Source organism: Haematobia irritans, chromosome 1, assembly GCF_050003625.1.
Source record: "Haematobia irritans isolate KBUSLIRL chromosome 1, ASM5000362v1, whole genome shotgun sequence".
Lineage (NCBI taxonomy): Eukaryota > Metazoa > Arthropoda > Insecta > Diptera > Muscidae > Haematobia > Haematobia irritans.
In genome coordinates this window covers 403,386-526,182 of record NC_134397.1, presented here as the reverse complement: position 1 = coordinate 526,182, position 122,797 = coordinate 403,386, and the positions used below count along the sequence as shown (strand labels likewise).

General features: G+C 33.6%; 10 protein-coding genes and 7 long non-coding RNA genes across 26 annotated transcripts; 9 read left to right on the top strand and 8 right to left on the bottom strand.

Moving 5' to 3' along the window:
* Nucleotides 1–16,219: 16,219 nt before the first annotated feature.
* LOC142219921 (glucose dehydrogenase [FAD, quinone]) lies at nucleotides 16,220–31,510 on the bottom strand. 2 transcript variants are annotated; one of them, XM_075288694.1, is made up of 4 exons: nucleotides 31,397–31,510; nucleotides 18,564–19,917; nucleotides 16,822–16,974; nucleotides 16,220–16,754 (listed from the first exon to the last, which is right to left on the bottom strand). In XM_075288694.1, exons 2-4 carry the CDS (start codon nucleotides 19,896–19,898, stop codon nucleotides 16,398–16,400), a joined length of 1,845 nt encoding a protein of 614 aa, XP_075144809.1. In that variant the 5' UTR covers nucleotides 19,899–19,917; nucleotides 31,397–31,510; the 3' UTR covers nucleotides 16,220–16,397. The 2 variants fall into 2 exon arrangements, with proteins under 2 accessions (XP_075144809.1, XP_075144808.1); XM_075288693.1 differs by having other exon boundaries at nucleotides 31,302–31,495.
* A 5,110-nt stretch (nucleotides 31,511–36,620) lies between these two features.
* Nucleotides 36,621–37,121, bottom strand: LOC142236975 (uncharacterized). Its single transcript, XR_012722286.1, has 2 exons — nucleotides 36,892–37,121; nucleotides 36,621–36,834 (listed from the first exon to the last, which is right to left on the bottom strand). It is a non-coding gene; the product is annotated as an uncharacterized LOC142236975 (long non-coding RNA).
* Nucleotides 37,122–37,541: 420 nt separating this feature from the next.
* Nucleotides 37,542–38,046, top strand: LOC142236972 (uncharacterized). Its single transcript, XR_012722285.1, has 2 exons — nucleotides 37,542–37,780; nucleotides 37,833–38,046. It is a non-coding gene; the product is annotated as an uncharacterized LOC142236972 (long non-coding RNA).
* Nucleotides 38,047–43,114: 5,068 nt separating this feature from the next.
* LOC142236966 (uncharacterized) lies at nucleotides 43,115–43,615 on the bottom strand. Its single transcript, XR_012722283.1, has 2 exons — nucleotides 43,362–43,615; nucleotides 43,115–43,294 (listed from the first exon to the last, which is right to left on the bottom strand). It is a non-coding gene; the product is annotated as an uncharacterized LOC142236966 (long non-coding RNA).
* A 1,839-nt stretch (nucleotides 43,616–45,454) lies between these two features.
* On the top strand, nucleotides 45,455–47,383 carry Ras85D (GTPase ras-like protein 1). The gene is made up of 3 exons (XM_075288692.1): nucleotides 45,455–45,935; nucleotides 46,000–46,256; nucleotides 46,315–47,383. The coding sequence occupies exons 1-3, from the start codon at nucleotides 45,797–45,799 to the stop codon at nucleotides 46,489–46,491; spliced, it is 573 nt and encodes a 190-aa protein (XP_075144807.1). The 5' UTR covers nucleotides 45,455–45,796; the 3' UTR covers nucleotides 46,492–47,383.
* A 1,954-nt stretch (nucleotides 47,384–49,337) lies between these two features.
* Nucleotides 49,338–50,408, top strand: LOC142236964 (uncharacterized). Its single transcript, XR_012722282.1, has 3 exons — nucleotides 49,338–49,627; nucleotides 49,692–49,797; nucleotides 49,863–50,408. It is a non-coding gene; the product is annotated as an uncharacterized LOC142236964 (long non-coding RNA).
* A 930-nt stretch (nucleotides 50,409–51,338) lies between these two features.
* Nucleotides 51,339–52,705, bottom strand: LOC142219919 (uncharacterized). Its single transcript, XR_012717824.1, has 2 exons — nucleotides 51,582–52,705; nucleotides 51,339–51,511 (listed from the first exon to the last, which is right to left on the bottom strand). It is a non-coding gene; the product is annotated as an uncharacterized LOC142219919 (long non-coding RNA).
* A 472-nt stretch (nucleotides 52,706–53,177) lies between these two features.
* Nucleotides 53,178–67,166, top strand: LOC142219915 (F-BAR domain only protein 2). 6 transcript variants are annotated; one of them, XM_075288686.1, is made up of 16 exons: nucleotides 53,178–53,318; nucleotides 59,997–60,130; nucleotides 60,219–60,785; nucleotides 60,852–60,950; nucleotides 61,015–61,111; nucleotides 61,174–61,581; nucleotides 62,536–62,766; nucleotides 63,180–63,285; nucleotides 63,346–63,665; nucleotides 63,724–63,893; nucleotides 63,956–64,101; nucleotides 64,814–65,176; nucleotides 65,235–65,408; nucleotides 65,475–65,810; nucleotides 66,151–66,380; nucleotides 66,435–67,166. In XM_075288686.1, exons 2-16 carry the CDS (start codon nucleotides 60,101–60,103, stop codon nucleotides 66,530–66,532), a joined length of 3,375 nt encoding a protein of 1,124 aa, XP_075144801.1. In that variant the 5' UTR covers nucleotides 53,178–53,318; nucleotides 59,997–60,100; the 3' UTR covers nucleotides 66,533–67,166. The 6 variants fall into 6 exon arrangements, with proteins under 6 accessions (XP_075144801.1, XP_075144799.1, XP_075144800.1 ...); XM_075288684.1 differs by having other exon boundaries at nucleotides 61,174–61,695; nucleotides 63,727–63,893; XM_075288685.1 differs by having other exon boundaries at nucleotides 61,174–61,695; nucleotides 63,959–64,101.
* Nucleotides 53,180–58,934, top strand: Kdm3 (Lysine demethylase 3). Its single transcript, XM_075288690.1, has 2 exons — nucleotides 53,180–53,318; nucleotides 55,658–58,934. Exon 2 carries the CDS (start codon nucleotides 55,719–55,721, stop codon nucleotides 58,797–58,799), a length of 3,081 nt encoding a protein of 1,026 aa, XP_075144805.1. The 5' UTR covers nucleotides 53,180–53,318; nucleotides 55,658–55,718; the 3' UTR covers nucleotides 58,800–58,934.
* A 127-nt stretch (nucleotides 67,167–67,293) lies between the features above and the next one.
* LOC142219918 (uncharacterized) lies at nucleotides 67,294–68,937 on the bottom strand. The gene is made up of 2 exons (XM_075288691.1): nucleotides 68,761–68,937; nucleotides 67,294–68,699 (listed from the first exon to the last, which is right to left on the bottom strand). The coding sequence occupies exon 2, from the start codon at nucleotides 68,642–68,644 to the stop codon at nucleotides 67,421–67,423; it is 1,224 nt and encodes a 407-aa protein (XP_075144806.1). The 5' UTR covers nucleotides 68,645–68,699; nucleotides 68,761–68,937; the 3' UTR covers nucleotides 67,294–67,420.
* Nucleotides 68,938–69,758: 821 nt separating this feature from the next.
* LOC142219913 (uncharacterized) lies at nucleotides 69,759–71,093 on the top strand. The gene is made up of 2 exons (XM_075288682.1): nucleotides 69,759–70,817; nucleotides 70,869–71,093. Exons 1-2 carry the CDS (start codon nucleotides 69,841–69,843, stop codon nucleotides 70,993–70,995), a joined length of 1,104 nt encoding a protein of 367 aa, XP_075144797.1. The 5' UTR covers nucleotides 69,759–69,840; the 3' UTR covers nucleotides 70,996–71,093.
* A 2-nt stretch (nucleotides 71,094–71,095) lies between these two features.
* Nucleotides 71,096–76,789, bottom strand: LOC142219912 (uncharacterized). Of its 2 annotated transcripts, none has more exons than XM_075288680.1 (8): nucleotides 76,320–76,789; nucleotides 74,666–74,930; nucleotides 74,330–74,600; nucleotides 74,155–74,257; nucleotides 73,933–73,989; nucleotides 72,685–72,791; nucleotides 72,328–72,631; nucleotides 71,096–72,149 (listed from the first exon to the last, which is right to left on the bottom strand). In XM_075288680.1, the coding sequence occupies exons 1-8, from the start codon at nucleotides 76,585–76,587 to the stop codon at nucleotides 71,455–71,457; spliced, it is 2,070 nt and encodes a 689-aa protein (XP_075144795.1). In that variant the 5' UTR covers nucleotides 76,588–76,789; the 3' UTR covers nucleotides 71,096–71,454. The 2 variants fall into 2 exon arrangements, with proteins under 2 accessions (XP_075144795.1, XP_075144796.1); XM_075288681.1 differs by having other exon boundaries at nucleotides 71,096–72,146.
* Nucleotides 76,790–76,898: 109 nt separating this feature from the next.
* Nucleotides 76,899–77,846, top strand: LOC142219914 (uncharacterized). Its single transcript, XR_012717823.1, has 3 exons — nucleotides 76,899–77,231; nucleotides 77,296–77,401; nucleotides 77,467–77,846. It is a non-coding gene; the product is annotated as an uncharacterized LOC142219914 (long non-coding RNA).
* Nucleotides 77,847–79,483: 1,637 nt separating this feature from the next.
* Nucleotides 79,484–80,445, top strand: LOC142236956 (uncharacterized). The gene is made up of 3 exons (XR_012722279.1): nucleotides 79,484–79,711; nucleotides 79,776–79,882; nucleotides 79,948–80,445. It is a non-coding gene; the product is annotated as an uncharacterized LOC142236956 (long non-coding RNA).
* A 1,251-nt stretch (nucleotides 80,446–81,696) lies between these two features.
* Fur1 (Furin-like protease 1) lies at nucleotides 81,697–98,577 on the top strand. Of its 2 annotated transcripts, XM_075288676.1 has the most exons (11): nucleotides 81,697–82,150; nucleotides 84,066–84,746; nucleotides 87,829–88,077; nucleotides 88,131–88,259; nucleotides 88,323–89,197; nucleotides 89,266–89,439; nucleotides 89,756–89,874; nucleotides 90,129–91,283; nucleotides 91,972–92,135; nucleotides 93,941–94,019; nucleotides 97,732–98,577. In XM_075288676.1, the coding sequence occupies exons 2-11, from the start codon at nucleotides 84,159–84,161 to the stop codon at nucleotides 98,319–98,321; spliced, it is 4,122 nt and encodes a 1,373-aa protein (XP_075144791.1). In that variant the 5' UTR covers nucleotides 81,697–82,150; nucleotides 84,066–84,158; the 3' UTR covers nucleotides 98,322–98,577. The 2 variants fall into 2 exon arrangements, with proteins under 2 accessions (XP_075144791.1, XP_075144793.1); XM_075288678.1 differs by lacking the exon at nucleotides 90,129–91,283 and having other exon boundaries at nucleotides 81,702–82,150.
* Nucleotides 98,578–98,681: 104 nt separating this feature from the next.
* Nucleotides 98,682–102,423, bottom strand: LOC142219911 (uncharacterized). Of its 2 annotated transcripts, none has more exons than XR_012717822.1 (5): nucleotides 102,270–102,409; nucleotides 101,892–102,214; nucleotides 101,629–101,828; nucleotides 98,946–101,575; nucleotides 98,682–98,886 (listed from the first exon to the last, which is right to left on the bottom strand). XR_012717822.1 is itself a non-coding variant. In XM_075288679.1 (5 exons), the coding sequence occupies exons 2-5, from the start codon at nucleotides 102,329–102,331 to the stop codon at nucleotides 99,023–99,025; spliced, it is 3,138 nt and encodes a 1,045-aa protein (XP_075144794.1). In that variant the 5' UTR covers nucleotides 102,332–102,333; nucleotides 102,405–102,423; the 3' UTR covers nucleotides 98,682–99,022. The 2 variants fall into 2 exon arrangements, 1 of the variants encoding a protein (XP_075144794.1); XM_075288679.1 differs by having other exon boundaries at nucleotides 98,682–101,575; nucleotides 102,270–102,333; nucleotides 102,405–102,423.
* A 5,794-nt stretch (nucleotides 102,424–108,217) lies between these two features.
* Nucleotides 108,218–118,183, bottom strand: tx (Helix-loop-helix protein delilah taxi). Its single transcript, XM_075288675.1, has 2 exons — nucleotides 117,401–118,183; nucleotides 108,218–110,406 (listed from the first exon to the last, which is right to left on the bottom strand). Exon 2 carries the CDS (start codon nucleotides 110,391–110,393, stop codon nucleotides 109,275–109,277), a length of 1,119 nt encoding a protein of 372 aa, XP_075144790.1. The 5' UTR covers nucleotides 110,394–110,406; nucleotides 117,401–118,183; the 3' UTR covers nucleotides 108,218–109,274.
* Between the last annotated feature and the right edge of the window lie 4,614 nt (nucleotides 118,184–122,797).

Genomic DNA, 122,797 nt, shown 5'->3' with positions numbered 1-122,797 from the left:
ATGAACATTGTTGCGAATATTTTCTAACCACAATTTGTGTGAATGTCAATAATACAATACTAATCAAAACATAGTTATCTTATTAAACGCAACTTTAAATAGATTAAACATGTTTACATGTATAATTCGATTTCCTCCATAATGTTGGTGTCACATAACTATTAATTAATTAAGTATTTATTAATATGCTGGCAATTTTAAATAATTACTATCGAGGAACTTGCTGGCCTGCGTGTTAGAATATATTCCAGCAAGAGGAATTCACAAAATAACAAACTGTTGAAATTCTTGATATAAAAATTGTTGCACTTTGTTTTAATTGGTTGCACTTTCAAAGTTCTCTGGAAACTTTTCTTTGTTGTTTCCTTCATCATATTTGTATCTGCCAACATCTTCCAAGAATATATCATCCAATTATTTTAGTTTTCTGCAAAACAATCGAGTTTAGTGATTTCCATTACGTTTTCATTTCACTTTTTATTTTGATTTACCTTATAGTTAACTTTTTGGATTAACTTCCGACAATTGCCAAAAATATTTCATATTTTTGTATTTCTTCCAACTGACCACGTACTTCGTGGCACAAAATGTATTGAAAACCACAAAATTTGATTTCCTCAAGAACGTTGGTGTCACAAAATTTTTATAAAACTCATTAAAATTCAGGCAATTTGCAAGGAACGTGCTGGCCAGAGAGTTAGAATAAATTTCCAGCAATATGAATTCACAAAATAACAAATTAAACCGATGATGCGATGTAAATTAAATTATCGATGTGATGCGAATTATCATACAGTAGTTGTTGATATGGGAGAGCATAAATACCAATTTTAATTGGTTGCACTTTGATTTATGGAAACTTTCTCTTTTCGATAACCCACTATCATTTTTCATCGGTCAGCCTCTTATGGAGTTTTCTTTTCTTGTAAAAAATGCTCACTTTTTGCATTTTGCCCGGAAAATGTACTTTTTAGGTTCTTTTCTAAAAAAACAGGCAAAATTTCGAAAAGGCTTCGAATTCTGTTGTGAAAATAGCGCCACGCATAGAGGCAAATTGCGGACATTTTCAGCACTGCCAATAAACGAGAGTACTGCGATTGCCCTGTTTCCTTCTTTGAATTCTTTTCTGCCCGCTGAAATGATAGCATTTTTAGGTTGCTGGTAACATGTTAAAAATGCGCATTCTGTACAGACAAAATGAAGGCAAAACACTTTCTTTCAGAAAAGAAAACACCATTAATATTTCCAAGAATGCAGCATCCAAAGATTTTAGTTGTCTGCAAAGAGATTTGAGTTTAGTGACTTACTTACTGTTTTCTTTTCGTGTTTTATTTTTACTTACCAATTATAGGGTAGTACTATGTTCGCTTTTCGACTTGAAATTTTCGCGGTTACTTTATTAAAACAGTTCAATATAAAGCAGATAAATTAACTCAATTGATGCACAGTTTCTTGTTCCTCTAGATTTCGGCAAGACTTTACAGGAATATGTTTGTTTTCATTTATAATTTTGATTATTTCAGGAAAAGTAATCGCGAAAATAAAGTGATTTTCGATTTATTCAAAGTTTTCCTCAACATTTTGGCGGTTTGGAAGTAATTCACAAACAATTTGAAAATGTATTGAAGATTACCTGTTTGAAGTCAAGTTGAATTTATGTTGAAAATGATATTTACCCTCAAACTGAAAAGGTGTTGCATCCTGTGTTTATTGGGAATACCAATAAACACAAACGTTTGAAAACAATTAGGGATTATTTGTGTTGAGAAATTATTGAGAAAATCGCGTTCTCAAAAAAAAAAAACAGACATTACACTAAAGACCGGCAAAAATTTATTTAATTCTACAACAAAAAACAGGGCTGTGTACACAAATTTTAAACCAGCTAATCGCTTTCAAAAATTGTTAATATATGTTCCAAATATTCCTCAAATAAATTGTTTATTATTTACAGACCTTTTAAAACTTTTACACACACAGTGATTGTAATAAATTAAATGTTTGCTGCCAAAATATGCTTTTGACAACCCTGTTATTTTCATTAGAGGTGCGTACCACCTTCATAAGCGTAGGAAGGCCTCTGGGGAGGGGGCTTAGACCCCCCCAGAAAAATTTTAGCCCCCCCAGAATTTGAAACTCTATTTATGATTTTCCATTTTTCAATAAATGTCAATAGTTTTTTTTTTAATTTTTATAAAAATTAAACAAGTATATACAATCGCACAAAGTTCCGCTAAAGACTTTCATGAACAATCGAATTACTTGGGTTGTGATAGCAGTTGCCGATGGCAATGTTTGAAGTCAGATATTTATGAAATAAAGCTGTGGTTGAACTTATGATTGATTTAGTTTAGTCAATTAAAAAATAGTAATTGATATTAAACTCTTCTTTCATAAATAAATATCTTAATAATGCTGCGAAAAAGCGGCGCCAAAAAAGTAGTGAAAATGTTCTTTTTGGGTCTAGAAGTAGTGCAAAATTGGCGGCCGTTCAACAGCCGTTGTAATGAATTTGCATCACTTCTTAACGTGAGATCCGAATTCAGTGTTTTGAATGTGAATTAAAAAATTTTGTGATATTTTCCCAAATAAATAATTTTTATACTAGTAGTGTAGTTAAAATAATTGAGGACATTTTTGGAAGTACTTTTAAAGTTGTGCCTTTAGAACAACTCACAATTTTTTTGCTGGGAAAAGTGTGGAACTACTTTTAGTTGCTTTATTATAAATTAATTGTCGAGTTATTTTGATGTCTAATTTTTTATTCAATTTTATGAAATAAAACATTAATTGAACCTATAAGTTCAGTCTATAAATTTTTAGCTAGGGGGGCTATAGCCCCCCCTAGGAAAATTGTCTAGCTACGCTAATGAAATTGAACGCTACCGAAAATTTCGTTAGCATAAATAGCAATGCATTTCTTATGGGAATGAAATTTTTCGCTAGAGGTGCATACCGGCCTTAAACAGTAAAATTCCAATGGTTTCTCGAATGTAACGCTCATTCGCCGTTGTTACATTTTTAGGTGCATAACCAGGCCTCTAGGCTATTCAGTCTATCGTGATTAGGGCTGTCATTCGAGATCGACTTTTATAAATCCCGGGATTCGGGATTTCAAAATATACAATATCCGGATTTTCCGGGATTGTTTTCGGGATCCAGAAATTTTCGGGATACTTTAAATATTTTAAGTAATAACAATCTAAAGCACCAAAAAATTATTGTACATTAAACTAATTTAGTTTAATTCAATTTTATTAACAAAAAACAAAAGAACATAAGAGTAAATTAAAAAAAAAAAAAAACAATTTCCAATTGTTATTAATTGTTATTAACGAACACTTAGTCCCACTCAACATTATGGAGAAAGAAAAACAAAAATATTATGACAAAATAAATTAAAAAGCAATTTCATATCGTTATCTCATTCAGCAAACCATCCTTAAAATGGTTTGATTAAATTGTCAAAAAATTTTCACCAATATACCTTTCACAATTTTAAGCGAAATAACTATGTTTTCAGCACTTCATTTTCGTTTCAGACTTTCATGTACATTTCATACTTTTTGATACGCTTCCCCCATCACAGTTGGCGATTGTTGTAGTGTCACTTACGAGTCTGTGGTAGCCAAGGCCGTAGCCAGGATTTTAATTCGGGGGGGGGGGGGTTCAACTTAAAAAAAATATTCATATAATCTCATGTGTAGAAAATTTTATTTATGCATATGTATACAATATTTTTATAATATTAAATTGATCCGACGGGCTTTTTGGGCAGCAAACAAATCAATTACTTCTTCAGTCGGCACATTTATTCGGCGATGAACGGACATTAATGCCAATCCATTGAGTGTACTCTCGCTAGTCGAATTTCTAAGATACGTCTTTAATCTCTTCATTGTTGAAAATGAAAGTTCGGATGAGTACCTAGTAACTGCAGGGATGGAAAATGCAGTACTATAGTACTTTTTTCAATACTTTTTCACCCCGGTCAGTTCCGTAGTACCCCCGCGAATGATTTAGTACCTTTTGTGTAGACATTTTTGAGTCGATATCAGATTTATGATACAATAGCTTTGACAAAATATTTTAATATTTTGAGAAAGTCTATATCAACCTTATTTGCTAATAGTCTTTTACCAATATGGCAAAACAGACATGTTCATGTGGGAAGAAAATCTCGATTTTGTAAAAGACATAGTCAAAAACAGGATTTTATTGAACTTCAAGAATGCGATTCTATATTATCGATTTTTTATTTCGGTAGAAAATGTTGTCAAAATTTTATTTCTATATAGAATTTTTGCAAAATTTTATTTTTATAGAAAATTTTGTCAAAATTTTATTTCAATTGAAAATTTTGTACTAATTTTATTTCTATAGGAAATTTTTGCAAAATTTTATTTCTATAGAAAAAATTTTGCAACATTTTTTTTTCACAGATTTTTTTTGCAAAATTTTATTTCTATAGAAAATTTTTGCAAAATTTTATTTATATAGAAAATTTTGTCAAAATTTTATTTTCTTTAAAATTTAGTCTCTTGACAATAATTTTCCAGTGAAATTTTTGTTGAAATTTAGTAAAAAGTACCTTTCCGCTCAAAAAATACCTTTTTTGTACTTTCTTAAAAATTGTATTTTCCACCCCTGAGTAACTGGCAAAGTGACCAAAATTTTTAAAAGAATATGCACGTTTGGAAATATCTCTTTATTGCACTCTCCAAGTGCTTCCATCGCTGAATTAGGCAGGTTCTTTTCGCAGGTTTTGCGCCATTTCATTTACACATGTGTGTTTGGCTGCTTCGTTGTTGTTGCTATAGCCAAACAAAGCGAGTCATGTTCACAAAAAGAACAACAAACACAAATAAAAAGCAGAAAGACATTTTCCAAAAATGAAATTTGTGGTGCGAGAACAAAAACAATTTGTTTTTTTTTCGACCGTCGTTTGACGGGCTTTTCAACTAGTATTCTATGATTTGTGCAAGTTTTATAGGTAAGCATTTTTCAAAATAAAACCTCCAGCTTTTCTTCAACATCTTCGATAAGATTTTTCTATGCAGCTAAAAATATATATTTATATAAAAATATTCATTCATTTCGGGGGGGGGGGTTTGATCCCCCTCACCCCCCCCCCCCCCCCCTGAATACGGCCTTGGTGGTAGCGATGAGGATGAAATGGAACTTTGAAATGCTGGCAGGGTTGTTGCTTTTTTTCAAATTAAAGGCTTTGATAAAAAAAAAATGCTGTAAAACGTCCGCTTTTGGACAGTACATTATGTAATAAACAAATGTTTGTTGCTTATTTTTCAAATTAAAGGCCATGTGCAAGTGTATTTGGTGTGAGGGATATAATATGATAATGCTCGTAAATATAAACTTGGCCAAATTTAGTTCGTTTTCACTCGACAAAATGAACCGAATACTAGCATTTTGGCTATTGTACTAAATTTTGTTGTAGTGGTTCCTTAAATTTTAAGATATCGGAACATTGAGTATTGAAATACCTAAATATTTGGAATATACTTGAAAGAATACGTATCCACAAACAGTAGCCAATATTTGAATGAAATATTTAAGGTTTATAAGTGACCTACAATTGAATCAAGGCTTCTTGACAGAAAAATAACCTATGTTTCAAATATCCGCAAGTCATGTTGTATGTCGTCGAGTATACAGTACTTACTTATCATCTATATAAATAAATACATTGACGTCACGGTCATCACAGCGTGTTGATCTACAATCAATTTGTTTGATCCCGATGGGAGACTCGGACAATAATCATGACTTCACAAAATTGTATCTTTTTTCGCGCCAAACACACAGCATCCCAGAGCTATAGATACTTTAGGTGTATGAATACATCAAACACATGGCATTATCAAAGAACTTGAAAGCAATTTAATAATTACTTCTGTGAATGGCACTGGTCAAGATAGGCAAGCGGGGCGTTGTAATCAATAATGAACTCGCAAATAAAATCTGTCGACACCATACCGCAGGTTTTAATCGAAGCCTTGTCGATCACAAGAATAAGACACGTCCAGAAATCGGTGCACTCCTTGTCACCTCACATTAGGCTTCTACACAAAAAAAGGTGAATTCCGGTGAAATCTCAAGGCAATGTTATTTCAATTGCTCCACACTGCCTCTTATGACTGCACTACAAACACAGTCGAAGAAGGCAGTGTATGAATTAATGTGAATGAATTAATTTCACCACAATTTGTTTTTATAAAATATGTTTGTTTTGTTTTCTACTTCTATACGATAGCTATCAATTTCATATTCCATCAATCAAATATATCTGGACTATATCTTATACCTCATTCACATTACACTTTAAAAATCCACGTTAACTAGATGTTTGCACTAATTCCGAAGTTGTTCTACAAAAGCGACTATCACCCTAGTTATGTAATGTAAATCATAGAACTATTGAGTTTATATAAGTTTAATTTCTTTGTTTAATTATTTGACTGGCAAAAATTAGTATTACTCGAATAACCTTATTTTTTATCGACGCTGCCATTTTTAAAACAACCCTTTGTTAGAAGCTTTCTGACTTTCTTTAGAACATATTCTGAATATAACCAATTGCAAAAGTTATCTATATGCGATGGATATGATTATTTTATTACTTTTTATTAAAATGGTCTAGTTAAGTAATGGAGTAATTTGATTTTGCGTATAAATTCCACAGATTTTTAATTATGTTGTTTTAATTAGTTGACCTTTAAACTTTTAATTATATTTGCTTAGTTCGGCTTGAGGTCATGTGAATAAAAACAGATGTTGTTGTTTTTTGAGTTGTATTTTTATATTTAAAATTTTCCAATATTTCGAGACATCTCCGATGCTCGTCTTCAGGGAAATTACTTTAAACAAAAAGAAAAAAAAAAACATTTAACACATTAACAAAAAAAAATATATCATTACATGAAAAACACAGTTAATTACATTTAAATTTAAAGAACAGTGAACTTATTTACAAGGGAGTATATTTACAACTAAAGGGTGATTCTTTTGAGGTTAGGATTTTCATGCATTAGTATTTGACAGATCACGTGGGATTTCAGACATGGTGTCAAAGAGAAAGATGCTCAGTATGCTTTGACATTTCATCATAAATAGACTTACTAACGAGCAACGCTTGCAAATCATTGAATTTTATTACCAAAATCAGTGTTCGGTTCATTTCATCATTGAATTTTATTACCAAAATCAGTGTTCGGTTCATTTCTGGTTGAATGGCTACGTAAATAAGCAAAATTGCCGCATTTGGAGTGAAGAGCAACCAGAAGCCGTTCAAGAACTGCCCATGCATCCCGAAAAATGCACTGTTTGGTGTGGTTTGTACGCTGGTGGAATCATTGGACCGTATTTTTTCAAAGATGCTGTTGGACGCAACGTTACGGTGAATGGCGATCGCTATCGTTCGATGCTAACAAACTTTTTGTTGCCAAAAATGGAAGAACTGAACTTGGTTGACATGTGGTTTCAACAAGATGGCGCTACATGCCACACAGCTCGCGATTCTATGGCCATTTTGAGGGAAAACTTCGGAGAACAATTCATCTCAAGAAATGGACCGGTAAGTTGGCCACCAAGATCATGCGATTTGACGCCTTTAGACTATTTTTTGTGGGGCTACGTCAAGTCTAAAGTCTACAGAAATAAGCCAGCAACTATTCCAGCTTTGGAAGACAACATTTCCGAAGAAATTCGGGCTATTCCGGCCGAAATGCTCGAAAAAGTTGCCCAAAATTGGACTTTCCGAATGGACCACCTAAGACGCAGCCGCGGTCAACATTTAAATGAAATTATCTTCAAAAAGTAAATGTCATGGACCAATCTAACGTTTCAAATAAAGAACCGATGAGATTTTGCAAATTTTATGCGTTTTTTTTTTAAAAAAAGTTATCAAGCTCTTAACAAATCACCCTTTAAAAGCTAATCTGTCTTTCTATCTTTTTGTACAATATTTCTATAAATATGTGCACAATGGTCCGTATCAGTCTTAAAATTCATTCGTCTTTCTGCAGGTACATTTATAATATGTAGCATCTCCAGAGTAAATCTCCTTTTATAATTGGTTTCTTGCGTCAAAATATCTACGTCCTTAAAGTTTGGTTTGTGTCCTGTTAAAGTGCAATGTGCTGCAAGTGCCGTCTTTTGCTCCAAGGGCTTATCAGTGGCTTTCTGATCAGATTTATGCCCTGAGAGTCTAGTTTTTAATTTGGTTTTCGTTGTACCAATATATACTTTTTGGCAAGTATCAGAGTCATTTCCATTGCATTTGATCTTATATACTACGTTTGACTTGTCTTCTTTCTTAATTTTAGATTTTGTCTTGCTGAAGAATTGATTTACTGTATTATGAGTCCTTTGTGCAATTTGAAATTTGTCCTTATTTAGCATGTTAGATGATTTGAATCTTTCCGAGAATTGGGGGACATATGTCAAGGGTTATAAATTTTGGGTTCAATTTCGTCATGTTTGATATGTTGTTGTTCTTTTACATGTTGTATTAGGTCGTCAATCGTCTTATTCGGGAAATCATTTAATCGCAATATGGTCCTTATCTTATCTTCGTTGTCTTTATGAAATATTTTGTCGCTGATATCGTGTACTCTTCTTTTTAATTATTTTCGTTTTGAACTTAAATTATTAAATTATTTTCGTTTTGAACTTAAATTTCTTTATACACCCAACAACACAGTGACGACACCAGGAAAGAACAAACGCAGATGTCTCGCCGATTTCACAGAAATAAGTAAACACTTTTCGTCAAATTCAAGAAAATTTATTAGACAAAATCATTTTCTTTCACTTGTAAATTTCGTACTGTGAAGGAAAACAAGTATATACGGCCGTAAGTTCCGCCAGGCCGAATCTTATGTACCCTCCCACCAAGGATTGAGTAGAAACTTATACTAAAGACTGTCATCCACAATCGAATTACTTGGGTTGTGGAAATACTTGCCGATGACCTTGTCATCTTAAAACATCTTAACATCGTCATCTAGATTGTAAGTTAGTCCATACGTGGTATATATTAGACAAAAACAAGTATATACGGCCGTAAGTTCGGCCAGGCCGAAGCTTATGTACCCTCCATCATGGATTGCGCAGAAACTTCTTCTAAACACTGCCATCCACAATCGAATTACTTAAGTTGCGGTAACGCTTGCCGATGGCAAGGTATCTTAAAACCTCCTAACACCATCTTCTAAATTGTATGTAAGTCCATACGTGGTATATATTAAATCACAAAAGATCGATCCAATACGTATATAATTTAGTTTGACAAAGTAGACATAAAATTTTGACAAAATTTTCTACAGAAATAAAATTTTAACAAAATTTTCTATAGAAATAAAATTTTCACACAATTTTCTATAGAAATAAACTTTTGACAAAATTTTCTATAGAAATAAAATCTTGGTAGATTATTTTTGGCTCGAGTGGCAACCATGATTATGAACCGAATAAAATTTGAACAAAATTTTCTATAGAAATAAAATTTTGACAATGATGAAAATTTTATTATGAACCTAATAAAATTTTAACAAAATTTTCTCTAGAAATAAAATTTTGACAAAATTTTCTATAGAAATAAAATTTTGACAAAATTTTCTATAGAAATAAAATTTTGGTAGACTATTTTTGGCTCTAGTGGCAACCATGGTTATGAACCGATATGTACCAATTTTTGTGTGATTGGACCAATTTTGGTATGGTTGTTAGCGAACATATACTAGCACCACGTTCCTAATTTGAACCGGATCGGATGAATTTTGCTCCTCCAAGAGGTTCCGGAGGTCAAATCTGGAGAACGTTTTATATGGGGGCTATATATAATTATGGACCGATATGGACCAATTCTGGCACGCTTGTTAAAGATCATATACTAACACCATGTTCCAAATTACAACCGGATTGGATGAAATTTGCTTCTCTTGGAGTCTTCGCAAGCCAAATCTGGGGATCGGTTTATATGGGAGCTATATATAATTATGAACCGATGTGGACCAATTTTTGCATGATTGTTAGAGACCATATACCAATATCATGTACCAAATTTCAGGCGGATCGGATGAAATTTGCTTCTCTTTGAGGCTCCGGAACCCAAATCTGGGGATCGGTTTATATGAGCGCTATATATAATTATGGACCGATGTGGACAAATTTTTGCACGGTTGTTAGAGACCATATACCAACACCATGTACCAAATTTCAGCCGGATCGGATGCAATTTGCTTCTCTTTGAGGCTTCGCAAGCCAAATCTGGAGATCGGTTTATATGGGTTCTATATATAATTATGGACCGATGTGGACCAATTTTTGCATGGTTGTTAGAGACCATATACCAACATCATGTACCGAATTTCAGCCGGATCGGATGAAATTTGCTTCTCTTTGAGGCTCCGCAAGCCAAATCTGGGGATCGGTTTATATGGGGGCTATATATAATTATTGACCGATGTGGACCAATTTTTGCATGATTGTTAGAGACCATATACCAACACCATGTACCAAATTTCAGCCGGATCGGATGAAATATGCTTCTCTTAGAGGCTCAACAAGCCAAATCTGGGGATCGGTTTATATGGGGGCTATATATAATTATGGACCGATGTGGACCAATTTTTGCATGGTTGTTAGAGACTATATACCAACACCATGTACCAAATTTCAGCCGGATCGGATGAAATATGCTTCTGTTAGAGGCTCCAAAAGCCATATCTGAGGGTCCCTTTATATGGGGGCTATACGTAAAAGTGGACCGATATGGCCCATTTTCAATACCATCCGACATACATCGATAACAACGACTTGTGCCAAGTTTCAAGTCGTTCGGAAGTTAGCGTGATTTCAACAGACGGACGGACGGACGGACATGCTTAGATCGACTCAGAATTTCACCACGACCCAGAATATATATACTTTATGGGGTCTTAGAGCAATATTTCGATGTGTTACAAACGGAATGACAAAGTTAATATACCCCCATCCTATGATGTAGGGTATAAAAAACAGATTAAATACGTATATAATTTAGTTCTTCACTAATAGAAAAAGTTACGTTGTATTAACGAAATGGGTCGTTAAAAGTGAGCCAATGAAACAAATTCGTTAATACAACGAAATTTTTCGTTTTATAACGAATTTTCTGTTAATCAACGTATCTTTTTGTACTATTAACGAATATTTTCATTGTATTAATGAAAATGTTTTGTTATATCAATGAAATTTTTTCGTTGGCTCAATTTTAATGAAATTTTCTTTGTGTGTTGACCCGGTATATGGTATATAGGGAAGTGTTCAAATAATTACCAACGGATATGAAGTTTTGCGCGGTAATTAGAGAGCCGAATTCAAATATGGGGGTCGCTTTATAAGGGGGCTATATACAATTACGAGCCGATATGGACCAATTTTAGTGTGATTGGGGATACGTCTATCTGGGGCTATATAACTATGGACTAAATTTGGCATGGTTGTTAGCGGCCATATACTAGCACAATGTACCAAATTTCAACCGAATCGGATGAATTTTGTTCCTCCAAGAAGCTCTGGAGGTCAAATCTGGGGATCGGTTTATATGGCGGCTATATATAATTGGACCGATATGGACGAATATTTGCATGATTTTTAAAGACTAAATAGTTAGACCACGTTCCAAATTTCAACTGGATCGGATGGAATTTAGTACTCCAAGAGGATCCGTACCAAATTTCAACCGGATTGGATGAAATTTGCTTCTCTAAGAGGCTCCGGAGGTAAAATCTGGAGATCGGTTTATATGGGGGCTATACGTAAAAGTGGTCCAATATGGCCCATTTGCAATACCATCCGACCTACATCAATAACAACTACTTATGCCAAGTTTCAAGTGTTCAAATGGAGTTCAAAATTTCAAAAAGTGGTCCAATATGGCCCATTTGCAATACCATCCGACCTACATCAATAACAACTACTTATGCCAAGTTTCAAGTGTTCAAATGGAGTTCAAAATTTCAAAAACGTCTTTAGTGCTATACGAAGTTCAAGATGGGCGCATTATAAGTAAAATTTAAAAATTTTACTTAAACAATCAAATAACTTCATAAGCGGCTCATTTATTTCACACTCGGATACCTTTCAAAAACTTAGAATACCGCAAACTTGTTTAATTTTTAAAATACCATAAAATTACACACAGGCAGTAGTTACTCTATCTATGGTTTTCTGTTTATCGGAGTAATATTATTTTGTGTAAAGAGAATTTGTTTTGCATAAATGAAAGAAAATTATCTTTTTTTTTTTTGGCTAAAAGTACAAATTACACTAGTTTACACTCAAAATGTACATTTGATGAGAGGTGACTTTTCTCATGCATTTTGATCTTCTGAATTCGAAAAAAATGTTTAAAAAATATTTATGGAACAGTTTTTGAGATATCCCGTTATTTTTATTTTTTTGCTCGTTGTTGGAATTTAAATGAAAGGTATTGAAATGACGAATAATCGTGTATATTTGGATCTGCGATAAGTTAAGTGGTTAAAAAAATATCTATGCAACAAGGGCAAATTTTCCAAAAAAAATCATGTTTTACAGTGACCCATTTCCGCAGGGAAGGTACGACCATGAAGGTTTCTCTTCATGGTCGTATAGATGATACTCTAACGTAAGTAATAAGACCAAATAGAAGAAAAACAACCGAAAAATGACAATGTTATAAGCAATTGAGTGAACATATCCGACGTCAAATAATGCATATATGAGCCACTCACCCTGTGTGGCCAAGTGGTATTTTTGTGTAGGGTGAGTAGCATTTAAGTTCCAACAACGATATAATCAGACATTTCTAACCCGAGATATAATTTGTTTAGTGAAAAAAGAGCGAAAAACTAAAAATAACGGAATATCTCAAAAACTGTTCCATAAAAAAAATAATTTTTTTTTTCGAATTCAGCAGATCAAAATACATAAGAAAAGTCACATCTCGCCAAATATACATGAAAAAATTTTATTTAGTAAACTAGTGTTATTGATATTAATTTCCTTAACACAAATTTACAAATAAATCATTTATAACAAATGGTCCATTCAACCTATTTATTTTTTTGCTAATAGTCATCGTTATGTGAGCATGAGGTAGTTGTAATGGAATGATTAATAACATAAACTTGGCAAGGTTAGTTTCAAAAGCTATTAATGAATCTTCAACGATTTGTGGACCTGTAGTTCATTCATGCCATAGTTCCGTAGATAAATAAAGCATTCCTATGCATATATATAGATCCAAAGATTTTGTATTTACTGTTATTTATGTTGGTATTTATTCAGAACTCGCAGTTTTACATATCTATACATTCGTTATATATCTCCGTCGTCAACTTTATATTTTTACTCCATTCTCTCTCCATCTCTCTCTCTGAGGTTTCTAAACATATATGTATGTATATGTTTATACGAAATTTCCAATTTAATATAATGTGAAATTTAATATAATTGTGAAATGTGCGAATCCATTTACGTTCTTTAGTCGGTTTGATCGTTTGTGCTCATTAACATTATTAAACCATTACAATCTACTACACCCAGAAAAAAGTGACCCCTTCTTTAAGTTAAAATGAACTCATTGTGAAGAAAGTTGAACTTCGTATAGCGCCAAAGACATTTTTATTTGTTTGAACGATGTGATTTTCGTAGAAATTAGGAATAATGCATTCCATATATTAGTTAACATTTTCCTATATTTATATACCACTATACTACAGAATGAAAAAATTTAACTAATTTGAATTCATATATGGAATGATTTTATTGAAATTTTTTCATTCATTTCGACAAATCTTACACATTTGTAGTAAAACTTTTACTTCATAATTAGAACTGCTTACCTTCGTTTTTAAATACAATTTTATTTATTTCTATAAGCAATTTTATCTTCAATAAAAGACATGTTTTATTAATATATTGAATATATTTATTAAGAATCAACAGCATCGAATCTCTTTGAAATATTAGTTTATTAATCCACTGTAAAACGCACTTTTTCTTCTTCTTGTACTTTTCACTTTTAATAAGTTGCTGCCTAATGATTTTGTCCTCCTTTTACAATTTCAATACCTACAAATATAAAAAATCATAAAACATTTTTGTTGCAAAATGTTAGCGTCACTGAATATTACCTGATAATTGAAGATTCCAAATGAAGACAAATGAAAGGGTTGTTATTCTGCTGGTGTTTTCTTTCTTTATACACTATCACGAACATTGATAGATTTATTTAAAAAAACGAAAATTTTTCTCACTAATTTAAAATAACAAATATTTATATATTTTATTTGTTATTTATTATATTATTTTACCATATTATTTTTTAACAATCTCTCCGTATACCAAAACAACGCGATTCCAACTAAAAAAACAACCGACGCGCAAATATATCGATTACACCCACGCGCAAACACATCGATTACGATGACAGGTATCGATTACAGGTAGACAATAGAAATTTAGGAAAATTTCCTATATTCTAACAAGTGTGTTTCCTTAAGTTTTGAAAGGATTGCATACTTCTTAGTACGAATGAACTAAAATATTTTTCTATGCCAAGTGTTGTTCGTATGTATGAAAAACTTTCTATTATAAAGGAAGTCGCAATTATCATTTTATAAGAAATTTTACTAATTTTGAGGAAACTTGGTTTTAGTTCGGTTTTTGTTTATTTTTACGAATGCTTTGTTATCGGTGAATAAAATTTTCTTTTTCAGTAGTAAATTCTTATACCCAGCGAAGAAAATAGTATGAGTAAAATTCCATGCCTTATTCAAGTTAATGAACTATTCCTAACTGCTTACAGTTTAGGATTTTTTTACTGAAACGAGTAAATTTTATTATTTTTCACAAAAATTTACCTTAATGGAAATAAAATGGATAAACTATATTGATGAAAATTTTTTCCTTTAGTTTCGAAGGCACTTTTTTCTGGGTGTATACTTGTACGTTTATGTTTTTTATTGCCCTATTTAACAACCTTGAACTCGTACTCCATGATGTTTTTAGAGATCAGTAACTCAAATCTTTTCCGGTATCTTCCATAAGAATATCACACTTACTTGGTAATTGCTTTTAAAAATAGCAGGTATTTAATTTAGTTTCAGAATGGATTTGTATGAGGATCAAGTACGCAGAAGAAGGTATATCAATTTTATGTAGTGTTATGCTATACTTCTATTACGCAGGGGTTCCCAATCAAATTATTGCTACACCCCCATCAAAGAAAACTATACTACTTACATTACTTGTATATATCAACTTTCTAATAGTTCCAAAAGTTTTTAATTGCTTTCTTCTTTATGGCTGTTCTATATGGGAAAATTGCGCTAAGACCCATATAAAGAGATTACAAACTTTTCAAAACTAAATATTAAAAATGTCCCTTAAATTACCTTGGCATTTCTCGACAATTTCACTACAAAATATCAGTAATGTCAACCAAGTTGTGGAAGGCATTGATCTAATTACGAATAATTTTCGAACAAAATGTACCTTCTCCATAAAACCTTTATTGTCTTATTTTTATTTTGAACATTAAAGTGCAACGATATTAATAAATCTATCAACTTATATTTGTAGAGAAGGTTTGTGCTAATACTTTTTCTCCAAACACATTATTATTAAAATTTAAGTTATTATACGACAATAATAATAATCTAGATATTATGCTAATCCACTTCTTTGCAATACCTCTAGAAAGATAAGAAACAAAAATGAAGAATGTTACTATTAAATAAAGATTGAATGAATTGCTTTCAGCAAACATTTTGTTTTAGTGCAGTTAGAATAAATGTATAGCTAGTGTAAAATTTTCTACTTGGATCAAATAAAGGCTTAACATAATTACAAACAAATATTTCTTTTACGCTCATTGGGAAACGCTGCTTCACACTTTCGTATAATTTGCGAATATTCTAATATTTCCATGTGTAACTAAAAAAAATTACCAACTTTATCGGCTGATTGCTCTTTCTAGGTCGTAGCAATTGGAGTATTTATAAGTTTTAGAATTAGTCAATTGAAGCGTAAATGTTTACTTTTGCCATTTAAAACCTAATCATCCACTTCTTCCGTGTATTTTAATAACCACAAAAGTCTTTGTTTTGTAATTATTCTCTGAAATTCAATTTATACTTACTATTATTAAATTTCATAATTTAATAAATTTATATTTAATTTTAATTACAATTAATGGAATCGATTTATTTGAATATAATTTATTTCAACGATTACTTTTTACTTAAAAATAGACTGAATAACAGTCGAGCAAGTCATTACATATAAATAGTACAACTAATGAATATATCACATAATTCCTTAATTTTTATGTTCAGCTCTTGAAGCTATGCGTTTCTGATCCTCCAACGATCTTTGATCATATCACAAGCTTTTTCAGCAATCATTATAGTAATTGCATTCGTATGGCCAGCTGGAATTGTTGTCATAATGGAAGCGTCAACAACTCGTAAATTACTCAAACCATGTACTCTCAATTCGGGGTCAACAACAGCTTCTGGATCGCTCTTTGGTCCCATTTTGCAAGTACCTGACTGATGCTGTAAACTAGAACCATATAGACGTAGGCAACATTTCCAATAATTCCTACTTCCAAATGTGTGTCCTTCACATCCGGGAAAGGGCTTTGTATTGAACTGAGTTCCGATGTTACGCATTGCCTTAGTTTTCGCTATACGCAAAATCTGTAAAGACATAGGGAACTTTAATATACAACTCCAACAGGCAATATGTAGTGCTTAAATCACTTGCCGTTTCTATTCCTTCAATCATAGCACGAATATCATCTGGGTCCTGCATAAAGTTCGGTTCCATTTTGGGCCAATGAAAGGGATTTTTGCTTCGCAAAGTTATGCGTCCCCTGCTTTTAGGTCTCAGCAGGACGGGAACCAAACCAAAGGTTTCCTGAAATAGGAATAGCATGTATTTAAGTCTAGTGCTAATATTTTTTGGAACAATCTGGTTGGTTCAGCGAAGAAAAATAATCGAGAAAGTTCAGCGGTTAAAACTAGAAGTGCCCATATGTAATAGGTACTTTTAGTTAATGTGGTATCACAATGGCCTGAATAGTCTAAGTGAGCCTGAATCTTAATCGGGCTGTCACTTTAACCTAACCTAGTGCTAATATCGCTTTTCGGTTCGAAGTGCTACAATATACGAGGGCAGTTCGGAAACTTCTTAGCCTAGCACAAAAAGCTCGGTATAAACAGAAAAAAATTAAGTGTTTTGGAAACTTCCATCTCTGTTATGAGCACATGTTAAATGTTATTTCGATCTGGCAACTCCTTCATATAAAAACAGGTGTTCAAAAAAGACGCATCGCAATTTTGTTACAATGGAAAAATTAGAAATGCGTGCTGTCATTAAATATTTACATAAAAAAGGTTTATCGGGACAAGAAATTCATAATGATACGGTGAATGTGTTAGGTGAAAGTGCTCCTCAAAATGAACGATTTTGTACGTTTTTGTGCGATAAAGTGTTCCTTCGTATTATTTCGTGCCAAAATTACAGGGATCCATCTATGTGTTTGCGAAGAGCATGTCAACGTTCACAGTTTCTCCGGTCGAACATTATATAGCCAGAATTTTCGTGCGAATAAGTCGTCCTTACACCAATTATTTATTATACCCTAAACCACATGGTAGTCAGGGTATAATAACCTTGATCTGCCAAAAATGTGCCTACTTCTTGTAGTACTGATTTTAGACTCCATAAAATATAGTAACCGATCTTACTCAAATTTAGCACAATGCAACCTTCTGTGGTATCAACCAAACCTGGAAAACATCGCCCAAATCGGTTCAGATTTAGATATATGTAGCTCCCATACATATGCATCGCTCGATTTTACCAAATTTGGCCATAAAACTCTTATTTATTAAACAATGTTGCTCAAATGTGGCTGTATTAGCCGATCGACTTACATGTAGACTTATATTGCCCTATTTTCACAAATTTGGATTTATTACTCACACTAATTGAGCGATTTCCTCTTTTTTTAATAATGGGATCAATATTAGTGGCATACTAACTCTGTAGGTTCAAAACCAACTAAAGTTGCTAATATCATATTGTGATAAAACTCTCATAACCATGTACCCCTTAGTGTTCTTAAAAATTGAAATGCGGTTTATCCCCCAGACCTTTACCATTGATACCTCACAAACAATGTTTACTAATTCAGTAGGGGTGGTTTAAGGTATGATATAGCAGGCCTCGACAGACTTTCTACTTTATGGATTTATTACTCACACTAATTGAGCGATTTCCTCTTTTTTAATAATGGAATCAATATTAGTGGCATACTAACTATGTGGCCCCACCCGACTTTCTACTTTACTCACTTGTTTATTTTTAGTAAGGTTCAAATATATAAAAAGGGAAATCCCTAATTCGAAAAGAATGCTGATTTTTCTGCGAAACCGCGAAATCTTAATTCGCAAGAAAAAAAATATTATATTTTATGTCATTTTTATGGATATTTTTATTACCTTATCTCTTAAATCCTGATATACTTGACGATAAAATGAATCGGGTATTCCTATCAGGTTTCTCATTGTACCCATGTAGTCACCACTCAATGATCCTGCTCCCAAGACTATTTCCATATCTGAGTAATCTGAATCGTATTTCGAACTTGGCGTTCTCACAAACGCCAACGCTTCAGCTCCTCCAGGAACTGTGTAAGGACCTTTTCCTTCCAATAGATATTTAAAAATATCAGTAGGGTTTATGACCCTTCTGTCATTCAGTGTGGTTTCATTTACAGAGAACACTAAACCATTTAGAGTTACATGATCTTGAAGATTATAACCAACTTTAAGATCCTTCACCATCGTAATGTTAAGAGATTCGAGTGTTTCTCTAGGGCCAATCCCGGACAGCATCAAAAGTTGCGGAGACGCGATTGTACCAGCTGATAATATAATTTCCTTTGTGGCACGAATAGTGTAAGTTTTCTTATTTTTAATAAATTTGACACCCTCGGCCTTGGAATCGTTAACTATAATTTTAGTAACCCATGACTTCATGGAAATATGCAGGTTTTTTCTATTTATTATTGGTCTAATAAACGATTTACTACTGCTGCATCTTCGACCATCTTTGATAGTAGCTTGACTTCTACTGAATCCCATCATATCCTGTCCATTTGGGTCTGTTATATTGTAACCCATTTCATAGCTGGATTTCAGAAAGGCTTTCAACAATTTAGATTTGTAGTCAGTATATGCCACATTTAGAGGACCTTTGGTGCCATGGAATTTTGAATTTCGTAAATGTTCAATTTCCATGTTTTCAGATTTCTTGAAGTAAGGCAATATTTCATCATAGCTCCATCCATAATTTCCTAAAGCTTCCCAGTGATCATAATCCTTTCGATGACCACGAGAATATAGCATAAAATTTATGAGACTGGTACCACCCACACCCCTACCCTTTGGCCAATTACAAACGCCTCCTTCCAATCCTTGGCAGGCATTTGGGGTTGGATCACTTTTGTATCCCCAATTATAACGCGTAGCTTGTGTCAATGCAGCAGTCAATGGAACATCACTTAAAAGTGTTTCCTGATCGCCTGCTTCCAAAACTAGAACCGATGCGTTACGTATCTCACTTAGCCGATTAGCTACCACACATCCTGCAGATCCGGCTCCAATAATGATGAAATCATATTCTGCAAGGAAATTTATGGTATCCGGAAGTCTAGTATGGAGCAACGATGTCTCAATATCTCGCACCAAATCAACAATTCCTTGTCCATATGTCGACACGAGTACCAATGTCATAATCAAGCAGGTGGTCTGTAAATGAGCCCGTCCGTCCATTTCGAGGACATAAAGCAATCTGAAATATAAACAAAATCAATTAGTGTCTGCCTACTTACGATATCCATATTTATAGAGATTTAATTTCAATTTCACATTCATTTATTTATTAAATATAATTTCCAGTATAACAAGATTATAAATTATAGTACAGGAGTAAAATAGTTAATTATTCGCCCAGAAAAAAGTGCTTTCGAAACCAAAAGAAAAAATGTTCATCAATGTAGTTTAGCCATTTTATTTCCATTAACTTAAATTTTTGTGTAAAATAATAAAATATACTTGTTTCATTAAACAAAATCCTAAACTGAAAGCAGTTAGGAATAGTTCATTAACTAGAATAAGGCATGGAATTTTACTAACACTGTTTTCTTCGCTGGGTATAAGAATTACTACTGAATAGGTAAATTTTCTTCACTGATAACAAAGCATTCGTAAAAATAAACAAAATCCGAACTAAAACCAAGTTTCCTCAAATTTAGTAAAATTTCTTATAAAATGATAATGCTGACTTCATTTATTATAGAAAGGTTATCATGCATACGAATAACACTTGACATAGAAAAATATTTTAGTTCATTCGTACTAAGAAGTATTCAATCCTTTCAAAACTTAAGGGAACACACTTGCTAGAATATAAGAAATTTTCCTATATTTCTTTCATCTACCTGCAATCGATACCTGTCATCGATGTAATCGATATGTTTGCGCGTGGGTTGTTTTTTTTTTATACCCAGAAAAAAGTGCCTTCGAAACTAAAGGAAAAAATGTTTATCAATTTAGTTTAGCCATTTTATTTCCATTAAGTTAAATTTTTGTGTGAAATAATAAAATTTACTTGTTTCAGTAAAAATACTAAACTGACAGCAGTTAGGAATAGTTCATTAACTAGTATAAGGCATGGAATTTTACTAATACTGTTTTCTTCGCTGGGCATAAGAATTTACTACTGAACTAGAAAATTTTATTCACTGATAACAAAGCATTCGTAAAAATAAACAAAAACCGAACTAAAACCAAGTTTCCTCAAATTTAGTAAAATTTCATATAAAACGATAACACTGAATTCCTTTATTACAGAAAGCTTATCATACATACGAATAACACTTGGCATAGAAAAATATTTTAGTTCATTCGTACCAAGCTGTATTCAATCCTTTCAAAACTTAAGGAAACACACTTCTTAGAATATAGGAAATTTTCCTATATTTCTTTTATCTACCTGTAATCGATATGTTTGCGCGTGAGTTGTTTTTTTAGTTGGAATCGCGTTGTTATGGTATACGGAGAGATTGTTAAAAAATAATATAGTAAAATAATATAATAAATAACAAATAAAATATTTGTTATAAATTAGTGAGAAAAATGTTCGTTTTTTTCAAAATTATTGAACATACATAAAAAACAATAAGTCTATCAATGTTCGTGATGGTGTATAAAGAAAGAAAACAGCAACAGAATAACAACCCCTTCATTCGTCTTCATTTTGGAATCTACGATTATCAGGTAACATTCATACAGTAACGCTAACCTTTTGTGAAAAAATTGATTTATGATTTTTTATATTTGTAGGTATTGAAATTGTAAAAGGAGGACAAAATCGTTACGCAGCATCTTATTAAAAGTGAAAGGAACAAGAAGGAGCCACCGTGGTGCAATGGTTAGCATGCCCGCCTGGCATACACAAGGTCGTGGGTTCGATTCCTACTTCGAGCGAACACCAAAAAGTTTTCCAGCGGTGGATTATCCCACCTCAGTAATGCTGGTGACATTTCTAAGGGTTTCAAAGCTCCTCTAAGTGGTTTCACTGCAAGGTGGAACGCCGTTCGGACTCGGCTTGTCATTGAGCTTAACATGGAATCGGGCAGCACTCAGTGATAAGAGAGAAGTTCACCAATGTGGTATCACAATGGACTGAATAGTCTAAGTGAGCCTTATACATCAGGCTGCCACCTAACCTAACCTAACAAGAAGAAGAAATGCATTACGTTTTACAGTTGGTAACTTTACATGGAAATTGGAAATAGTGGAATAATAAACTAATATTTCAAGGCCAGTCGATGCTGTTGATTCTAAATAAATATATTTAATATATTAATAAAACATGTCTTTTATTGAAGAAAAAATTGCTTATATAAATACATAAAGTTGTATTTAAAAACGAAGGTAAGCAGTTTTAATTTTGTAGTAAAAGGTTTACCACAAATATGTAAGATTTATCCAAATGAATTAAAAAGTTCAATAAAACCATTCCATATATGAATTCAATTCAGTTACATTTTTTCATTCTGTAGTATAGTGGTACATAAATATAGGAAAATGCTAACTAATATATAGAATGCATTCTACCTAATTTCTACGAAAATCACATCGTTCAAACAAATAAAAATGTCTTTGGCGCTATACGAAGTTCAACTTTCTTCACAATGACTTCATTTTAACTTAAAGAAAGGGTCACTTTTTTCTGGGTGTTGTAGTGTTATTCTCACAAATTTATGTACATTTTACGTGATCATTTAATATTTTGCATTTTTTAGCGACAACATTTTCGTAGTACTTCGCATATATACACAAAATGTTGATTTATTTCTATGTGGATTGCAAGTGCCTTAACTTGGTTAAAGAAGATGGGGCCGATAATACGTTTTTATTTGCAGCTACATGCACCTATTGTGTATTTGTACATTTATTGGGTGCACAATAGAGGTGTGCGCGTGACTGAAATTTCACTCACACCCCTTCACGAGGCAAAATGTTTATTCACGCACGATACGTGTGGTAGCCAATCCCACTCACATACATTCACGAAATGACAACCAGTACTCACGCACGAACTACTTTTAAAGACTGTTAACATACGAGTATGAATTAAATGTTAATTTTTTTCGTGAGCGTGATTTTGCAGAAATTTTATTCACGCACATTCACGAACCGATTTCTCACACACGACATATTTATTTTAATCCCATTCAGGCACATTCACGAGAGATGCTTTGGATTTTGTTCACGACTCACGTGATTCACGCGTGTCACGCACACACTTCTAGTGCACTACACGCAGAGAAGAAACATGATTGTCACAATCATATTCGAAGAGCAAAATAATATGATAGCAGCTATTTTTGCGACCATGTAACCTGCAACCATGTTGGCTCAGTGAACATGGTTCTAAGAAAAATACTATTGTCCTCATCTAACATGTTATTATATTGATAAAAAGAATTTTGTTTCCATTAAAAGACAATGGTCACGATCTAAAATGTTATGTTATTCGTCAAAAATGTTTTCTTCTAGTTAAAAGAACATGGTCACAACCTAAAATATTTTGATTTTTATGAAAAAACTTTTTTCGTCGTCGAAAAAAGGACGCCACTTGAGAAAAGAAAACACAAAATCAACTTTGTTTATTTGTTTTCATATATTTATAAACTAATTCATTGTTTATTTGTATTTATAATGTCGTGCACACAAACATCACATATTTTTACACACTCTAGTTTGGTTCAATTTCAACAATAAGTAATCATTCCATATTTACTTCGTGCCCATCAAATGTACAAACGCAGACATCATGTAACTGCAAATAAAAATAAATTATACCATATATCAAAATGCAGAACAAAAACCAGGTACATTTTCTTCAATTACACTTTCCGTGGTTTTATACCACGTGCCATTTCTGAATAAATAAATTAACACAAAACACAATAATTCCGTATTCTCCGTCCATTCCAAGAAACAATCAGCACACGACTGACGCGCAAAATGAAAATCGTGTGTACCTGCTCAATGTTTTTATAAAATTCTTGTCGCTGCAAAAAAAAATTAAAAAATTAAATGGTCACGAAAACAATGTACATGGTCTTTATGGCCATGTAATGGTTGTAGACATGTCTATACGTAAACTATAAAAATACCTTTTTCTCTGCAAAAAAGTAAAAAATTGAATGGTCAGGTACATGATTTTCCTGACCATATAATGGTCTCAAATTCTATCATTTAAATAATAGAACATGTTTGCGGCATTTGAGAACCATTTAAATGCTTATTGCCAACATATATTTTTCTCCGCTCGAAAATTATTTTTACAAAGACAAAATACATGGTTTTCGGGACAATTACATACTCTAAATAAGCATTAAATTGATGCGGCAACCATGTCCAAACATGTTTTTTCTGTGCGTATACGTTCACCCAAAAAAAGTGAACCCACCGTGGAAGAAAATGTAGGTTTATTTTAGAAAATTTTAACTAAAATAGTTTTCTCATTGCAACACGTTATAAATAAGTTAATACTTTTTGTCAAACTGAAGAAATTTTTTTTTAAATATTTTTTTTCTGTTGTTTAAGAAAATTTCATATGTTGAAAGAAAAAATTGGATTTAAAAATTGTTAAAATGTCTTTAGCGCTGTACGAAGTTCAAGACAGGTACAATTTTAGTAAAATTTACTCTTTTGAGAGACTTATGAACTCAATTTAAGCAAACTTCTGAACTATATGAATATTTTGTAGTAAAATTGTGCACTATATTTGTATACAACTTGTTTTTTCTTATTTTTATTCACGTCATTAAAGTCAGCAAAAAATTATTCAAATAACGAACATTTACTCATATTGTGCAAAATTTATCTAAAATCATCTAATCTTCATGAACTTGAATAAAGTTCAGTTGGCATTAGAGCCCCTTTTATCTGGGTGTAAATTTAGATATATATCAATATTTACGAGATATTTTTGAACGTGAACCAAAATAGAGAGTAGTCTCATAAATAGATGACGTTTTCTAGCAGTGTCCTGGTTATCGCTTTAATAATCAATCAATTAAGAACTACAACTTAAATTGGCTGTTAAAATTATCATTAAATTTTTTGAGAGTGGTCGCAAGACGAAATTTTTTCAGCATTACTAACAGTACCATATGTTTCTACACAAAAAAAAGTGAACTGTTTTATAGGAAGAATAAACGAACTCGCACGAAAATTGAACTAAATTGTACTCCACATTTTGAGATTTCCACAAATCGTTGTTAAAACCAGGAAAATTTAATGCCCTGTTGTACTTTTTAACTGCAGTGCACGAAATTACACCCTCTCATAGAAGAAAAAATTAACTAAAACTAAAGAGAAAATCATTGGCGCCAAATCACACAGTAGTTCATTCTTACTATTTTTCGGACTCGTACGAAAAATTTATTTTGCTTTAGTTTATATTGAACTTATGTGTACGGCCATTGAACTTTATACCCACGTTTAGTTCATAAAATGTTTGAGACATTCTTAAAAAAAGAAAATTTCATTGGGCTGTGGAAAATTTCGCAAAAAATAATAAAATTTAACTACAAACAAGTAATTTTGTTGCGATAAAAGTAACTTACTTTTAGCATTGGTTTAACTACGGAAATTTTTTTCCGTGTAGTAGCGTTATACTTTCAGTCACAAACTGCAGGCATGCCACAATTACATGTCAAGAATAATTGCATTTTTTTGTTTCAAGGTCAAAATCAAGTTCAACCACTCATTGATAAACGATAGCAGGTTGAGTGGTTCATTGGTTTGGTATCTATGTATGGACATAAATACAAACACCATTGTTAAGTAGGAAATGTTTATGTAGAAAATAGCCCCTAACTGGTCCCCCTTCACATTTTGAACAAAGTGAGTGCATGCAGGATATTCCAATATTATTTCACTAACGAGTGCAGTCAAGAGGAGGACCCGCCCGACTTAAAACCATTAGCGTAGCTAGACAAAACTTAATAGACTGAAGTTATAGGTTCAATTAATGTTTTATTTTATAAAAATGAATAAAAAAATCAGACATCGACATAACTAGACAATTAATTTATAAAAAAGCAACTAAAAGTAGTTCCACACTTTTTCCCATCAAAAAAAATTGGGTGTTCTAATGGCACAACTAATGAAGAAGTTAATTATTTTAACTACGCAGGAAGTTGTTTTAGTTCAACTTTTTACAACTTTTCGTATGTTTAATGGGTAATTTTTTTAATAGGTTAAAAAAGAGTAAGAGTTCATAAAATGGTACAAATTTTTCCAATTTTGCCGCAACACTGCTAAAGCCATTCTAGAAAATTTTAATATTTTAATAATTTTTGAAAATATTCTATGTCAAATATTCTGACAAGCGTTATAATGCATTAAAAATCATAAAAAAAAATATTCGGGAAACCTAACCTAACCTGTGAGGGGGGGGGGGGGGGTGCTAAAATTTTTCTGGGGGGTCTAAGCCACCTCCCCAGAGGCCTTCCTACGCTTATGCTTAAAACTTTCCTTACTTGTTTTTTAATTCAAACATTTCAAGTAAGTTTTTTATACCCTAAACCACATAGTGGTCAGGGTATAATAAGTTTGATCGGCCAAAAAATGTGCCTACCAGAAATATTGATTTTAGACACCATAAAATATATACCGATCGACTCAGAATCACCTCCTGAGCGCTTGGTGTCCGTTCGTCCGTCCGTCCGTCCGTCTGTCTATGTATTGGTTGTTCACAGGATTCCGGTCGCAATTATTAACCGATTTTGATGAAATTTGGTACAGAGAGTTTTTTTGGGCACAAGGACGAACGCTATTGAATTTGAAAGAAATCGGATCAAATTTAGATATAGCTCCCATATATATGTATCGCCCGATTTCGACAAATGGGGTGACGTTGCGCGTTTTTTCAAACGGATCGTCACCAAATTTGGCAAAAGGTAATCTTTCCATCGCCCTTCAAGTCTGCAAAATTTCATCCAAATCGGTTCACATTTAGATATAGCTTTCATATATATGTATCGCCCGATTTTCCCAAATTTGGCCATAAATCTTCTATAGCACTAACTATATGTGCAAAAAATCATCGAAATCGGTTCAGATTTAGCTATAGCTCCCATATATATGTACCGCACGATTTTTCTAAATTTGGCCATAAAACCCTTATTTATCAATCGATCTTACCCAAATTTGGCTAAATGTAGTCTTCTATAGCACTAACTATATGTGCAAAAAATCATCGAAATCGGTTCAGATTTAGATATAGCTCCCATATATATGTATAGCCTCATTGTCCCAAATTTGGCCATAGAACCCTTATTTATTAACCGATCTTACTAAAAGTTGGCTAGATCCAGTCCTCTATAGCACTAACTATATGTGCAAAATTTCAGATGTAGATATAGCTCCCATATATGTATCACCCGATTTTGAAAAATTCGCCCCTAATAACCTTATGTTTGACCATACAGGCCTCATTTCTTAAACGATCTTACTCAAATCTTGCACAAGGTAACCTTTTGTGGTATTAATCAAACCCGCTTCGCTCCATTTTCCCAAAATTTGGCCATACACTGTTAGAAAAATATGTTTTTCATATGTTCCGATATAAACAAAATGTATTTCGGGCACGATTTTAAACCACAATATATTTAAGTGGGAACATGTAATGTTCCTAAACTAACACTAAATGTTTGGGACATCTATGTTAATATGTTAGAATATATTATGTTTGGGGCATGAATGTTTCATAAAAATCATATGTGTGAATACAAACATGTATAAATTTACAAATTTCGACTAAACATACATATGTTGTGATACTTTATTCAAAGCGACAGAGAGAGAGAGAGAGAGTATAGAGAGAAATAGAGATGGAAAACGGGAGAGTTGACGAAAGATATCAATATAACACAGCAAAAGAGTCAAAAGAGAACAATTTCTGTGAAACCGCTTGTATGTTGTTTCGGAAAACTGTTTTATGATAACGCCAAAAATTTGATATGCTTAAGTCTAAATATTATTTAATTTGAATAAAGAGAATAGACATTCGGAACCAAGAGAATAGACATTTGAAAAACAAACAGCATATGTTTTCGCCTTGAGAGCAGCATTTTATGTATGTGTGGACATGTGTTTTGTTTATCATTTTGGCATTATGGGCATAATTTTTTTCTTGGTTCCTTAAAAGAAATCAGGGGTTTTCATAAAAATAGCGAAAGGGCACTATACACTTTTTAGAGTTGGGACAGTAAAATGAAATAAAAAAACAAACTTTAGTTCCTCTTTAGTAGTCCACGAGGAGTTGACGGACACCATCAAATATAAAAGCGGGCATTAAGTTCGAGTTTTACAGCTAAAACAATTTAAAAAGTTTATTTTCTTTAAAATGAATTATTAAGAAAAATAAAAGGAAATTTAGAGCGATGGTGTTAAATGCTAGTAAAAAACTTTTCACTCCTAAATAAATTTATGTTTATATTATAAAATTATGTATGTATGTTTATACTCGTCTCCACGTTCTTCTTTTGTTAGTTTTTGAATTCCTTCCAAATTTTAAAGTTTTGTCCAAAAACAGTTTTTTATTACAAAATTGTTATTTTTGCAATAAAAAATAATATTTTATCCAAAAATCAGTCAATTTCGTTTATATCAAGCACTGTTACTGACTATAAATCTTTAATAACGCACATTTCGAAGTTTCATTTAAAAAAAATTAATATAGTATAAATATAAATGTGTAAATTAAAAAAAAAAAAAATGTTCGGTCGGAGCAGGGATTGAACCCACGACCCTTTGCATGCAAGGCAGACATGCTAACCACTGCTCCACGTGGCAAACAAATGTATGTTTCTGTTAAATAATGTTATGTTTGCATGGGCTCGTGGGCGCTGTAAACTATGCTATATAAATGTAACTTAAAACGATAATTATCTACTGGTGACTATAACAGCTACGTAGCCCAGTGGATAGTGTGTTGGCTTACAAACTGTATGGTCCTCGGTTCGATTCTCCGTGCAGGCGAAAGGTAAAATTTAAAAAATTTATAAAAGTGAATAATTTCTTCAACATTATTTGTATTACAGAAAAAGGTGCCAATAACTAATGAGCACAATCGTGTTTGGGAAAAATTCTTCCAAGCATATAATATTTTTGGCTCAAAATGCTTCCAAACATATAATATGTTCACATAAAACAAACATATTAATGTTTCGGCAGTATGCAATAATATATGTGCTTCCTGCAAAATATGTTTGGAACATATGTTAAAGAAGCGATTTTTTTTGAGGGTGTAGTACTCTTATTTATTAACCAATGTTACTCAAATTTCAAATTTTGATGTACTAGCCGATCGTACTAATACGTACTTGTAGCTCTTACATAAGAATATTGATCGATTTTTACAGAATTGTATTTATTACCCACACTAATTTAACGATTTTCTCTTTCTTAATAATGGGCTCAATATTAGTGGCATACTAACTCCGTAGGCGCAATATCAACACAGCCAGTGTTGCTAGAAGTAGGGGAAATTCCCTATATGTAGGGTTTTTCTAATATTTAGCGTCTTGTAGGGACGTAGGGCCACAATGTAGGACATTTTCACCCAACACAATTTGTAATAATTTTTATTTTGGTGGGTCTAGAGGAGGAAATTAGAAGCCGGCAAGGCTTGATCTTTAACAATGTGTGGTAAACTCTATTCCAGTTGAGAATTTTGTTAACATTTTATTTCTATAGAACATTTTGTCAAAATTGTATTTCTATAGAAATTATTGTCAAAATATTATTTCTATAAAAAATTTTATTTTTATAGAGATTTAACAAAAAAGATTACTAATTTGGGTAGAATTCTACCAACTGTGGCAACCGTGGTGGTAATACAAATTTATATTCTATGTTATATACGTTGCATATTCATGTTTTAAGATAATAAAGTACTTGGAACCATTTATGTTTTGTAAAATTTTTTAAATTTAACGAAAAATATAGTAGGGAAAATTCTTTGGGAATGTATGGGAAAGTAGGGAACTTTTTTTGTCCTTGTAGGGTAAACCGATTTTCCGTGGCAACATTGACTATGAGCTATAGTCAGATTGACACAAAGCACCCATAGACATGTACCCCTTAATTTTCTTAAATATGCAACTGCGGTTTATCTCCCAGACCTATATGTTACCCCACAAATGCTTATGATTACTAATTCTGTAATGGTGGTTTAGGGTATGATATAGTCGGCCCCGCCCGACTTTCTACTTTACTTACTTGTTTTTATATTATTTCACCTTTTGATGAAATAATTTTCTTGTAATTTTATAAGAGTTCATAAGATTTAGCTCTTTCTTATGCATTTTTCGATTACAATTTTTTTATATTCCGTTTACAACTATTTGTGCAAAAGAAAACAATTTTTTAGATACAATGCTTTGAATTCGTGAAGTGAACTTTTTACCAATTATTTGACAATGTTGTCAATTATATTTTTTAAAGGTGTCATGCGTTCTATAACCCAGCAAAAAAGAGGACGGAAGAACTCTATTTTGAATCCTTTGCATTGCTTTAGAAGTGCCTTGGAAGTTCATTTGAATGAAGATACTTACACAACTAAAAAACAACAAATTTTTCACCAATTTCACTTTTTACTTTCACTTTTACACTTTTATTTTCTAATTGTCTCATTTTTACAATAAAAAAAAAACTTTTTTTTTACAAATTAAAAAACATAACGCCTTAGCACACTCAGCCACATACGTCATTGAGCACTACGCATCGAAACGTCAATTCAAATGTTTGTGAGATGAACATAATATAACAGGCATAACATTCCAACCACTTCCTGAGATGTGGTTTATTAATATGAATGAAAAATAAAGAAGAAAACTGTTTCAGACCTTACCAGTGGTGATTTTTTTTTAAATATTATTTTTTACGTAATATATTACATTGTTTTCCTTTTGTTATATTCGGCATATTTTTTATATGTATAAATTTATTTTTTTCCATTAAAAATAATATAAAAAATAAAGAAATTAAAAATCTTCGTGATTTGTAAAACCTTCTCAAAGGAACTTCTATGGAGGTGAAAAAGTCAAACGGCACAGGTTCAAATCCCAGTGGGTATGTAATTTTTAATTTCATTTTTATTAATTTTTACATTTTTATTGATTATCATTTCTTTTTTTCAATTGTCTTAAACATAAATTTTCACTTAATACGGCTTAATTCCGTACTTTCTAAATCTTGTCCAAAGAGACTTTCAGGGATCCCCGGATGTGCTGCATAGACCGCAGCATAGAAGCCGGCCCTAACTCGTATAACATATCCGATATATTTGTTTTATTTGGAATATTCACATTCGCTATATTTATTTTGGCACTGACGATTCGTTTCTATTATTTATTACTTGTATATATATACCCTCCCAATGATGTATTCTTCATTTAAAACTCTAGGCTTCTGTTTCCGTTTTTACTTGAAGTAGATTTTCACACTAATGTATAACGTTGCTGCGACTATCAAATATAAAAAAGACGATTTTGAAAAATAATATAGACAATTTTAGTTATCAACTCAAATTCAGATCTATGAAACTCGGTAGTTAATTAGATTTGTGTTTCAATTTATTATTACTTTTTCAATCTAAATGGATTTTGAATCCAATTATTCTTATAGTTGTTATCACGTATTCGTTTATATTAGCTTTTAATCGAATAATTGTGCGTTACCAAAACCAAACTCTTAGCGTTGCAATGCGAAGCCGAATGCTCGCTTCCGACACTATTCGACAATTAAATGGTGATGTTGGTATGCGAACAAAAATCACCAGCAGCCGAAACGATAGCCATCATACAATAGTGTTACCAGTTTTTTGTGCTTTGAGGTATTGCTGACAAACAATGAAATCACGGCAATATATATTGCTGCATTATGTTCATTAAGGGTATTAGTTTTTAATTGTGTTCGACGTTTAGAAGCTATTAACTTTGTATTGCACTAAAGAAATTTCAAATTATTTTCTTCCAAATACGATTGTCTCTCTTCAATTAAACTACATCTATTTACATATTTGTACACGGACAAAAATGTCTGTTTTTCATATGTTCAGGTGTAAAATCTTTGAGCTTATAACTAAAGTTTTTAACATAACATATTTAAGTGCAAACATATGAAGTTCATTAAGTAGTATAAAGTGTTAGAGACATATGATGATGGATGGATGGATGGAAACATATATTATTTTAAAAACAAGTGAGTAAAGCAGAAAGTCGGGCGGGGGCGACTATATCATACCCTAAACCACCCCTACTGAATTAGTAAACATTGTTTGTGGGGTATCAATGGTACAGGTTTGGGGAAAAACCGCATTTCCACACTTATGAACATTAAGGGGTACATGGAAGTTTTATCACAATCTGAACAGAAATGACTGATATTAGGAGCTATAGTTGATTCTGAACCTACAGGGTTAGTATGCCACTAATATTGAGTCCATTATTAAAAAAAGATGAAATTGCTCAATTAGTGTGGTTAGTAAAGCCTAATTTCTGAAAATAAGATAATATATCTATACTCTTATTTATAACATTGGTTATAAATAAGAGTATTATCGCTCGATGCATATATATGGGAGCTATATCTAAATCTCAATCGATTTCGATATTTCCCACATTTGGTTGATACCACAGAAGGTTACCTTGTGCTAAATCAGAGTAATATCGGGTACTAAATAAGGCTAAGGTAATTTTTTCAAAATCGGGCGATACATATATATATATATATATATATATATATATATATATATATATATATATATATATATATATATATATATATATATATATATATATATATATATATATATATATATATATATATATATATATATATATATATATATGGGAGCTATATCTAAATCTGAACCGATTTGGATTACATTTTGCAGGTTTTGTTGATATTACAGGAGATTACCTTGTGCTAAATTTGAGTAAAATCGGTTTATAAATGAGGCCACTACGGTCAAAAGTATATATGGGAGCTATATCTAAATCTGAACCGATTTGGATTACATTTTGCAGGTTTTGTTGATATTACAGGAGATTATCTTGTGCTAAATTTGAGTAAAATCGGTTTATAAATGAGGCCACTACGGTCAAAAGTAAGGTTATAAGGGACAACTTTTTGAAAATTGGGCGCAACATATATATCTAAATCTGAACCGATTTGGATGATATTTTGCACATAGAGTCAGTACTATAGAACATAAATAAGGGTTTTTATGGCCAAATTTCTGAAAATCGGGCGATACATATATATGGGAGCTATAGCTAAATCTGAACCGATTTCGATGATTTTTTGCACATATAGTAAGTACTATAGAAAATTAGATTTGGCCAACTTTTAGTCAGATCGGTTGATAAATAAGGGACTTATGGTCAAATTTGGGCCAAATTCAATAGCGTTCGTCCTCGTACCAAAAAAAAAAACGCCACATACCAAATTGTATCAAAATCGGTTAATAATTGCGACCGGAATCCTGCGAACAACAAATAAATGGACGCGAGGTTACCTTGTGCTAAATTAGAGTAAGATCGGGTACTAAATAAGGCTATTATGGTCAGAAATAAATTTGTAAGGGGTAATTTTTTCAAAATCGGGCGATACATATATATGGGAACTATATCTAAATCTGAACCGATTTGGATTATATTTTGCAGGTTTTGTTGAAATTACAGGAGATTGCCATGTGCTAAATTTGAGTAAAATCGGTTTATAAATGAGGCCACTACGGTCAAAAATAAGGTTATAAGGGGCAAACTTTTTGAAAATTGGGCGCTACATATATATCTAAATCTGAACCGATTTGGATGATGCTGAGTCGATCGGTATATATTTTATGGGGTCTAAAGTCAATATTTCTAGTAGGCACCTTTTTTGGCAGATCAAAGTTATTATACCCTGACCACTATATGGTTTAGGGTATAAAAAATTTCGTATATACATATATATGCTATGAGTTATTGATCAAAGAGTCTGGTATAGAGTATAGAGAAATAAATAAAAATGGAGACGGAGATGACGACAGGTAGTTTTCTTCAAATTATACTGAATTATCGAAAAAGTGATTTTTAAGCCAAAAGTAACTTTGTTCTTTTCCATTCATTCCATGATAAGATGGTTAGCATGCCCCATTGATGCGAAATATGTCTGAAAATATGTTAGAGAAGCATTTGAGCGTGCAACACAGTGTTAGTGTGCTTTATCGGGGGAGGGTTGCTTTGATTTAGAAGAACAATAGATTTTTAATTTTATTATAAATACAATTTACTTTTTGCCCACAGTAGTATCTGTCAGTTCTTTTAATTAAAAATGTTTAAATATTTATTACATTTTTGTTCTTGAGGGCATTTTTAATTGTCTATATTTATCAAGTATTTCAAAAGGTATGTATACCGATTATTGTCTTGTCTGATTCATCATCGAATTCAGGTCAAATATTTGTACCAGAAAATTTCAAGTTCAGGTCACCATCACATTTTGCTAAATCTAAAAGCATTCCAGCTTTGCGTACGCCATGGCCATACTATGAAACCTTCTTTGTTTTGCATAAAAAGAAATTAATTAATTAGTTTATTATACCAGCTCACGGCAAGGGATTAACATAACGAAATGCTGGAGATATATACGACCATTATTGGTTCATAAAAACAGCAATTCCGCAATACTGTTGTTAAGATGAAATGTGGTACTGCCTGAACTTAAATTTCTAGATTGCTACATATGAAATAAAAAGAATGTGCATACACTCAAAAAAATATTTTCTCAAATACGTAATTTTAATTTCTTTTCCTTTGTTGTTAAAATGTATAAATTCTCATAGTTGCTTCTATTTTTTTTTTGTATTAAAGGTGGGTATTAAGTTTGAGTTTAGAACTTAATACCCACCTTAAGGTGGGTACTATATTCTCAAAAAATCATTAATTTTCTAGGAAACAATTTTTTACTGTACGTTAAGAACTCCGACACGATGTTATGTTATGTTATATGCTGACGACTTGCTAATAGCCTGTAATGATATAAAAGAAAAATTCAAAAATCAATTATGCAATGAATTTAGTATATCGGATGACGGAAATTTTAGATATTTCTGGGAATAAAAATTCAATACAGCCAAACTGAAAGAGTAATAAAGTAATAATTGCCACAAGAAAACAGCATTAATAGTATTTGGTATGATTGATTGCAATTGATATGGAAAAGGCAATTATTAGGCAGTCAAATGTATGTAATGCTGTGTACTCGTTCTGGTATTTGCTTCCATGTCGGATGTATGGCTCGGTATCAACAAAACCCGATGGAAGTTCATTGGAAAATATATCAAGGACTCCAAACAATTACATCTGGTTATACAACGAAATAAAAAATGTCAACTATTACTTGGCATCTAATTTAATTGACCGAAAATCAATAAGTGGATTTATCTTCCAAATATTTGGAGGAAATATAAATATAAACGCCTTGCGATTTACGCCATTTTATCAACAAATTTAAATGTTATGAATTTTACGGGGTATATGACATTTAGTGTTTATTACAGGTGACAAATTTCGTTTACGAAATATTTCATTTTTTTATGTTATTCTTCGTTTTCAATGAAATTCGAAATACTCGAGCCACTAATGTGAGATCAATGCAGGGGACACGTACAGAGAAAAATATCAACAAAAATATTTCAAATTAAAAAGTTGATTAAAGCTGAAAACGTTTTCAATAAATATATTAATTGATGCTATAAACTTTTTAATCAAACTAGAAACATTAAGTCAATGACTGAAAATAATTGAGTTTAATAAACTGAAATTTGCTAATGAGTCGAATAATTTTTTAATCTATTTTTGACACTCAATTAAAACAGTGATTGATACTATTAAAACTTTGGATTAATTATTTTCGTGATTAAATCTTAAAAAACATTGTCTGTGTAGAAGAATGACATTATTAGTATTATAGAATGAAATGGATTCATATATTACGGAGCCTACTATGCTACGTAACGGAAACCCATTTGGAAGAGTTCTCCTTTTCAAACATTTAAGAGCAGTGGCAATAAACCAACAAAGCGCTCAACGTGGCCAGCGGAATATTGTTCAGTGCAGCGAAACGTGTTCCTCCGAATGAAAACCGAGTTTACATGGAGCATGTTTTAAGACCTGGACTGAATTTAACTTGCCAACTAGCCTCAACAAAGTCTGTAAGACGCTGAGGCATCTATATCTTGTATATATAATAAATCTGTTATTTTGAATAAATAAAAAAATCCTTTTATTTATATTTATATCACTTTTTCAATAAAATATGCTAATATTGAAGTAAAAAACTCCACATTTCTTTAATTACGAATATTAGGAAAATGTTCGGCTTCGGCCACATAAACCGCTTCGGTCGAGCTATAGCAGTATATGAACAAACAAGCGGACGAATTGCTTATCCTTTAGAAGAATTATATATATAACATTTCATAAAAATTACTAATGCATTTAAAAAATGCAAATCTCAAATAATACTTAGAATGCCCCTACCGCTACAAACTCCACCAGAGCTATATTCGTTTCGATTGTATTTTGATAAAGTGACGTTTACTCGAAAAGTGTTAAAGTGTGATAAATAGTCACACCACCCAATAAACCAGGATGAGCGCCCTGCCAACATTTTTTGAATTTGGGGACTCTTTTGAGAATCCCCACTACGTCGAAAACAATCATATACGACATCAAAAACTCGTCGGAAAAGCGCCGTCACTATTGAGAAGTTGTACCACGCCAAGTTACTACAAAAATGTTTCGCATGAGTGCAATTATTAGGTGCCTTTATAGATCAATTTAGAACGACGCCAATAAGGGACCCTCCAAACAATCAGAAAAAGTGCATTTTAAGATAGTTGTAAAAGAATCATTGTGGTCGAGTAAAACACGTTTGTTTAGATATTTATTAATTTGATTAAACATTTACAAATTCTTAAAAATATAACATTTATATCACTATCACATTACATTTAACATAATTTTTGGCATTAATGATGATGTTGAGTTACAAGTAGCGAGTTACATGTTGCTGCGTCTATCAACCAGTGTTTTTATTCCATGGAGGCAGCGTGTCTGTAAAATATCTGAAAAACAATCACTTTATTCCATTTGGAAAATCACCAAATTGTTCACCAATATACTTTTCACAATTTTAAGCGTATAATCTATGTTTTCAGAACTTTATTTTCGTTTTTATTTAATTAAAATATAACAAGCTGGTTGCGCTTGGCGTTTCACAAAAAAAAAAATGGCTTTTTTAACAGTAGGGATGGCAAATTACTTGCATGTACTTTTTGATGTACCTTTTCATGATGGTTGAAGTGACATTTACGAGTCTGTGGTAACGATGAGGTTGAAATGGAACTTTGAAATGCTGGCAGGGCGTTTTTCAAATGCAACAACTTTTCAATTTGAGGGTAAATATAATTTTCAACATAAATTCAACTTGACTTGAAATAGCTCACCTTCAATACATCTTCAAATTTTTTGCGAACTACTTCCAATTTGCCAAAATGTTGACGAAATCTTTGAAAAGGTGTTGAAGATAATATGAGAAAACTTTGACAAAACACTACCCTAAAATGCAACGAAAAAACCATGTGGTTTTCAATACTTATTTGTGCAACGAAGTTCGTGGTCAATTGCAAGAAATAAAAAAAATGGAAAATTTTAGACAAATAACCAAATAGTTTATAAAAATAGGTAAGTGAAAATAAAAGATGAAATAAAACTTTAAGGAAGTCACTAAATGTATATCTCTTTGCAGAAAACAAAAATGATGGATTATCCCTGCCAGCATTTCAAAGTTCCATTTCAACCTCATCGTTACCACAGACTCGTAAATGTCACTTCAACCATCATGAAAAGGTACATCAAAAAGTACATGCAAGTAATTTGCCATCCCTACTGTTAAAAAAGCCATTTTTTTTTTTGTGAAACGCCAAGCGCAACCAGCTTGTTATATTTTAATTAAATAAAAACGAAAATAAAGTTCTGAAAACATAGATTATACGCTTAAAATTGTGAAAGGTATATTGGTGAACAATTTGGTGAACAATGGAATAAAGTGATTGTTTTTCAGATATTTTACAGACACGCTGCCTCCATGGAATAAAAACACTGGTTGATAGACGCAGCAACATGTAACTCGCTACTTGTAACTCAACATCATCATTAATGCCAAAAATTATGTTAAATGTAATGTGATAGTGGTATAAATGTTATATTTTTAAGAATTTGTAAATGTTTAATCAAATTAATAAATATCTAAACAAACGTGTTTTACTCGACCACAATGATTCTTTTACAACTATCTTAAAATGCACTTTTTCTGATTGTTTGGAGGGTCCCTTATTGGCGTCGTTCTAAATTGATCTATAAAGGCACCTAATAATTGCACTCATGCGAAACATTTTTGTAGTAACTTGGCGTGGCACAACTTCTCAATAGTGACGGCGCTTTTCCGACGAGTTTTTGATGTCGTATATGATTGTTTTCGACTAGTGTTGTAAATTTTGATTACTTTTGACTACTCGTTACTACTCGTTACTTTTGAATTGAGTACTCGTTACTACTCGTTACTTTTATAAAAAAAATTAAAAAAGACATTGTGGGCAATTTTTAATAATATCTTCCTCTTTTTTTATTTAAAAACAGTATAAAAAACCAAATTACATTATCCAGTTTTATTCTAGGGTTATAAAATGTGGTGTTGTAGATATATGAGTCTCGTTAGAAAAAGATTTTCACCAATCATTCAAATGTTTAGAGCCAATTTCGTATTCACTATTTGGTATTTTTTCGTCAGGGTATATCTAAATGGCATTGTGTATTACTGATGCTTGCAATTTGCAAACTTTTTAAATCCACCATTTTCCACCATTGACAGTGGATGAAAATATTTAGCGATCATTTTTATCGTGAGACCCAATGTTGAAATTATCCAAGGGTTTTTGAATAAGCTTGGGTACCCTCTCTGAAAACAATTGGATTGAACCAGCTGAAGTCAACGACATTATTATTCATACTATTCGCATGAGACGTGATCCATGTGATGCTTTAAATTATAGCTCCCACCTAAACCCAATGCAAATTTTTTCAAATGCAACCGTTTTTAAGAAATCAGATAAATTTTTCACTTTGTTCAAAGGTGAAGCCATATATCCTTTTCGTGTTATTTTAACTGATAAAACGATTTTCGAAAACTTCGATTAATATTTTCCAAGAAGTCAAGAATTTTACTTCCAAACCGCCAACTTACTTACCGTCAGAAGAAAAAAAACTGGCATTGAAGATATTGAGTACTCTTTTACTAGTAACGAGTACTCAAAAAATTAGTCAGTAACGAGTACTTGTAATCAAATACTCGTTACTTTCCCAACACTATTTTCGACGTAGTGGGGATTCTCAAAAGCAGTGTTGCCAACTCCCCAAGGCCAAAAAGCACCAAAAATATATTATAAATTCTAACATACCACCTTCCACCACAAAATCGAAAATTAATTAAATGCTCTACTAAAAAAAAAAAAAAAAAAAAAAAAAACTTCCGAAGATGTATTATGAATTGAATAAGAAGTTAAGGTGGGTATTAAGAGCGAGTTTAGCTGTTAAAATAGTCATTTTTCACAATTACTTTTCTTTACTAATTCATTTTAAGGAATACAAACTTTGTGAAAATTTGCTTTTGGCTATTCCCCATTATAATAAAATGTGCAGCAAATATGCATAATTTTATACCGTTTTTACTGATATAGTTTTCACTTCAGCGGCAAAACTCGAACTTAGTACTCACCATTATGAACCGCTATTTAAGTATACACTTTGATCAGTTTTAATGCTTTCGTCCAATTCATTTTGATCAGTCATGTTTTTCAACTTTCAAAATATTAATATATGGAAGAAGTCTATTGCTTATTCCAATTCTGCGTGCTTTTGTGAATTTAATACAACGTTTTTAATGACATCTTTACCAAATTCAAAAATTCGGCACTCATCGTTCCACTTTCCTACAGAATACCCTAAATAACAATATTAATTAAAAAATAATCAATACCAACTTCATAACAATCAAATTCTATATTTGGCAATAAATTTCAGTTTCTTCGGCTCTTGAAAGTCTAATCAACATTTTTGTATCAATTAAACTTAATACTGTTCAAAATAAAAAAGCACCAAAAGCACTAAATGAAAATGCCAGAAAGCACCAAGTTGGTGCTTTTTTTGAAAAGGCACCAAAAAGGCAATTTGGTGCTTTTTAGAAATCAAAAAGCACTAAATTTGGTGCTAAAAGCACCAAATTGGCAACACTGCTCAAAAGAGTCCCCAAATTCAAAAAATGTTGGCAGGGATACGTTCTTGAAAACATTAAAAAGCTGACCGATGAAAAAATGGTGGACAATTAACTAGAACTGCTTCAAATAGTTTATAATAATTGGTACGTCAATATGAAAAATTAAATCAACACTTTAGAGAAGTCACTAAATTTAAATCTCTTTGCAGAAAACTAAAATCTTTGGATACTAAATTCTTGCAAACATTAAGAAGCTGACCAATGAAAAATGAGTGGCTTATCGACAAGAAAAAGTTTCCAGAAACATTACAAGTGCAACCAATTAAAATTGTTAAAAACAACAAATTGTTGAAATCAACAACTTCTGGATGATGCTATTATCAGTTTAAAATGGATATTTTGTGAATTCTTGGAAATCAATTCTAACACGCGGTCCAGTACGTTCCTAATTTCAAATTGCCCGCATGTTAATAAATTTTAATGACACCAAAAGGAAGGAAATCCAATTATCAATGTAAAAGTGTTTACTAATAATGTTTAAGGTATTTAAATTTTTGTTGTTTGTTTTTGTTCTTATTTGTTGATATGTTTAATAAGATTATTATTTATCAATTGGTATTGTAGTGTACTATGTAGTGTAGTGTATTATTATATATTTTATTTTGATGAAAATGAATAAATTATACAAAATTCATAGAATTTTGGCTTTGACTTTCAATTTGAAGTGGGGATATCATTCATACAAATTTAGGTTGAAAAGTAGTTGCAACGATGTTAATTTTAAATTTGACTCGCATCGAAAATTGTTCGACAAATTATTGAGTAGCGATGCATTTCAATTTGAGGATAACACTTGAGATATTATTGCTAATGTGTTGAATTTCAGTGTTGAGGGTAATGTCTGTTTTTTTTTGAGAACGCGATTTTTCTCAACTTGAATCTTACCCTAATCCTTTGAAAACATTTTTGAAAAATTGTTGAAATTTAGCATTTTTCAAACATTTGGCATAGACCAATATAATATAAGACATCTCAAGTGAATTCACAGCCTTGTAGTTCGTAGAGGGCTCCCTCTATGTCTCTATTTTAATTGGTCTATGTCCATAGCACATAGCTATAGTTTAGCTATACCTCGTAAAAAAAAAAAAATTTTTTTGGGTCAATAGAGAATTAAATTTGACATCGAAATAAAATGTAACCGGTTGGCGGTCGCAACCGGTTAACCGGTTATTCGAGCCTAAAGTGTAAGCAAATAATCGTTAATAAACCCGGTTTTAGTGAACCAGTTTAGGTTTTAGATGAAAAAATACGTGTTTTTGAACCGGTTTTTTTGACAAAACCGGCTTTTAATCCAAAAACGCTCGATGTAAAGGTTCAAATCGCACGATTTTTTTGAAAAAAATTTTCATTTTGTCTTTTCAAAGCGCATATGGATAGGATCTGGGTAATATGTCTAATTGTAGGAATAAGAAAGCGCCGCAGGCAAAAATAATTTCAAAAAAATCGCGCGATTTTTTTGAAAAAATTTTTTTGTTTCAAACCGTATATGGATGGGATCCGGGTAATATGTCTAATTGTAGGAATAAGAAAGCGCCGCAGGCAAAATTTTTTTTTAAAAAAAATCGCGCGATTTTTTTGAAAAAAAAATTATTTTTCAACCCGTATATGGATATATAATAGTTAATATCACCGGTTATAGTAAAGATAGCAGCTTGACTTTGACTTTGACGGAAAGGTAGAAGTGTTAGCTACACAATGCAATCCGTTATTTAGTACTTTTATATGGAGCAGTTTTTGAGATATAAACTTATTTATAAAAACCGGTTCCGAAAAATACAAGTTTTTACCCGTACAGCTGGAACGGATGAAGCTGATATAACGGTTCATACATCATTTTAAAGGTCTCTTCAAAACCTTTCTAGTGATGTACTTTCAAAAGTAATCGGATCTCTAGAACCGGGTATATTAAGGATTTTTAACTTACACTTTAGAACCGAATAACCGGTTATCCGGTTACGACCGCCAAGAAAAAAAGTTGTTGTTGTAATCAACTCAAAGAGTACTACCATCTGTGAAGTTTTGAAAAAAATCTGAGAGGTATAGCTAAACTAGAGTTTAGCCTAGAGTTTTACATGTTTTTCCAATATTTGGTGTTTCATCAAGAGAACAAAGGAAAAAAGACAAATTAAAACCAAATTATAAAATCATACAATTGCAGACGAAAAAGAGCCCTCTACGGTGTGCAGACAAACTGCAGCGCTGTGAATTCACTTGAGATGTCTTATATTTAATTGGTCTATGATAGACCAAGGTGTTTCAACAAGGATAACAAAGGAAAAAAGACAAATTAAAACCAAATTATAAAATTATACAATTGCAGACGAAAAAGAGCCCTCTACGGTGTGCAGACAAACTACAGCGCTATGAATTCACTTGAGATGTCTTATATTTAATTGGTCTATGTCCATAGTGTATATAGTGCTGCACCAGGGTTGATAGAGTTGATACTTTTGTACTTTTTTCGATACATTTCGACTGCCAAAAGCACCGTGGTACGACCGCGAGCAATTTGATACTTTTTCATCACAATTACTCTATATAGAGTTATTCTGCTCTAAATTTGAACGTTTCTTAGATATCAACTCAATTCTAAAAAATTATAAATAGCGCACATTGAAGAAATAAAGATATATCCATATGAGGATATTTTAGTTTTTATGACAGCATCTCAATATTCATGAGAGGAATATTGTCTATACCACATTCGTGTGGAACGATTTTTTCCGCCACACTGAGGAACAGAGTAAAATAAGTTAGTGCCCTGCCAACATTTTTTGAATTTGGGGGCGCATCTGAGAATCCCCAGTACGTTGAAAACAATCATATACGATATCAAAAACTCGTCGGAAAAGCGCCGTCACTATTGAGAAGTTGTACCACGCCAAGTTACTACAAAAAGGTTTCGCATGAGTGCAATTATTAGGTGCCTTTATAGACCAATTTAGAACGACGCCAATAAGAGACCCTCCAAACAATCAGAAAAAGCTCATTTTAAGATAGTGGTAAAAGAATCATTGTGGTCGAGTAAAACACGTTTGTTTAGATATTTATTTGATTAATCATTGACATTCAATCATTTATTCTTAAAAATATAACATTTATGCCACTATCACATCACATTTAACATAATTTTTTGCATTAATGATGATGTAGAGTTAGATGTTGCAGCGTCTATCTCGATGGAGGCAGCGTGTCTGTAAAATATTTGAAAAACAATAACTTTATTCCATTTGGAAAATCAAAAATTGTTCACCAATATACCTTTCACAATTTTAAGCGTAAAATCTATGTTTTCAGAACTTTATTTTCGTTTTTATTCAAATAAAATATAACAAGCTGGTTGCGCTTGGCGTTTCACAAAAAATAAAATGGCTTTTTTAAAAGTAGTGATGGCAAAATACATGTATGAAGTACATTTTGTACTTTATGATATGCTGCCCCCCATCACAGTAGGATGGTTGTAGTGACATTTACGAGTCTGTGGTAGCGATGAAGATGAAATGGAACTTTGAAATGCTGGCAGGGTGCATAGGCCTATTTGAAACACCCAGAAGGATACGAAATACACACATATAATGCTTAGAGCCGGCCCCTGAGCCGATCTAACTATGTCCGTCTGTCTGTGAATACATTTTTGTGATCAAAGTCTAGGTCTCAGGTGTAGTCCAATCATAGACCAATTAAAATAGAGACATACCTTTATAATTCACCATGGTGTTGTTTATTTGCATTGCGCAGTCATTCCACTCAATTGCGCAGTCAAGTGACTCAATTTCTTTTTGGAAAACGAGAATTACCGTACAAATCAGTCAATTTGCATTCCAAAAAAGATGTGAATGTATAGAGTTTTACATGTTTTTCCAATATTTGGTGTTTCATCAAAAGAACAAACGAAAGAAAACGAATTAAAGCCAAATTTAAAAATCACTCAATTGCAGACGAAAAAGAGCCATCTACGGTGTGCAGACAAACTACAGCGCTGCGAATTCACTTTCGTTGTCTATACCTTCCTTGGTCTATGGTCCAATTTACTTCAAATTTGGCATGTGTTTTGGGTCAGCATAGAGCCCAATTGATTTTGGACGAAATCTCTTCAGATTTAATATTTCTTATAAAGGGTGGTTAAATTGTAAGGGCCGATGTTGAATGTGATCCACACCAAAACGCCAAGTTTTTTTTCCGAATTTTATTTGACATTTCTCTATTTCAGACTTACTCAATTTGAACCATGGAGAGACACACAATCCAACATCGTGTTAAATGGTTCCAAGAAATGGCTACAGTGGATGATCAATTTTCGAAGAAAATCATCTTCAGTGATGAGGCACATTTTCACCTCAGTGGATTCGTCAATAAACAGAATTTCCGCATTTGGGCGAATGAGAATCCAAGAGTGATTGTCGAAAAACCAATGCACCCACAAAGAGTAACTGTTTGGTGCGGTTTATGGGCTGGCGGCATCATCGGGCCGTATTTTTTCCAAAATCCGGTCAGGCAGTTACTGTGAATGGTGTTCGCTATCGTGAGATGATTTATGGCCAGAATTGGAATATATGGATGTGGACGATATGTGGTTTCAGCAGGACGGTGCCACTTGCCACACAGCTAACGAAACAATGGCTCTTTTGCGCAACAAATTCAATGGCCGTGTTATCTCACGTAATGGCGATGTCAATTGACCGCCAAGATCATGTGATTTGACACCGTTGAACTTTTTCTTTGGGGTTATTTGAAAGAAAAGGTGTACGTCGATAAGCCAGCAACAATTCAAGAGCTAAAGGATGAGATAATTCGGCACATTAACGGCATAGAACCTCCATTATGCTTCAGCGTCATCGAATATTTGGGCCATCAGATGAAGGTGTGCCACCGAGGTCGCGGCGCCCATTTGACCGATATTTTGTTCCATACATAATTGAGTAATACCAATATATCATCATAATAAAATAAAATTACAATAATTTCCAAAATAGTTTGTGTTTTATTCAAAATCAACATCGGCCCTTAAAATGTTAACCACCCTTTATGTGCCTTAGCTGATTTAAATTTGAAGTATATATCTTTTGTAGAAGTCTATAAAATCTTTCCCAGCATAGAGCCCAATTGATTTTGGACGAAATCTCTTCAGATTTAATATTTCTTATATGTTCCTTAGCTGATTTAAATTTGAAGTATAGAGCTTATGTAGAAGTCTATAAAATCTTGTCCAAATCGATCCAAATTTAAATATACGTACAATTTTACAATAGTCAATTTATTATGTAATTTTAGCACCATTTGGCTTCGAAAAGTACATTTTTAATACAAGTGTAGTACTTTTTCGTCAACATCATTTATCATCCCTGTACTGCACATAGATACATAAATAATACGTTCGGGTACGGTCATAGTGTGCGATATTGTTCAATCTATTTGCTTTTTAAAGCTCAAAATTCTTTGATGAAACATTTCTGCCAAGAAAACCATTGATTTTATGAATAATGACGACGTAGGAATTGCAGAGGAAGATATATTACAAGCCTAGTGTAACGAGTTGGACAAAAAGAGTCTCGCACTTAAAGAAGCAAATGACAGAGTTGCAAAATCAAGTAGCCCTAAAATACAAAAAGAAAAAAGCAACAAAGCAAATACATTTCATACATCTCCGTTTATTGGTACCCGTCGCCGCCGTTGGACAAAGTGTTCTCTAGATAAAGATGACTGAATATAAACTTGTAGTAGTAGGCGCGGGTGGTGTTGGAAAGTCTGCCTTAACCATTCAATTAATACAGAATCACTTTGTTGATGAGTACGATCCAACAATAGAGGATTCATATAGAAAGCAAGTGGTGATTGGTAAGTGAAGTTTGATATTCCACATTTGAAAGGGTCAGTTGATTTTACTTGAGTATTACAACAGATGGTGAGACATGCTTGCTTGATATTTTGGATACTGCTGGACAAGAAGAATATTCGGCGATGCGGGACCAATACATGAGAACGGGCGAAGGGTTTTTGTTGGTATTTGCTGTAAACAGCGCTAAATCATTTGAAGACATTGGTACATATCGTGAACAAATCAAACGAGTGAAAGATGCGGAAGAGGTGCCTATGGTCCTTGTGGGAAACAAATGTGATTTACAGGCGTGGGCCGTTAACATGAACCAAGCAAGAGAGGTAAGGTTTTCCTTTAACAATACTTATAAGCTTTAATACAAAATTGAGACTTTCTTAGGTTGCCAAGCAGTACGGAATACCATTTGTAGAAACATCGGCAAAAACACGTATGGGTGTGGATGACGCCTTCTACACTCTAGTTCGAGAAATTCGTAAGGATAAAGAGCACCGGGGAAAGAAAGGACGTAAAACGAACAAACACATCAATCGCAAATTCAAATGTGAACTTCTTTAAGTCGATTAGGAAGGTAAAATTTACTGCACTAAATGAGAGACTACGTAGAATAGGAACATACAAATAATGGTCTTCGACGGAACTAGGTATCAGTGGATCGAGAAGAATTATTCTTTGTCAGTGCTAGTTTTTATTTCTATATAAGCTCCTCGACACAATATCTGCCTACACACAATTCGTTTATAAATAATTGAAAGGATGAACGCAGCAAATGTTAGATTGTGACGCACAAAACTTGCAAACTCATAAAAAGAATAATATAACAAACGAAAAATATGATTTACGGTTCTTACATTTATTTCGGTGCTACATAACATGCAATTATTAATTACAACATTAGCCGTAAAGTGACCCTCAATTTCCTTCTAAAAACAAGGAAACCCTATTTGTACACAGATTAAACAAAAATTTCAATGATAATAAGATAAATATAAACATTTTGTTAAAGTCAGTAAGGATGGTACACCTATATAATATTATTTTGCCTTGTTTATTCCAAAAAATACGAACTATTAAATAGGGATATTAAAATTAATTTTTTTGGTAAAATCTAAAATTATAAAGCAACTCGAGCTTCTTTGAGATTTCACGTTTGTTTTATGCAATGGTCTCTGTGTATACTGTAACTTCGTTAATTCAGATACAAGCGTATATTTTATATTTCGTCGTTCAATTAGTGCTTTTCTACATTTTTTTTACTTTACTAATTTTAATACAAAACAATCATCGTGCATCTGATATTTATTTATGCTAGCATGTGATGATTGTATGCAACAAACACATAGTATATATATATACATTTTTGGTTAATTCTTATATTTTATGTATTGAATATTTGTGTATTAATATTTTATGTAATTATTGGAAATAAAAATAATTGCATCATTCAAAATTTTATGTTATTGAAAATATTTGGCAATAGCCGCTAGTAGTTAATTTACTTCATTGAAATTGTGCGTCGAAAAATAGTTTGAAATCTGTCTAGAAATTCTTGTGTTTATATCATAAGCCGATCGTTAAATACCAAGCTATTTGCGAGAATGGCAGACGCATTAAGAATAACAAAAGTGGGCTTCGATTTTAGTACGAATGATTTTTTATAATTGTAAATGAAATCAGTGTGTTGTATCAAGAGTGATATTCCCAGCTTTATAAAACAGAGTTTCTAGATCGGGCAGCACACCGCAGATATACTTTATTATTAAAATCAGTGATTAAAAAAATACAGTGTTTAAAATATTGTCAAGCTCAAGATAATCAAGGGAAAAATTGACAAAAAGCAATGTTTAATAAAGCGGTGGCGTTCATTAATAGTTATAAATGAATCACCCTCCTAAAAATTTATAATTTTTAGAAGGTGGCGATAAAATTAAATTTTATTTTTGACATCCCAATAAACCCAAGATGAGTGTTTGTCATATGCCCAACAACATATTTTCAACTGGCCTTGTGAGTTGCTTGCCTTAAACAATTTCTCCAACATGTTTGAAACATTAAAATGAATTTTAATTTGAGAAGTTGTATTGAAAAGTTGTTGCTAATGTGTTGAATTCTACTGTGAGCGTAAAGTTTTTTTTTTTTTTTTTATTGAGAGCGGTTTCTAAACATGAATTTTACCAAATCCTTTGGAAAGGTTTGAAAGCGTATTAAATATAAGCATTACTCCAGTGCTTGTGTTTATTGGGATTTGTCAAAATAGTGGTAGTACGTTTGACATTATTAGGGCTGTTTTCTTTTTGCACTGGATACAACATTTGTATGGGCTATCCAGTACATCGTTGCACTGGTGTTCTATCCAGAACATCTCATCAATGCAAGTCGCGCCGATCTTGCCAGATTGTGTTTTGATAAAGTGACGCTTCATCGATTCACAATAGCAATTTATTGTGACTAATTTATCGAAAAACATGTAATTCAAAGTGGTATAGTGTCATAAATAATCGCAGCAGTAAATATTTATTACTAATTGGAGCATTTCATACATTAAAAATGCAAGATTTCACTTCTTTTCTGTGATTGTTTTTAAACAGCTGATGACAGTGTTGCATATTTTTGGAGATGTCCTGGATAAACGAGTACTCTGTTTTCTTTTAGTCCTTCACGGCTTAGGGTATCTAGTGCTAAAAGAAAACAGCCCTATTGATAGAGTTACCAGGAGTTAATTTCTATTAGTGTTTTAATGTCATGCTCCTGAAGGCCGGTATGCACCTCTAGCGAAAAATTTCATTCCCATAAGAAATGCATTGCTATTTATGCTAACGAAATTTTCGGTAGTGTTCAATTTCGTAAGCTGGTACGCGCCTCTAATGAAAATAACAGGGTTGTCAAAAGCATATTTTGGCAGCAAACATTTAATTTATTACAATCATTGTGTGCGTAAAAGTTTTAAAAGGTCTGTAAATAATAAAAAATATATTTGAGGAATATTTGGAACATATATTAACAATTTTTAAAAGCGATTAGCTGGTTTAAAATTTGTGTACACAGCCCTGTTTTTTTGTTGTAGACTTAAATAAATTTTTGCTACCGAAAATTTCGCTAGAGGTGCATACCGGCCTTGAACAGTAAATGCTTGATAAGACATCCCAATACACACAAGCATTGGAGAAATGCTTATATTCAATACGCTTTCACACAGATTTTCAAAGAATTAGATTAGAATTTAATTTGGGAAATTGTTGAGAAAATCGCGTTCTCAACAAAAACAGACATTACCTTCAACAGTAGAATTCAACACGTTAGCAACAATTTCTCAACATATTAGCAACAACTTTTCAAACTAAATTTAATTTTAATGCTTCAAACCTCCCAATAAACACAGGATGAGCGTTTTTCAAATGCAACAACTTTTCAGTTTGAGGGTAAATATAATTTTCAACATAAATTCAACATGACTTGAAATAGCTCATCTTCAAATTGTTTGCGAATTACTTCCAATTTGCCAAAATGTTGACGAAATCTTTGAAAAGGTGTTGAAGATAATATGAGAAAACTTTGACAAAACACTACCCTAAAATGCAACGAAAAAACCATGTGGTTTTCAATACTTATTTGTGCAACGAAGTTCGTGGTCAATTGCAAGAAATAAAAAAAATGGAAAATTTTAGACAAATAACCAAATAGTTTATAAAAATAGGTAAGTGAAAATAAAAAATGAAATAAAACTTTAAGGAAGTCACTAAATGTATATCTCTTTGTAGAAAACTAAAATTATGGATTCTACGTTCTTGAAAACATTAAATAGCTGACTAATGAAAAAATGGTGGACAATTAACTGGAACTGCTTCAAATAGTTTATAATAATTGGTACGTCAATATGAAAAATTAAATCAACACTTTAAAGAAGTCACTAAATTTAAATCTCTTTGCAGAAAACTAAAATCTTTGGATGCTACATTCTTGCAATCAATAAAAAGCCGACCAATGAAAAATGAGTGGCTTATCGACAAGAAAAAGTTTCCAGAAACATTACAAGTGCAACCAATTAAAATTGTTAAAAACAACAAATTGTTGAAATCAACAACTTCTGGATGAAAATGTGCATCACATCATCAGTTTATTTCATATGCTATTATCAGTTTAAAATGGATATTTTGTGAATTCCTTCTGCTGGAAATCAATTCTAACACGCGGTCCAGTACGTTCCTAATTTCAAATTGCCCGCATGTTAATAAATTTTAATGCTGTTTTATGACACCAAAAGGAAGGAAAACGAGTTATCAATGCAAAAGTGTTTACTAATAATGTTTAAGATATTTAAAGTTTTGTTGTTTGTTTTTTTTTTTTTGTTCTTATTTGTTGATATGTTTAATAAGATTATTATTTATCAATTGGTATTGTAGTGTATTATGTAGTGTAGTGTATTATTATATATTTTATTTTGATGAAAATTAATAAATTATACAAAATTCATAGAATTTTGGCTTTGACTTTCAATTTGAAGTGGGGATATCATTCATACAAATTTAGGTTGAAAAGTATTTGCAACGATGTTAATTTTGAATTTGACTCGCATCGAAAATTGTTTGACAAATTATTGAGTAGCGATGCATTTCAATTTGAGGATAACACTTGAGATATTATTGCTAATGTGTTGAATTTCACTGTTGAGGATAATGTCTGTTTTTTGTTGAGAACGCGATTTTCTCAACAATTTCTCAACTTGAATATTACCCTAATCCTTTGAAAAAATGTTTGAAAAATTGTTGAAGTTTAGCACTTTTCAAACGTTTGTGTTTATTGGGCTATTGGAAAATTTGAATTAATGTTGAAGATGGGATTCACTATCAAATTAATATGGCGTTACCTATGAAAAATGCTCATCCTTGTGTTTGTTGGGAAATGGTGTCACATCTAATGCGCTGTCCAGCTTGTTAATTTATACGTACAAAATGCGCTTTACAGACTATTAGTTATTCCGGACGACAGTGCTCATGTCGAACATATCCCATATGTTGGGCACATTATAAATCAAGTTCGAAGGCATAATCGATACTGCTGCATGTTTATGGTATCGATAACACATTTACCAATTATTTAGTCATCGCCGACAAGTCGTACCGATGCGACACACTGGAAGAGTCTTTACAAACACTGAGAATCCCCACTACGTCTAAAACAGTCGTATACGATATCCAAAACTCCTCGGAAAAGCGCCGTCACTATTGAGAAGTTGTACCACGCCGAGTAACTACAAAAATGTATTGCATGAGTGCAATTATTAGGTGCCCTTCTGGATACATTTAGAAGGACGCCAATAAGAGCCCCTTCAAACAATCAGAGAAAGTGCATTTTAAGATAGTTGTAAAAGACTCATTGTGGTCAAGTAAAACACGATTGTTTAGATGTTTATTAATTTTATTAAACATTTATAAATTCTCATAAATATAACATTTATACGACAATCACATCACATTTAACATATTTTTATGCATTAATAAAAGATTGATGTTGAGTTACAAGTTGCAAGTTACATGTTGTCTATCAGCCAGTGCTTTTATTCCCAATGGAGGCAGCGTGTCTGGAAAAATATTTGAAAAACTATCACTTTATTCGATTTGGAAAGTCTAAAAAATTGTTCACAAATATACCTTTCACAATTTTAAGCGAAATAACTATATTTTCAGCACTTCATTATCGTTTTTATTTAAATAAATTATAACAAGCTAGTTGTGTTTGGTGTTTCACAAAATATAAAATGGCTCTTGTAACAATAGTGATGTCAAAATACTTTCATTCGAATAGTGATGGTAAAATACTATCACAGTTGGCGATTTCACAATTTTAAGCGAAATAACTATGTTTTCAGCACTTCATTATCGTTTTTATTTAAATAAATTATAACAAGCTAGTTGTGTTTGGTGTTTCACAAAATATAAAATGGCTCTTGTAACAATAGTGATGTCAAAATACTTTCATTCGAATAGTGATGGTAAAATACTATCACAGTTGGCGATTGTTGCAGTGTCACTGTGTCACAGTGAACTTTGAAATGCTAGCAGGGTGATAGTCTGCAAAGCGCAAAATTGCTGTGTTTGAAAAAATCCTACATTGTGGTTGATAAATGTGTCATCAATCACAATAATAAGCTGCAGTATCGATTATGTTGTTTATTATAAATTATAATGTGGCCAACTTATGGGATTTGTCTCGAAAATTTGGATAACGACATTATTTTATGCGCCTTCCAGATTATAAGTTTATCCGGACGACAGTGCTCGTGTCAAAAATATCCCAGATATTGGTCACACTATATCTAATGTTCTGCACCGTCCAGATTATAAGTTTATCCGGACGACAGTGTTCGTGTCGCACATATCTCAAATATTGCCTACACTATAAGTTATGCTCGAAGACATAATCGATTTATCGATATTTTACTTACGTCCGGCAATTCTTAGCTTTCGGCCACACTGTATGATTCTTTACAAACACCGACATTCCATCCGGAAAATCTTATAGTCAGGACGGCGCATTCGACGGCATAATCGATCATGTTACTACAAGTTTTCCCAGACTAATAGTTTTTCCGGACAGAATGTCTGTGTTTGTTACGGTGTGGCCAATCGATACGAATTGTCGGCGATGGCTACATAATCGATCACATTAACATGCAGCGGTATCGATTATGCCTTATGGGATATGTTCGACGCGAGCACTGACGTCCGGATAAACTTATAATCCGGACGGCGCATTACGAATAAAAATCTTATGAACGGCGCATAAAACCACATAATTGTCATCTAGTAATTCGTTCACACAGTAATCGAAATTTTCTTTCTCACTTTTGTGTGGAAAAGCGATTTGAAAAATGAGATTTTGAGCATATTTTGAACGTAGCAATTATAGACTTTTTAAGTGACATTATATCAAAATTTCAAATTTGATGGAAAATATAATAAAATTTTTTAAAAGTATTTTAACATCAATGTTTATTTATTTCTATTTATTTAAGCAATTAAAAAAAGGAATATTATTATATTTGGTGAAACACCAAGCAGAAAGGCTGAAACAATATTTTAACGCTTTTTCAAGATGACATTCTTGTATGTACAATATTTTTAATCAAGTTGATAACACTGTTTACATAGTAGATAAATTGTTGTTGGCCAGCTGAAATTTTATTTGTCCGAGAGTTTCTGGATTTTCCTTCTATCACAATATCCACTTTGCGAACGAAAACAATTTTCCAGATTGATGTAAAACGTGTGTGTTTTCCTATTTTATCATTAATTGTTTTTCTGTTAAAAAACATATCCGCTGTGTATTTTTTCCACTGTGTGTTATAGAAGGAAAATAAGAGATCGAAATCTGTACATATACAAAATGTAAGTTATCAAAAATCTACAATTAATTAGCATTTAAAACGTACATTGAACATATTTTACTGATTAGTTCTTAAACTGGGAAGCTACGCCCCAAAACAAACATTAACATTTCCACACTGGGTATGCTTTGGTGTTAGTACAAGACGCCACTTATATGTGTATAACATAGTAGTGCATACATTTATTTATCTCTTTGAAAGAACGAATTTTAGTCGCAAAAGGAACCAAATAATGCATTATCAATTACGTCATTGTAGATATTTTCAATTTCCTGTCGAATACATCCCAGCGAATCCTTTTTATTCATATTTATAATTCTATTCTAATATTCTATTGCGACATAGATGGGTGACCGCAATTAGACACATCAATTTTGGTTTCCCCCTTCCGGCGAGCGTTAATTTATTTCAATTATCATTATTCCTCCCCTTTTAGAAATAGCAAACATTCCAAAGTTGATTGAGTGTTGCGATTTTGAATTGTCTACTTTTGTCTGCTAGCGGAGTTCTAGAGGGAAGTTATGCTTTAAAAAACAATATCATAATATTATATCCTAATACTGCAAAAAATATGCATATTATAAAGGATTTAACACCGCTTTTCAAATTTGTATAATTTATCGTAAATGATGGCACAGAAATATAGTACCACAGGCTCTGCTTCAAGTCAATGTCTGGTGCAAACCCCATATACATAATAGTCGCTTTCGAAGAAGGCAAGTAACTCTGTTATCGTCTATACTTTTAACCTGTGTTCAGACCATAGCGGAGTTATGAACGCCAAAACTTATATTAGTAGCAAATTGCAAACAAAATGAAATTGACGGGACAAGTTAAAATCGATTAATCGTAAAAAACTAAACTTCTATTAGTGATATTTATCTTTTTATGATGAGACAACATATTAAATGTCAATGTTGGCCAAACGTTTTATATGAAGTACATGTGGATACGTCGAAGCTCCTCATGTGAAATTCATCTTTAATGAGTAAAATGACGACACGTAATTTAATTTTCGATCTAAAAAACATTTTAGTCAATTGAGAAATGATAATTTTAAGTTATATTAATACAACTTTATGATTTTTTATACTAATTAAAAACAAATTGAATAAGAAAATAAACAAAATTTTTGTTCTCATTTTTGCTCACAATGCAAATTATGGCGTCTTGAAATTAGCCGTCCGATAATATATAAGCATATACTAGTCACCACAACGAAATTTTGGGTAGGAGTAAGTGCAGAAAATGTGGTACGGCCTATTGTTTTTAGATAAATTATACGACGTAGTAAAGATTTAACCGCATTCATGTTACATATGCCAAACTTCTACGAAGCTAGGTGAATCCCACTGTAACGGACATATTTCGGAATATATTGCATTTATTGAATGATCAAATTTTACTAACATGTCCTTCCATCAGTAGTTGTAGAAAATTGTATTGCAACATTTGTAAATAAACGAGTAAAGATAGCAAACGTTATTTAGTAGAAAATAACGTTTACTTTAAATTTCAAATCAAAATTACTTTAGATTGTATTACTAAAACAAATTGCACTTATCTATGAACACAGTATTCAAGAAACCAAATGAATTCGCATTCCTAAAACTAAAATCAAAGATAATTTTACGCCTATTTATGTCCGTAACTTAAGAAACTTTCGCACAAAAACTATGGATTCATGAACCGAACATCTCATTGCATGTATGAAATACATATATGCTGCAAAATCTTGGGAATAACTGTGAAGTTAAAAATAGATCATAAAAGTCAAAAATATTTAAATTAATTGTGTCACGTGAATTGACAAGCTATTTGATACAAATGTGTAAATTTTTTGTTTTATCGGTTAAGGGTGGTACATACATAACTATAAGTAGTCTATAAGATTTATAAGACCTATTTACCTCTTTGTAATTAACTTGACAAATAATGTATGGGTTACGTATACCTTGCCTTACTATTATTTGTTTGTTTTTACCAAAGAAAAAACAGGTAATGTGATGGTAGTGAGTAGTTAACTTTGTTTAGAAATAATTAAAGTAGCGCAGCCTTATAACGAATAAAAATTTAACAAAAGCTGCCATACACATTATCTCTTATAAAATCAAGTCAATAATAAAGAGGAAAAGAGTGGAATCCTCATAGAATCTCATCAACGTATATATGAAGAATAATGTTACACTCCAAAGCATATTATAACTTCTGGATCTTAAAATTATTTCTGCAGAAAGCTGTACTCACTGCCGTACGTTACTATGAATATAGAGCTGGTTACTATTCAAATTGTAATTTGAAAAGTTATTTTCTTTTCTTTTTTCCCTGAAACGTTTGAAGAACTGAAAAATCCTAAATATCGTTTGGAGATCCGGTCATAGACGCTGAATTATCAACAAACATGGCAAGTGAAATGCAAACCGATTTCGTTGTGCCTAATGAGGAAGTTGCAGTTCAGGAAGAGTTATCGCAGGAAGATCTTGATGAAGATAACAAACCGAAAACATCTTTAAATGAACTAAAAAACTTTCGAATACAACGAAAACGGGAAAATGAAGAAAAAGGCGTTGACGATAGGCGGCTTACTGGACCGCCTAATAAGCAACCCACTTTAGAAAATGCCGAAAATGAGATCAAATCTATAATTACTGAACCGCCTAATAAGCAACCCACTTTAGAAAATACCGAAACTGAGATCAAATCTATAATAGAAGTCCATATTGACAATTTAGATATAAATAAACGAGTATTGGTATCGGATTTGATGACTATTGCGGATTTGAAAGAAGAAGCGCTAATACAACTTCAAGATTCTACTATGGAAATGCTCCAAGATGCTAAGCTCCAAATTGTACATGAGCTAACATCGAATAAAAAAATAAGTGATAGTTCTCTGTTGAAAAATTCGGACCAAATGATGGAAGTAATTAATGCCGATGGAATGCAAGCAAAGACCAGCAGTACACAGGCGTTTGTTGCTAGCAATAACAAAAGAAAGCCTAATGACTACTCCAGTCGCAACTTGTCAATACACTTTGACGAAGGCAGTAACAATTCACAAAACGAAGAGGAATTGTTTGATCATTTGGAAAAGCTGACTCCCGAAGAAGAACTAAAGGATGCAATTTACCGCAAATCTTGCAATCCATTCCTTCAACATTTACCCTGCTTTAAACTGCAAACGAAGATTGCAAATCCGTCCGAAATCGAAGCCCCGGATGCATCTATAAGTCAACCAACAAAGATTCACAAGTGCAGAGAATGCCGGCGTCGGACACCTCAGCAAGGTTCAAATGACGTGTATTGTCGTTTCTATGAGTTCAGATGTCTCCAATATACAGAAGATGGTCAATTATTAGTTGCCGGTTTCCCAAATCCATATACCGATCCCACTCAAGAAGAAATTAATATATGGAAACCGGATGAAAATACCGAACCAACTGCTGGTAACATTGACATACAAGTATGTCGCTATATTCTCCTCCACGTGGGAGACCAATTCTGCTACCTTTGGCGACAAGAAGCAGAAGCGTTAAAATTGCATGAGAATGCTAATAGCACAATAGCCTGGAAAAAGGTGGTACAAGGAATTCGTGAAATATGTGATGTGTGCGACACCACGCTTTTTAATTTCCATTGGACGTGTGATAAATGTGGTTTTGGTGTATGTTTAGATTGTTTTAAAGATCGCAAAGAAGGGACACCAGTGCGAAAAATCCAGCCTGGCGAAAAACCTCAGAAGGGCAGAGACGAATGCTACTGGTTATTGTGCTCGGGGGGAGTCATTCACCATATGAAAGACTTGATGTTGACTCAAATTATTGCAGGCGATGCGTTAAATGTATTGGGTAGATTATTGCATGATGTTCGACGACTGTGGCAAATTCCACAACTCTGTGGATGTTTATTGAGCCAACAAGAACTACCTAATGGAGAATTGAAATCACTTATACAAGATATGATAAAAGAATCCCAACTTAAGCAGCAAACAAGTGATTCTTCTCTAGCTACAGAAGAAACGCTAAGAAAGCAGTCGCGATTAGAGCAAATACATTCTAAGGCCCTGGAGTTCGCACGTTCAAATGGCATTGATTATGTTCCAGGGCGGACGCATAATAAACAAACATTGGGCAAGGATCCTATAACAAGTGCATTCGACAATTTTAAACATATAAATTTTTTGCGCAAAGGATTGGCAGGTCTAAGGAGATTTTTGCCGCCGAGGGCTATGATCTTGACACACTCCAGTCTAATTGCTCCAGGTGTTCCGCACGAGTGGCTATGTGATGGGAAATTATTGCGTCTTACTAATGCTAATCACCCAGATAATCGCATTCTATTTCAAGAGGTGTGGAAATGTGGGCAACCGGTTATGATATCAGAAGTTGCTGAATCGCTTAATTTGGATCTCTGGCGCCCAGACGCCTTTCTGAAAGATTTTGGAGATAAGCCAAATGATTTAATAAATTGTCTGAACGGTAACCTTGTTCCAAATCAACCAATGCGTCATTTCTGGGAAGGGTTTCAATGTATGAAGAAGAGACTACTGGACGCCAATGGCAAACCCATGTTGTTAAAACTTAAGGACTGGCCACCTGGAGATGATTTTGCAGAAATACTTCCAACACGTTACATGGACTTGATGAGGGGACTTCCAATGCCAGAATATACATTGAGGACTGGTAATCTTAATATAGCCAGTTGCTTGCCCAAAATGTTCGTTCCACCCGACTTGGGGCCCAAAATGTATAACGCCTATGGTTCTGCATTCCATCCTGACAAGGGTACAACAAATTTACACTTAGATATATCGGATGCGGTTAACATAATGGTATATGTTGGTATACCTGAAGATTCTGACAGCAAATCCCAAATATCTGCCTCCCATAAAGCCATAGCAATGGGAGGTTGTGAATTCTTAACTCGAGCACGTGTTCAAAATAAAAATGTGGTTCCTGGTGCTTTGTGGCATATCTTTCCAGCAAGAGATGCAGATAAAATACGAGATCTTCTAAATAGAGTTACATTGGAAAAGGGATACAGATTGGAACCCGACCATGATCCCATTCATGATCAAAATTGGTATTTGGATGATAAATTACGTGCCAGATTATTTAAGGAATACGGAGTGGAGGGATATCCAATTGTTCAGTGCTTGGGCGATGCAGTATTTATTCCTGCAGGCGCACCTCATCAAGTACAAAATTTACATAACTGTATAAAAGTAGCGGAGGATTTTGTTTCACCTGAAAATATAACCCACTGCTTCCACCTTACTCACGAATTCAGAAGGCTATCGCATTCACATACAAACCACGAGGACAAGCTGCAAATTAAAAACATAATTTACCATGCCATTAAAGATTGCTGCACCATTCTAACAAGATCGTTAGAGAATCGTCTTGATCAGGAGATAAGTCAAGCTGAAGAAATGAAACGTACAATCCAGAATAGGGCTGACAATATTGCTGATTTTGCTTGAAAACAAAAACCTTTATATTCATGATTTTTCCAATATTATTACGATAATCTACTGCTATTGGTTTACAAATATTTTATGTAAATTAGTTTTTAATTTCAATAAAGTAAAAACAATGACGTAATAACTAACTTAAAACTGTTAAAAATTAAATCCCTGCAAGCCCTTTGAAGCGTAATATTTGTGATCGCCAGTAAGTTTTCTTGTAGATATCACAAACAAAAAAACAATATAAGCCAGTATAGCGTAGGGTGTATCGTTTCCAAGCGAGATAGATTCTAAAAACTCTGAACTGTCGTAGTACATATAATTTATTTAGATCTTTTCATAACATGATTTCCTTTTCTACTTAATTATGCAAAAAAGTATTTTATTTGATTTATTTAATTATACACGAAGCATGGTCAGCAAAGAGCAAAAGCCAATGGAAACGAATGGTGGCGAGTACAAAGCTCGGCCTAATGATTCATGATCAATTCAGTCTTGTAATTTTATGCCATAAGGCCAATATAGAATGAACTACAGTAGAACTAACAATACAAATGTTATTAATAATATTATGACTTAGGTTCTCATATTCACGGGAGCCACCGTGGTGCAATGGTTAGCATGCCCACCTTGCATACACAAGGTCGTGGGTTCGATTCCTGCTTCGACCGAACACCAAAAAGTTTTTCAGCGGTGGATTATCCTACCTCAGTAATGCTGGTGACATTTCTGAGGGTTTCAAAGCTTCTCTAAGTGGTTTCACTGCAATGTGGAACGCCGTTCGGACTCGGCTATAAAAAGGAGGTGTCTTGTCATTGAGCTTAACATGGAATCGGGCAGCACTCAGTGATAAGAGAGAAGTTCACCAATGTGATATCACAATGGACTGAATAGTCTAAGTGAGTCTGATACATCGGGCTGCCACCTAACCTAACCTAACTATTACTGATATACTGTAACTGTAAAGTGTTCAACATTTAAAAGATTTCATTTGTTAAATCCCACATTTTAGGATTTACCTGATATTTTCGTTTTTGATTACTGGTATGAAATGAGAATTAGTAATTAAACGAAAACAATGAACAAATTCGATTGGTCAAAAGAAACACTTTAAAGTTTATTATAGCAGTTTTGAGCATTGCTTTTTATACGGAAACCTTTCAACCAAATTGCTACCCAAATGTATACTTATGTTTCTTTTCTATATTTCAGCAAAACAGCTGCATTAAAATGAGTCCAACCTAGCAATAGATTTCTGTATTTTGCCAAAACATTGATTATTCACTTTTCCGAGCGAGAACTAAGCGGTTTTAAACATGACGGTGGATTTTAATGACTATTTTTGGGTAAGTTAGGATAATTCAATGAAATAATAAACACTCGCTTTTCATAATACCTCTGCACCATTTCCTGAATCGTTTGTTGTTATTCCAGGGGGAAAAGAACAATGGGTTTGATGTTTTGTATCACAACATGAAATTCGGCTTACAAGCAAGCAAAGAGCTTTCAGAGTTCTTTCGAGAAAAATCTAACATAGAAGAACAAAATTCAAAATTAATGTCAAAGTTGGCACACAAGGCTAGTACAGGGACATTAAATAGTACTTTTGCACCAATATGGACAATATTAAGAACTTCGGCCGAGAAACTTTCTACATTGCACATGCAAATGGTGCAGAAATTAAGCGAGCTGGTGAAAGATGTAGCAAAATATGCCGATGAGCTGCATAAGAAGCAAAAGGCTGTAAAAGAAGACGAGGCTCAAACGCTGGAGTGTGTGAAAGCAATACAGACTTCAACATCCGATGTACAGAAGGCAAAAGACCTTTATAGTAGTAAAGTGCAAGAACTGGAAAAGTTGCGCAAAGAGAATGGCTCGCAAAAAGACATCGAAAAACTCGAAACAAAGTTACGAAAATTGCAGGAAGAGTATAAACTATTACTAGATAAGCATAATCCAATTAAAAACGAATTTGAACGTCGTATGACTCAAACGTGCAAAGTGAGCATTGTAAAACTCTTGGTTTGAGTGAATTCATTTGCTATTTTCATGTATTTTCTGATTTAGCGTTTTCAAGAAATCGAAGAAGTACATTTGCGACAGATGAAGGAATTCCTGTCGACCTATTTAGAACTGCTGCAAAACAATCACGACATGGTTGGCCAAGTTCGTATAAACTAGATGTATATTTAATTTACAAAACTCATGAAATGTTTATTTCCTATTAAAGGTGCACTCAGATTTTAAACGTCAATTCTTGGATATGACAGTAGACAAATTGCTGGAACAATTTGTGTTGAATAAATATACGGGCCTAGAAAAGCCAGGTACGTCGAACATGATCAAGTAACAAATAAATATGCCAATTAACACAAGTACGTTATTCTAGAAATGCCAGAACTCGAGTTCATTCCATTATCCATAAATCAACAAATTTTAGCCACTTCAAATGCTCGCCTTAACCAACCGTCAATAACATCAAATTCAAATTCTGTTACCAGTATAAATCGAGGTGCTGGTAGCTACACGACTGAGCAACGACCAACAGAGGGGTTGTCAGGTAGTTTGACCAGTGGTAGTGGTGGTTTTGGAAATGCAGACGAATCAACATCGGAAGCAAAAGCCCCCAAACCCATCATGTCGCGTCCAACATCACCAGAATGCACTTCCGCCAATACTGCTACTGCTGGAGTTAAAAGTAACTTCCGGAACTGGTTTTCTTCCAATAGTACTAGCAAACAGCATCAACAAAATTTGGCAATGCCTCCATCTGGCACTGGTGGTAGTGGAAATTTCGGTACGGATAGTAGTTGTATCACAAGTTCTACCACTACTGGCACAACTACCACACCCATCAACAAAAATTCTCTTAAATCAGAGCTTCAATCACAACAGGAAAATAATAATCAAGGTTCATTTTTGAAAACTGATTTCTCATTCTTTTAATTTTTGTAGATCACCATTTCCACATATATTTTTATTTTACTCTCTTTAGCTTGTTAATTACCCATTATCATTTTAATTACTATACTACTCGTTTCTCCATCGTCAAGCTATCATTAACATTAATTTTATAACTTACGAAACATGCAATCGAGAATTTTGACATTGCTAGTAACAAATTGCGAAATTACAATCACTTTTTTTTTTTCATATGCAGTGCAGTTTACCGAAATAAGGCCGCTTTAAAATTCTTTTCACAAATGTGATAGCATCAATTCTCCTATCCTATATTAACACTATTTTTAAATTTTCGGTGGTGTTTTACATTACTAAAATGTTATTAAATACATAATCTAGTAAATGTCAAACAATTATAAAGCGAAAGTTCGAAGATAAACCTAAAATGTCATTTGTAAACAGCACTCAAAACACCAACTTTATTCTTTTGAGATCAATTTAACTTTTCACAGCACCTTTATCTGCAACATATGTACATGGGCTCGTAGCTTATTTCGCTTATTTGATTGTGATAGACGCTTTTTAAATCTTTAACGAGATTTGCAATGGTATAATGGGTATAATGTTTTCCAAAAGGTTTAGCATTGCAGATAATATTGTAATGATTTTGTGTTCTTTTTTACGTCTTGGAAAATGATGCGAAATGAGATCCGAGCTACTGTGGTACACACACTCACTCTATCACTAACCCTCGTTTGTTACCTAAAAAGTTTTCATAAATTGACTTAAAGCTATGAACATTTTTTTAATTAATTTAAATAATAACTGCTCTTCATACACACATGCATAGTGGAACGAGATGCTTTAATGGCAGATCCTGTGGAAGGATCCAATCCGACATCGTTTAATAGTCGAGACTCAAAAATTACTGTAAAACAACATCAGTGTTCTCCGCCACAGACTCTAACAAAAAATAAGACTTCTACTAGCACGACTATTACGCCTCCTTCCTCATCAGTTTTGGTTACAAATCAAAGACGTACAACATCTCTATTGAATATATTTTCGTCAAATTCGCAGGGTATGACTATTCCACAATTGTATAGAAATTCTTTATCGGCTATGTATTATGGAATATTTCTTTGCTTGTTAGCATATAAAAGCTAAACATTATCTTTGATACACATGTATATAGAGTTGGTGTTTGAGTTTTAGGCTCACTATTTACCTTTCCATACTAACTCTCTAAATAACGTTACCCAAAATGGAACGACAAACATGGTTATCGTCACTGTGAAGGAATTAACTAAAAGTAATATGACAAGTACTGACAGAAAATGACCGAGTCGAAATAATAACGAAATCACATATTCTCAAAGTCTTCCTTCACATGAGCGACATGTGCGTACAACCATTCCAAAATAACATATCATATTTAAAATGTAATAAAATATTTTACGAGAATGTTAGATGATGACTTTCCCTTTCATACAGTGTCTGGCATTCTTCGAAGTCGACGTGATAAGACGAAAACTAAAAAGTCGAAGAAAAAGAAAGAAGGTGATATAGGCGATGATATACAAGAGGAAAGAACGCAAAGGTGAATTTGTTTTGGGAAAACATTTATAAAGATAATTGATTAACTCATTATTTCTTAAAGTACGGAGCAAGGAAATAAGTGCGGCGAATACGACGATAATAAACTAAAAAATCACAACTCTAGTGGAAGTAGCGGAGGCGCGCTAGCCATTTCGTCGAATTCAGGATGTGGTAGTGTAGACTCGACAGGCGCATCGGTTGTACCATCAACATCAATTATAGCGGGAGCATCAAACATTTCGGAAAGTGAAATAAATCGAACAAAGAATAGCAGTATTTCACCAGCTGCGGGTAAAACATGCGATACCAGCAATGTAGACGAAGACGGTTACAGTATACAGCCACCTAAAGAAGTTGCTTGGGAGGAAAACAATGAAAATGGTAAATAGATATTGGTGGAAAGACATTAACATTAGATAAACATGAATAACTTCGATAGCAGGGTTTTATTCCGATTCTGACTCCGACTCGGATAACGATAGACCGGAAAAACGTATTCACGTCAAGATCAAACCACTTAATAATGGTCAAGCACCAATGTCTGCAAGTGTTGATGAACTCAGAGCCACCGTGGAAAATATTTCTCTATCACCAACAGGAATTTTCACCGTAAATATGCCACTAACTTACGTCATTTATTTAATAATTATTTGTTTATTTTGCATATAAAGCAGCATAGCCAGCAGTTACAACAGCAATCTAGATTACCTTCGCGTCAGCAGTCACCGGAGATTTCAAATGCATCAACTCCGACTGCAGCTGTACATCCATATGCACCATTACAAAGCCCAACCTTGTCGATGACCCATAATTCGAGGTGAATACAGTATAAATAGTGAAATCCATGGTGACTATAGAAATAGACTAATGTAATGTCTATTTTTATGTTAGCCAGATATCAAAGCAGGCTGTTCTTTCGTCCAAATCAATTACTTACATATTACTACAAATTTAATGCGAGCTAATTGGACATGAAGATTAAGGAATTGGTATTATAAAAATATTATTAATAAAAATAGTAAGCTACGATGAACCCGTCATAAAGGAAAACAAAACATTGCTAATGTTGTCGTTAGAATTATTGCTGTGTTCTTGAAACCAGTTTCAAATAGTTATCACAGTACTTGTTGTTGACTAGAAACAAGACATTGTGTGATCGTTCACCAATCAGGTGAATTCATCAATGCCTCTAAAAATAAATTTCGATCCGTTGTTGCAGTAATGTAGTAACAAATTGAAATCGAAAAAAAATAAGATTTAGAGATTGTGGCTATATGAGAAGATGATGCACAGTGGTGGTGAAAAAATGGTTCAACTTGGGAGAAATGATTCTCGTATGTAATCTTCATAGGAAATTAGCATATAGGACCCAAATTTAATCATCTCACCCAGCCAGATCTTACTAGAGACACAGGGTTGTAAAATGGGTATCTGGCATTTTCTTAATAACACCAATTCCTTAATCTTCATTTCAATTAGCTCGCATTAAAATTGTAATAATATGTAAACTAATGTAATGCCATTTACAGATATGCTGATTTGGGAGATATATTCTCCGAGTTGGGCGACGTTAGTAGTTCTGCTCCTGCTTCAGCAAATTTTGGAAAAAGTCATTCTCGACAAATACCGACACCTACATCGGTTACTGGCAGCAGTATTGCTATTCCTCGTCCTCCTTCCAGACGATCGGAAATGGTAGTTGGATCAAGAGGACGCATAAGTCCTGCTCCGATAAATGCAATGAACCGAGCGGATAGTATAGGCTCCTTGGAATTTCGAACTGCTATTGGGGGAATTGGTTCTTCCAGAGGTCCGTCCCCATTGACAATAGGAATTTCAGATACTGTACCTTTAGCAGTAGCATTCCATGAGATTATTCACGCCTACTTCAGGTCTGTTGTGATATCAAGTTTGGTTAGCGATTTATTATCTCTTACTTTCTTATTTTAGAGGTAGTGATGAATCCCGATGCCAAGTGAAAATATCAGGTGATATGATGTTGTCATTCCCTGCTGGAATTGCAGGTCTCTTGGCTAATAACCCCAATCCAGCCAAATTGGGCTTTCGTATTAAAAATGTCCATAATTTAGATAATTTTATACCAAATAGTAAATTAGTACAAGTGTAAGTAACAATCTGTACTAGAGTTGTTTGTACGAATATGAATTCCTAAATACACTTTACCCATAGTGATAAGAATCAGTCTAATTCATTCAGTACGTTGCTGGAATTCAATATGAGTGCTTTGACAGCCTTACTACGAAGTCAAGCTGAACGCAATCCCACAGCATCGTATTTCAATGTGGATATTTTGAAGTACCAAGTTCGTACCAAACCTGGGGCTAGCTCATGTCCATTTCAGCTCGTGACATATTGGAAATGTGAGCCAACATTTACAGCATTAAAGGTTGATTACAAATACAACAATCATGCTATGGTCGCTGCATGCCCCTTATTAAATGTAACCCTTTCAGTGCCTGTTAATGGAGCCGTACGTAATGTCCAGTCAAAACCCCATTCAGCATGGTAAGCTATGTACCTTTTCACAAAACCAAACTGTAGGTCACACTAGAGAAATAATTGACAAAAAATTGCAATAAGCTACTTACGGTGTCATTTGTAAATATATACCGAAAGTCACTCCCTTTGGTCAAATATTTGCTCAGTGTGATATACGGTTACAATGAGTCGAAAAGGGCGAAAGAAATATATTCGTGAAATCAGAAAGATGCAGTATCGTTGGAGTGAGCAATGCATTCTTAAAATTCTATTTCAGTGTTGCAAAAATTTACGTTCATTCGACTTATGTGATAGTACTCAAGGTGCTTTCTGTGATTAAAAATGATAAGATTTTTCGTATTCACAGGTTGGGCGAATCAAATCGTCTAGTATGGAATTTCACTGATATTTCACAGAACTCTCAAGACGGAGGTGTAGGAACACTCAGAGCCCGTTTGGAATTAAGTGAAGGCCCTTCAACCCCTACCCAATTGAGTACACAATTCAATTGCGAAGGGACCACCCTGTCCGGTATTGAGTTCGAATTGCAAGGACTTGGTTACAGGGTGTCTTTGGTGAAAAAACGATTTGTGTCAGGTAATGTGGTGATGTTTATTACGGCATACAATTTAATATTAATTACTTTTACAGGTAGATACGTTTGCGAGGGAGATGGCATCCGTAGTGCTGCCACACCAACTCCACCCTCTGTAGGTTCTTCTAGTCCATTCTCTGCAAAATCGAATTAAACGCAATCGAAACATCACTTGCTTAAAAAGAGGAAACTTCAATCAATTTACATTTTTATACTAAACATGTATATGGCTTTCGAACATTCTCATATACAATAGGAATATATATTTTAGATAACATGAAGTTCGAACAAACCCAGCAGTAAATTTTACATAAAATCACATTTTATTTGCTTGTATGTATATAACACTCAGGTCTGCTCTGCGTCTCACGTGAGCAAATTGAAATCTTGGCTTCCATATCATATAAATTATAAAATGATCATGATGTTACATTTAGCTTTCAATCATCATAAGAACACTGGCGATTCGCCAATTAAAAACAGATTAATTTACCATATTTCGAGGATGCAATTTTTTTGCCTCATGTGAGACTCAAAACGACCCGTATGTTTATAAGACACCCACTGAACATGTATTATTGTTATTCAGAATTACTATAACTATCGGTATAACTCATATTATTTTTTAGTCATTTAAGTGTTGATTTATGCATTGCAACAATTGCCCTTCGGGATACGATCAACGTATTCAAACTCACATATTTTCAGAGTTGATAAATCTGTTCTGTTGGTGCACTGAACAATTAAATATTCAATAAATTAAATCTTAAAAATTTCACAAAAAAAAACCTTTCATTGTACCTAATTTTAAAGGACCCGCTAATCTCTGGTCTATTTCTACACATACATCTCCTCTTACGCTTCCATTATTATTGTATAAATAGTTCAATCCTCCACATTAAATATCTATTATAATTCAAGTCTGGGAACCCATTTTATTGTATATGGACGCATATGAGTTGCAACCACGTAAAGTTCAAAATAGAAGGCAATGTAAAAAGACTACAACAATATTTTTATAAGGAAAAACAAATCTTGCGGCTTATAACAATAACAAATTATTGGGTTTTAGAAATATATCTTCTGATTGGAAAATATAGGGCCGAGTAAATTCATCAAAAAATGCCTCAACTTTAGAATTTACTTTAAAGTGGCTAGCCGTCTGGTTAGGCAATATGATACAGAATGTTTTCTTTGGTTCTTGGTCTTCTGGTTGTACTTTAGCTATGTGAACTCCATGTGCAGATTCAATACGCAATATTCGTAAAGTTAGCCCATCTCTTAGTCCAAACTTTTTGTCATGTTTTAAAAATTTTGCGTCGGCTTTCGCTTTGTCCATCGCACGCTTGTAAATCTCTACAAGTCCTCCTTGCAACAACCTTTTAGGGATCTTTTTTGGAGATTTGGTAATAGAGCTATGTCTTATTGTGTTTTCCTTTTCTATTAGATCTAGCATTAAATGCATTTCGGCTGGTTTTTTGCGGGGTGATGGTGTTGCCGGCGTACTAATAACTTGAGAGGGGTTTGGAGAACTGCAAACCAGAGATGTTTTCTCCGAAATGCTTTGGAATGACAGACAGGAAACATCCAAATTTGATTTTGTGTGTTTAGTCATTTTAGCTTTGGGTTTCTTTTTGACAGTGTCCTTCATCTTTGACTTCTTGGAAGCCGAATTAATTTTAGTAATAGTTATTTGCAGAGGTTTATATCGATCCATAAATTGCTTTCTAGTTCGTTTCAGATGGACGGTGTGGTTTAAAGCCAATGACTTTATTTTCGCTATTGACATTTCATTATTGCTCCCCGATGAGAGAGATGAATCATCAGAGGAAACTTTTGTTCTTAAGCGGGGTATTGAGCTATTTACACTTGACATTAAGGATGACGTGGATGAAAATATTAACTCTTCACTTGGTTGTGATAATATTTCTTCTTTTATTATCATAGGCAAAGGCATGATGTCATCGTCGCTGTCTTCATCGTTTTGGTAACTATTGGAAAATTTTGTTGAATTGACACCTTGGCATTTTTTTGGAATTTGGACAAGTTTTAACGGAATCTCAAAAGATCTTCTCTTTTGTATGTGTGAGAAATCTTTTGTTACATTATCATCTTCATCGTCGCTAAAATTATTGTCTATGCTTTCCTCTTCTACTCTTATTTTAGAGCATGATTTATGCGATATTCGTTTAAGTGGTGTCCTCTTTTTTTTTGCCTCAGTACAGGGTATATTATATTCTCGAAAGATATTTTTAATTACCTTCATTTTGCGGAAACAATTTAGACTTTCATTGGAGGCCAAAAGATATCGTAATCAGAATCTGCATTTGTTACAAACGGAATTAGTTTAAGTTGCTTTGTATCATCAATATAAGTAATTACCGTTAATATCGAAATTTATATAGAAAATTGCTAAAACAGGAAATCCCGCTGCATATGAAAAATATTTCACCGAATTGCGTTGGCGAAATACTTTAATGGTCAAATAATCCTCTTTTACCCAGTTTACTGGTGGTGTAAACAAATGATGCTCAGCTGATCACAGCTGATTCTTGAAAAGCGTGAGAGCATCCCAACAAACACAAGGATGAGCATTTTTCATAGGTAACACCCAGTGTACACTTAATGTTTATGTTTCTTATTGGATGACTACACAGTGCAAAGCTTGAAAGAAAACAAAATTACTAAATGTGCAATCAAGGGTTTACATTAGCTTCCTTTTATTACGTTAATGGTAGAAATCCTTAGAGAAGCATAATATGGGAATAAAGCAATGAATGTTTCAAGATTTTCTGCAATCGAAGGTTTAAATGCAGGATGTTTTCATTCGAAGAACAATACAAATACAAATTAATTTCACAACTACGGTAATCATCTGGATGTGACAGAAGCAATTACAAACAAACACATTGACAGTTGTTGTTTTTGTCCTAGTGATTTTACCTTTCTAAGTGTACACTGGCCGGTACTATGTTTGGTACATTTCCAATCACAACTGCTTAAAAACAATGCGTATTTTTGGCTTCCCATAATGCGCTTTACAGACTATCAGTTATTCCGGACGACAGTGCTCGTGTCGAACATATCCCATATATTGTGCACATTATAAGTTAAGTCCGAAGGCATAATCGATACTGCTGCATGTTTATGGGATCGATAACACATTTACCGATTATTTAGTCATCGCCGACAAGTCGTATCGATCCGACACATTGTAAGATTCTTTACAAACACCGACATTCCGTCCGGAATAACTGATAGTCTGTAAAGCGCATAGGAAATACAAGTAAACAAGTGTTGAATGCCGCCTATCGTTATGGTTGTGTTTACAAAATTTAGTTTGTCATTGGTTTTCTATATTCGTACTCCCTACCATAGTTGTTTTTTTAACTACATATGGCCACCAAGAGAGGAAAATAGTTGTTTTTGATTCAAATTTGGAAAATTATTGTGGGAGCATATATGTCATATAATCGACTGATAATTGTTCCAAATTTTGTAGCCATGTTTTTGTTTTCCAGGAACTTTATAACTTCAGCTTGCACACGAACTAGAAGAGGTGGGAGAAAGATCAATCCAGGACTCCATTACCAGATTTCTTTGCAAGGAAATGTTGAGGAAGAAATTAAACATAGCCCAGAAGGATTCGGCGACATGGAATCAGATATGTTTGAAATTCATAAAACACATAAACATTTTGAACAGGAAATGGAGAACCAAAAGGACATGATTCGAAAATTGGTTGTGAAATCAAAATACTTTCGCAACATTCAACTGCCAAATTTTTTAACATTTGCCGAAAAGGAACAGATAAAGCTCTTACATGGAAATGATCCAGAACAATGGTCCGTGGAAGTATTAGCCGAATGTTTCCCTGCCAATTGCGAAATAATAAGAAAAGTTCTTAAAGCTCAATGGAAACCGAAATCGGTCAAATCACATGACGAGGCTGTAGTTAGAAATTGGGAACATTTGCGAAAAGGTAACATAGAATTACCCAAAGAATTAGAAACACATTTAAAGAAGTTTAGCAGTAGACAATTAGAGTCTACCATCAAGGAGAATGCCGTACAAGAACGTAGAAATACACCTAATTCTAAAGAGTTCAGTTCCATCGTTAAAAGTTTGTCTGCCAATAGTGAAGCCGATAAAAAATATGAACAGTTAAAGGCACAATTACCAATGCTTGGCGAAGCCGATGATACTGCTTTACTTGCTAAAGTTGTTGACAAAAAGTTGATGCGTTTCAATGATTTAAAAATTCACGTCTCCGATATAAAACATTCTGTCAATGAGAATCCACATCATAGTAGCCCTAATTTATCAAATGTAGATGTTAATACGGAAGATTCCAAGACAAAGTTATCTCAAAAGTTTGTACACGAAATAGAAATCAGCAATGAAGACAAGGCACGTTTTGAGATGTCTCCCGTTAAAAAGTAAGTCTTGACTCTACATATAAGATATTCCATTTAAAGAATTACTTTCAGTCGTATTCACATACCGCGCAAAATATATCGGAAAGGAGCGACATATCGCATTGATGATTCATATTATGATGACGACGGAGAATTCCTTTACCGTGTACCCGGTATGACAAGGGCAGTTAAAGAGTAGAGATCATAGTAACAATTCCCCAAAAATTTGTGTTAGAATGTTAATAAAATAAGACGAAATAAATTAAATAAAGCGCACGTTTTGCAAACTCAAAATAATATTTAGTTTTTGTATATTATAATTTATTTCAAATTGTTTTGAATTATAAGCGGCCCACTTTCAGTAACTACAACTAAACTAAAGCAGTAGCAATTTCTGTATTGCTATTGACAAACTGATAATCCCTCATTCCGGAAAAGCACAATCGCAAATCGCAACTCTCAAATGCCACCATTATTGTTTATTGCTAAAGCGGGTTTGCATTTAAATTTTATATGGCAAAATTTTAATTTTAACGAATTATCCGCAAATAAATGTTAGGATTTGCGAAAGTGATTTTTAGGACTTGACGGAATATCTAGATTTAACAAGTAACTTAAAACAATATGCATTTAATTATAAAATGTAAATTAGAAGTTATTAGTGCCTGCGTTTACCAGAATATGAATAAGATGACCTAGAATGAGATCGAGATTTATCTCTGTGACTTCTGGAACGGCTTCGAGAATGGGATGAGTAACGTGAACTCTCTTTTCTTCTGCCGTTAGAAGAGTCGTCAGATTCACTGTGGTGCCGAGATCGGTAGCGTCTGTGTGAGCTTTTTTCATATTTATCTCTATGGTTGCGTCGACTATGCGATGTGTGCCTTTTGTCGTGTCGCCTTCTGCTGTACTTGGAATTGTTTGACGAACCAGTAGAAGACGATGCGGTCGTCGATGTTTCGGATGACGAGGAAGAAGAACTTGAAAAAGATGAACTAGATGACGAGTCTCGACGTCTTTTTCGTTTTGTGTTTTCATGCTTTTCGTGACTCGATTGTTTTTCTTGGTCTTGGTTCTTCGATTTTAAATATGCTCTTGTATCGCTGTCAGACGCTTTGGAACTAGTTGCAGTAGCCACAAAATTATATGCCGGAAGTACATTATTAGTGTTGTTCAGTGTTTGGTTCGTGGACGTAACGGGCTGCGGAATGACACCCTTGTAAATGGACCCCTTAGCCTGATCCGCAATGCATGTAGCTGTAGCAGCTATTGCCAAATATCTGTTATCTTTATTATCACTAAATCGCGTTGTACGTTCTTTGGGGGCACCGCGATCCCTCTGACGTTTACCTGCTAAGAAAGAAATTATAGATGAGAAATCTTCCCAATTCAATACTGTATTTTTGTTTTCTTATAATATCTTTTGATAAGCAAATTTGTAATGCAAATTTGCATTCAAAGAAGCTAAAACATGGGATTTTGTTTAAATCCAAAATGTAGAAATATAATCACTGTTTGTTTGCAGACGCACCGTTTAATATTTGTAACTTTGTTTCAGTTGTCTCACCAGAATCTCTTTCGTTAATTTTACCAACAATTTTTTCTCTGTATCCTGTGGATGTATGTGCTGAAACTGATTCAATTGTTACCATGTTACTCGTCTCCAAACCATCGGGATTATCCAAGGATTTGCATTTGTTTGTGGTCACTTCACTTTCGTTTTTTCGCGAAATGCTTTTAAGTTTTTCCACCTCTCTTACGGCGGCTGCTGCAACGCGATCTTCTATTTCATTGGCAATTTTTATAAATGAACGTTTTTTCAGACGTAAAGCAGCCTTTAAACAAAAATAGTTATAATCGAACCCTGAGAACATTTATGGTTACTTGCCTTGATATCTTCTTCGGAGTCGCTTTCTGACAGAAAAGTTTTATCCTTGGATTGATTGTCGCTTTCATCATCATCACTACTGGAACTGTCGCCATATACTGCTAGTCCTACAAGTTATTACTTAATTTGAGCTAGAGCTATGTCATTATTGATTAGGCAAAAAGAAGTATGTATGTAGTTATCGCAATCGTTTTTTAGGAAATTCATTCATTTTAAGGTGCTAACAAGTATGCATTAACTCATTTTATCTTTCAAGAGTTTGTTTCGTATGAATTTGTGTTATATAAGTTAGGATTTTTTCTTTGTATCTTTGAATGCTTTGAAATGAAAACCACTTTGTATATTTGCGAGATCCCCCATATTGTACTACCTGTTCATGAACCCCAATATCGTATCGAGACGAATCGCTTGTCTGGAATGAAACTAAAATAACTTTTGACAAATTCGCTACAAAACCTCCAACTTTGCCATGACTCCTTTATGATTTACTATCGAACACCGAAATAATTGTGATTCTCGAGATATCAACGAATGATTGTTTACGTTTCGTTCGTCTCGAGGCGGACGAAAATTCCACGAACATGCGGTTAAATGATTATCACATCAGCTTCTCCAAGTTTGTACAACAGCAATATGATTCTCTAATTATTAGGGATTAACATTGAGTTGGTATTCCTAAATAAGTGGGCCATATAAGAAGAAATGTGAGATAAACCATTCTGATATATATTTTTTTTTACTCGCCATAGGAACAAATAAAGTCAATTAAAAACATAGGATTGCCAATGCGATAGTTATAATGTCACATGTTCTTCTTTGAAAAAAAGAATATAAACATTTCAATCTAATTCTGGTCACAATCAAGCGGCTAAATGCATTTTCTTATTGGTATGTTGTCCAGAAGAATTACATAATTTATCTACTTAAGTTTACAATGTATTATATATGTGAGTTTTGAGACAATTAGTCACTATTAATAAAAGAGAATGGAAGGTTTCTAAGGAAGAAATACAAGTTCCATAAGATTTGGTTTCCGATATTTAAGCGCTGTCACGATTATTTTTACAAACTTTTGTTGTATTAATTTTACGTTCCCCATGAAATTGTATCTCATGCTTCCGAGCTATTTCATAAATAAAGTTTTAAACACGTTGAGCTTTCTTAACGTGTTTAGGTGCCCGCTTTTTTATCCTATCTTCTTAGGAAAAGACGAACTACATAAAAAATAAGTTTTGTGAATGGACTTACCCAGTTTTCCAGTTATAGTCGATAAAGCGCTTTGTTGGATAACTTGTGCCGAAGACGCTTATTATGTAAAAAGTTGTTAATAATAAATTATGATTGTATTTCAATTCAAAAAACATAAAACTCGAAAATGTTGAACTCAACCATCTCACTTACTCATTTCTTGGCAGGGAGTTTTAATGAAAATATATATACAATAAAATATAGTATGTTTAAATAAAGTACCTTTCATCTTGAAGTTTTTTACTGTTTCATTTGCAATCTTTGCAATTTCTTCATTGGTTACTTCCAAAAGTAGTTCAGTTAGTGTCTGGCGGACAACGACCATCTGTAAATTTTCACAAATTAGTAGAAACAATATACATAAAAGAATCGCATTAGCTACAAAAGTATAACTTACTAAATTTGAAAGCCTTTGTTCATAACTCTCACCAGATTTTTCTATGTGTGTTTCCTCCTTGTCGTAAGGTTCTTCAATTTGATCCTCCTCATTTTTTTCACATTCTTTTGCTTCCAGAACTTCTGGACTACATTGATTACTTCGATTGAATTGACGCACAGTGGAAGGTGATGTGTCGTCGCATTCGTCGTCAGATAGTTTGAAATTATTTATATTTCCCTGTTTTTCTTGCAGTTTTTGTTTTTCTCTTTCCATTTTTTCCAAGCCTTCCCTAAATACGAAATCAGTTTTTAATGCAAATATTTGACAAATAAAAATATCCAAAAATGTTAATACCTTATCCATGCGGGTAATACTTTCCGTTTTGAGGCATCTATCATGTTCGATGCATTATTTAATTCACTGGGTCCGTCTGGTAGTGCCCGAATTTCATTTGGATGAGGAACGTTAATTTTCAAAAGGGATGGTATGTGCGCTGTTGGGTTCGGTTGACGCTTTGTAATGTTTGAGTCAGAGGACACTTTAGATATGGTTTGGTTATTATTCCCCCATTTACACCACTGGTTATTTGTCCTTGATGGAGTAAAACAGCTGTCAGTTCCTAGTGTATATGACAAGATTTAATAGAAATTATTTGGAATCGTGAATAAACAATTTATTGTATCTGTGCATGGATCTCAAAATCGAAACGAGACGATGAGTTCGACTAGAATGAAATTTAAAATTACATTTTTGTCAACAGGTTGCCATTGTTATGTGCGATCGAAGTTAGCAAATAATGTGCGACCCAAATGGATTCAATGAGATTAGTACATAGGGACACAACTGTATCATACTCGTATTTGACAAACAGTGAACAACAAAAAGAAGTTTTTCTATTTCCATATTTTTCGATTTAGTTACATTAAAAAATTCACCAATGGACTGAATTAAACTAAATAATATTAATCCCGAAAATATTTGCCACTTGTGAAAAACGAACCTAGTACCAGCTTTATTGAAGAAAACATTATTTGCAATTTTTTGTTTTCGAATATATAGTATTGTTTTTAATATGGAACTGCAAACTTTTTGAACATGCCCTGCAAAAACACTGCGGAAAACCCTTCAAAAAACATAAATTCAATTCATTACTTCCAATCAATACGTCGAAAATATATAATAAAATATAAAGTTCCATAATATAGGAAAATCTACTCTTCTAATCAAGCAAAATGGTGGTATTACTACCTTGTTTTAATTTGTTCACTAAATAATTACTAGATCCACCGAAAATATTGGATCCTCCGAAATGTTGAAACAAAAGAAAACAACCTTTAAGCAATGAATTCATTGATTTTCAAGAAATAAATTAGTATATGACAATATGGACTCCGTGAAAATAAGTTTTTTAGTAGTTAAATTACAAGACAAGCATGAAGATTTCAATAAAAAAAAATAAATCCAATTCATTTTATTCATTTAACAATACAATAATTGTAAAATTATCAATACTAATCATTAAAACTTACCCTACAACGCCTACCACACCACCATCCTCACTTTGGCCAAAGTCACATATAAAACTAATATTAATAAAAGTAAAGTAGCACCTACCGACATTAAACATATTAATTCAAACTAGTCAGTAGCAAATTGATTCTCAGGAATCCCAAAATCCCTTACTGCTACAGGAAGATTTTTCCCAAACCTTAGCAGTAGGAACAATAAACCCCCTCTCAAAATGAGAACAATTTATACGTGGTATAATTATGTGTGGATTTCTCAACGATCTGGAAAAAAATAAATCTCTGAGGAAGTTCATGTAACAAACCATTTCTTTTCGTCCTATGGAGTAACATTAATCTTCGTGACAGAACGTAAGGTTCAAATGAACAACTAAGAAAAACAATTACCTTTTTAGTAAGTTTTTTTGTTCCAATTTTCATGGCAAGGATCATGTTGCGTTTGTTTAACAATTAAAATAATAGGGACATGGTAGTTTACTTACCTGTTTCTGTTCTGCTATCCCAATGCGAATTATTTTCGTTGTTTAAGTTATGTATCCCTCGCTGAAGAATTTTATCGCTATTGTCTTTCTCCATTTGTTCTTCGATATCCATGTCGGCCTCCCCCTTTTCATCATTTACATCTTTTTCGTATTTGGCGCTGTCCCTCATTTGTATCCACTGCTGGGCCAGTTGGGCCCAATCAATATTGTGTCCAGATGACACCGCATTTGATATTGCAGCTTGATTGATAAACTGGTAGCCACTCATTGTTATATCAAATTCGTTGATACGCCGACCGGATTTTCACATGTAGAACTTTTGGTTTTTAATAAGTTGAGAATGGCTTTAGCGAAATCTTTACAGATATGACGTATCCTTCATATAAATAAATAAAAACACGGCAAACAATTATGTGAGAGATGTTTCTGTCTTTTTGACGAAAAGAAATTACTCCAATTTATGTTCGGTATTCGTTAATGACGAGTAACTGGTACAAACATAACTCGTAGAATCTTAGTTATTCATAATGTATCGGCGACAAATACAACCCTGCCAATTTTTTGAATTATCCCAATAAACACAAGATGAGCGTTTTTCAAATGCGACAACTTTTCAGTTTGAGGGTAAATATAATTTTCAACATAAATTCAACTTGACTTGAAATAGCTCATCTTCAATACATCTTCAAATTGTTTGCGAATTACTTCCAATTTGCCAAAATGTTGACGAAATCTTTGAAAAGGTGTTGAAGATAATATGAGAAAACTTTGACAAAACACTACCCTAAAATGCAACGAAAAAACCATGTGGTTTTCAATACTTATTTGTGCAACGAAGTTCGTGGTCAATTGCAAGAAATAAAAAAAAAATGGAAAATTTTAGACAAATAACCAAATAGTTTATAAAAATAGGTAAGTGAAAATAATAAATGAAATAAAACTTTAAGGAAGTCACTAAATGTATATCTCTTTGCAGAAAACTAAAATTATGGATTCTACGTTCTTGAAAACATTTAAACGCTGACCGATGAAAAAATGGTGGACAATTAACTGGAACTGCTTCAAATAGTTTATAATAATTGGTACGTCAATATGAAAAATTAAATCAACACTTTAGAGAAGTCACTAAATTTAAATCTCTTTGCAGAAAACTAAAATCTTTGGAATCTACATTCTTGCAAACATTAAGAAGCTGACCAATGAAAAATGAGTGGCTTATCGACATGAAAAATTTTCCAGAAACATTACAAGTGCAACCAATTAAAATGGTTAAAAACAACAAATTGTTGAAATCAGCAACTTCTGGATGAAAATGTGCATCATATCGTCAGTTTAATTCATATGCTATTATCAGTTTAAAATGGATATTTTGTGAATTCCTTCTGCTGGAAATCAATTCTAACACGCGGTTCCTAATTTCAAATTGCCCGCATGTTAATAAATTGTAATGCTGTTTTATGACACCAAAAGGAAGGAAATCGAATTATCAATGCAAAAGTGTTTACTAATAATGTTTAAGATATTTAAAGTTTTGTTGTTTGTTTTTTTTGTTCCTATTTGTTGATATGTTTAATAAGATTATTATTTAACAATTGGTATTGTAGTGTATTATGTAGTGTAGTGTATTATTATATATTTTATTTTGATAAAAATGAATAAATTATACAAAATTCATAGAATTTTGGTTTTGACTTTCAATTTGAAGTGGGGATATCATTCATACAAATTTAGGTTGAAAAGTATTTGCAACGATGTTAATTTTGAATTTGACTCGCATCGAAAATAGTTTGACAAATTATTGAGTAGCGATGCATTTCAATTTGAGGATAACACTTGAGATATTATTGCTAATGTGTTGAATTTCACTGTTGAGGGTAATGTCTGTTTTTTGTTGAGAACGCGATTTTCTCAACAATTTCTCAACTTGAATATTACCCTAATCCTTTGAAAAAATGTTTGAAAAATTGTTGAAATTTAGCATTTTTCAAACGTTTGTGTTTATTGGGATGTGCTTTATGCGCTTTACAGATTATCAGATATTCCGGACGACAGTAGGGCTGTTTTCTTTTATCACTGGATGCAACATTTGTATGGGCTATCCAGAACATCGTTGCACTGGTGTTCTATCCAGAACAACTCATCAGTGCAAGTCGCGCCGATGCTGCCGGATTGTATTTTGATAAAGTGATTCACAATAGCAACTTATTGTGACTAATTTATCAAAAAAACATGAAATTCAAAGTGGTACAGTGTCATAAATAATCGCAACAGTAAATATTTATTACAAATTGGAGCATTTCATATATTAAAAATGTAAGATTTAACTTCTTTTCTGTGATTGTTTTTAAACAGCTGATGACAGTGTGGCATATTTTTGGAGATGTTCTGGATAAGCGAGTACTCTGTTTTCTTTTAGTCCTTCACGGCTTAGGGTATCCAGTGCTAAAAGAAAACAGCCCTAATGTTCTTTTCGAACATATCCCATATATTCTGCACATTATAAGTTCCCTGCCAACATTTTTTGAATTTGACGGCGCTTCTGAGAATTCCAACCACGTCAAAAACAATCATATACGACATCCAAAACTCGGAAAAGCGCCGTCACTATTGAGAAGTTGTACCACGCCATGTTACTACAAAAAAGTATCGCATGAGTGCAATTATTAGGTGCCTTTTTTAATAAATTTAGAACGACGCCAATAAGAGCCCCTTCAAACAATCAGAAAAAGTGAATTTTAAGATAGTTGTAAAAGAATCATTGTGGTCAAGTAAAACAGATGTTTATTAATTTGATTAAACATATAAAAATTCTTATAAATATAACATTTATACCACTATCACAAGACATTTAACATAATTTTGTTCATTAATAATAGAATGATGTTGAGTTACAAGTGACAAGTTACATGTTGCAGCGTCTATCAGTCAGTGTTTTTATTCTCTATGGAGGCAGAGTGTCTGTAAAATATAACATTTATACCACTATCACAACACATTTAACATAATTTTGTTCATTAATAATAGAATGATGTTGAGTTACAAGTGGCAAGTTACATCCCAATAAACACAGGATGAGCGTTTTTCAAATGCAACAACTTTTCAGTTTGAGGGTAAATATAATTTTCAACATAAATTCAACTTGACTTGAAATAGCTCATCTTCAATACATCTTCAAATTGTTTGCGAATTACTTCCAATTTGCCAAAATGTTGACGAAATCTTTGAAAAGGCGTTGAAGATAATATGAGAAAACCCTACCTACCTACCCTAAAATGCAACGAAAAAACCATGTGGTTTTCAATACTTATTTGTGCAACGAAGTTCGTGGTCAATTGCAAGAAATAAAAAAATTGAAAATTTTAGACAAATAACCAAATAGTTTATAAAAATAGGTAAGTGAAAATAAAAAATGAAATAAAAATTTAAGGAAGTCACTAAATGTATATCTCTTTGCAGAAAACCAAAATTATGGATTCTACGTTCTTGAAAACATTAAAAAGCTGATCGACGAAAAAAATGGTGGACAATTAACTGGAACTGCTTCAAATAGTTTATAATAATTGGTACGTCAATATGAAAAATTAAATCAACACTTTAGAGAAGTCACTAAATTTAAATCTCTTTGCAGAAAACTAACATCTTTGGGCGCTACATTCTTGCAAACATTAAGAAGCTGACCAATGAAAAATGAGTGGCTTATCGACAAGAAAAAGTTTCCAGAAACATTACAAGTGCAACCTATTAAAATTGTTAAATACAACAAATTGATGAAATCAACAACTTCTGGATGAAAATGTGCATCACATCGTCAGTTTAATTCATATGCTATTATCAGTTTAAAATGGATATTTTGTGAAATCAATTCTAACACGCGGTCCAGTACGTTCCTAATTTCAAAATCGACACCAAGAGGAAGGAAATCGAATTATCAATGCAAAAGTGTTTACTAATAATGTTTAAGATATTTAAAGTTTTGTTGTTTGTTTTTTTTTTTTTGTTCTTATTTGTTGATATGTTTAATAAGATTATTATTTATCAATTGGTATTGTAGTGTATTATGTAGTATAGTGTATTATTATATATTTCATTTTGATGAAAATGAATAAATTATACAAAATTCACAGAAGTTTGGCTTTGACTTTCAATTTGAAATGGGGATATTATTCATACAAATTTAGGTTGAAAAGTATTTGCAACGATGTTAATTTTGAATTTGACTCGCATCGAAAATTGTTTGACAAATTATTGAGTAGCGATGCATTTCAATTTTAGGATAACACTTGAGATATTATTGCTAATGTGTTGAATTTCACTGTTGAGGGTAATGTCTGTTTTTTGTTGAGAACGCGATTTTCTCAACAATTTTTCAACTTGAATATTACCCTTATCCTTTGAAAAAATGTTTGAAAAATTGTTGAAATTTAGCATTTTTCAAACGTTTGTGTTTATTGGGATGTTGCAGCGTCTATCAGTCAGTGTTTTTTTTTTCTCGATGGAGGCAGAGTGTCTGCAAAATATCTGAAAAACAATCACTTTATTCCATTTGGAAAGTCAACAATTGTTCACCAATATACCTTTTACCATTTTAAGCGAAATAACTATGTTTTCAGCACTTCATTATTGTTTTTATTTAAATAAATTATAAGAAGCTAGTTTCGCTTTGTGTTTCACAAAATATAAAATAGCTCTTGTAACAATAGTGATGGCAAAATACTTTCATGCAAATAGTGATGGTAAAATACTATCACAGTTGGCGATTGTTGCAGTGTCACTTACAGTCTGTGGTAGCGTTGAGAATGAAATGGAACTTTGAAATGATGGCAGGGTAGATACCCTAAAAGTTGAGTTACATACCATGTGTTAATCCGTGCATTGATGGAAGGGTTGATATTTTTCAGTTTGAAGCACTCTAACAAAACTGTTGCTTTCAAAGAGAAAATTCAACTCTTCTATCAACGGACGCATTAACATAACTCAACCTTAATGCTTAGTACTAAGTTCGTTTCTGCGAAAAACGAATATCTCTGTAAATAGGGTCTCAAACCCAGGGATCTTAACTTATTTATGCGAAATAATATTCCTGCCTATTTTTTCGTGCGAAAAATCCAGGGTTGTACTAACATGTTGCTTGCAAATGCTCAAACAACGATTTCGCATTTTTTCCGCGCTAAAGTTTTTTATATGGCATATAACAGTTTTTCCTGCGAAAACGTGATCTTAGTTCTAGGCTATAGCCAGTAACATAACGGCAACGTACTCTTTGTTTTGCGAATAGCCCATCTCTGACGTCGTCATTTATTACCCCGGCTTTTTTCTATACCAGGAATTAACGCCGTCATTTATTTTCACCTCGGCGCTGATTGTCATTGTTGTCAAATTTTCTGGTATTACTATTACGTTGGCGAGTTTCTTACCCAAAATACGCGAAGTCTCTTCTGTTGACTTTTTTTTGTCAGATATATTAAAATAATATATGATAATTGTCTTAGAGTAATCGGGGATTACAAAATTTGTTTCCTTTGTGGCAACAAAGAAACTGAAAAATACTTGTGTCACTAGACTGTGATTTGTTCATGTGTACCTCCCGACAATAAGTGAAAACTGCAAGTGATGTTCGTGTGAGAGGGACAAGTTATCAGTAATAAAATAAAATAGACGCAATAACTAATAACAACACTAGAATAGAAACCAGAAATATTAGACTGCTATCCATCAGCATAATAGTATAATTTATGGGGAGAAATATGTGTCGACGACTCATCTCTTCATTAGATCAATAGAGTATATAATCGCCAACAACAAATACTTAATAAACTTGGATACACAACGGGGTAAGGCAGGCTCTCGTTTAATTACAAAATAAGGCAAAACAAAAACAACAAGTGATGATTGACTATTCACACAATTTTGCATCTTTCAAACGTGTGGATCCCATTGTGTGTTTTCATAAATCCAATTCGCAGAAACGTAAATTTTTCTGCGATTGAGAAGATATGTATTGATGTGTACCTGAAAATATTATGTACATTTTTTCATATTCCTTTTGATTTCTGATGCTGAGATTCATTCTACTTGACGGCGCCTGCTTGCTATAACTTTTTTCTTCATTTGTACACACTTGAAGGTGGTGGTGTTTTTCCAAAGTTCGCAAGTTTTTGCACCCTGCACTAGATGAACGTGAAATATGTTTTAAGCCTCTCGAATTGATAATAAGGTCAAGTCTTTTGTTTATTTTTAAATACGAAACTAACGAGTATCGCAAGAGTTCCGTGTACCTTGTGTACTTGTTTGTTATTCATATGATTATTCATATATTTATTATGTAGCTGAATTTTAAATCATATCGAGGTGGTTTCAAGGCAAAAAATCTAAATTGGCGAATTGTTACTGCAGGTGATGGACTTCTCTCTTATCAATGAGTGCTAGCCGATTATATGGTAAACTCATTGGTTGCCAAAATAAAAACTGGGCGTAACAGCAAGGAGTTTCGATTTAGAACATGTATTCAAATTTGGTTAAGTGATCATACGGACCATGAAGATCTAATAATTCTTTCAGATTATGCTAGATATGAACTTGGCACTATAATATTTTTCCTTTTTAAAGGACTTTCTTTCAATCAAAACATTTTTGCCATGGTCATATTTAACTTTTTGTACATATTATTACTAATTAATAATATGTACAAAATTGTTTATATTTCAAAAAAATTGTTTATATTCAATATTCCGTGGTTGCTGCGCCCTTGAAATCTAAATGACAAAGCATTTAAAATCAATCTAATCTTTGATCATTGTGAAACCATTGAATTTAAATCTAACTATACCTCTTGACAATGTCATTAAGTGATTTTACATACCTTGAAACTTAAACACCTTCCGCAGTTGTAGAACGTATCAACATTCACAAAATCATCTTAAAAGCACATCGCTTTGTGCTTCTAAGTGAGTTTGTCAAACACACAGACATATGCTGGATAGTAAAATGTAGATCTTGACTTCTGAGACAATGTAGTATTATATCATATTAGCAGGTTTTAGTGATAGTAAAATATCATATGGTTTGCTACCCTTCTTATTTGTCCTATGTTTCAGTTTGTGGCGATGAAAATCATATCATTGGTGTCTGCAAATTCTTGACAATTACAGAGGAACTTTGTTCTACTTTCTCCACACTAACCGTTGGGAGTTTTAATAGACTACTTACACAACAATTTACAGAATATCCAATATAATAAAAATTTTAAAAGTTATTTTATTCTCCAAAGAGTTTGTATTCATACCTGTAGTCTTTTCCACTATCTTGCTAATGAGAAATGGTATTGTTAAATGTGTTAATTGAAAATTCTGTTTTTATTTAGAGTTGATCTGTTCATTGTGTATACTTTCTACCTCCAAACACCATATATTCTCACTGCAGTCGTGATAAAGGCTAGTAATAAAAGCGTAAATATTGAGAACATTTACCAGACTAAAGAAGTTTACGTTGAAAATCCTCAAGTTCTCAAGTGTTTCGTTGATCACAAATATTATTACATTTTTGGAACAGGCCCATCGGTCATCGTTCGACTAGAATAGAATCAGGCACTGCAATTGCAGTTGAAAATTGTATGTAATTACAGGCCATGCTTCCACCGTAATTAATTCGTTTGGCCCATTGCACATATTGTTATTACATCGTTCTAGTTTACATAGTTTATAAAAAATATAGGATTGCTTTATTAACTTATTTCATTTTCCATTTCAGGCACGAAGTGTTGAAAGTTGTATTCTTCAAAACCTATTAATTAAGAATCATACCAAGAGAGAAGTTTTACAAACTTTTCTTGGTATACAAAACATGAAAAACGACGTTGTGCGATGGCCCACAACAGGAGAAGAGTTGAAAGAAACAGATATAAGGCAAGCACCTAATTCAAAAAAATGGATACATCGTCAATATATCGCCAACACCACATCACAAATTGCATTCTCATCAAGGAACTCGAACTCTCGCGTCCCTATAAATCAGTCCATTAGTTGTGATAATAATTTATATAACATATATTTAGTGCAAAACATTAATAATCGCACAAATAAGTCGAAGAGAGAACGTACATCATTTCAGCGCAAATACTTAAATAAACAATATCAATTTAATAGCAGCAGTAGAAATAATTCCAAGAATTGTTCTATATCACTATTTCAACTATTCACATTAGTTTTAGTGTGCTCTTTAAATGTTGGCATCATTACATGCGCTATTGCAGAAAGGGATCCAGCCATTGAAGTAAATTCACTGCCGTATGAATTGGACTATGTGGAAAATGGTAGTAGTGCAAACAGTCATCACTACACACATACGTGGGCTGTTCACATACCAAATGGAGACAATAATGGGAAAGCAGATGTAGTAGCACAAGAACATGGATTTGTTAATTTAGGAAAGGTACGTATAATACTTGCTTATTTTTTATTTTATTTTTGAATTGGAGCATATTCCCATAAATAATTGAGTATATTCCGGATTTCCCTTCAAATAGATGTAACCTTCCACTTTGATTTCCCCCCAAAATTTTTTGGTTGTCTTAGTTTCCCGTGAAACAAGATTTTTCGAAATCGCTTGCCGAAAAATCAAAAATAAGATTTGCGGAGGAAAATGTAAACATATAATCAAATATGTGGCACAATTCTTTTATTTATAAATTTGTGGTAGGATTTTAAGAAAATACGAAGAAACTCATGTTCTGTAAAGAAAAACTACTGAATTGCAAAATACTTATAAAAATCATTCTTCTTACATTTTTGGCCAATTATCTTTTGTTTACTATTGTAAGAGTTCATATTCAAGCTCCAAATTTGAGGAACTATGCCTGCACGCAAAACATTTAGCGCCTTTGGAATAAAGTATTGATATTTGCACTAAAAATCTATTATTTAACATTTTTATTTAAAATTTAAGAATTATCATATTCATACATACTTCGTTGTAATCTAAAAAGCATTAACACACATATTTTGAACCACAAAAGTTTCAATGCGTTTTCTCAAAATCTTGCAACACTGTCGTTTCGAACATGGATAAAATCAGCTGCTTTTGAGCAACCACCATTTTTTCGCAACAAGTGAAACAGGAATCTTGGACAATTTGTGGTATATTTTAAAATCTTGTTTTTAAAGGGCTTTTATTTTATCACCCAATATTTATCAAGCATAAATATTCTAACAACTAACAGGTTGGCTGATAAGTCCCCGGTCTGACACATAGATGGCGTCGCTAGTATTAAATTCATATTATTTTTATATAGTACCAACCTTCAAATGATTCGTGTCAAAATGTGACGTCTGTGAGTCAATTAGTTTGTGAGATAGAGCGTCTTTTGCGAAGCAACTTTTGTTATTGTGAAAAAATGAAAAAAAAGGAATTTCGTGTTTTGATAAAATACTGTTTTCTGAAGGGAAAAAATACGGTAGAAGCAAAAACTTCGCTTGATAATGAGTTTCCGGACTCTGCCCCAGGGAAATCAACAATAATTGATTGGTATGCAAAATTCAAGCGTGGTGAAATGAGCACGGAGGACGGTGAACGCAGTGGACGCCCGAAAGAGGTGGTTACCGACGAAAACATCAAAAAAATCCACAAAATGATTTTGAATGACCGTAAAATGAAGTTGATCGAGATAGCAGAGGCCTTAAAGATATCAAAGGAACGTGTTGGTCATGTCATTCATCAATATTTGGATATGCGGAAGCTCTGTGCAAAATGGGTGCCGCGCGAGCTCACATTTGACCAAAAACAACAACGTGTAGATGATTCTGAGCGGTGTTTGCAGCTGTTAACTCGTAATACACCCGAGTTTTTCCGTCGATATGTGACATGGGATGAAACATGGCTCCATCACTACACTCCTGAGTCCAATCGACAGTCGGCTGAGTGGACAGCGACCGGTGAACCGTCTCCGAAGTGTGGAAAGACTCAAAAGTCCGCTGGCGAAATAATGGCCTCTGGTTTTTGGGATGCGCATGGAATAATTTTTATCGATTATCTTGAGAAGGGAAAAACCATCAACAGTGACTATTATTTGGCGTTATTGGAGTGTTTGAAGGTCGAAATCGCGGCAAAACGGCCCCATATGAAGAAGTGTTGTTCCACCAAGACAACGCACCGTGCCACAAGTCATTGAGAACGATGGCAAAAATTCATGAATTGGGCTTCGAATTGCTTCCCCACCCACCGTATTCTCCAGATCTCGCCCCAGCGACTTTTTCTCGTTCTCAGACCTCAAAAGGATTCACGCAAGGAAAAAATTTGGCTGCAAAGAAGAGGTGATCGCCGAAACTGAGGCCTATTTTGAGGCAAAACCGAAGGAGTACTACCAAAATGGTATCAAAAAATTGGAAGGTCGTTATAATCGTTTTATCGCTCTTGAAGGGAACTATGTTGAATAATATAAACGAATTTTGACAAAAAAAATGTGTTTTTCTTTGTTAGACCTGGGACTTATCAGCCAACCTGTTAATAAAATTTTCTGTCTTAAAAATATAAATATAAAATTAAAAATTAAGGAGAGTAGATAATAACCCTCTAATGCCCCAATTTTTTTTTGCCAGCTGGCTAATTTTTCAATGTGAACGACACAAAAGCAAGAAAACTAAACAAGAAAAATGTATACGGTAAAATTCAGTATATGCTGTAAAGCCTCTTGAACTGTTTAAACTAAGGTGTGTTTTACTAAAAGCTTCATTATTAAATGGGTTTGGGCATTAGAGAGATAAATGTTGTGACTAATTGCAAAAACTTTTTAAACTTAATCAAATTTTAATTTTACTTATTTACAAATTATTTTTTATTATTATTTCTATTTACTACACCATTGTCTTTAAGATTTTATCTAGTTTTTTTTATATATATCATTGTTGAAGTTTATATTTTATTACAATTTTGTGTGATGCAGGATTTTAGGTCTATTTATTGACTTTTGTATCACTTTGTACGATAATAAATGAAATTACTACCAGAATCATTACAAACTTTTACTACCAGAATCATTACAAATAATTTGTGATTTGATGATTACAGCCTCAATGGTATATGTTTATATGTTTTACAATATATGGTGGCTAATCTGCTTGTTGCAATGTTTTAGCCTAAATTTTCTCTTGATATACGTGAACAGTTGTATTTCATGCTTTCATGCTATGTAGCACAAAAAATAAGTTTGTAGCGAACTGATTCGACGGAAGCCACTGTCGTGAATATTTTCATTTAAATCTGTAAGGACATATCTGTTAGCAAAAAACAAAACAAAGCATAAATACAGTGTATCTTAGATTTCTGCAAAACCAGGCAGATGGAGCTTCTCATAGAATTCCTCAATTTCAGTACGCAATGCTACGATTTCTTTGGATTATCGATATTTTCATTGATATAATTTGAAAACCTCCAAGTGCTTAACTTTAATAGTTACATTTTTATTATATAATAGTTAGCATTATTACAAATTTTGCCAATAACCCCCTATTTTTTCTAGATTTTGGATGATCATTATCTATTTGTCCATCATAGAGTAGCTAAGAGATCTTTAACGCCTTCTTCAAAACATCAAACAAGACTTGATGAAGACACACGGGTTCATTGGGCTCAGCAGCAAATTGCCAAACCCCGTCGAAAAAGAGACTTCATTAGAATGAGGCCTTCAAGAACGTCAAGGAGGTCTGTATTTTCAAGAGTTAATGCGGTTCCATTTAATGATCCAAAATGGGAACACATGTGGTATCTGGTATGTAAACGTAACATGTTTGACTATTCACATTGTAATGTTTATTTTTTTAGAATCGCGGCGGTGATTTAGATATGAACGTTATACCGGCGTGGAAAGAAGGTATTACGGGAAAAGGTGTTGTGGTTACTATATTGGACGACGGTTTGGAATCTGACCATCCTGATATAATAAGAAATTATGTATGCCTGCATTAATTTGTTATTGAGAGAAATCTGTTATCTATATGGTATTTTTTAATGTAGGATGCTAAGGCTTCATATGATGTCAACAGTCACGACCCCGATCCAATGCCTCACTATGATTTAACGGACTCTAATCGTCATGGAACAAGATGTGCGGGTGAAGTAGCTGCGACAGCAAATAACTCAATTTGCGCTGTAGGAATTGCTTATGGTGCTAGTGTTGGTGGTGTTCGAATGTTAGATGGAGATGTTACTGATGCAGTAGAAGCCCGTTCATTATCTTTGAATCCTCAACATATTGACATATATAGTGCTTCTTGGGGGCCAGATGACGATGGGAAAACAGTTGATGGGCCTGGGGAATTAGCATCGCGTGCCTTTATCGAAGGGGTAACAAAGGGAAGAGGGGGGAAAGGTAGCATTTTTATTTGGGCATCCGGTAATGGTGGCAGGGAGTTGGACAATTGTAATTGCGATGGATATACAAATTCAATTTGGACTCTGTCAATTTCAAGTGCCACCGAAGATGGCTATGTGCCTTGGTATTCGGAAAAGTGCAGTTCGACTTTAGCAACCACATACAGTAGTGGCAGTCAAGCAGAGAAACAAGTAGTTACTACAGATTTACACCATTCGTGTACAGCATCACATACGGGAACATCTGCCTCTGCGCCGTTGGCCGCTGGTATTGCCGCGTTAGTGCTCGAATCTAATAAGAATTTGACCTGGCGAGATATGCAGCATATTGTTGTACGAACAGCCAAACCGGCAAATCTTATAGATCCGACGTGGTCCAAAAACGGTATAGGACGAAGGGTGAGCCACTCCTTTGGTTACGGATTAATGGACGCTTCTGCCATGGTTAAATTAGCACGACGTTGGAAAACAGTTCCTGAACAGCAACGTTGTGAAATTAATGCTCCTCATGTAGATAAGTACGTTTATGATTTCAATAAACTTTAAGCATAATTCCTAAATAATAATATGTTTGTTCGTTTTGTAGAGTAATTCCACCAAAAAGTCACATTACCCTTCAATTGTCAGTCAAAAACTGTTTGAATATAAATTTCTTGGAACACGTTCAAGCTAAAATTACGCTAACATCTCAACGAAGGGGAGATATACAGTTGAATCTGATATCACCAGCAGGAACAAAAGTTACCTTGTTAACACCTCGGTAAGTAAAAAAAAAATGGTTGTTACTTTTTGTATTTATTTCAAACAATAATAACAACAACAAGAAAGTTTATTGATCCAAAATGATATCACACGGCGTAAGATCTTGGAAAGATTTAACGTTTGGCGAAAATGTTTGTGCCAATAGTATTCAATAAACTATTCAAGAAAGCTCTTCACAAATTCTCAAAAATGATATCTTTCACGAACTCATACGATATCAAAATAATAAAGCCCTTCATAAATCCTGAAATATCATCTCTTTGATGATTTTTAACGGAGTTTTACATAAAACTTTCATATGTTATTCATTGCAGCGTCCACGATACTTCTCATTCCGGCTTTAATCAGTGGCCATTTATGTCGGTCCATACTTGGGGTGAGTCGCCTCATGGTAATTGGCAATTGGAGATTCACAACGAAGGTCGTTATATGGGTAAGTTCACTTATTTGACATTTTCATTGCCGGTTTAAAAAATAAATGTTACGGCTTTAACAAAATTAGTTAAGTTTTACAATATCGCAAATCTGGCAAAGGATGACAATAATACTTCTGTAAAACTATCTACCAACCTGATTAAACATTAATTTACTTCTTTATCACATTCTATGCGGCTTTGGAAACTAACATTTTCATAATGCTTATTCGAAACTTCTTTTATTGCCAAAAATATATTGATCATGTCATAGGTCATGCTCTATTAAGAGAATGGTCATTAATATTTTATGGCACTACTCAGTCTATTGATCCAAACGATCCCATATCGACACCACGTACAAACCTTGATATCACAACTCCAAATTCTAGTTCAACTACGACCAGTCTCTACCAAATATATTCCGCTCAATACCCACGAATTTCACCTAGCAATTTTCAATTCCAAAAAACGGGGAAGATGTCTTCTTCCAAATTGCCGACTAGTCCACTAAACATAGCTAATAGTGTTACTACTACAAACGATACGGCAAACCAATATACTGGCGGTAAAAAATATGCAACAAAACAAGGATTGTCATCTGCGTTTATTCAAAATACCAAAAATACAAAGCAAAGCAAAAATAAGGTACAAAGGCCTCAAGAAAATGGCAAGATCAATAAAAACACCAATAAATCGAAAGCAAAAGACAGTAATATTTCACCAACGCAGTCGTCGAAAAACAAATACTATCGTATATCGCAGCAAAGCAAGATCTCTACATCCAAAACGGAGATCTCATCCGAAGTCGTTAAGGCAAAAACAGGTAAAAATCAGCAGTTGTCTGAAAGAATGCAACCTTCTATTGAATCAAAAGCGAATAGGAAAGTAATAGGCGACCTTGCTAGTTCATCTTCCAAGAAGTTGGTGATATCAGGATCCGCTGAAATTTTTGGAAAGTTGCCAGTCAAAGCAATCAAGCAAGTGAAACCACAATTATCAACGAAAATTCTACCCTCGACAACAGAAATTTCCTTGCAAACACGCACAAGCTCAGAATCCATGCCACCCAATCAACGTATAACTAAGCTTTTTGAGCGCTATGAAAAAATTCAGTCCATTTTTCCAGAATTTCAACCCTATCAACCTGGAGTGAAAGACAGAGTAGATAACGACACAGCCTCGGAACAAAAAAGATTATCAAAGACGGAAAGTCTCAATCAATCTGCTTCTGTTGTGTCAACAAATTTAAGTGGAGGTTTCACTAAACCATCCCGAGAAAACAATCGCAAAATGTCATCTGCTTACGTTCCCGATCAAAAAATACTAAAAAAGCAACAGCTTCTTTTGGCAGCCGCGGGCGTTAGTGGCGGAACTCAAATTCCCTTGAGTGGAACAGTTGCTTCAGCACAAAGGAAACTTTCCAATGGTACAACCACAGATTATTGCTGATGCCTTTTCTTTTATTTGTTCGAATTTTATTTCTTTTAGTTTTAGAAATATTAGAATTTTATAATTTTTTGTAGATATTATTATGTGAGATTCAGTTATATGTACAAGAAAGATTTAGGTAAAAACGTACGTTTGTAAAATTGAAAATGTTGATTTTTTCATACACCTTTGCTACCATAGAATTAGGGGTTGGCCCCTCCAAATATTATACACATCTCAATATGTTTTTCTTATGGTTTATTTATCCAGATAATAAGGGGACTGTAGCATTTAGATTTCCACCACCCGAATGGAAAGGGGTTTATTCTTTTCTAAAAACCTTTTTGTTGTTCTAAAATTCATATATGAGCTTAGTTAGAATAAGGCACAGATGTATCTAATGCGCCGTTCATATTACAATTTTATTTGATTGATTGATTGATTGATTCTCAATGTTTTAAATTGGTTTAAATAAAATTGTAATACGAACGAGGAAAAAGCATGATTTTGCAACTTCAATTTTATGCTCAAATTGAATTATTTTTTATAGTTTACATATAAGCAAATGTCTCATTTTTATTTTGTAATTTGTTATTGTTTTTTGAAAGTCGCATGCTACTTAGTATAATTTCACTTTACCATTACAATTAATGCAAATCGTATACAATATTTACATCTTATTGCAGCTCAAATCACACAATGGGACTTAATTTTCTTTGGTACAGAAATACCTGCTCAGCCTGATGATCCTGTCCCCGTAAATTCAAAGCAATTTAGTTCATTTGCAACTGAGATGGAACACAACGATATTGAATATGATTCAAATGGCCAATGGCGAAATATGCAGCAGGTGAGTTATTGTCCCATCAATCAACAATGTTCAGTATTAGTTTCCTAAGTTTATTTCTAATAAATTTGTTCGAAATGTGATGGTTAGTTTGGGTTAGGTATTATGTGATACCATATTGTACACCGTATTGTGAATACCATAAAAAGTAAAAGAAAGCGAAAAGGAAGAAATCTATCCCTATTATCCGTTTCATCTCAGGCGTGCGATGGATAATCGTAACCCAGCCATTCTGGCTGCTCTAGATCTGAGCAAAGCTTTTGACTCTGTAGATCACAACATCCTGTGCTATAAACTTAATCATGGATTCAACTTGTCAGTGTCATCATGCGAGCTAATGTCCTCGTTTCTGTCTGGTCGTTCGCAGTTCGTGTCATATCGGGATCAATGTTCGGGTGTCAACACGATACTTGCCGGGGTACCCCAGGGTTCTATATTGGGACCGATTCTATTTACGTTGTATGTGAATGACCTACATCTTTACGTTCGGCACGTTAACTTAGCTATATATGCTGACGATATTCAGTTGCTAAGTACAAGTGATACGGAGGATCTGGATACCTGTGTCTCCAATCTAGATGATGATATTGGTCGTATCTGTGAATGGGCCCGTTGCAATAAACTTAGGATTAATGTAGATAAGACTAAATGTATAGTATTTGGTGGATCTCACAATTTACGTGCTAATAATTGTATTGTTGTCCAGAATAGTGTTGTCGTTCCGTCTAGTTGTATTACTTCGCTCGGATTCGAACTTGACACCGGTCTTACATTTGGCTCACATATCGCCCATGTGTGTGCGAAATTGAATTTTGTACTTAAGAAGTTATATTCCCTTAATGTTATATTTCCTACACAGATTAAATATATGTTGGCACATTCCTTGCTCATGCCGCATATACTTTACGGTATTGAGGTCTATACGGGTGCTAATCGATCCTGCGTTAACAGACTTATTTCGTGTTTTCATGGTATTCTTCGTTTTGTTTACGGCCAGCGATGTAGGAGGGACTACGACTACTTTGCTTCGCAGTTCTTGGGTTGTTCTTTTAACGATTTTGTATCCATAAAATGTCTTTGTTTCTTTTTTAATGTCATAAAACGCAGACAACCTTCTTATCTTCTGCATAACTTCAATTTTTTACACTCCACAAGAAATTCACAACTCCGTGTGGAACATTTCAGCCACAACATTTTTGAGAAATCTTTTGCAATTCGCATAACAAGGCTATGGAACCATTTGCCTGCTATTGCTAAGGATTTTTCAATTTCTTCTGATACATTTAAAGATAGATTGATTTTGCATTTTCATAATAATCGTTTGAACTAGTCATGTTTCTCACTGACAATAATTATATCACCATTTATTTTTTTAATAATTATTTTATTTTTTTTTTTATAAAAGTGTGCGTTAGGTTTTTTAGTTTTAGGATATTAGTTTTAAACATCACATTTAGCCTTTCTTTGTTTTTATTTTCATAATTTTCATATATATTTCGTTTTATTATAGTATTTTTCACTTAATGTTTTTAAAATATGTATTAGTTAGTTTAATCATTTCAAGCAAATACCTGTAATCATTTGTATTATCTATCAACATATAGTCCGCATGGGCTCGGTTTGATTAAATAAAGATGAATATGAATATGATCGAGTAGGCTAAAACTACTTAGAGAAGCTTTGAAACACTCAGAAATGATTTGGTGAATTTGAATTACCTTATTGTTGTGTTATTTTTGCATGGATAAATGTCATTTAAATTTTCTTTATACTTACTGCAACTTCTTGAATTTTTATTTTCTTTGCAGCTCAGTGAATCGAATATGATAAACCACGACCGCACAAATACAAGTTGCCTGAAAGCCACAATTAACCGTCAATGTTTAGGTTTGTCTTTATTTTTAATTTTATATTCCTATATCATTTTTGGTAGCAATCTTAATCGCAAGAGATAATTGTGTACACCAATGACTCAAAATGAGTAAAATGGGGAATTTTAGCCACTAGATAACCTGTACAGAAAAACAATAACTTAGTTAATACATAGTCAACAAATTATTATGTAGATTTAAGCGAAATACCATAGAATCAAATTTTAGATCCAACAAAACAAACTTTTTTAACCCTGGACAGTCATCCTTCGTCAAAATGACGACGCGTAATTTCATTTTCGATCTAAAATGCATTTTAGTCGATTGGGAAATGATAAATTTAAGTTATACAAATGCAAATATTTTATGAATTTTTGTTGTATACTAATTAAAAACAAAATGAATAAGAAAATAAATTCAATTTTGGTTCACATTTTTGCTCACAGTGCAAATTATCGCATTTTGAAATAAGCCGTAGTCAAAATGACGAAGGATGACGTTAGTGTACAAAAAATAAGGATGACTGTCCAGGGTTAAAGAGCATGAGTACTTGACCGCTCTTGAAATCATATTAATCCATACACACAAAAAATGGTTGTTTAATGTATTATAAAACATAAAGGCAGCAAAATATAAAGAGCATAATTATTTATCGTTTAAGGCCGGTATGCACCTCTAGCGAAAAATTTCATTGCCATAAGAAATGCATTGCTATTTATGCTAACGAAATTTTCGGTAGCGTTCAATTTCGTAAGCTGGTACGCACCTTTAATGAAAATAACAGGGTTGTCAAAAGCATATTTTGGCAGCAAACTTTTAATTTATTACAATCATTGTGTGCGTAAAAGTTTTAAAAGGTCTGTAAATAATAAACAATTTATTTGAGGAATATTTGGAACATATATTAACAAATTTTAAAAGCGATTAGCTGATTTAAAATTTGTGTACACAGCCCTGTTTTTTTTTTGTAGACTTAAATAAATTTTTGCTACCGAAAATTTCGCTAGAAGTGCATACCGGCCTTTAAAGGAAAATTGAACGATACGAAGGTTTTTACTTCGAAAAAAAATAAAGTTGGAAAAAATATTTTAACCACAAAAACAAAATAAAATAGACAAGCTGGACGCATTTGCAGACTTTTGTGAATAATTTTGGGCTTTCCTCTAAAACTGAGCAAATGGATAAAAGACAATATGCAAATTTTAGAAATATCTATAAAGGATTGAGGAATAAACAGATTTATTTTGCAAAAATTTATATTACATTTTTGAATAGAGTGCTTTAACTATTTGGGAAAGGCGAGTTAATTACTTATGAAAAAATTGGTTAACGATATTTTTGTACGATTTCACACAATTTCTCCCACTTGCTTCAGCGATTTTCTTACAAAAACAAACCCCTCAAAATTTCTTTGTGAAACTTGTGGTTTATATTTTTACACTGTGGACGCACATAAGAGAGACACAACTTGAGAGAACTTGGTCTTTAAAAGCGAAAATTCGAATGATATCATCTTTATTCTAAAGATTGAATCATTTATTATGAAGCAAAAGCAAGAATTCAAACTTATATTTGTAGGAACACGGGAGTATTAGAAGTAAAATCTCCGCATGCACATTCATATATTTGTTTGCAATTTAGAAATTCAAATCATAATAATATAGAAATGGTGTGAAATTGGACCCCTGTAAATTGTGATGTAGATATATGGTACATACATAGCCAATGTGATTCCCCAATATCCAAATATCAGTTAAAAATGTATGGTTTGCATACATGCGACATTACATAAACGTGCAATATAATAAATAAAAATATATAGTTTTCGTTTAGCTTTTTTGTTAGTCATTTAACATTAAAGTCTGTTACAGTGCAATTAAATAAAATAAATAGTAGATAACTTCAACAGAGTGTACACATAATCATTATTATTTAAGGCTTAATTATATTAAAAACATATCCTCGTTAATATTTATAACAATAAATCCTAACTTTTGTCGTCGTTAATATTGTTTATACCACAACAGTTCAATAGTATAATATATTTAGATAGCCCAACATGTTTTGTTAAACACTTCCTACTATCCGATATACTACATAAATGCATATGTGTATGCTCAATCCTAGAAGATTCCAGAATATTGGACAAATAATTTCTAAGGTAATGTGTTCTTAGTTATACTAACGCTAGCCTAGGTAACTCTTATACAAGATGTATGACGAGATTAGAACTAATCGATCGTTCCATAAAAAAACATTGTGATGCCAGTCCAAAGGGGATATGTCATCACAACACAACAAAAAAAATTTATAGATGTATGTAGTATATATTCTCAAGATGCAATTATGGTTACGTTGAATTTGAAAGTCATTCCATATTGCATTTCCCCTTGTTGAATCAGCTACGATGATTGGAACTTGAATTGTAACCGCTGGTGAGAATAGTATGTAGAAGGTATTAGGAATATATGCCATGGCACAAACCGAGGTTAGCTCATGTCAAAACATCCTAAAGTGAAAACATTTTATATTTTTTTATATCTCTTAGCGTACTTAAATGCCAAATTATTTAAAATGAAGTAAAATAGGGAATACACAACGTATTATTTATAATGGTCTATTCCGGTTTATACATGCCGAATTAGTAATATATATATGCATAATCCATAATGTAACTTGTAAAGAGAATTTAGATAATAAGATTGCAATAAATTCAATAAGTTTCACATGAAACGAATATGTACATACATACCTACTACTATATATTGAAAAATCCAAATATGAAATTTTAAAATATTTAAATAAAGAGGAAATGATTTGAACGACAGGTTATAGCTTATTCTAAGTAGTGCCCCAAGGTAAGCGAAAATATGCTTAACAAATCACATTATTTGTTTTGCCAGTTATAAAGAAAAATAAAAGCATCTTGTTTAAATACGAATATGAGGTGAGTGATAGTAGTTTTTCTTTTTCAAACGTTTTATTCTATTCTTTCGTCTTTACCAAGATTGTAACTTATGTGGCTTGTTTTGCTATTACTATTATTGTTGTTAATGCTATTATTTTTATGTACTTAAAATAGTTTGATTTATAGTTTCACTCAATTCACTTGTTCTTCTCAACATCATCTCACTCCACTCGCATAAGTAGTGCTTTTATTTTTGTTTATTGGTGACTGGTTGAAAATTAACTTTTTGGCTCTTTTACTATTCATTGTTACAAAGCATGTTTTCGCTAAATGCGTAATTATTTACTTAGCATTTATTAATACACGAAACAGAAGCAATTCCCAATACTCTATTTTAATGAGCATTTCATGTTAGTCTATGGATCGTTAGCTCATTTATGAAATAAATTTAATATGAATTGGATTTAGAAAAATCTTAAAAGCAAAATGAGATCCATTGAATAATGAGGAATGTCCATTTTATGTATATAAAATGTTTAAGGGTATGGTCACATTCTTAAATATTTTGGCAGAAGGTCATTAAACAATTTATCCGCATAACAACTGTTTACTAAATATTTTTATTTGTTAACGTCAAATATTTTGCCAATGTTATCGTACCCATAGTCTACTTTATATTTTGTGTTTGTTCAGTTGTTATATATTTTCCTTTCCTTTGTACCTCATTTTTAACTAATCTATTTCATTTTGAAAACACTTCACGCCCACCATGTTTAAGTTGAATTTTAATTTTGTTTTAAATTTTTGTTTTTTGATTTAGTTTGTGCTCCTCCCACTTTTTTCTATAGAGGACGTTGTTTCGATATGTGTCCAAGTCATACGTATAGTGTGGAAGCCGAAGTGAGCTTTGATGATGATGGCAATGTTAGTAGCGGTAACACAACATCGGTCCACGAAACTGACTATGAAGAACTCGAGATACAAGATGATCGGCGAAAAAGAAGTGAAAGTCGAAACAACACCGATCTAAAGATGTCTAAAATGAAGGCTATGGCCTGTAAGCCATGCGAAAAGACCTGTTTCACTTGCTCAGGGCCTTTGAACTCAAACTGTATCACATGTTACAGCGGTAGCCAGTTAAGGACCCCCCATACTAATGAGTCTTATTGTATTAACTTTTCTGAACGAAGTTCTGGAAATGCATTTGCTAACAAGACACACCTTGGCATGCAATTAATAATATTTTTAATATTTTTAGTACCATCTGTGATAATTGTTATATTAGCTATTATTTTAAAGAAAAGAGATACAATTAACTACCATCTCTGTAAGCGCTGGCAATGTGAGGATTCCAGTGTCAATTATACATATGATCCTCTTACCTTAATTACCGACGACGACGAAGACTAAGAAACAAAGTAATATACTACACTTGATTATTAGCTATAATAATGGAAATATATTTTTTTAAATGTATTGTAATCAGAACCAAAAAGTAGACTTGTTCAAAATTGGGAGAAATGACTTTTGCATGGTCAATTTTTAATTCGGCAAATATTATATTTTACCATTATTTGTTTACTCATTTCTTATGAACTGATTGAAGCATTATCAGATAAGAAAAGTGTAATTATTTCACAGGTAATAAAAGAAAAAAAAAAAACAATTCTAAATTGGGCTCATGAATGTGTGAAATCAATACAGTATTATGTTAATAAAAATGAAATTAGTCCTTAAATGAGCGTAGTCCCAACGTAAGTAGGCTAGTACTTGATTTCATTGAATTTCTTTATTAGTCAATATAGAACAGTTATTTCTTTCACCAAACTTACTATTAAAAATATAAAAAATATTTGAAACTATAGAGTATAAATATGTTGAGTTTTATGCTCTTTCAATGTCCGGTCTACACTTGAAGTTAAACTTATGCAGGTTTTATTTTTGCCAAAATTAGTAAATTACAATAGGAGGGAATCTATAAAATCAAAACATGTCAATTATATATAAATTTTCAAGTCTATGGTAGTTTATTACGCGCCAAATATCAGTTTTTTTATTTCCTTTTAGGGCGTCTTCGCTCATGGTTAACGTTTGTTCAATATTGTATTATGTCACTTGTGCAGGCGTCTCGTGGCTCGACGAATAGGACGATCTCCACCGGGAGTAGGCGCATTTGCTGGAGGCACAGAAAATATATTTGCCATATTTGGAGTGCTAGCAGTACTCACTGACGGGGTAGAACCAAAATTGAAAGATACATTCGTGTTTAAAGTAGAATTTGCAACGGGTGCCGAAAATAGGTTAGAATATGTTTGCGTGATGTTGGTGTTAGCATTGGGTGCACCGAAACTGAAGGGTTTACTAGAACTTGTAGGATTTGCTTTAATAGTCGATGCCGAAAAAGAGAAGCCTCCAACAGATGCATTGCTTGTTGGATTGCTTGTGGACGAAGTGGAATTATTGGAACCAAAATTGAAAGTTTGTGACATATTTTGTTTTTCACCCATTCCCGAATTTTGTCCAAATGAAAATCCTGGCGTTGATGGAGTAGCTGCGCTAGTGGTTGATGGAGAAGGTCCGAATATATTTGAACTGTTGACTTTGTCCGAAACATTCGCACCAGAAGCGAATGTGAACGGTTTATTTTGATCAACAGATGTAGATTTCCCGACATCGGTCGATGAAGTGGATGTACTCCCGAATGTAAATGTTGTTGGGTCTAGGGCTTTAACATTTGACCCAAAGGGACTTTCTTTGCTGCCAGTTTTTGTAGCGAAAAGTGAAGACGGCGTTTTATTGGTATCTGAAGAAACTCCAAATATAGAGGATGATTGCTTGTTCGGTTCAGTCGAAGTTACAGTTGGAGAACTGAAAACATTTGGAGTGTTTGTGGTCGAAAGAGGTGCTTTTTGTCCATTTGATGTTACATTTTGCGAACCAAAAACAGCTGGTGTTGCCATGGTCATAGTTGCACCAGAATTTTGTTTGAAATTTAATTCTTGCGAAGGAGTCATAGACGCACTTTGCAAATTGCTGTTAGCCAAAGAATTTGTATTAAAAGATAAATTGTTATCTTTATTGGGAACGGCGCCAAAGCTAAAAGCATTATTTTTCGTCGCAATAGAGGACGAAGAATTGAATGAGAATTGTGTAGCTGAAGGTGTAGTTGCGGGAACAATGGTCGATGATGTATTGGAGGATACCCCAAAAGTAAATGGCGAAGTGGTTGTTGAACTTACTGCGGCTTGTGGTTTTGGTTTAGATTCTGTGTTTGGATTAGGACCAAATTTAAATGCGCTAGATGAGGTACAATTGTTGGACAAAAATCCACTATTAGCGGCGACTGTCGCATTTGTAGAGTTATTCGACTCGGCTGGCTTTGAGACATTCGAAGTTGATGCCACTGTTGTAGCTGGAGTAAAGGCAAAATTGCCAGTAGGAGTTGGTTGAGGTTGGACGTTGCTCTCTGAGTTTGGTGGATTTATTAATGAACCAAACTGAAGTGGCATTGAGGGTTTTCCGGACGTGGTGGAAGTTTCGGTAACTGTTGTATTATTAGCATTACTTTTTGTTGGTGTCAAGCTGTTACCAGTAAAACCACCCAAAACTGGCGCATTTGTTTGTTTAGGCATTTCCGATATTTTAGTTTGATTTTCATTTGGTAAATTCTTCTGCGGAGTCAATTTAATTCCTACTAATGGAGATATTTTACTGACTTCTGGTGTTTTTTCAGTTGGCTTGGAGGAATCCTTTACTGTAGGAGCATTAGCTTGTGAATCTTTTTGTATTGACACAATCCCAATATTAGTTGTTGAGTCTACTTTCGCCGCAAAATTCGTGCTTTTGGGTCCACTTCCTTTATTCGGTTCATTTAAGATTTTTATTTCAGATGGTTTAGACGTGTCGACTTCATCGCAATCCTCTGCAGGGTATAATTCACCTTTCAGCCCGGATAACATAAGAGCTAACTTAGATTTTTGAGTCCTTTCTATTATAGGGTTTTTCAATCCAGTTGAAATTAACTTTTTCGGCTTCACAAAATGTATGCCAGCACATTCACTGTTCTCATCGGAATTATCATCATTTCCAATATCCTTGTGGGAGTTATCATTGTGGACTTCATAGTTTTTATTGAAAAGAGTTAAGCGCGGCTTAACCGATGCCTGAACTGATGCACAGCCAGCACCCACACCGTCCGATTTACTACGTTGGGGTATAGTATCGTGAGTTTTGTCCTCGTCGGCATTCATACTAGCAAGATTAATGAATCTTTTGTCTCGTGGGACATTTGTTTCAATAGGACTGCCGATGTCTGGTTTTTTAGATTCATGTGGTTTTAAATATACCGGAACTGTTTGATTTAGGTCTCTGATCCTTCTTCCAGCATTTGGTTTACGCTTCGCACTTGAACTAAGAGAACTGATGATGTCGTTGTTATAATTGCATATTCGTTTCTTTATTTGCTCGGGCGACTTGTTATTGTCTGGAATTCTGCATGAACTGTTATCTGTTATACACTGTGAAATAGCATCACGTTGCCTTTTGAAACAATTTGTTGCGAGGGAGGCATTAGATGGTGATATAATTGATGGTGTGACAACTCCTGCATCCAAAAAGTCATTCCCAATTCGGTTTTTCTTTGAAGATTCCATAGAATCCAAATCCTGATAAAGAATACCATGTAATATTTCGATATAATTTTGGGAAATATACTTACATCACTGTTGATACGTTTGCGTGAAATCTCTTTAAGGACATCGAGGACGCTGCGTGTCGGTGCCATGTCATTTTCTGTCGGTGGCGGATGAATTATCGGTCTGTTTTCCCGCGATATGTCCTCATCGCTTTTTTGAATGCCTACAACAGAGTTCGAGCGCCAGAGACTTGATAAAGTGTTTCCATAAAACACCGATTTATCTAGAGGAAGAAACAAATAACATACATTAAACATGGACAGAACCAATCAGAATATGATTTTACCTGGTGGAGCTATTCTAGTCATTGTTTGTTGCTGGGTTGTCGCCCGATGGGGTAGTTCTGTCTTCTTAAGTGTCACCAGCGGAAACACACCTGGTCTGCTGCTATATAGGTTATGTGCGGACATGCTTCTGTTCAACAGACGACTCTCATTCTCGTGGTATTTCACAATTCTTGAAGCCAATCCTTTGCTCTGCACATCTGTTACAATTCTACATTCTATTTTGCTTGCATTCTTAAATCTGGACATTTCAAGTAAGCTATCATCCGTACTGTCTAAATTGATACGGCTTCTTTTACTGGGAGTTGTTCCCCATCTAAAACTTCTGCAATTTGATTTTATTATATATTAATGGATGTAATGAAGCATAAGGAACATACCCGGAATGATTGAGTCTTGTAGACTCCGCGGGATAACCCCTGTAGCGACAATCGTCTTCCATTCCTACCAATGTTTATAATTTAGACAACGGGTGAACAAATGAACGCTTTTGAATTTTGTTGTTTGTCGCATACCTTCTACCCGTCGATGAAACCTTCCCGCAACAAGATGCTGATCATATAGGCCTGGTTATGCATCTGAAAAAATTTGTAACGTAGCCGTAACATAATGACAACGTACGCTTTTTGGCGATTAGCCATATTGAAAAAACGTACCAACAAACTATCAACAACAAATATATATATATATATATATATATATATATATATATATATATATATATATATATATATATATATATATATATATATATATATATATATATATATATATATATATATATATATATATATATATATATATATATATATATATATATATATATATATATATATATATATATATATATATATATATATATATATATATATATATATATATATTTTTTTTTTTTTTTAAGAGTTATATCAATAAAAACAGAATGTCAGCATCGTTAGAAAAGAATATGATAAACTCATGGCCGTAGTATATTAGAAATATTGTCTATGCCATGATATAAGAAGATAGGTAGTGTCACTTCTATAATGTGCCGTTTATGAAATGCTTGTATTTTTGGAGATTTTATATAAAACAAATGGGAACGTTGGCTTGAATTTATTGAGATGAATCTATGTCCTGTCCTGTAGTGGGATTCTGTATTTCTTCACGATAATCGTTAACGTTGTCTGCGAAAAAACGTGTTTGCACCAACGAATGAGTCATTCTACAAGTAATTCTTATGAACTGTTTTTAAGCTGTGGTGCGCTTGGCAACTCTGCTACGAAAAACGGTGGAATGAAAGAATAGCACAAAACAGTTGGAAAATTGGAAATTGTTTGTTAATTTAAACTAAATAAACATAGCGGGAAGAGGTAAATGAGTGATATTATCAATCTTTATGAAATTCCCTTTAATTCAAGACCATTTAGGGCAGTTCAGCCCGACTAAATTCTTAGAACGGCTTTCAGCCTTTGGATTTTTAAAATATTGCAGAAAAATCTTTTGTAATAAAAAGGGATCCATTCTTTTCCTACTAAAAGCCAATTTCTCATATCCGAAACGAAGGCTTTCGTTCGACTGAAATGCCGAAAACTGCTGATTTTCCTTTATAAATTCAGCTGTTTTGGGCATTCTAGTCGAACGAAAGCTTTCGTTTCGGATATGAGAAATTGCCATGAATGAAATTTTCTGCTGATAACATCAATTCATTCGAAAAAATAAACAACCAAAAAATCTTCGTTGTTTACTTAACGATGTATTGATTGTTATCTGCACAGAAAACAACACAGCTGATTTTAAACGATTGAAATGTAGTTTAAAATGACTATCATTTTTCTTGTTATCCCTTCTTAACGATGCGTTAAAATTGAATACAGAACTCCACTACAGGGCATGGCCTAAAAATGTGCAACACTTGCATCAACTGTTTAAATACAATCACAGAAAACAAGCGATTTGCACTTATGAGATGTTGTAGATAGAACACCAGTGCAACGAAGTTCTGGATAGCTCATACAAATGTCTCATCGAGTACTAAAAGAAAACAGGCCTATTTTATGTTTTTATGCTACTACCACAAAATAAGTCAAACTAATTCTACGTTCGTAGTAGGAACGAAATCCTCGTAATAGAGGATTTTGGCCAAATCCTCCTAGATTTCAGTAGATTTGCAATAGGCAAATTTCAAAATTCCTTATACTGCCTTGTGCAATTGTGGTTTTAGTACTAAAAATGCGCTTTTTGCAGCCCAGCGCCAATTTTCATTGTAGGTGAATGTGTGTGTGCACCAAACCTCTGCAACGAATACACAAGGAATTACTTCAAGCACACGCCACACAATTCGAGTAGTAACTTCATTGTCTATTTCTCAAACGAGTAAAATATAAACCTTGCAAATAGTGAAACAGCACAAATAGAACCCAATAAAGCAAGCACCAAACAATGCACAGTGGTCGGTGCTATATGGAGTTAGCGGCTAAAACTACTTCCAGTATAGGTATCATCGTGAAACTTCGGTCACGGCTTTATAATTGTCAGGATTATTTAATGATAAAATGGGATTGATTGATGACGTTTTGGTATAGCCCTCCATATAGATTGATCTCCCGATTTTACTTCTTGGGCTTCTAGAAACTGTATTTTCTATCCGACTTGGTTGAAAATTGAAATCTAAAGGTATATTAGGACCAAACGTAGGTGTGCTAAAAATGGTATGTATCGGTCCATGTTTTGGTATAGGCCCCATATAGACCGATATCCCAATTTTTCTTCTTGGGCTTCTAGAAACCGTATTTTCTATCCGATTTGCCTTAAACTTGAAATACAGAGGTATTTTAGGACCACAAATAGGTGTGAAGATAATGATGGTTATACCCTGCCAGCATTTCAAAGTTCCATTTCATCCTCATCGCTACCCCAGACACGTAAGTGACACTGCAACAATCGCCAACTGTGATAGTATCTTGCCATCACTATTCGAATGAAAGTATTTTGCCATCACTATTGTTACAAGAGCCATTTTATATGTTGTGAAACACCAAGGACAACTAGCTTCTTATAATTTATTTAAATAAAAATGATAATGAAGTGCTGAAAACATAGTTATTTCGCTTAAAATTGTGAAAGGTATATTGGTGAACAATTTTTGACTTTCCAAATGGAATAAAGTGATAGTTTTTCAAATATTTTTCCAGACACGCTGCCTCCATTGGGAATAAAAGCGCTGGCTGATAGACGCTACAACATGTAACTTGTAATTTGTAACTCAGCATCAATCTTTTATTAATGCATAAAAATATGTTAAATGTGATGTGATAGTCGTATAAATGGTATATTTATGAGAATTTATAAATGTTTAATAAAATTAATAAACATATAAACAATCGTGTTTTACTTGACCACAATGATTCTTTTACAACTATCTTAAAATGCACTTTCTCTGATTGTTTGAAGGGGCTCTTATTGGCGTCCTTCTAAATGTATCCAGAAGGACACCTAATAATTGCACTCATGCGTTACTTTTTTGTAGTAACTTGGGGTGGTACAACTTCGCTTTTCCGAGGAGTTTTGGATATCGTATACGACTGTTTTCGACGTAGTGGGGATTCTCAGAAGCGCCCTCAAATTCAAAAAATGTTGGCAGGGTAGGTTCTTGTGTTTGTATAGCCCCTAAATATACCGATCTTCCGATTTATTTTTTTGGGCTTCTAGAAAACGTACTTTCTATCCGTTTTGCCTAAATTTAAAATCTCGAATTATTTTAAGATCACAAAATGAGGTGAATCAGCCCATGTGTTGGTATAACCCACGTCGATCCGACACACTGTAAGATTCTTTACATACATCGGGCTGCCACCTAACCTAACCTAAGTACTATGTTCGCTTTTCGCATTGAAATTTTCGTAGTTACTTTATTAAAACAGTTCAATATAAAGCAGACAAATTAACTCAATTGATGCGTAGTTTCTTGTTCCACTAGATTTCGGCAAGACTTTACAGGAATAAGTTTGTTTTCATTTATAATTTTGATTATTTAAGGAAAAGTAAGTGCGAAAATAAAGTGGTTTTCAACTCGAAAACCGAACATAGTACGTACCCTAAGAACGAACGAACACGAAACAATGAGACTGACAAAAATTGATTTTATAACAAATTTTAAACCAGTTTTATACATTTTTTTAATTTTGAAATATAGTTAGTACCATTTAGTTCAATATTCATTTCGATTTATTTCGATATAATTTTTCTTCCTTTTGTTTTGTTTATTTAAAAGAGCACTTAATTTTATACTTTTTCACACTTCAAAAACCAACTGCTTACTTGCTCTCTCTTTTGAAGCCGTTCTTAAAGAGTACAGATGGAATAAAACAAAAACAAATACACATTGTAAAACCTTGTTTGTAAAGGATGGTTATATTGTAAGGGCCGATGTCGAAATGTGAACACACCTAAACGCCAAGTTTCTTTCCGAATTTTTTTGTCATTTCTCTATTTCAGACTTACTCAATTTGAACCATGGAGAGATACACAATCCAACAACGTGTTAAATGGTTCCAAGAAATGGCAACAGTGGATGATCAATTTTCGAAGAAAATCATCTTCAGTGATGAGGCACATTTTCACCTCAGTGGATTCGTCAATAAACAGAATTGCCGCATTTGGGCGATTGAGAATCCAGAAGTGATTGTCGAAAAACCAATGCATCCACAAAGAGTGACTGTTTGGTGCGGTTTATGGGCTGGCGGCATCATCGGGCCGTATTTTTTCCAAAATGAGGCCGGTCAGATAGTTACTGTCAATGGTGTTCGCTATCGTGAGATGATAACGAACTTTTTATGGCCCGAATTGGAAGATATGGATGTGGACGATATGTGGTTTCAGCAGGACGGTGCCACTTGCCACACAGCTAACGAAACAATGGCTCTTTTGCGCAACAAATTCAATGGCCGTGTTATCTCACGTAATGGCGATGTCAATTGGCCGCAAAGATCATGTGATTTGACACCGTTGGACTTTTTTCTTTGGGGTTATTTGAAAGAAAAGGTGTACGTCGATAAGCCAGCAACAATTCACATTACCGGCATAGAACCTCCATTATGCCTCAGCGACATCGAAAATTTGGACCATCGGATGAAGGTGTGCCCCCGAGGTCGCGGCGCCCATTTGGCCGATATTTTGTTCCATACATAATTGAGTAATACCAATATATCATAATAAAATAAAATTACAATAATTTCCTAAATAGTTTGTGTTTTATTCAAAATCAACATCGGCCCTTGAAATTTTAACCTCCCTTTATAAGAAACAGTGATGCCACACTTATTGAAAAATTTCTAACTTTAATTTTTTATTGTTGGCCAAAGGGATCGACCACTGTGCAATGTTCTGAAGTATTCGAATGTAATCGGAATTCCAATTCCATTCGTTTTATAATTTCCATTGCTGTGTAAATGAATTTATTTCGATCTCTCAACTATAAGAGTATGCCACATAAACACAGTCCATTCCTATTTTGTTTGTTGTTGACACATACAATAAAAAGCACAAACCCGCCCACAGCCTGCATTCACTGACTTCTGCCAATTAACTGATCGACGATTGTGTTTAATTTTCGGTTGATAGTTACTTCGTGTTCCATACGAAGTTTCGTCTTTGCTAAAGCAAAGTATTCTATCTTCACTAAAAATGTTACAATAGAACCAAAGTATTGAAAAGAACTGTACAACGATTCCTTTCGAATGTGATGGTTCTGCAATGCTTGACACTATAATCGCTTTACAGTGTTTCTGTTCTATTCATTAATCGAAGTATTCGTGGAGTGTAGTTATTGCCTTCACTATAACATCGATTACTTCGAATAGGCTTGTGCAGGCCTTTGGTGTGCACATATGGGTTTGTGTTTGTTTTGATATATGTTATTTGAGAAGTTTTTATTTTGGCCAAAAACGAACGGAACTCAATTGTTTGCTCCAATCTTATCTTAAGTCAAAAAAAAAAAAAAAAAAAATCAATAGCTCAACGTTTAATTGTATGTTAAAAACATAATATTCACCATGAACTGAAAATTGTTCCAATGTTTTTTTTTCTACTTGTAAATGTCAAAATAGTGTGGTACGTATATAAGGAAATCTAATTTTTAACCGATATTCCGGATTTGTGTCAAATTTGAATGAGATCGGTTAATAAATAAGTCGTATGAGGTCTGATCAAAAAAGTAACTGTTGTTTCAATTCAACAAAAATCCAAACCGATTTGTTTAACATATTGAAGATTTGGATATACTACAGCTGGTTCCCACTTCTGGAGCAAGAACATAGTATTGGTCTTTAGGAATAAAAACAAATTTGGATTTTGTTTTAATTATATTTATTTGAATCATCTTTATCATCAGGTAAGTGTGAGTAGCTATAATTCTATATTCTGAAACAAAACATAATACGTATAACAAACGAAAACTATACATAATTATTAAAAACTTAGAAAAATAGAACGATAAAAATATATGACACGAGAGAATTCAATAGTTCAATATACATCACTCAATATACAGAACGGAGGAACTTGATGCTATATATTATATATAATGAAAATGAGAAAAATTATATTTAAAAATGCATTGTATTAGGCATGTTTTCTTTTAGCTTAAATGTGGGTATTAAGTTCGAGTTTAACCCCTTAAATCAAAACCAAATCTGTAAAAGCAGAGCGAAATTATATTTTTTTGGCAAATTTTATTATAACTTGATGGGGAATTGGGTCCAAAGCAACGGTTGAAAAAGTCTATTTTCATTCAAATGAAATATTACAGAAAAATAACCGTGGAGAAATGGTCATTTTAGCGCGATAATGCGAATATGTTTGCATTTTTAATTTAAAGTTTTACCAGTAATACATATTTATTTGCTTGCAAGATTATATAATTTTGCAGAGTATTGATGTTCTGTATAGCACATACATATGTTGTACCCTCTACTAAAAAAAAGCGCCTAATGTATTCCTCAGGATAGCAACGGAAGTTTCGTTGTAAACATGTTGCAGGAACATTTGTTGCAGAATGAACTTGAAATGTGGTTCTAAATTGTAAATTACATTATTTGGTTACGAAGGACTGAACGTATAACCTGGGAGAAGATTTCGTTGAGACATTTTTGAATATTTTTTATAAAAACAAAACATTGTGTCGAATTTTAGGGCTGATGTAAATATAAAGCAAGAATAGTGTATTCATAATGATTAGTACTTGATCCACTTTCCATCCGTCAATTTCCATGACTTTCATGGTCAGTTGGTGGTTGTATGTTAGAAAAAGATGAGATTGATCTAAATTTATGACCTTAAATACTAGGGTGATTAGGAATAACATATAGTCATTATTGTGCTCAAGCGGGGATATAATAGAGTTAGAGTCATGTTAGGAATAAGCCAATGGCGGCCTCTTCGTTAAAGTCAGGGTGGAATAGATCAAAAGTATTGAATGGCTCCAAATTAATTAGGGGGCTGAAACATGACGAAGACGAAGCAGTCACCTGATCAGATGACAGGGTCAACGAATCGTTGGCAGTTTCCATTAGGCGCAGGCTTAATTCTAATGGGTTTTCTAATGTGGGCATATCACTAGGAGAACAATCGAAAGGTTCACTTGTCATGGATGTTATTTTGTGTTTGGTATGTAGAGGACTCAGACCACGTTCTGGCAGACCCAGGGATTCTCCATCGGACTCTAACATAAAGTTGCTCAAATCTGATATTGAATGGTGGAGATATTGAGAATTGCTTACGCTACTGCTAAAACAGTGACCTTCAAATCGATTAGAAGAGTTTGATGTTGGCGAAGCAGAAGACTCTGATGACGAAAGAGAAGCATATGCTGAGGAAGCGGTCGAGGCTGGAGATACATGGCATATATTTGGAATGGGGGACAGCGGTAGTTTTTCATTCTGACCCAACTTGTCTTTTTTAGCTTGTTTCTTACTGGATGTAGCTTTGCGAGAAATGCTTATTTTTTGCATATTTGCCTTTTTTAATTTTCCTCGCTTTGGGCTGGGCACTTGGGAATCCATTTCATCTTGGCTATCTACATAAATTTTTTTGTGTGGTTTGTAGAGTGCGCAATCGTACAGAAATTCGTAGTCGACATTTTGGGGGTTTACTAAGGCTTCGGAGAGTACTCTTATGTACTTCATGGCTAATCTTAATGTTGTTATTTTCGTTAGTTTTTCATTGGTAGATCCAACATCCTCGTTTGTGATGCAGGCTGGTACACAATGTCTTAAGTTTTCAAAGGCTGAATTAATTTCCCGCATACGCGTTCTTTCTCTAGCATTAGCAGTTTTTCTCCTATATTTACTTAGAGGTGCCGCCTTTGTCTTTGATTTACCATTGTTTGATGAGGGAATCTTCGATTGGTTGTTGCTTGTCAACGATTCGTTTGAATTGTCACTGGCATATCCTTGGGAATCGACAATTCTTCCCAATACTTGTTTTCGCCTTTGCCTCTGACGAAGCGAGTATTTTTCATTATCCATACTGTTGACTTATCTGTAAGTAAAAAAATAATCATAAAAACAATGTTTGGAAAATTGGTTTTCTATTATCCGAGAGGACACATTCGAAAAATTCGAAAATCGACTTTTCATCGAAACAAAAAAAATCGATTTAGACTTATTGTAAACAAAACCAACTATTAATAACACTAGTTTACACTGAAAATGTACATTTGATGAGAGGTGACTTTTCTTATGTATTTTGATCTGTTAAATTCGAAAATGACGGCCATTCACCCACACAAAAATGCATTTGCTCACATTTATATGATTTAGCCACGGATTTATTCACTAATGCTTATAACTTTGTCATTTTTCGGTCGATTTTCTTTTAGTTGGTCTTATTTCTTAGGTTAGAGTGTCATCTTTACGAACTTGAAGAGAAACCAAACGTTTTTCAATGGTTTATACTTTTCCGACGGCACAGAGTCATTGTAAATCGATATATTGTGAGCCTCTTAACTTGTCACAAATCCAATTACACACGTTTGTTCGTCATCTCAATACCTTACATTTCAGTACCAACAACGATTTAATCGGTCATTTCCTACTCGGGATATGATTTGTTTAGTGAAAAAGGCCGAAAAACTAAAAATAACGGGATATCTCAAAAGCTGTTCCATAAAAAAATTTTAAACTCTATTTTTGAATTTAGCAGATCAAAATAAAGCGTGATTCTTTTGAGGTTAGGATTTTCATGCATTAGTATTTGACAGATCACGTGGGATTTCAGACATGGTGTCAAAGAGAAAGATGCTCAGTATGCTTTGACATTTCATCATGAATAGACTTACTAACGAGCCACAACGTCGAATTTTCAGTGAATGGGCCCTAGAAAAGTTGGCAGAAAATCCGCTTTTTTATCGACAAATTTTGTTCAGCGATGAGGCTCATTTCTGGTTGAATGGCTACGTAAATAAGCAAAATTGCCGCATTTGGAGTGAAGAGCAACCAGAAGCCGTTCAAGAACTGCCCATGCATCCCGAAAAATGCACTGTTTGGTGTGGTTTGTACGCTGGTGGAATCATTGGACCGTATTTTTTCAAAGATGCTGTTGGAAGCAACGTTACGGTGAATGGCGATCGCTATCGTTCGATGCTAACAAACTTTTTGTTGCCAAAAATGGAAGAACTGAACTTGGTTGACATGTGGTTTCAACAAGATGGCGCTACATGCCACACAGCTCGCGATTCTATGGCCATTTTGAGGGAAAACTTCGGAGAACAATTCATCTCAAGAAATGGACCGGTAAGTTGGCCACCAAGATCATGCGATTTGACGCCTTTAGACTATTTTTTGTGGGGCTACGTCAAGTCTAAAGTCTACAGAAATAAGCCAGCAACTATTCCAGCTTTGGAAGACAACATTTCCGAAGAAATTCGGGCTATTCCGGCCGAAATGCTCGAAAAAGTTGCCCAAAATTGGACTTTCCGAATGGACCACCTAAGACGCAGCCGCGGTCAACATTTAAATGAAATTATCTTCAAAAAGTAAATGTCATGGACCAATCTAACGTTTCAAATAAAGAACCGATGAGATTTTGCAAATTTTATGCGTTTTTTTTTAAAAAAAAGTTATCAAGCTCTTAACAAATCACCCTTTACATAAGAACCCCTTATCAAATGTACATGAAAAATTTTATTTTGTAAACTAGTGTAAGGATACAATACCTAAAATATTATATAAATAATAAATAAAATATAATAAAAAAGACTCCACTTTTCATTTAGGTGTTATTTTTCAGTTAAATAAATACCAAAGTCAACTATTTTAGTTGAAAATATTTTCTCTGTGCTTCTCAAGTGAATTATGTTAACATTGCTATTGTTTGTAAGCACACTTTTTATTTTGTAATAGGTAATAATATTTATAATTTTGTATTAGCTATATGTATCATAAATTTCGGATTGCCCTACATTTCATGAAATCGAGATTTGGAGTAATGATTTGCATGCATTCTTCATTGGAATTTTTACTTATTGTGATTTCGAAAAATTTTGTAAACGAAAAAAACTTTTGCTCGGTTGGAAGTCTACCAATTAACATACATACGTACTACCCCATGAAAATTTTAACTTCAAATTGTTATCACGTGGGAAGGGTCATGTGAATGTGGGTGTACACCGTTGTCGGCTTTACAACCAACCTACAACTTCCACCTCAAATATGTCGCCTTAGAAAATAGTCTTCATTTATATTAGGTCATTAATCCCACTCATGTGCGATATTTTATGGTCCAGTTATTATCACTAACTGAAGCTTAAAACTGTGTGGTAATTGCGATGCAATGTGTGCTCTAATCATGAATGGAAGCAATCAATGACTTGGTGGGATCACCGGAAATATTTCTGTAGGGTTCATTTCGTAGGCTTTGGGTGCGTTAATTGCAGAATAGAATCTGTTAGAGGTGGTGTATTGAAGTGAGACAAATATATTGAATAATGCATTTGTGTGTGTGTGTGTTTCCTTTTCACATAAATGTTTTAATTAAAAATGGTCGCTGATGGATTCTTTTAGAAGATCATCATAACATTATTACGCTGAAATTAGAGCTATTTTCTACGTAAAGGTGGGTATTAAGTTCGAGTTTAGCCGCTAAAATCGTCATTTTTTCACGATTACTTTGCTTTAATAATCCATTTGAAGGAATACAAACTTTGAGAAAATTTGCTTTGGGCTATTCCCCATCAAGTTACAATACAATTTGCAACAAATATGTGAAATTTTATGCCTTTTTTACTGATTTAGTTTTCACTTTAACTGCTAAACTCGAACTTAATACTCACCTTAAGGTAATTACGTTTTCAAACATGTTTTCACTTGATTGAATTAAAGTTAATAAATAAATCTTAGAGATTTATGAAACGATAGATTTTCAACAATGTGAGTGTGTTATCCTTGTTGAGCAAACATAATTACTTGCTGCTCTTTTTGTATAAGGCTATCATAAATGTTAAGTTAAGTTATACATTTATTTAATTGAGGTTTCACAATAATAGGATTTTATCCTGTTGTATGCGTATACTTGTTGCAACGGGTTGGTAATAAATCATACGCTCCTTAGAACTTTAATGAATATTATGATCAAATTTCAAATCCTTAGCGAAGAAATTCTCAATACTCAAATCGGTAAAATTGTATAGTTTTGATGATTTAATTTGATTGGGGGATGGCACTGCCAATTATTTGAATTATCGGAAACATTTTCTATATGTAACTTTTTGGACTTTTAATAACAGAAAGTTCAACTGGACCTGAGGCTAATATCGAACAGGTTTCTTTTCTAAGGAACATAACTTAAAAAAATATTGGACATTTTAGACATATCGCATCAGAAATTGATCTTTATATCCAACGTTGAACTTGGCCTACATTAAAAAAACGTGAACATCTTTGAAAATTTTAACATTGTATCTACATCATTGAAGGGTTACGTTAGGTTATAAAGGATGACACCACACGGATGAAAAAGACTGTTTTTCATATGTTTGGCTATAAACATTATATGTTTGGAACACAAATTTTTAAACACAATATTTTTGAGTGCAAGCATATAATGTTCATAAACTAGCATAACATGTTTGGGACATATATGTTAATATGTTAGAACATATTATGTTTGGGACATAAAATGTTTGTAAATATAATATGCTTGGATGCAAACATATATTAATTTAGAAATAGCCTATAAACATATATGTGATTAGTAGCTTGGAGCGCTATTTAACAGGGAGCGATATTGAATTAAGTTGGTGGTTGTTGCTTGTTATTACAAAATTAACATTTTATTTTTCCTTGGGCAATTGATCAGCTACTTCTTTGATCCTTACAAACTGTGTGGTCCGCTGTTCGAATCCCCGCCCGGCAAAAGGTAAAATTAAAATAAAAAAATCATGCAATTGAATAATTTCTTCTACAATGTTTGTATTACAGAAAAAGGTGCTAAGAACTAAAAAATCTCGTGGAAGTGAGAAAGATGTGGGGGAATATACAATTGGGCAGAAACAAAATTTTGAGCATTCAGGTCGAAAACCTATGTTGTTAGCACCTATATTACCTGTTTATTTTCATAATTCATTATGTAAATAAATAAATAAAATTTTGAGCACAATATTGTTTGGGAGAATTTTTTTAAGCATATAATATTTTTGGGTGCAAAATGCTTCCAAACATATTATATGTTCACAAAAACAATATGTTTTTGGAAGACAACATTATCGAATTTGGATGCAAAAATACAAAATGTTTGGAACTTAGACTACCCAAACATATATTGTTTAGACCAATATGCTTTCAAACATATTATATATTGGAAGAGATCAAACATATAAATGTTTGGGCAATACCCAAAAATGTATATGCTTGAAGCAAAATATGTTTGGGAGTATATGTTACAGAAGCGATTTTTTGTGAGCGTGCACTTATTGGTCCATTGTGATTTCTCATCTTTGGAAATGCCAACATTATATATAATATAATTTTTTTTCGACCAGAACTTGTTCATTTAGACATATTCCATTGACATTTAGAGATATTCCAATTATTGACAAATTTATGAAGCTGAAGGTAAACCCACCGAAAGGCATAACAAACTTATTAAGGCTCCCAGAGAACAGTACATATCATAGCTAAAGGCTTATTTTAAAATTGGGAATGGATTTTAAGAAATGAACCCAATATGTTGATTTCTGATTTAGTGTTGAACAGTCTATCATTACGATTCCCATGTCAAGGCTTAGCAACTTGTTGTTTTGCGAATTCGTCAAATTGTCATCTCGACATTAAAGTGGCTTGTCGTAGACCAACTGAATCTGTTGTTATTGCTTAATAATTCCGATCCTTAAAAGGTGAAAATAAATAAATATGAGCTCACACATAAGCGTCGATGGCTGGGGAAACACTTGGGGATTATTTCGTTGGATTTCGAGAAATCATATTGCTAGTACATACATACATATGTTAGATGAGATTGACGATTGACTACTTCTGACGGCAAAGATTAGCCATTGGCAGGCAGTCAACGTCTGTGTGGAGCTTTTCTTTGTCGATTTTCTCATGGCATTTTCTAATTAGGCTCAAATGTTTTTAGAGTCCATAGTTGTAATCGATAAACGATGTTGCTACGCGATGTGGTGGAGGATAGATGGATGCATGAATGCTGTGTATTGGACCTACCGGTGATTGTTTGATAGCTTGCTGCAAGGTGAGGAATTCTATGTACAAGTTTCCTCCACCACCCCCTTTTGGTACATAAAACTAGCTCTGCAGTATGTAGGTACGTACGGGATGGTAGCCGTGTTGAAATGTGGCAAAGTTTGTTTTGTTGCCAAATCATAGCCTTCCAATAATGTTTGATGAAATGGAATGTATGTGGTCTGAGTACATTGACAACTTGAGGCATTGTTGATGTGTGCGAGTATCCTTGACTGACTTTTGCCAAAGATGGTATTCTATGTGTCTTAGTGGTAGTTCAAACGACTCTTCACAGCCAAAGATGGTACGATCAACTAATGTTGTCTCTTGGACTAAGGCCTTTGACTATTGGCCACAAGTTTCCACAAGTTGCGTTTAGTATGTCAGTCAATTTTTTTTTGTCACTCAAGTATCAGTAGCATTTAACAGGAAAGTCACTTTTCCAAATAAAGGCTTCTGTTAATTTGACTGTTTTGTTTTTGCTTTTCTTCAAAATCAAAATCAGTCTTCCACAGGGAACAAATGTTCATATGGATATTATTGGACTGTACATGTTGTATATTACTATATTTTTGACGCAAAAGTTTACCCCTTTACAGCTGCTCTACATTTCTGAGTGCTTCAAAACGCTGTTCGGACTATGAAAAGGAGGTCCCTAGTTATTTAGCTATATATAAAATCGTACAGCATTCATTGATAAAGGAGAAAGAAATGTTCGACACCCATGGTATAACAATGCACTATTAGTCTAATGGCCAGTTTCTCATCCTCCGATTAATTTTAACCGGAGGATAGACCTCCGGTTAGTAAAATTATTGTATGGGCCAGAAGATGAAGACTTTTTTTTATCGATTTATGCTCGAAACTCAGTATTTAAAACAAATATTAAAGGACGGGCTTCGCTATAGCTCTATGGTATCCATCGATATGAAGTTAAAAGGATGGTTATTGTATTGTTCCACATTAATAGAAAAATTACATTCCAAAATCATGAATGGAGGTAACAAAATGAAACAGAAACGTTCACGAAAAATCAAAACCGAATGTTTACGAACGTTCACGGTTTCATGAACGGTTTTCGTTTTTATTAGACGTAGTTATGGCAACTCCGTCGGTAGTACATTGTGCTAAGGCGGCTGTTAATGAACGGATTGTTGAAGGAAATTCCTTACGGATAAAATGAGCGACTATTGACAAGCTTGGGGTTATAATTAATTTGCTTTCTCTAACATACCCAAATATTGCTTTCCGACCATTCAATGAATGTATATGTAATATTTTTGATTGGAGGGACATTTCAAGATGCTATATCGATTTACGGTAATCACGTCTGAATGGCGGTGTTGTCCCTCATTGTTCGATATAGCCCCTGGTCGACCGTATTTATTAAGCGATTCATTTTTTACATAACGTACCGATCTGTCGATTTTATTTCTAGAGCATTTAAAACGGAGTTGCTCTTTATGGCATAACAAAACCATTAAATTATAAACAATGTCTCTGGACCTATATTAGATATTTCAATTTAGTTTGAATTGCTACTCATATGTTTGTCTCGAAAACGTACTCAGCAATATTTCCGATATTGGATGGCTCATGCAGAAGGCCCAGATTTTCGTTGATGAGTAATAAAGAAAGTGACGCAATGTCCAAATTCTTAAAATGAATTGTTTTTAAAAGAGCTTCCCTTAGATTTCCTATCATGGAATTCATGGGAATTTCGACATAAAAGTGCATTTTATTAGATAGCCCAAATAAGTTAATCAAAATATTTCACAATAGAATTAGATATTTACCGAACAAATATTCTGGGTCGATGACTATCCGCTAGGCTTACTAACTTCCTAGGAGGTTCTGGTGGACAACTAATGAATAGTACATCAACCGTCAACCAGGCGCAAATTCTCGATTTTGGCTTTAGTTTTAATTGGGTTTTGGTTGGTATTGCTGCAATTGTAGCTGCGGGAGAATCCTTTTGCTCTCTCCTCAGCCCTCGGATACAGGTATTAAATTTATAAATTATTAAATATCTTTATTCATATACACTGCACATTTTTCGGATGAATTGAATGGAATCGAATTCTCCATTTGCATGTCTGCAGGTGACCAGCAGTGACGTATGAATGACACTTTGTCTGCTGGGATAAATCCAATGGATGGAAGATGGTATCTGAGGCAAATGTATATTTTCTACAACGCTTGTGTGTGCAAGGCGAAGAGGTACAAATTGGCTGCCTCGTCCGGAGGAGATTTTTTATTTACTGCTGATCGAGATGTTATTATTCGTATGCCCCCACTAACGCTAAATTCTATGGTGGTGGTTTCTTCAGCACGTTGCTTTGTTTTGCGAGAATGCTTCTAAAAATAGCATTATTACGCGTCTCACACGGCGGACGGAGTGAGCGTAGCGCGCGAGTCACTGAGTGTAGGATGTGTGGGTAACGAAATTCAGAAATATTAAAAAAAAACGTACGAACTATAGAACGTGTAGTTTATCATTTGTCAATTTACCGGCATGCATGAGTTGCTTGCAATGCGTTCGTTTTGTCTTTTGGAGGTGAGCGCGTCCGCTTCCGAGGTTTGCTAAATTTGCACTGAATTAAAATTGATTATTGTTGATAGTATCGAGCATCGAAGTCAACAAGCAACAACAGCTAAAGAGACAAATGACAATACTCACATTTTCGTTCTCGCTTCTCTCACTTTTTCGTTAACTCTCACTCAGATGTGATTACATCAAGAGTGCGTGTGTGTAAATTGAAGTGTTTATCCAAATGATTGGCGATCGTTGGCGTTTGTCTTGCATTTGTAAAAAAGAATGCCACACTCCGTTGAAGATAGAGATGCCATAAGATTTACCCTGTGCAAGGGAAAAATTTCTTCAAAGTGGGTATAAAATTTCATTCCGTAAACATATTCAATGTAAATTAAAGCAGAAGAAATAGTAAATGGTCCTGATTTGGTGCCAATGGGTTTTTACTATTTTTTTCATATTTCTTTCAAGACATGGTGTAATTTCGGTGGTACTGTTTTATTCTGTGTAGTAAAGGGTGATTCTTTTGAGGTTAGGATTTTCATGCATTAGTATTTGACAGATCACGTGGGATTTCAGACATGGTGTCAAAGAGAAAGATGCTCAGTATGCTTTGACATTTCATCATGAATAGACTTACTAACGAGCAACGCTTGCAAATCATTGAAGTTTATTACCAAAATCAGTGTTCGGTTCGAAATGTGTTTATCGACAAATTTTGTTCAGCGATGAGGCTCATTTCTGGTTGAATGGCTACGTAAATAAGCAAAATTGCCGCATTTGGAGTGAAGAGCAACCAGAAGCCGTTCAAGAACTGCCCATGCATCCCGAAAAATGCACTGTTTGGTGTGGTTTGTACGCTGGTGGAATCATTGGACCGTATTTTTTCAAAGATGCTGTTGGACGCAACGTTACGGTGAATGGCGATCGCTATCGTTCGATGCTAACAAACTTTTTGTTGCCAAAAATGGAAGAACTGAACTTGGTTGACATGTGGTTTCAACAAGATGGCGCTACATGCCACACAGCTCGCGATTCTATGGCCATTTTGAGGGAAAACTTCGGAGAACAATTCATCTCAAGAAATGGACCGGTAAGTTGGCCACCAAGATCATGCGATTTGACGCCTTTAGACTATTTTTTGTGGGGCTACGTCAAGTCTAAAGTCTACAGAAATAAGCCAGCAACTATTCCAGCTTTGGAAGACAACATTTCCGAAGAAATTCGGGCTATTCCGGCCGAAATGCTCGAAAAAGTTGCCCAAAATTGGACTTTCCGAATGGACCACCTAAGACGCAGCCGCGGTCAACATTTAAATGAAATTATCTTCAAAAAGTAAATGTCATGGACCAATCTAACGTTTCAAATAAAGAACCGATGAGATTTTGCAAATTTTATGCGTTTTTTTTTTTTAAAAAGTTATCAAGCTCTTAACAAATCACCCTTTATTATGGCTGTGCGCAAAATATGTTACACCAAGAAGGAAACGATGAATCACAATATACTCAATGGTCTATGTGAGCCTAAAATAATGTGTTGTCACTATAACTAATCGAACCAAAACTATATATACGCAGACAGTGTTACCGTTGTGCGACTTTAGTCGCATTTTGCAACCTTTCTGACGTCATGCTTCTAAAGTCGAAGTGCTTCAATTTGAAGCAATTTTTATAAATGAGTATTCATCGCCGTGCGCTTTACATGGCAGCCACCGAATCCATGACTAATGGCCCTCATTAGTCATGGATTCAACCCCAGTTTCGACCAAACAGCAAAATGTGTTTCAGCGGTTGATGTTGAGTGTTTCAGAGCTTCTCCAAGTACTTCCCCGCAATGTGAAACGCCGTTTGAACTCGGCTATAAAAAGGAGTTCACTTGTCATTAAGATATCCATAGATATCATTAATAAGAGATAAGTAAATCACGTATAGTATTACAATGGCTCTTTTAATAGGAAGAAATAATATGGGGTTCCACGGTCTCGTAGATTTGGCAGCGTGTGGAAGCAAAAGTTTAAATTTTTCGGTTAAGGAAGTTTTCTTCTATACATAGTTCAAGACATCTGGCAGCTCGTGTGAATACTACATTGGTTTTTGTGTGGAGCGCTTGCTGTTGTTACCTACATTTTCATATAATAAAACGTTCGTTGGTAATGCCTCGCAAGAAATTACCCAGTATACCATTCAGTATGTTTTCAATTAAGTATATATATTTTCAGGATTGGTCCAAACAAAATATTGTTTGTATTATTCAAACATATTATGTTTCACCTTAGGCCACTTACTCGTTTTCCTCATTTGTTTTTCCAAAACATTTCACCGTTCACACCGAGTTGAGATGTTTTAGTTTGACGGTTGCCATGGAAACTCGAAATTCCCATTTACTCTAAATTCAAATATACGCACCGTTTGTTCAAATAAAAACCGCGGTCACAAAGGGAAAACATTTTTTAAGTTGTTTTCACATCCCAACGTTCTTCAAAGCCTTTGTTTATTTGTTTTTTTTTACCCTAAACCACATAGTGGTCAGGGTATAATAACTTCGATCTGCCAAAAAATGTGCTTACCAGAAATATTGATTTTAGACCCCATAAAATATATACCGATCTACTCAGAATCACCTCCTGTGTCGATCTAGCGCTTGGTGTCCGTCCGTCTGTCCATGTATTTGTTGTTCACAGGATTCCGGTCGCAATTATTAACCGATTTTGATGACAGGTACAGGGTATTTTTTGGGCTATTGAATTTGGAAAAAATCGGATCAAATTTAGATATAGTTCCCATATATATGTATCGCCCGATTTCGACAAATGGGGTCACGTTGCACTTTTTTACTAACCGATCGCCAAATTTGGCACAAAGTAATATTTTGCGTCACCCTTTAAGTCTGCAAAATTTTGTCGAAATCGGTTCAGATTTAGATATAGCTCCCATATATATGTATTGCCCGATTTTTCCAAATTTGGTCATATAACTCTTATTTATCAACCGATTGTACTCAAATTTAACTAAATTTAATCCCCTATATCACTAACTGTATGTGCAAAATTTCATCGAAATCGGTGTAGATTTAGCTATAGCTCACCAAAGTTCACCAATGTGGTATCACAATGGACTGAATAGTCTAAGTGAGCCTGATACATCGGGCTGCCACCTAACCTAACCTAGCTATAGCTTCCATAAATATGTATCGCCCGATTGTCCCAGATTTGGCCATAAGACCCTTATTTATCAACCGATCTTACTAAAATTTAGCACAAGGTAACCTTATGTGGTATCAACCAAACTTGCAAAATATCATCCAAATCGGTTCAGATTTAGATATAGCTCCCATATATATATATATCGCCCGTTTTTCAAAAATTGCCCCTAATAACATTAAATTTGACCATAGTGGCCTTATTTATTGACCGATCTTACAAACAAAATATCATCCAAATCGATTCACATTTAAATGTAGCTCCCATATATATGCACAGCTCGATTTTCCCAAATTTGTCCATAATTCTCTTATTTATTGACAAATTTTACTCAAATTTCAAATTTAGATATGTATGTTATATTAGCCCATCGAACTTAGACTTACATATAGCTTTTACATACATATGTTGCCGATTTTCACAAATTTGGCTACATTATACACATTAATTGAGCGATCTCCTATATTTTAATAATGAACTCAATATTAGTGGCCAACTAACTCTGTAGGTGGAGCCAACGTGGTGCAATGGTTAGCATGCCCGCCTTGCATACACCGGGTCGTGGGTTCAGATCCAGTTTCGACCAAACACTAGTTTTTCATGCGGTGTATTTTCCTACCTCAGTAATACTGGTGAAATTTCTGAGTTTTTCAAAGCTTCTCTAAGTGGTTTCAATGCAATTTGGAACTCCGTTCGGACTCGGCTTTAAAAAGGAGGTCCCTTGTCATTGAGGTTAACATAGAATAGGGCAGCACTCGGTGACAAGAGAGAAGTTCACCACTGTGGTATCACAATGGACTGAATAGTCTAATGAGCCTGGTATATCGGGCTGCCACTATTTTACTCAAATTTCAAATTTAGATATGTATGTTATATTAGCTCATCCAACTTAGACTTACATATAGCTTTTAAAGGGTGGTTACATTGTAAGGGCCGATGTTGAATGTGAACCACACCTAAACGCCAAGTTTTTTTTCCGAATTTTATTTGACATTTCTCTATTTCAGACTTACTCAATTTGGAGAGATACACAATCCAACAACGTGTTAAATGGTTCCATGAAATGGCAACAGTGGATGATCAATTTTCGAAGAAAATCATCTTCAGTGATGAGGCACATTTTCACCTCAGTGGATTTGTCAATAAACAGAATTGCCGCATTTGGGCGAATGAGAATCCAAGAGTGATTGTCGAAAAACCAATGCACCCACAAAGAGTGACTGTTTGGTGCGGTTTATGGGCTGGCGGCATAATTGGGCCGTATTTTTTCCAAAATGAGGCCGGTCAGGCAGTTACTGTGAATGGTGTTCGCTATCGTGAGATGATAACGAACTTTTTATGGCCCGAATTGGAAGATATGGATGTGGACGATATATGGTTTCAGCAGGACGGTGCCACTTGCCACACAGCTAACGAAACAATGGCTCTTTTGCGCAACAAATTCAATGGCCGTGTTATCTC

Coding starts and splice junctions, on each gene's coding strand:
- LOC142219921 (XM_075288694.1), bottom strand. CDS start 19,898: ATGGACGGACGGGCTCATTTACAGACCACCTGCTTGATTATGACATTG. Junction 16,975..18,563: donor ATCAGGATTTAAGAGATAAG/GTAATAAAAATA, acceptor TTCCTATTTCAG/GAAACCTTTGGTTTGGTTCC. Junction 16,755..16,821: donor TGATTGAAGGAATAGAAACG/GCAAGTGATTTA, acceptor ATGTCTTTACAG/ATTTTGCGTATAGCGAAAAC.
- Ras85D (XM_075288692.1), top strand. CDS start 45,797: ATGACTGAATATAAACTTGTAGTAGTAGGCGCGGGTGGTGTTGGAAAG. Junction 45,936..45,999: donor TAGAAAGCAAGTGGTGATTG/GTAAGTGAAGTT, acceptor GTATTACAACAG/ATGGTGAGACATGCTTGCTT. Junction 46,257..46,314: donor ACATGAACCAAGCAAGAGAG/GTAAGGTTTTCC, acceptor AGACTTTCTTAG/GTTGCCAAGCAGTACGGAAT.
- Kdm3 (XM_075288690.1), top strand. CDS start 55,719: ATGGCAAGTGAAATGCAAACCGATTTCGTTGTGCCTAATGAGGAAGTT.
- LOC142219915 (XM_075288683.1), top strand. CDS start 60,101: ATGACGGTGGATTTTAATGACTATTTTTGG. Junction 60,786..60,851: donor GTATGACTCAAACGTGCAAA/GTGAGCATTGTA, acceptor TTTCTGATTTAG/CGTTTTCAAGAAATCGAAGA. Junction 61,696..62,535: donor ACAGGAAAATAATAATCAAG/GTTCATTTTTGA, acceptor ACACATGCATAG/TGGAACGAGATGCTTTAATG.
- LOC142219918 (XM_075288691.1), bottom strand. CDS start 68,644: ATGAAGGTAATTAAAAATATCTTTCGAGAATATAATATACCCTGTACT.
- LOC142219913 (XM_075288682.1), top strand. CDS start 69,841: ATGTCATATAATCGACTGATAATTGTTCCAAATTTTGTAGCCATGTTT. Junction 70,818..70,868: donor GAGATGTCTCCCGTTAAAAA/GTAAGTCTTGAC, acceptor AATTACTTTCAG/TCGTATTCACATACCGCGCA.
- LOC142219912 (XM_075288680.1), bottom strand. CDS start 76,587: ATGAGTGGCTACCAGTTTATCAATCAAGCTGCAATATCAAATGCGGTG. Junction 74,601..74,665: donor GTATTACCCGCATGGATAAG/GTATTAACATTT, acceptor TTTCGTATTTAG/GGAAGGCTTGGAAAAAATGG. Junction 72,792..73,932: donor GACTATAACTGGAAAACTGG/GTAAGTCCATTC, acceptor AATAACTTGTAG/GACTAGCAGTATATGGCGAC.
- Fur1 (XM_075288676.1), top strand. CDS start 84,159: ATGAAAAACGACGTTGTGCGATGGCCCACAACAGGAGAAGAGTTGAAA. Junction 84,747..87,828: donor GATTTGTTAATTTAGGAAAG/GTACGTATAATA, acceptor TATTTTTTCTAG/ATTTTGGATGATCATTATCT. Junction 94,020..97,731: donor AATTAACCGTCAATGTTTAG/GTTTGTCTTTAT, acceptor TTTTTGATTTAG/TTTGTGCTCCTCCCACTTTT.
- LOC142219911 (XM_075288679.1), bottom strand. CDS start 102,331: ATGGAAGACGATTGTCGCTACAGGGGTTATCCCGCGGAGTCTACAAGA. Junction 101,829..101,891: donor GACTAGAATAGCTCCACCAG/GTAAAATCATAT, acceptor TTCTTCCTCTAG/ATAAATCGGTGTTTTATGGA. Junction 101,576..101,628: donor GCAAACGTATCAACAGTGAT/GTAAGTATATTT, acceptor ATTCTTTATCAG/GATTTGGATTCTATGGAATC.
- tx (XM_075288675.1), bottom strand. CDS start 110,393: ATGGATAATGAAAAATACTCGCTTCGTCAGAGGCAAAGGCGAAAACAA.